General features: G+C 43.0%; 3 protein-coding genes and 2 long non-coding RNA genes across 8 annotated transcripts; 3 read left to right on the top strand and 2 right to left on the bottom strand.

Moving 5' to 3' along the window:
- Nucleotides 1-587: 587 nt before the first annotated feature.
- Nucleotides 588-6,400, top strand: LOC101156015 (ATP synthase F(0) complex subunit C3, mitochondrial). The gene is made up of 5 exons (XM_004071885.4): nucleotides 588-750; nucleotides 1,931-1,978; nucleotides 2,871-2,951; nucleotides 3,120-3,298; nucleotides 6,012-6,400. The coding sequence occupies exons 2-5, from the start codon at nucleotides 1,940-1,942 to the stop codon at nucleotides 6,124-6,126; spliced, it is 414 nt and encodes a 137-aa protein (XP_004071933.3). The 5' UTR covers nucleotides 588-750; nucleotides 1,931-1,939; the 3' UTR covers nucleotides 6,127-6,400.
- A 1,742-nt stretch (nucleotides 6,401-8,142) lies between these two features.
- ube2z (ubiquitin conjugating enzyme E2 Z) lies at nucleotides 8,143-17,828 on the top strand. Its single transcript, XM_023957821.1, has 7 exons — nucleotides 8,143-9,018; nucleotides 10,070-10,142; nucleotides 13,749-13,936; nucleotides 14,184-14,295; nucleotides 15,772-15,884; nucleotides 15,959-16,049; nucleotides 16,401-17,828. Exons 1-7 carry the CDS (start codon nucleotides 8,570-8,572, stop codon nucleotides 16,581-16,583), a joined length of 1,209 nt encoding a protein of 402 aa, XP_023813589.1. The 5' UTR covers nucleotides 8,143-8,569; the 3' UTR covers nucleotides 16,584-17,828.
- A 3,146-nt stretch (nucleotides 17,829-20,974) lies between these two features.
- LOC101168545 (potassium voltage-gated channel subfamily C member 1-like) lies at nucleotides 20,975-81,734 on the bottom strand. Of its 3 annotated transcripts, none has more exons than XM_023957818.1 (6): nucleotides 81,078-81,734; nucleotides 49,134-49,265; nucleotides 45,661-46,522; nucleotides 42,363-42,575; nucleotides 27,370-32,614; nucleotides 20,975-25,246 (listed from the first exon to the last, which is right to left on the bottom strand). In XM_023957818.1, exons 1-5 carry the CDS (start codon nucleotides 81,618-81,620, stop codon nucleotides 32,472-32,474), a joined length of 1,893 nt encoding a protein of 630 aa, XP_023813586.1. In that variant the 5' UTR covers nucleotides 81,621-81,734; the 3' UTR covers nucleotides 20,975-25,246; nucleotides 27,370-32,471. The 3 variants fall into 3 exon arrangements, with proteins under 3 accessions (XP_023813586.1, XP_023813587.1, XP_023813588.1); XM_023957819.1 differs by having other exon boundaries at nucleotides 27,370-29,965; XM_023957820.1 differs by lacking the exon at nucleotides 27,370-32,614.
- A 24,866-nt stretch (nucleotides 81,735-106,600) lies between these two features.
- LOC105358359 lies at nucleotides 106,601-107,644 on the top strand. The gene is made up of 2 exons (XR_002873725.1): nucleotides 106,601-106,644; nucleotides 107,372-107,644. It is a non-coding gene; the product is annotated as an uncharacterized LOC105358359 (long non-coding RNA).
- Nucleotides 107,645-107,805: 161 nt separating this feature from the next.
- Nucleotides 107,806-108,839, bottom strand: LOC111947715. 2 transcript variants are annotated; one of them, XR_002873609.1, is made up of 3 exons: nucleotides 108,794-108,839; nucleotides 108,096-108,175; nucleotides 107,806-108,017 (listed from the first exon to the last, which is right to left on the bottom strand). It is a non-coding gene; the product is annotated as an uncharacterized LOC111947715 (long non-coding RNA). The 2 variants fall into 2 exon arrangements; XR_002873608.1 differs by lacking the exon at nucleotides 108,794-108,839 and having other exon boundaries at nucleotides 108,096-108,399.
- Nucleotides 108,840-119,142: the final 10,303 nt, after the last annotated feature.

Raw genomic sequence — 119,142 nt, 5'->3', positions numbered from 1 at the left:
TACAGTCCAATGTGTGGACAGACTTTGAATAAAGTCATGTGACCATCCAGTGTCTAGAATGTTCTAAGAATGTTCCCTTTGGATTCTTTGGATGTGGAAAAACAACAGTGGTGAACTTTAGGAAACTAACATGTGAATGGATTTGACATTCATTCTAGTTTACTTGTTGGTTTGGACACAGATTTCATTTAACTTGATGATCTGGAAGAAATCCAAGAATCTGGAAAACTTCACTGTTCAGTAGCAGGAATTTCTGTCTGAGTCTCACTGCTGGAAGTTTAGGATAAAAATGTCCTAAATCCATTTTAGGTCAGTGAACCAAAATCGACTATGAATCGGATCAGCTCCACAAATTATGATATATGATAAAACTAATTGTTACATCTCTATTTTTGAACTATTTTTCATAGGTTTTCAAAATTTACAAATAAAGGTTTTAACCAAAAAAAGTAGTAACTGTTGTCCAATGAACTTAATGAACGCTCCTTTTGCCCCGCCTTTAATTGACTCCAACCAATCAAAAGGTCGGCTTGCATGCCATCTCCACCGCCAAGGCTAAAGAGGCGGTTCCATTTCGGCTCTGGACCAATAGCGAAAGAAGGGGGGTGATTTTCTGGCCAATGGGAGCTTAGGACGTACGTTCAGAGGTTATAAATGACAAGGTGACAGACGGTCAACTCCTCCACTTATTGGCTGCCGCTGTGCGCGACACTATCGGCGTGTGGACCCTGTGAAAGCTGTAACTACACGGTAATAACGATCTTTAAAACACCTTTACCGCCTTGGTTTTAGTTCACACGCAGCTTAAATGCAGGTTCGGTGGTGTACCGACGGCTTTCCCCGTGAAACGGGGAGTCTCCGGTGTAGTCCTATGTCTGCTGGAAACCTGCTCCGCCATTCAGTCGGTTAGCTCCAAGTCACGGAGGATGTTGACGTGTTTTCGGTCAACCCACGCGGGTTGTTGCGCGCGGTGACCGTCGAAGCGTGCGCGGTGTCACCCTTTACCAGGTCACTGACTCGCGCCAAACATTTAGCCCTGGTTTCCTCACACACCGACATCAAGATGTCTGACGGCGGGGCCTACACGGCTCACCGCGGACCGCTGCCGGGTTTCCGCCGCTGCCGCGTCCGGGACCGTCCTCCAGCCCCCTGAAAGTGCCCCGCAGGGCTGAGGGACGGGTCCCCCGTAGAGCTCGCGGTGATTTGTTAGCCGGGCCCCGCGTGTCTTCCTGCGGCTCGGTGTTGACCTTCACGTCTGCAGGCTGCTAGCATGTTAGCATAGCTTGGAGTCCCGCCTGAGGACGGCCAGCGGAGCCGGGTCACTGACACCGCCGTGCAGGGAGGGGGGGCTTCAAATGCTCAGTTTGACTTAAATCCAGATTTGAAGTCTTTCATATGTATATTTCAGAGGGATCTTAAACTGACACCTGACGGCGTGCAGCGCTTTGACCCAACCGGTGACTAACCTGCTAATCTCTGCTCAGTTTAAGTTAAGCTGTTGGTTTGTTCTCAGACACGAGCAGAGCGCGCGCGCGTGCAGTGAAGTGACGTTTACCTGTAGAGCTCAAGCTGCTTTATCATGTTGGAAAAGAAAGTCTGCTTAAAATCAGCCTCCTGGTCCTAAATCTTAGTAAATAAATCCTTCTCATTGCTCACAAACTAAAAACATCTCTTCCTTTCTTAAGTTTTGTGTTTCGTTGGGGAAATGATCAGAGATGGACCTGCAGAAAAAGCCTCTGATGGTTTACTGCAGTCTGCTCATCCCGTCCTCATAGTGAAGAAGTGGATGGAACTTCTTTCTCTGTGTTTTCAGTTTCCAGCTTGTGACACCAGTGAATCTCACTTTGATGCTGGCGGTGACAGTTTTTCATGTCAACAACCAGCTCACCTGTCGTCTCCGCCTAACACAAATCTCTCCCCGTGTCTCCAGGTACCAGCCATGTATGCCTGCTCCAAGTTTGTCATTTCCCCCGCTGTGGTAAGTCGCTTCTTGTTCTTTGGGAGTGTAAAGCTACAGTCACACCAGGCATGTGTGGCGTGTTCAAGAACGCGCAGAACGTGGTTTTGGAACACGCTTCTAGCATGCCGTGTTCAATCAAATTTGTCTGATACTAGCTTATCTACTCGCAGTAGGAAGAGGCTCGTAGCGGCGCAAATTCTTCAAATTCTTGATCCAGGCTTTTTCCTTCACAGCTCTATTCCGATATATGAAAGACTTGGCGGGAAATCATTCCATTCGAGCGCAAACCGCCATTCCTGGAGCCTATATCATGCTTTCCTTAAGCCTTTCAGAGAAAACTATATCCACGATATACCTTTGGCACTCTACAGAACACCTTTTTTATGAAATGTTATTTTGGCAGCCCATTTTTCTACCCAGAAGACGACTGGATCTCTGAGGCTCCGCCTCTTCCTCCTTGTGGGTGCCGCCCATTTCATGACGTTAACCTAGATTCGGCCTCGGCGGCGTTTCTGCGTTTTGCCCATAAAAGCGAACAGCATCCGAATGTTTGCAACGATGGATGTGCAGATTGTGCAGTTTTTGCTGATCACCCCTAGCGCTGCGGAGAAAGTGTGTGTTAGCGTGGGGGCGGGGCTAGCAGCACAGCCTCTTCCTGGAAGGAGCTCTTCCTCACTTTGTGATGTCACAATGTGACGACCCACTTGTTCTTGTGCATTGGGAGGGGCTGGTGCTCAAAGCGCAGGTTTTTAGGGGAATACCCAGAAATGCGAGAATGGATCAGACGGTTCTGTTCGTCAAACTGTTCAATGAAAGTCTTGGAGAATGTTGATGTTCTTGTCTTTAGAGCAGGAAGTTTCTGTATTTTAAGTGTCTTTTCCTTTTCATTCGGGCGGTGTCTCCTCTGCAGCTGCGTGGGGGGTCCAGGGTGCTCGCCCGGCCAGTCTCTGCGTCTCTCTTCAACAGACCTGAAGCCACAGCGGAGCAGCAGGTGAGGTGGAGACGCACTCAGAGCTGCTTTTGTAGGACGCCGTCCAACCATTCCCCAGTCACAAAGTGGTGGTGGGGGGGGGGCAGCTGAACCGTTGTGTCCCACAGAAACCAGTACAGCTCTTTTTGTTGACCACTGGCTGACTTGAAACTCTCCCACCTTGTGAAGGCCCTGCTGCCAGTCAGCCGGTCTGCAGTCCTGAGCCGCTCCCTGCAGACCTCTGCTGTGTCCCGGGACATTGACACTGCAGCCAAGTTCATTGGTGCCGGCGCTGCCACGGTGGGGGTCGCCGGTTCAGGAGCCGGGATTGGAACCGTGTTCGGCAGCCTCATCATTGGATACGCCAGGTAAACACTTATTAAACAGCTATGGGGTGGGCGGACCCGTGGTTATGGTTATGCTTTGACCCCCCTTGATGAGCGAGATGGCTGAGTTCATCATGGTGGGCTGTTGCAGAGCTGCAGGTGAAATACAGGATCACTTCTGGATACTATGAAGGACTAATATAGTTTCCTTTTTAATCCAACAGTGAATGACCTTTTGGGTCAAAGGTCAGTTATCCATTCATTACATTCTCTAGAGCAGCTTCACATTCTTAAAGGGACCACTGCATTTCTGTAACACCCCTTTCGTTTTGTAAAATAAATGTATTTTCCTACTCCACACAAATGAGATGAATCCAGTCTGTGGATGACGTTTTTTGAAGCTTTTCTTTAGATTACGTGGGGATCATTATCATCATTCAACTGGGACAAGATGACCAGTCAGTTTGGTCTGAAGCAAAGGCCAAGATCAGAGTTGGAACTGAAGAAGCATTCAGGGAGATGAGTGGGGGAAAAGTGGGAGTCGGGATCAAATAACTCAGAAGCATTTGAAAGTAGAAAAGCATAAAAAGAAACGTGTCTAAGAGAAGAATGACAAATGTTTGGAAGAAAGAGAAATCTAAAGCATCTTTGAAGACTCCTAATGTAAATGACTTAATGATGTTTCAAAATATTAGTCGCTGAATCTATGCTGGGGTGTTAAAATCCAGGCCTGCTATTGAAGCTCCTTATTGGCTAAACACACCTGATCCAGGTAATCAGCAGCAGATAAGGAAGGATTTCTGGAAAACCAGCAGCAGGCCGGCCCTCGAGGCCTGGAGTTTGACACAGCTGATCCACAGGAAAAGACTTTGAGAGAAAAGAAAGTTCTCCAGCAGTCATGGAATTATACAGTCTTCTTTCTTGTCTTTCTGCTGCTCCCTTTAGTGGGGCGCTAAATTAAATCAACTTCCTTCATCTATCTTGCTGCATCCTCACTTGCACCGTCCACCTTCATGTCCTCCTCCTCTACCTCCATGACATTCCTCTTTGGTCTTCCTCTCTTTCCTGGTAGCTCCAACCTCAGCATCCTTTCCCCAACATCATCATCACTGTTCCTCTTCTGTCCAAAACATCTCCATCTGATTATCTGCATTGATCTACAGAGCATCTACCATGATCTGTTCCTCTGATGGATTCATTCCTGATTCATCCTGATCCCAAAGAGAACCTCAGCATCTTCATCTCTGCTGCCTCCGTCTCTGAACCAGCAACATGGCTGCTCTTCACCTTTCCTTTCATTCTGGATAACACTCTTCCTCCACTTGTTGCAACCCATTTCCAGACGCCTCTTCACCTCTTCCTCTGACCTGCTGACCCTAAGAACTGAAGGTCCTCGGTTTCTCTTCAGTTCCTCTCATTCACACACAGATTGTCTTTCTGCAGCTGAGCTTCATTCTTCTCCTTTCCAGAGCAAACCTCCACCTTCCCCTTTCTACTCTGTACTCTCTAACATTTTCTTCATGCTTCAGCTGTTTTGAGGTCTTCTTTCATCTTTCCATTCCTTTCCTGACCTGCTGCATATCCAGCATGTTTTTTTTCTGCCTGTTTTTCTCGTGACCTTTGTTTGGCCTTTGCCACCTCTTGTGTTTCCCTTTTATCTAGCTGACATTTTCTCCTTGACATGCTCTCTTGAACTTCTGTAGCTCCTCAATCATCTGGAGGTTCTTTAAGTTTTTGTAAATCATTCCGGTCTAAGGCTGCAGCTGATTGACAGGACAGTAAACCTCAGAGGAGGGTGAGTCAGGGACTGTTGCCCTGACCAGGTTAGCAGGGGGGGGGGGGGTCACTGACTTTTGGGGATGATGTGAAAATGTTGCTTCAGACCAGGACAAGAACCAAAAGCGGTTGGATAAATAGATTAACCACGGCATTGTCTGGAGGCGAGTCACTGTGTTGCTCAGGAGAGAGAGCAGTGGAGAGTTTTTGGGGGACCACCTGTGACCGTTTTTGGGGTTGATTGATCTGAGCCAAAATGTTAGCATGAGGGACGGTCTTCGCTCGTCTCACACAAGAATAGAGATTCTGGATTTCCTGCAGCAAATGATAGAAAATCCACCCGACTGGTGCTGCACATGGCTGCCTCTGTGCTGTGCTCTCTGAGAGGGTTAAAGGTTCTAGGCCTGCACGATATGAGGGAAAACTCATGATTTGCAATATAATTCATTTATTATATTATACTATTATATATTTTCGCCGTCTTTTGGGATATGCGTGTTGCACAGCTTGATATCGCCATGGCGATACATTTGGGATTTATTGTGCAGGCCTAATAGGTTCCAATTTTCCCTCCATCAGGAAGCTGGCTGCTAAATCTCCAGAACCATCAAACCCAGAACAATCTTTTTAGACTCCTCCCCTTAGGCTGGCGTTTTGGAGCTCTCAACAGCTTTTTCCTCTGAGCCGTCACTCTGAACTCTTGACCAAAATCTGAGAATTTTAACCCATCTTAAAGTTGTACATATCTTTATTTTGTACCCATTTTTATTTTGTACACCTACTTATTCTTTGTCTTGTTCATGAGGGCATAAGTCAAAATCAAATTTCTTGTTTGTGCGCTCAGGTCATTAAAACTGATTGTGATTCCAGAATCGCGTTTCGGTTAACTGACTAGCAGATATCTGTCTCTAAATGTGTTCTGCGTGACTCTTTTGTGAGGAGGGCATTCTGATAGCAGTTTCCTCTCTGTGTCTTGCAGGAACCCCTCTCTAAAGCAGCAGCTTTTCTCCTATGCCATCCTGGGTTTTGCTCTGTCTGAGGCTATGGGTCTCTTCTGTCTGATGGTGGCGTTCCTCATCCTGTTCGCCATGTAAACGCCGAGCCGCCACCCCCTGCCACAACACGTTCCGGTTGGCGTCTCTCCCCTTTTATTCTGGAAAAAGGGTGGTGGTTGCAGAGCGGGAGCTCTGAGCGGAGCTTGACGGGCCATTCCAACCCACAGAAACACCAAAATCAAGGATAATTTTCCCAACAGATGAACAAACCTGCAATCCTGCATTTTTATGTTCCCACTCGTTCTTGTTTTTCTCAACTTTACGTGAAACTCTTCTTTTGAAGGCTGTCCTAAATAAAGAATTGATAACTGAGTCTTCTGCTCTGATCTTTGTCTATCGAATGTCCGATCACAGGACGGTAACTGAGGTCAGTTAATCAAACTCAATGTTCCCACATTTCTATAGAAAGCAAAATGAAATTTGAAGTAATGCTGTCAAATGTGTAAGGCTCAAACCCTTACCTTTTTGTTTTCCTGCATTCTCTGCAGTGATCATTAAAGTATAAGTAGAGCTTGATTTACTGCTTGAAAAGGAGCAGGAAGAACCAAGTTTATATAATCCCACCCTTAGTTCATTAATTTTATAGTTTTACAGTTTTTTTTAATCCGATTCTGATCAGACAAGATTCTTTTGAAGTTACAAAATCCAGTGCATTACCAAAAACAAGTTAAAGGTATCAGAGCCACAATAGTTAGTCTGACAATAGAATAACAGCTGTTTATTTCTCTACAGAAGTGTACTGGATTTTGGCTTTCTTGGAGGCAGCGATGAATTCCTGTTTGGAATGCCAAAGTGGGAGGAGTCACTGTCTAGTTGTCATATACAGTCAATGCTCTGCATGCAAATTAATTCATCTCATTCACAGACGCCTTGCAGGTGAAGTATGGGGTCACCCTGGACGGGCCGCCAGTCTGTCGCAGGGCCACAATCACACACCCATGCACATTCACACCTAGGGGCAATTTAGAGTGACCAATAAACCTATGAAGCATGTTATTGGATGGTGGGAGGAAGCCCTTGTATGTACAGGGAAAACATGCAAACTGCACACAGAAATTGATGTTCTGTTTCAGGTCCCCCCAAGCCGGTTCTTGAACCGGAGGACTTGGTACGTGGCTGCAGTCCAAGCTGAGACCTAGAACAAATTCAGAGCCCAAACAAACCGAGACTAACCGAGTTTAGGTTCACATTTGTATCTCAGACCCTCTGATTATTTTAAACGTCAGTCAGCATGCTTAAAGTCCTCCATATTTTAGCAATAATAACTTTTTTTTTCCTTTTTTGACACAAAGGATCCAGATCCTTCAGGAATTGTTGATCTTATCAATGTTTGTTTTTTTTACTTCATTTGATTAAAGATATTAACCTCTTATCTGAGACATATCGTTTTTGCCTTTCTTTTTCAACTGTTTCTTACTATTTGGTTATCATAATGAATGTGTTTTTTAAGGAAAAACCAATTCAGTATTTACAGTTTGAACAGCTGTTGATCTAGGAAACATCACTTTGTGTTCTCAACAATTTTAAGCTTCGTTTGACTTTTTATTTTAATTTGGCAATAGTCTAGGTGTACTACAACTTAGTGAGGCAGCATACTTGAAGTTTACTTCTCTATATTGAAAACCTAAAATGTTTCAATTTAGTCTGAGGAAGGGTTTAGTTGGTACACAGTTACACTAAACGTGCATCATTCATAGTAGACTTTCTATACTTCAGGTAAACTTAATAAAATAAACTGCAAGTGCAATACTCTTTGATATTCTGATCACATTCCCACAGGTCGGATCACCCCTAGTAATGCTCCCAGGTTACATCTGGTCATTTTTTAGTTTTATTTTTTGTTTTCTGCTGATAATTTAGGTAATAAATTATGATATTTTTTTAATATTAATTCTCTTGAACATGTCTAATGAGTAAGTTGTGCCTTTGGGGCCTCTAGGTCCCTAGGAGTTTATTTTACATTTAATTAACATGTATTTTTGCCACCCGGAAGTGTGTGGTTCATCTTAAAGTGAAAAAGAACAGCCGAAGGTTTATTTTGAAAATCCGACCGGAAGTCGACCGTTGAGGCCATGACTTGACAGGACAGAAAGCCCCAAAGTTGCGGTTTGTTCCTGGAGTTGAGTCGCGGAAAACGGCCGAAAGTCACCCGTTTTCTTCTGCGGTTTTCTTAACGCGACAACTAGCGGAGGTTTGACGGATTCGGTGACCGATAGGAGGGGGTCGGAGGAGCCTTTTGGAAGTCTAAATAGCCCAAGGAGGCCCGGGAAATGTTGGGCGAAGCTAACGCGGAATAGCCATCATCATCATGTCGTGGGAAGAAGCGTCTCGTTCTCCGGCATCGCCTGCGCTGCGTTCGGTCGCTCTCTGATCCCGCCCGGCCCGGAACCGCAGGCGTAACTCCAGGCTCGACTGTCAATGCCGGTGAAGTGCGGCTCGACACATTAGTGAGCAGCGACAGATTGACGGAAGCTTGCTAGCCATGGCGGACAGCGTCGGAGAGGAGTCCGGCGTCGGTTCGCTCGGCTTAGGCGTTACCGGACAGGGCGGCGGAGCCTCGCCGCTCCCCGCTTTGGCCAACTCGCTGCCGGGGGGACTTTTCGCCGCGAGCGTGGGTCACCCCAGCACCTCCTCGGCCTCCTTCCCGCCCGCCGCGGTGGCGCAGAGTGGCCTTACGGCTTTGGTGGCCCCCGTGGCCGCAGTCACCCCCACCGCTGCCGGCTTCGGGGAAACCTTCACCCCCGCCTCCTCGCCGCCCGTCGTGGCCGTGTCTCCCATCGCGCACGCGTCCTCCCCGGTGCCGGGGGTGGGGTTGGGCGTAGCAGGAGGGGGCCTGCTGTCCCAGATCCACGCCACTTCCTGGGACCCGTCTCTAAGCACAGACTGGGACAACGAGAAGGCGTCGCAGCAGTGCATTCTGAGGATAAAGAGGTAAGCGAGAGCCCCCACACACCTGCTGAGACCCCCCCAATCCTCTTGACCTCACCTGACCTCACCACCTTTTCAACTAGGTCCCTCTGAAAAGAGTTATTTAGTTTTAGCCACGGGTCCCACGCCTCAGCCACCGAGAAAGTGAAAGTAAAAGTTTCCCATCTTGAAAAGTCACAGGAAGTTCTGAACTTTTTGAGTTTCCCTTCCAAAACTCAGAGAAACTTGATTTACTCTCTTATCAGACATTTCCTGAAGAGAGGGCCTGCAGGTCATCCCCGTCCCATCACAGCAGCAAGTTCAGAAGAAAAAATATATATCTCATCTGCCCAAGTGATTAGAACTCAAGTTTAGCCTAACATGGTGCAGGTGATGTGATGTTCAGTCTCCCTGATGCCTCCCCCTGCAGACAAATGGATCCATGAGCGTCTTTGTTTTTCCTCGTCCGGACTGGCATTGGATCTAAACTGTACGGCTGCATATATCTGATATCGCTCGCCGTTTTTGTGGTCACGTCAGCTTTCTGTTTACCCTGTCCTGCTAGCTTACAGCTCCTCACAACCTAAAACACGATTGGTGCAAAAAGCCACGAGCAATATTGGAGTTTTGTATATTTTTGAGGAAAACAAAGACGTACACGGATCTTGTCGTCTACATGGAGGCAAGTTTCTTACAGCGCTTAAAATAATGTTACTTAGTTTTGACAGGCAGATACTGTGATGCAGGTTATTCTGCAGTTTGTCACCGATTTGTTTTGCGTAGCTTTATTTTTTCCGGCCTTCTTTGATGGACAGAAACTCACAAATGTTGAAAAGCTGGTGAAGAAACCCATTTCCTGGTTGAATCTTCCCTCGTGGTCGTCAAACATGGGTCCTGGACAGATGCAGTTCACCTCCGACTCTGCGAAGAACGTCTCACGCAGACGCATGCAGACACGTTTTGCAGACGCATCCCACGGTGTCTGCGCATGCAGACGTGTTTCCCGCCTCTCTGCTTTGCTCAGGCGCTCTTATGTTTTGGGGGGGGTTCTTCACATTGTTCTTTCTGTCTGCAGGGATATCATGTCCATCTACAAGGAACCTCCTCCCGGCATGTTTGTGGTGCCTGATCCTCAAGATATGACCAAGGTAAAGAGCAGAACCGGCAGCAGCGGACTTCAGTGGAACCGGGACGTTTCGCTTCTGTTTCTGGTGCATTTCATGAAACATCTAAAGGGTTTTCAAATGGGGTGGGCGTGTCATAAGTAGAGCAGTCGACATCTGATTTCAGGTTTGGTTCCCATTCTGCTCACCCATGTTGAAGTGTCCTTGGGTTTGACACCGAACCCCTAGTTAGTGCCTCGGGTGACAGCTCTGCTGCTATTGGTGTGTAATTGTGCGTTTGTGTGTGTATGAAGAGGTGAGTAAATGTTCTTTACAGACACGTAAAGAAAAAGAAGCGGCTGGATGAGTTTTTGTCTTCCCGCGGTTCCATCATGGCCTCCGTGTTTCTCGGGCTTCGTTTCCTCGCATGTCGTCGTTTCCTGTTGACGTTCGCAGGGCTCCAGACTAACTTTTTTCACTAGGAGCACTGTGGCCCTCAACTGAAAATTTTAAGGGCACAACCAGAAAATTTAAGGGCGCATACCGTAAATCAACATGCAAACCAAATCTATTAATTTCCACTGTATTACTGATAAATACTTAAATAATAGATGCAGAAATTACAATGTGCTGTTTCAAATTCGGTGTCACATTTTATTCTGCCCTTTTGAAGATGCAACAACAGGTAAACTGACAGCAGCATCGCTGTCATGACAGTACAAATAAGTAAACAAAATACCATACATTTAAAAATTAAAAAAAGTTTTTAGTAACAAGTGATTACCATAGTAACCTGTCGGTCATTTCACAGTTACAAACAATACTTAAATGTATGTAAACATTAGGGGATGGAAATACATGTTGGCGACACCAAATAGGTGCAGCCAAGATGCACAATAATTTGCGATCACCAAGATGGACGCAACGCTGCACAGATCACCTGGTGTGTGACGTATATTTTTGTTTTTTGCTCTAACATCACCTGTCAATCATCACAAAAATATCGCGAGAAAGGGGTGGGAGCAATATGAAGAGAAATTAGACTCAGTCGGATTTGTGCGTGCGTAATACTTGATTTGTGCGTAAATTAGGATTTGTGTATGGATATTCTTGCTTTGTGCGTTTGTAAATTAGGATTTGTGCATAAATTTGGATTTTTGCGTGATTTGTTACTCACATAATACGTTTTGTGTATAAATTAAAAAAATATAAAATGAAAAAAATACAAAATGCAATTTACGTATGCACAAATTAAGATTACAACAGCTTGAAACTACTTACACACACACATCTTTAAAAAACACGCACGAATCCTTTGTTCCGCACACACGAAGCCAAAGTTACGCACGGATCTACCGTGAGACTGTTTTCACGTCTCACAAATTCGTCCGTAAGTGCTGCGTTTAAATACCAGTGGAATGCTCGGTCACTAGAATTTTCCTATCAGCCTTCCCTTCTAAACGTATTTCCTTCAGTGGGTTTAGCAGGGCTTAAAAAAACTTTAAAGGAAAATAAAAATTATTATCTGAGAATATGACGTTCACTTTTAAACGCTAATATATATATTAAAAGTATATTATTCTCCAAGACACCGAATTGATACAAAATGCGTAACAGGAGCGACCAGTAGGGGGCACTGTTTTTTTTCTTCCGGAAAAATCAAAGGCTGTCAGACTGAGAGAGTCACGGGAAGAATGGCGGCCCATCTCGGTGGTCAGCGCCCCGAAGTAAGTAGCCTCTATTTTCAACACTTACATCTACTGTCTTCATGTATTGATTGAGTCATTGTCTGGATACGTTTAGAAGGGAAGGCTGATAGGAAAATTCTAATGACCGAGCATTCCACTGGTATTTAAACGCAGCACTTACGGACGAATTTGGGAGACGTGAAAACAGTCTCACGGTAGATCCGTGCGTAACTTTGGCTTCGTGTGTGCGGAACAAAGGATTCGTGCGTGTTTTTTAAAGATGTGTGTGTGTGTAAGTAGTTTCAAGCTGTTGTAATCTTAATTTGTGCATACGTAAATTGTATTTTGTATTTTTTTCATTTTATATTTTTTTAACTTATACACAAAACGTATTATGTGAGTAACAAATCACGCACAAATCCAAATTTATGCACAAATCCTAATTTACGCACGCACAAAGCAAGAATATCCATACACAAATCCTAATTTACGCACAAATCAAGTATTACGCACGCACAAATCCGACTGAGTCTAATTTCTCTCCATAGAGCAAGACCCCAATCAGAGCGAACGCAGCTGGAAATTTAGTACTGAACTGACTGAAAGCTGCCCTACAGACTACAAAACAATGCATTATGGGACATGTGTCCTGATGGGTTTTTGTAGTTCACTGATCAATTAAAATAATTTAAAATACCAACTGATTAAAAAAAGGCTACATCCATTACAAAACATTAAAATAATTATAAAAGATGTAATATCACAGATCATACTTAGGGGGAGAGGCATATTAAAACTAAATTGAACGTTACGGACTACAACTTCCTGTTCTCCTTCAGTCTCGCTTTAGCTTCGCCTTCATGCCCCCCCCCCCCCCCCCCCCCAGGGCGCTGGTTCATCTTAGACACGTCTATCGTTGCATTTTCCCCATGTGTTTTAAATGTGACTAAGACTAAATCGTGTTGTTGCTCACACGTGTTTAATGCTAGAGCCCCGTTAGCTGTCACGCATGTAGGTGTGGGACATTTATTCCCCTCAGCTGACCCGACTCCCGCGGGAGCGGTGTGCTGCCGTTACAGCCGTGCATGAGAACCGCGGTTTGCTTCGTGAGTTTGAGACCCCTGCTGTAGACTTTGGCCCTGGTACACCAGCCGCAGGTCGGAAGAACGAATCAATAGTTCGCTTATTCATAGCTCAGACGCACATATCAGGTTGTGATGATATTTGTCTCCGTTTCCTTCCCACAGATGTTTACGCGCGCTCGATTATCTCTAGGCCCCTCCCCCTCCACGCATTTAGCCACTTACAGTGACTTTCCCTATTGGTCCATTATTTTTATTTTTTGTATTTTTATAGTCCAGTTGGTTTTGAGCAGATGTTTGAAAAGTGAACTTTGTAAATGTCAACAGTTTGGCTCAAACCTGCGTTGCTTAGCAGCGGAGCCGCCACCAGTGTGTGAATGTGTGTGTGACTGTGTGTGTGACTGTGTGTGTGACTGGGTGAATGGGTCTGTGACTGTAAAGCGCTTTGTCCTTGTAGGAAGAAAGGCGCTATATAAGTATAAGCCATTTATTCTTCTCACACGCAGTGGCCGCCTCACAGACGGGCATCACTCAATGAAACGCGAGAGTGTGCTCGTGTGTCTCATGAGTATGTGTGCGAGTGTGTGTCTGTCTGCGTGCGTGTGCGCTCGCGTCTCATTGATTATTTCATTGCTCATTTCATTGATCATTGACTTGCCCCTTCCATGTTTAATGTATAAAAAATACGGAGGGTGGGGGAGGCAAATTTACTGGTAGCACATGTGTGACTGGATGTAAAATTCAAATTTTGGTCGCAAAAATGTCTGGAGCCCTGGTTCGTCTCTAACCGCCGGGTTTCTGTCGCGGGTTTTGTCTGTAGAGGATGAATGTCGCTGCAGCAGAGAGATGCTCAGCAGAGATTTGGAACGATGTCTCCTCAGATCCACGCGCTGATTACAGGACCGTTCGATACGCCGTACGAGGGCGGCTTCTTCCTCTTCCTGTTCCGCTGCCCCCCAGACTACCCCATCCACCCCCCGCGGGTGAAGCTCATCACCACTGGACACAACACTGTTCGCTTTAACCCCAACTTTTACCGCAACGGCAAGGTGTGCCTCAGCATCCTGGGGTAAGTCCTCTTTCTGCTACGTTACAGTCAGACATGCAGCACAGACTCAAACTTCCACCCAAGTCGGATTTTTACTAACCAAATCCATGAACGTTTTTTTCCAGTTTGGTGTTAAGGTTGGGAAAATGTAGTTTTAGCAGAAATGCAGAAGACGAGCGGGACCCGCCTCACTACTGTGAGGGCGAACCAAAACTAAATCTGTTCTAACCGTGTCTGTGTGTATGGGTGTGTGTGTGTGTGTGTGTAGGACTTGGACCGGTCCAGCTTGGAGTCCTGCCCAGAGCATCTCGTCTGTCCTCATTTCCATCCAGTCTCTGATGACGGAGAACCCGTACCACAACGAACCTGGGTTTGAGCAGGTAAAGCTCCCCGCCGCCGCCAACTCCAAAGTTCTGTATCGCCTCATCATCAGAAATGTCGCGATGAACATAATCAGACAGCCAGTGGGGGGCGTGGTTGAGTGAGTTCAAATTCAGGAAGGCACAAGTCACGTGATCACGTGATTCTGTGCAGTGGTTGTGAAACTGTGTCAAACCTTCTGGTAAAATTCAGGGTCTAAACTCAAGTGCAGCTCTAGTGAGTCTGGTTTCTGTTGCTGCTGCATCAAATCAAAAACCTGAAGACACGACAGTAAATCCACTGTTCAGTCATTAACGCTGTCTGAACTCTAAATAATTATCTAACAAGGGGATTTAAAACTCAAATGGAACTCTGCATTTGTCTAGTTTTTATGTTCTAAAGACATTTAATGTGAACGATCCGTCCAAAAGGTATTCTCATGGCTTCAGGTTCCTGCTGACTCCTGACTCTCTTCCGGCCTTTTCTGCTTTTATTCTCTTCACTTCCTGCTGACGACAGGATTTTACTGCCGACTGTTAGATTTGAGGAAGATCTATTGTATGAGTGCAGACGTCATTTTCTACACACGTCCACACTTGGAGAGATAAATGCAGAGACAAATGCAAAACCAATCAAATAAATCCCTTTATGCATTTGACCAATCAGACGGAGCCGTTATATGTTAGGCACTCGTCCGATGTAGGCGAGGGTCATTTGGAGTATAATTTAAGGGATAATGACTCTTATTTAAATAAAACTGTTGCAGTGAAATGGAAATTACGTTTTCGGTTGTTTTTCTATTCAAGTATCGCAAGTTATATCGTCGTCGCGATATTGATCATTAATATCACAAATCGTGAGTTTTCCTCAAATCGGGTGGTCCTAGCCTCTGTGCAAATAAACAAATATCATAAAGTTCAGTAAGGCTCTCCCCTGTGTTGGTTTTGGACTCCGCCCACTTAACGCGCCATTGAAAACGGCGTGTGACCAAAGGCGAGTTCCTGATTGGTTAATGCGATGTGTCGTTTTCGCCAAAGTTCTGATTTTTGAACAATGTACGCGCTGCGACGCCCAAATCACGCGGCAGGACCTCGGATCCCGACTGTACATTGTCGGACCATTAAAATCCCGTTTGGTGTGAACGCAGCTCGACTGTTCGCCCGCGGTCCATCCATGCATAAAGCACTTTTGCTCCAAACGTGATTTAGCATCTATATGAAAACTAAAACGGGTTTTCCTCGTTAGAAATGGATTCCCGGGCCATGAGGATAACAGATCCGAGGGTTTGCTTCCTCTTTCAGCTGAAGTCGGAGCTGGAGACTTAATTCCAGCAGATCTTCTCCTGGTTTCATGTCTGATGTGATCTGCTTCCGGGTTTTGATGTTTCCCCTTGTTTACTTCCTGTTTGGTGGCTGTTCTTCATAAACGTGTTGAACCTAACTGTGGAGTCAGAATAGAGAAGGAACAGCTGCAAAGCCTGTTTGTAACTGTTTCAGGAGCGACACCCGGGTGACAGTAAGAACTACAACGAGTGCATCAGACATGAGACCATGAGGGTGGCCGTGTGCGACATGCTGGAGGGCAAAGTTCCCTGTCCCGACGCCCTTTGGTGAGACGACACCTTCATCCTCCCGCCTTCCCCACCCAGTCTTCCTCTGACCTCTGACCCACCTGTGTCTGCAGGAGCGTGATGGAGAAATCCTTCCTGGAGTACTACGACTTCTATGAGGGCGTCTGCAAAGACCGGCTGCACCTGCAGGGCCAGAACATGCAGGTGGGCGTTCGGACTCGCTCACTCCCCGTCTATGTGGTTTGCTGACACGTAGTGCTGAAAGTGATCTCCGTGAAGATTTATCCCATTTGTTTGGGATTAAAAATGAGTTTTTGATCAATTTAACTCTCTTTAAAATAACCAGATTTAAGTTTTTGTTTTTCTGTAAAGTTAGCCGGATCCAACGAATCGCTGTGATTCCTCTTTGAGTATGTAAAATTATTAATTAACATCAAAAAACAATAACAAAAAGAAATAACATCCCATTTTGTGAACATGACTTTTCCAATATCTGTGAGGTGCTGCTCACCTCTCCAGTTTGCTTCGGCTCATCCTTCATTTGTCCCTCCCCAGGACCCGTTCGGAGAGAAGCGCGGCCGCTTTGACTACCAGGGGCTGCAGGCTCGGCTCAGCGCCACCCGCAGGCGGATACGGGAGAAGAACTTGGCAGAAGACGAGCACAACAACGAGGAGTCGGACTCGGACACCAGCTCGTCTGGGACGGACCCCGACAGTCAGGGCAGCTCCCAGCCCTGACCCGGCGGGGCCGGACCCCACCCAGCCAGAGCTCCTCTTCTTTTCTCTTTCTTTTGGGCTGTTTGGAGAAGGTTGCCATGCCAACAGCTCTGAGTTCAGAGGCTTGCTGGGCTTATCAAGAGTCTGTTGTTTGGATATGCAGAGGGGTGGGGCGCGTGGGGTGGGATACCCAACTGCCCAGATGTTCTTGAGGGGCAGCAGTTGGGGGGTGGGGGTGAACCTCTGAGGGGGAGGGATCAGCTGGGGGAGGGAGGGGGGACGTGTTGGAGCAGCAGACGATGCTCCGCTCAGCCATGTGGACTTCTCAACAGCCCGAAGCTAAGCTGCGTCTTTCTCCACCTCTTTAGACCCGGGGGGCTCGGCTGCCTCGGAACCGGACCTCAGCACCGAGCCCGTGCCGCTCTGGGCCCTGCTGGCAGTGACTCCTGCGTGTGTCTCAGTTGTACTTGTGCTTCATGTTTGGATGCAGAAACCAAAGCTGCACCGCGACCTTTGATCAAACTGACCCGTGTTTGGTGCCGTAAATGTTCTGTGGCTCCTGGTTCTTGTGAGGGATCCGGAGAAAAAAGAAACCATTCAAGTGTGCAAACTAGAACTAACCGGATCGCTTTGGGAAACCAAACTTCCAATTTTAATGTTCCGTTTAGTTGACGGGGAAGTTCTGCGGGGTTCTGACCCTCTGAGGGGCTCCTGCAGTCCTTCCTTTAAACTAACCCGCTTCACTTGTAGCATCAGATGATGGGAAAGGCGGCAGGGCTTTCCTCAGAAGAAGCATTTTATCTAAAAGAGTCTGAAACCCCGGCGTCCGTGCATGTCCCGTAGACCTGCAGACCACCGAAAAAACCCGACCCGCTGGACCCAGATGTGTCGCCGTTGAGGAGGGAAGTGATTCAGCCTCCACCAACCTGTGTGTTTCCATCCAACTCTGTAGTTAAACATAGATGGAAGTGAAGTTTAGGGGAAAACGCCAACATTTCCAGACGGACCTTGAACGCAGCACAACTGCCCTTTCTGAAGCCTTTGGATGATGGTTTCTGCAGATCACTTCCATTTTGGGCGTCCATCCCTGCTTTTCCTTTCCTTTCTCACAGAATCAGTGTGAAAAATGAAAAAAAGTGATTTCTAACATGTCGATGAGACCCTTCCTGACATGGAAGAGGGTGAGTGAAAGACGTTAATTCAGTTTCTCAACCCTGAACATAGATGATGTAGAGAACTCTAACAAATAAAGATTTGTTCAGTCCAGCTGTGCGTCAGACGTCTCTGTTCTTCCCAGAATCCAGAAGGTTCTGTTTTTAAGGGATCCGTCGGCTCTGACTGAGGAGTTGTTGCTCTTTAGCCTCTTTTAGATCGAATGTTTTCACAGTAAAATCTGAGCCGTTTGGATTTGGTTAAACTGCCGTCTGAGGAAAAACAAAGTTGGATTGACTTTCAACTCTCAAAGTCACAGTTGTCTTCATCATTCTCCCTTAATATGTTTGAGCTGCTGCTACAGATGTGTTGAACATTTAAACTAACTTTGTTCAGGATACTTTTCGTTTTTTCTTTAATTTTTTGATATTTCTAAATAAGTGAAGTAAAGAAGATGCTTCCTGCGGTTCTTCCAGACGGGTTCTCATCTGGGCGAACCCGTCTTCCCACAGATGTTGGCGCTTTCTTTTTCTAAAGGTGGAACCAGAAAGAGGATGAAACGTTTACGTCGAAGACGTGAGCAACTTCTTACAGCGTTGATGAAGCTTCTGAAACTGTTTCTGAAAGTTTGAGGTCTTCTGCAGCAGCTGTGGATTTGTAGGTTTGTGCAGTTCAGTTGTGTGTTTTCTACAGTCGTGGCCAAAAGTTTAGAGAATGACATAAAAATTGTAAATGGGAAAAGTTGCAGCTTAAGTTTTTATAATTGACATCTGCATAAACTCCAGAATGTTATGAAGAGTGATCAGATGAACTTATATAGTCTGTCTTTTTCATGAAAATGAACTTAATCCCCCAAAAACCTTTACTTTCCACTGCATTTCATTGCTGTCATTAAAGGAGCCGCTGACATCATTTCAGTTAACATCTTTACTCGGGTGAGAATGTAGACGAGCACAAAACTGCAGATCAATATCTCAGGCTGATTGGGTTAGAATGGCAGACTTGACATGTTACAGGGAGGATGATGTTGGAAATAAATCATTGTTCTCCCACTGTAGATCCTGGTGACCTGCAAAGAAATGCATACACCCATCATGCATTGCATGAAAATGGCTTCACGGGCGAGGACATGGTGGCAACAAAGATTGCACTTACATCAAAAGCTTCAAGACGTCCAGGTTCTGATTGAACAGCGGAACATGTTCTCCTCCGGTGGGCGCGGGGCCGGAGCGGAAACCAGCAGAGCCACAGAGCTCAGCGTGGGCTCGGGTCAGCGGCTAAATACGGGCTGTCTCTTGAATTTCCTCAAGTTTGAAAACAGGTTCGAACATGAATCTGAAGAAAGGTGTGGCCGTTTCTAAAAGTCAAAAAGCTAAATAAAATAAAAAGTTTGTCCACATCAGGATTGATAAGCAGAAAACTTGGTGCTTTCCTGGTGAGAGGTCAGAGTCTGCAGCGACGCCGAACAGACCAAAGGTTGGAGAGCTTTTGACTGATGTGGCAAAGAGACCTAAACCCGAAGAAAAATATAGCATGATGGGAGTTTATGGTCAGTATTTGACACCTGAGTTTGGAGACATCTCAGCTAGATTTTGTCAAGAGTATTATGGGCTGTTCTAGAAACAATTCCGAGTCCAAGAAACCATTAAGATCACAAGATAATGTTTTATTGACAGAACTGTCTGTAATAGGTGTTTCTGTCTGAGGTCTACTGAGCTTTTAGCCACTGTTAAGATGAGCAGAACAGTATCATCTGCATAAAGTTATAAGAAATATCTTATACTGTCCCAATAGATAAAAACAGGATGGGCCCAACAGCCCTGTGGTCGCCCATGGGACATGTTTGCAACAACCCTGAAGCTTCTGTCGGTGAAAACAAGCTGACCCTTCATGGGTGTTGTTAGGAATGATTAGAAACAGAATAGTTAGACACTCCCTTTTGCATTTTATTAAACTAACTTTTACCTTTTATTACATTAATGGCTTAACCTCGATTTGCTATGTATTATCATCTCAAAATTATATTACACTCCAGACAGAGCACAACCAAGACTACTGTCTCGCAACATTCCTTTAACATCCTCCCTTTTTCATCTTTGTGTGTTCTGGTGTATGCGTTCTGGTAAATGTCTGCAAGAGATCTGACACTTTAGGTGCTCTGACCTTCGAGCATCTAGCCTGCAACAGTCTGTGGGTGTGTTTTTCACACCATGATCCATCGAATGAGGTTCTGAATATGCAAATGCAAGGTATATATGCCAGGCCTTTTGCTGAACCCCTTTGTTCAGACTTTGAATCCATCTTGTTCATCTGTCTGTACCCCTGCGTACAAATCTGTGGTCTTTGTGCGGAGTAAATCTACAAAAGATAAGTTACTGTCTCTGAGTCGTTATTCATTATTTCTGTGTGTAAGAAACTGACGGGGTTACGAACTAACACAAATACAGTCCTTTCTAGAAAATCCAGTTTCTTCACAGGTGTGTAAATGCTTTATCTGCCATTAATGGTCTCCAAATACCGAAGAATTCCAACAGCATCATAACAGACATGCAGTCTGCTGAAGTCACGGCAAACTGATCCGAGATGAACAGGTTTTTGTGGGGAATCCCAATTAAAATAGACCCCAGATGAAGGTTTTTCCTGATAATTGTTCTGCTGCTTCGCTCTTCTTTGAGACTAGAGGTAGAGACGGTGGCTGGAAGGCATGTACAAGAGGAACATGCTAACTCCAACCCAGCAGGGATTCGAACCAGCGCCTTCTCACTGTGCTAGCCACTTCACCACCATGCAGCCCATCTCTCACCATATGTCCGTAAATGAAATCCAGTCTAGAAAGTTGAAACTGCGTTACAGGAACGCCGGTGCGAATATAAAGGCCCAACAATGAGTTTTTCTCGGGGTTTCCTTACAAGGATGCTTCCAGCGCTCAGCCTCTAGCTTTTGTTCATGCCGTCTGTTACATCTTTTCCAAACTTCTGATTGTAGACAACAAAAACATGTGCACTTTTTGTTTAAATTAGCATTCATGCTACTGTTTGTGATTAGGTCACAAACCCTTTACGGTGAAATCAACTGTTGTTGGTCAAAGCAGCCGCTTCTGACACTTTAGTGCTGCTACATTTGTCTCCACTAGAGGGCGCTGTGTACATCGGTTTTTATAAAGAGAAGACAGAACAAGAAAAAAAACGCACTCCTTTTTATACTTTAAATATTTTTATTAAGATTCAGAATTTTCTCATTAAACTGAGTTCGTTTTTTTCCTTCAGTGTTCTATTTTTTTTAAAGATATTCATCTCTTTATGATCTTATCGTTGAAAGGGTAGTTGGTGGGGGTAAATCAGCATTCACAGTCAAACTTTCATATGGTCTTACAGCAGAACTTTTTTCCCCCCATTTTTTTCTTTTCACAAAAGCTGCAGAATTTATTTGTTTCACCTTTTTTTTCCAAGTTTCAAAAATAGAAAAAGGTAAATAAGAGGCTAGACATTCCATAAAGTACATTTTACATGTTTTTATGTTTATCTTTTGTTTTCTCACTGAAGTTGTGACATTTTATTCAATTCCAGCATCGTTTAGCATAAGCCACATTCATTCATGGCAGGAGGCCTCTCAGCATGGTCTCTTTTTTTTTTCTTCATCTTCTTCTTCTTCATGGTGAACACCGACCTGCTTATGCTCACCACCCACCCACTTGGACCCCAACATGAGAAGGGAAGGCGTGCCATAATGAAAACAAGCAAACCTTATGAGTGAAAATGTGAGGTGAAATGGGGCTGAGAGTATTTTCCAATCTAAAATATCCACAAGTGACCCCTGAGGACTCAGACATTTGGAAAAAAAAAATAAAAATGGACCCATTGGTGATGAAGAGCATTCCTCACCAACAGAGGAAGACCTCAGATGAGACGGTGACAAAAAAGTGTCCAAAACATGCAATAAAGAAGAAAACAAACATTTATTAAATAAATAAAAGAAAGGCTTTCTTCTTAAATCCCTGATGGAGAGAATGGAGGAGGAGAGGATGGAGTGCAGGGAGAGTGAGGCATTCTGGGTTGTTATTCAACCGCTTCAATTTCACTGACCAACCACCTAACCGCTTTGACCATTTACCTGCTGGTCCTGAGGTTGGTGAAGAAGTAGACAGACGGATGGATGGACAGATGGATGGATGGATGGATAGATTGATGGATGGACGGATGGATGGATGGATGGGAACCCCTCCAGCCCTGCTAAGGACGGCTGCTTCCAGCAGACCATGAATTTTCACAGCTTGCATAGGCTCTCTTATGTTGACTGCATGCTTGTATACAAAAGGGTTTTAAGTGCATCGTTATCATGGTCAGAGTGATTGTAATTGCATGTGTTAAAATAGAAACTCCTCCCAGAATGCTCAGCAACAGGACCGTTCTGAAAGGAAGACGACGAGGCGCAGAAACAACACAAAGGTCTTTGAGAGGCTGATGAAAGCGCTGCTGCTCCCGCAGAAGGAAGACATGGTTGAGAACCGCTCCAGTTCGTGGCGTGCAGAACCATTTCAACACTAAACAGATTGTTGGGGGGGGTGGACGGTGGTTTCCACTGATATTCTACCTGCAGGTTTCAAGTAAGGTGGGGCAGATTTGGAGCTGCATGTCCTGAAGGTTTTAGCAGCAGCATCCTAACTTCTCTGTGTTCCGCCTCCGCCGGTCCACACAGAGTTTTCCTGAGATCGATCTGCTGTTCTGCCTCTACGCTCCACCTGAACTGATGAGCTCAGGGTAAAACAACACAGCTTTGACCTGCAAACGCAGCGACGTGTGGGGGAAATGCTACTGCGTACGTTTACAAAGTCGCCCCTCAGAAACCTCCATAGCATGCAAAGCCACGACCCTTTTGTTAATCCTAAAGTGCAGCAGAAATCGGCCAACAAATCAAAACACAGCTGTAAGGTGGGGTGCTGGGGGCTCAGTGTTCTCCTAAAACTCAAATCGTTCTGCATATTTTTGTAGTGTTAGCAGACATTCTGGCGGCTGATCAATAAATCTGAAATGTCCTGATTTGTCAAAACATGCAATTTATCGGTGACTTTCATCTAGCAGGTCATTCCAGGAAGCAGAACATCAGGAGATGCTTGGTTGTGTTTAAAATAACCTCTTGGGAGACCTCCTGCCCCCCTGTGGCCGAGAAGTGTACTGCAGCTCAACTGCAGCTGCTCTTCAGTTTGTCTGACACGTTCTAAACCTTCAGGGGTGCAAACCAAATTTGCCCTCCCCCCCTTACCAGACAGATTCCCTGACCAAACCGGAGGAGCTGCGGTGAATTCTGGAGGTCCGGTTCAGCCGCACATCCCAACTCTGACTAAGCGGTTCAACCAGGCTGGAACCCCCCGCCCCTCCTCTGAAGTGACCCAAACAGACCTCTGAAGGCTGGAGTTTTAAAGATCAGTTGATCTCGGGTCTCCTACTTCTTTGTCCCAAATGAAACGTCACCGTTTCTGAGAGAAGAAACCCCTTTAGGACTGACAGTAGACAATGCATGAATGCTGAAAACCTGAAACCTAAGAAAGTAACAGAGAAGATCCCATTTTCTGTCTCTCAACATCAACTATCTCATCGAGACAGATTCGCTAAAACAGAACAATCTTAGTTATAGAAGAGATTTCTTTTGCTCATACAGAGTAAGAACTGCTAACAAGCTTTTAGCAAAGTTTCAGTTTGTAAACCACTAAAGGAAGAAAACATTATTCTCATTACAAAGCTCATACCTAACAATAGCATTTAGAAAAATAAAGGGGCTCTTAAAAATGGGATAGAGTTGAATATTTTCATCTGAACTTTTTTGACCCCAAAAAGTTCCTGCAGTGACACAAATATGTTCTTGAAATATGAAATATACTGAGGATATGTTCTCTTTTTCATTTGGCAGATTTTTGGCTCAAATATATATATATATATATATTTATTTAAATATTGACTTGTTTTTCAAGGAGCTGCTCATGTTTTTCCTGCGATGCATTAAAGGGCACATCCAAACCCTTCATTTCTCTCCTGTTCAGATGACCATTTCTCCTTCTACAGAAATACACTTAAAGATATTTTGGGGTATGGAAGGAACGGTTGGCAAAGTGAGCATGACGCGTGCTTCCAGACACAACATCTGATCATCCAGGACACTAAAAAAATCATAAAGAATTATTTTAAAAAGCTTGAAATACCTATCCAAAGTCTAATGGAGTCCCCCCCCCAACCAAACTAAGAACTCTGAAAGACCAGGAAAGTAAAACTGTGTGATGATTGTGAGGATGATTCTGTAAAAGTTATGCTCCTCCATCCCGACGTCCAAAGATCCATGTAGGAGAGAACGGACAGAAGATCACTGCAAGCCTGGTCCAGATGGTGGCGCTGCACACACAAACACACTCAGCTGCCGTTCATGCAGGTCCAGGAGGGGCTCCGGGAAAAGTCTGCGAGGAAGAAGAGGAGGAGGAGGAGGAGACGAAGCAGCCAGGAGCAAAGCAGCCACCGTTTTGCCTCTGCTGTGGTGACGAGGGTTCTCTTAAAAACTCACAACACTGACGGGGTTTCCTTTTTTACCAACACTTTGCTCGGCTGCACTCAGCATCTTTTTAAAGGTGAATTCGCTTGGTAGCCCTGTTTTCATGGGGAGATCAGAGTGGCTTGCAAAAGTCATGCAGTATAATCATGCTGGTAAACAACACCTCCATGAGTCTATTTTGTCCCTAAAATATCGATGCAGAGATTTCTTCCTCACCTTCCCGACCACCTGCTTCATTTTTATTCATTTTTTGTTGTTGTTGTTATTTTTTTGGAGTGTCTTGGGAAAAGTCTTGGGCCTCTCCCGCCTCCCACAGCACTACATGCTCCGAGGTAACCCTCGTTTTGGGAGAAACAGGCCCCCCGCCTCTGTTCAGGCCTTCAGAGAGAGCAGGGATTCTGTCACGTGTTTCATGGCATGTGGGGGGGGGGACACAAACTGTGGTCTTCGTCCGACCCTCTGGCTCCTGTGAGGAGAATCCGCCGCTTTTTCTACATTTTTTTGTTTTATTGGTGTTGTTCATGCCATGCAAAGTGGCTAAAGACGGTCCAGTGTGGTGATGTACAGGGAGGGGGCGTGGGGATCTGGGGGAGGAGGACCAGAGCTTAACTCCCATCCACTTTTCTGTCTTTGGTTTGGCTCCATCCATGGATGGGTTCAAGCAGCCCGGATCAGGCAACTTTGGAGTCTGCTGGAGTGTTGGGTTGACGTGTTGGGGTGGGAGGAGCTGCGGTTCAGATCCCGCTCTGCCACGAGCGTCGGATCCATGAAACGCTCGGCGGGAAACGAGCCGATGTCCCAGAGGCTCTGCTTCCTCAAGCCCCTCTTCTTCTGTGATGAAGGTGAACCAATTCTCCACATGCTTCAGATGGATGAAGATCAGACCGCATCCTGCTTTATGTCTCTCTCTTTTTTGAAAACTTGAAGGTGGGTGGGGGGGGGCAGTGACTTTCCACTCCCCCTCTTCTTATTGTCAAAGTGGAGTTAGAAACTCAGCACTGTTGGAGAAACAGAGAGGAGAAGTCAGTGAGGGTCACAGCAGCAGGTCCGGAGTCAGCAGATCTGCCAGAACTTTACCAGGAGCATCGCAAGTCGGAATCTCTCAACAACCTTCCTGCTTTTTGGCACCAAAGACGTCGTCTTTGTGGAGCTCCAAACAGTGATGGTTAAAATAAAATAAATGCTTATTTCTATATCAGCTGTGGTTTTTCTGCAGGAGCTTTTAAGCTCTGAAGCCCCCCCCCCCCGCACAATGTCAGTTTGTAAAAATGAGCATAGTCAGACTGGATTTCAGATAATACAATAAAATGAATGTATTTTTGGCATTTATAATCAGATTTGGTCCTGAAAGTCCCTTTTAGAAATTCCTGAATCTCCCTTTGAGGCTTCAGGAGATCTTTCAGAAGTCTTCAGCCTTTCCCAAAGACTTTCCGCATTTTCAGTCCGCTGCTGTTTCTCAGGGATTTCGTTGGCTTTTCTTGTGTCTGTGTGAACACCGGATGTTCGGTGTCCAAACAGAACAAGGTTCGTTTCCAAATCCTCTGAAAACAGAGAGCCGCAGGAAGAGCGGGACTGAAAATGAGAGGAAGCCGTCCGGCTCCGCAGCAGAATCCTCTCGGAAGGCCTGGAGAAATATCTGAAGATCACTTTAGAGGGGAGGAAAGTCTGGCTCCTCTGAAACCAAAGAGGTCCAGAGGTTTGCTGCAGAGCTCCACAAATGGACTTCTGATGGTGCCTCAACATTTAAAACCAGACTGAAGGTTTTTTTTTAGAGTGCTGCGTTCCACGGGCCATGATAGACAGAGAGATGTTAGCAGTGCTAGCATGTTAAATGGGAAGGGCGACGATTCAGTTTCTTTCAGAGTTTCTCCATCAATCAAGATAATTCTGAACATTAAAAAAAAAATTCCTTCTCCGAAATAATTTTTTTTCTAAATTTAAAGGAAAATAACCAGATTAAAACAATCAGATTTGTTGTGAAAAAAGTACTTTTTTCAGAAAATGTTTCACTTGATAAGAAAGGTTTTGTTTGTGCAGATTTACCAGCAAACACTTATCACTAGAGCTGATGACATTCAGCATGCAAGTGAAAAAATCTCAGAATTTTGAGACTTCTGTCTGATTTTCAAATATTTCTGCAGTTTAAAGTAAAACTGCTTTTATTCCATAAGAAGTATTTTTCCCTGTTACTTCATTAAAACTCTTTTTTAAGGATTGATGTGTTATTTTCTTTTAAAAGCTGTTTTTCCAGCATCGTGGTTTAGTTAGGGAGCAAACCAGGGAAGATGTCCGACTTTAAAGACGTTCAGGATCGGGGAAACGCAGCACTGATGGCGGCTTTTGTTTTGTGACTGCGAGCAAATGCTGCTGGTAAAGTGCTCCTGCCACGTTAGGAAATCTGGAATATCTGGAACCGTCTTCCTGCACAGCTGGACAGATTTCAAAGCCTGCGTCTGAGTCACGAACAAAAGAAAAGAACACAACGGTGGCGGCTCTTGGTCTGGCCTCTCTGTGGCGCTCGGGACCACACAGGCACCGGTAACGGAAGGAAGCTGCAACACCGTGCTGCAGCACAAACCACAGAAACCAAAGAGTAAAATACACACAACAGCAAAAGCGCAGCCAGCATGCAGGACTACTGAGAACACAGGAGTTTCCCTCCCCATCTGTGACCCCCACACCGAGAAACGGGGCGACTCTTCAGGCTCTGAGGTTTCCTCGCCAATTCAGAAGGAAGGCTGTGAAAGCACAGAGGAGTCAGTGCGGAAGGGTCACAGCAGAGGACTGCAGCCGACCGGGACCCACAACCGAGCACGGAGGACCCGCAGGTCACCCCCCCCCCCTCCCCCCACCTGAAGCTTGCCGTTTGATCGTACTCCTCTGTCAAACAGACAGGGTCGGTTCCAGATTGGTTTGATTGGCGTGTGGTTTAGAGACAACCCAGAACAAGCTGCAGGTCGTGTTGGTGAAGGCCCACAAATTGAGGCTGCACAGGAGGACCCGGACACACAAAAACAAACACAAAGTGAAATCAAATGTCACACGGATGCGTTAGCACACACACGAGGTGGAGGGAACAACACAAAAGCGCACGAGACGACAGTGAAGTACACATTCTTACATGAAGAAGCGATTTCTGCTTCTTTCTTTTTCTCTGTCCTCCTTTTCCTCCTCCTCCTCCTCATCACCACACTTGTCTTTCTCCTCCTCCATCTCCTCCCTCTGACGCAGCTCGGCCGTCAGACCTCTCCCACCACAGCTTTTTAATCCGTCCTCCCCACCTACAACTCCCCATCCAGCCTCCTTTATCCACTCTCATGTCTACTCCTGTCCTCCTCCTCGGGGAAGTTCACTCTTCGGCCAGTTTCTCTTGCGTGCAAAGGTACTCCAATTGAACTTTTTGGTTTTTGAAAGGCTTCTGGGTGGAGAAGTGGGGGTGGGGTGGAGGGGTGGGGGGGGGGTCTTACAGAAAATGTAGAAGTATTGTTGGGAAAAGACACGGACGCACATTTGAACATGAGAAGCAAAACAGCATTTTGGAAGGATGGTGAAACACATGAACCCACAAAAGCTCAGGGCTCCGCTTTTCATCCCCCGGTGGGTCTCCGTTTTCCAGACCTCGTGAGAAAGCATGAGTCAGGGGAGCATGGGGGGGGGGGTCAGCAGGAAACACTGAGGAAGAGGTACCTGAGTCGTGAGTGGATGGGAAGCAGAAAAACGGCAGGAATGGCCCAGAAGCTGAAGAACATCAACCACAGTTTGCTTCAAAAACAAAAATCTTCAAATAATTCCTCAACAGTGCAAGATCCGGCAATAAGTTCAATGCAGCTCATTGAAAATTACTCTTATCCAAAGGCCCCCCACCACCACCACCACCCCATCCCCGCCCACACCTTGACTCAGGTCAAGTAAACCCTGGAGAGCTGCTCTTTGGAGCCCTGGACGAGAAAAACTCTGCGTTTGCTCTTGAAGACAATAGACTGGTAGGAAATGTGGACCAACAGCAGCAGGATGCCGCTCCGATCCGAGAGACAACAATGGTTGTCAATGCGACCATCGGGGTAGAGCAGAAACGCCGCCACTGCCGGAGCTTGCATTGAATATTTGCTTGTTGCACTGCTGAGGCACTCACTATTCATTTGTTCTCAGTCAAAACAAAGCAGGACAGATGGACGGGTGACGCAGGAGGAGACGCGTGAAACCGAGGACAGGGATCCGGGTGGAGGAAGTCTCTGGATGGCCAAGGAGGAGTCCAGACAACCGCACAAGAGTTCTCGCTCCATGTCTGCACATGAATTCACAGTTTCTGCTTCTGTTTGCATATTTCTGACAAATGCTGATCTTTCAGATCAGTTCGGAAGCAAAAGCAAGAGAGGAAACATAAAATGCTACAACCGTGTCTGCATCTGAAGATCTATAAGAAAGCAGCTATAGAAGACCTATTAGAAACAGTGCCCCTCCCACTCCTGGAAAAATAAACTTTCCCCGCCCCACCCATCCCTGGTACAGTACCTAACTTGATCAGTTTCGACCAATAGCATGGTAGCATTTGGCATGCATAATGTCAGCCCCTCTCACCTCTTCTTACATTCAAAGAGATGAAGATTTTTTTTTCTCCTGCATGCTTTTGCAAGTGCATATGTCAGCATGTGAACACACATTCATTAGGCTCCACACAGAGTAAGAAAATAACAAACCTCCTGGCATTAGTATTCGTTTGAGAATCATTATTGCTTGCAATGGAGACCCATGCAGATTCTTGTACAAAGCAAACTTTACATCTATGTACATCGTTATGAGAAAAGCAGCCACTTCTGAAATGGATGTGTGGATGGTTCAGGAAGGAAGTCATGGATGTGTGGTTTTTGGAGAGACCATCTCAAATTTAGGATCACAAATCTGAGGAAACGAAATCGCTCGGAGATAATCTCCAGGAATCCAATGATGCTGAGCATCCTTTGGATGTGAGGGATGAGCAGAAAACTGTGACGTGAAAGTTTGCCGTCACTCTTATTAAAAGATTGGGGGGTTATGATCAGGTGCTAGCTAGTGTTTGCAGTCTTTCTACCATTGCACTGACCTAACTGAGTGGGTGAAACTGGTTAATCGCCAACATAAACCATCATTCCCTAAAGTGCAGCTCTTACCCAAAGATTTTCCCAGCTGTTTGGAAATATGACACATTTTACAGAATTGACCCAAAAATAAATTAAAAGAAAGTTTTTGGCCATTCTTAAAGTGCAGTTGAGCTGGATTACAGTTCATTTCATTTGATGTTTTTGAATTGGCGCTTTATAGAAGAAGTGTAAATCTGCTGGGAGAGCTACAGGTAAGAGCGTGACCGGAGGACTTGTCAGTTCCACCAACACTCGTTAGGTCCCATTACAGCAAACAATCCTCATGTTGGACATCAAATCAAACACATTTTGGCACAATGCTCCAGTGAAAAAGAAAAGATGTGACAAAAAAAAGAAAGAAAAATCCGTTTGGAACACTCCTCTCTCAGTGTGTCTCTGTCAGCAGCAAACAAAAACAGCCAAGTGTCCTCTGGAGTGACGTGGTTCCTCTCAGTGCAGAGGTAGATTCAGGTCTGAGCACAGATCAAGTCTCATCAGTTTCACAGCACTTTTCTGCATCCTTTCTGTCACTGCTGCCCGTCTGCCGTCTGATCTTCTACCACGGGCTGTCACTCCAGTAGCCATTCATGGCGCCTCCCACTGAGTGTCCGCCGCCGAAAAAAACAAAGAGAGGATGGACGGACAGAAGAAGGAGGAGGGCAGGGTGGGGGTTTGAGATGGGGCAAAACAGGGAAAGAAAGAGAGGCCAAACAGGGAGAAAACTAAAAATATTGCCACTGGCTGCTGGGGTGAGACAGCAGTAACTCTGTTGGAAGCAGTGGTGATGATGGTCATGGTGAGATGGTCTCAGACCTGAGGAAACCCAGCTTCTCACTGTCATGCTGAGCTGCAGTGTCTGTAACACACTTTTGTCTCTGCCACATGAAAAGAAAAGCTTCTGGAAAATGTGTTAGCTGCAGCTCCGTGAGAGCACAGCCGAGGTTACCAGCAAAGACAGAAGAGAGGCCAAACATCCGGCTCCATTTCTTTCTTTTTTTACTTTAGTAATCACAGTTAACCCTTTTCTCAGTCTAAGACTTTACAGGAACCTGAGTGTGGGCGCTCTTTAAGACAAACATCAGAATCGAAGCCTTAGAGGCTAAACAGTAAAACTGAAAAGCTAAAAGTTCTTGAAAGGAGGGTTTTCCTCGACACCTGTGTTTGGCCTTCAGATGAGAGATCAGGTGAGCAGAGAGCAGGCGAGGGACAAAGGTGAGGAAAAGGTCCAAACACTTTTCATGACAACGTACAAGGAAGTCCTTGGTGCATGACTTCATATAGAACATGTGTTTTTGCTAACAAGTGTGATTGTTAGATGCAACGGCGCTGTGGCCAGACTCCATGTTTTGGACACTTTAGGACGGATGTTAAAGTGTGCAGAGTGGAAGCAAAACTCATGAGGACATCTCACTTCAGGTACAGCAGCTACAATTTTCTCCATCAGCCACGTCTCAACCAAGGTCTTAGCTTTCAGCCTCTTCCAGCAAATTTCCACCGTAGCTTTAGTCAGGTACGGGTGAGTCAGCCAGTTTTCACCCAGACGTTTTCAGACACGTGTCAAAAAACTATCAGTCAAGTTTAAGATTTCAGACGAGTTTTATTCTCACTGTAGAGAATTTTTAGTGAAGTTTGAGCTGGCTTTCACTCAGGTTTCCAACAGGTTGGGTTGAATTCAGGTCACTTTTATAGTTTAAGTTCAGCCAATCTTTAGCCCGGTTTAGTACGTTTTATTCTGGAACTTGCCGGTTTTCATTCAGGTTTCAAACAGCTTTCACGTTTGTCTGCTTGAGTCGGTTTTAATTGGGATTTCAGCCAGTTTTCAGTTTCCTTCACTGTTTCTTGGTCTGGTTTTAGACAGTTTTCCGGTTTGGGTTCAAACAGGTTTCGGTTGCCCGTCAGTCAAGTGTCAGTCAGCCCCCTCCCATTAGATTTCTGGCCCTGAAGTCCTAACATACAGTTGGGACTCAGATTTGTCTGAAAACACGAAGCTCCTGTTTCTGAAGGCTAGCGACTAAAAAAACGGTCTGACCTGGAAAACAGCTGGAGGCGGCTGAGGAAGAAAAACAAACCAAACAGTGGATTCATGGTCAGTTTGAACCAATCATTTCTCTTTGCTCGTGATTTCTCCTCTCATCTAGCCTGACTTGCTTTTCGACACTGAGGTGGATATATATCTGCATAGCTTGAGCTAATAGTGTGTAGTCTCTCAGAAGAAAGTCTACATTTGGAATAAAAAAGGATTAGAATACATTATGCAGCAGAGGGTTGAGGTTTTATTGAACTTATGCCAAAGGAAACTGACATTATTCTAGTTATCAAACTGTCTTAATCTATTTTAGGATGAATAATTGAACTCTGACAGTCTTTTTCTTTGTCGTACAGCTCTCTGTGAGTCTGTTGTTGTACCGTCTATAGCCTGACTTCTGCTTTTTCTTTAAGCCAATCAGCAGCTGGGAGAGGAGGCAGGTCTAAAACTAAATTCTCCATCCAACTTGTCATGGAGGCAATCTGAGTTCGCTCAGAACTCGGCACTTAAATTAACACTGACGACGAAGCCAACCCACGAAGAGCTCCAGGGTTTGAGACTACAAGGGTCCTCTTAAGGTATGGGGGGCGCCTCCGTTTGGGTGATTGTGGGCTTAGGCTGTTTTCAGTCTTCTTGTAGGTGCGGCGCACGCTGTTGTCCATGAACATAGTCATGCATTGTGAGGCTTCATTTTCTGAAAGATCTCTGTCATAGTTTCCCCACAGAGGTGCAGTTCGTACAGGTGAGAAGTGACACGGTGAAGAAACTAGCTTATTACTTAACTAACCTAGATACTCTCCCTGCTAGTAAGGCGGGCGTGTCAGAGCAAGTTTCCAAACACTACGGCAACTCTTCTAGCTAAACAGGTAAAGCTAAGCTAAGCTTGTCTCCAGAAATGAAATGCTAGGATCTCCAGAGATGGCTCTAAGTGCTCAGATTCTTTGTTGCCAGGTGAAAACATGAAGAATGACATGAAGAATGAGAGGATGTTTTCCGATTCCTACACTAGGTTTTCTTGCATGTTTAGTGTTTTATATATATATATATATACATATATTATCAGCTCTTCTGTGTGTTTTCCTACAAGATGGAGGGGATAGGTGAGTGGCATCGCCTGAGAGCAGGCGGCTCAAAGGTGGAGTTGGTGATGGGGGTGAGGCGCAGTGGGCCCCCTGTCAACCCGGAGATGTTATTCAAGCTGCGCGACTTCTCATAACCTGAAGCTGCATGCACAGGTGAGAGGTTGGGGTGAGTCATTCAGAGCAGGCGTGAGTGTTTTTCGTGACACGGTCGGTATGACAGCATTTCAGACACAGCAGATGTATTACATCAACCGCAGTTGTAAGCATTTATAAAGAAAGAAAGAAAGAAAGAAAAAAAACACATTTCCCAACAGAAAGAGCCAAAACCAGGTAAAACATCAAGGAGGAAGAAGAGGAACAGACAGACAAATGGAGGGACAAACAGATGGAAGACAAAAAAAAGACAAAGACAGGACAAAATAGGAACCTGGGTTATGTTCATCAGCTCTTTGTCATCATTTTATCCCTCAATGACACAGAGGTGCAGCTCTGCAGCCCCGAGAACGACGAGGGAGGGGTCTTTTTTTTATCTGAGTACGTCCAGCAGCATCTTTTTTTTTTCCTGTACATCCTCATCCTTAGAGTCAGAGCGGGCGTCATCATGGCGACCGTGGCTGCTGCTCACTCTCTCAGGAGCAGACACCCAGACAGCGTCCGTGTTTGAAAACTTACTGACGTGAAGCCAACAGAGGCCCCCCCACAAACAAAGAGAACGCAGACAGACCGACTGAGGTTGAGGAGGAACCTGTGAGCTCAGCTTCTGTCAAACACTACCCCGTCCAAACGAACAGACGGATGGAGGCTCCGGGTTTGTCGGAGTGGCGTGTGCTTCTAGTGTGTGATGCTGTCGACCTTTGTCGGAAATAGTGTTTTTTAAGGTTCTATCAAAAGGAATTCAGCCCAAAAATAAAGAAGTTCTATCAGAACTAAAACTCTGCGATCATTTCAGTGATACAGTCTAGATAGAACCTCACAAAACACCTATTTATTTTGATATCTATAGAAATAGATATTTGAAAATAGATCTATATAAGGTAGAATAATCCCCAGTTGTTGCTACCTTCTGTATCTCACAAAGCTCTGGCCTCTTATCTTTTTAAAGTCCTACATATGATTAAAATATATATATATATATATTTCTTTTTCTGTGTAAACATGTTAAGATATTTGTAGTTGAAACCAGCCTAGTAGGAAAAAACATGCCAAATTCCTGCAAAAATGCAAATAGCACAATAAGCTTTGCCCCGTCTCTCCTAAAAGTAAGAAAAAATATGTCTGTCTAAAAAATTATTCCATTTTCATTACCTAAATGTTATTTGAATTAGTAAATTCTATGTATTATTTTTAATACGCATTTTTGTCTTGTCTAAAAGTGGACCCCATCAGTTTTGAAAAATAATTATTGTAAAAAGATCCAGCTTAGCTTTGTCAACGATTGTATGTTGATATAAAATGTGAGATTTTTGACACTTTTCTGGAAACAGAAATCAGGAAAAAAACAAAACATGTTTTTGATAGTTTCTTTGGTGTGATGTGATGTTTTGTATAATACTATTTTAGGTTAAAACTTTCCTCCTAATTTGCTGTTTTCACCGCAAATTTATAGCTCCATTTAGAAAAAAAAGACAAAAGTGTCAGAATAGATTCAGTGAACAGCAAACGGGCAAAGTGGATGCAGCGCTGAGCATCAGTGGTGAAGTTAGAGCATTAAAAGACAGAACCGGTGGAGCTTTCAGCAGGTTTTTGATCTGAAATAGACATTTTTATCAGGAAATGTCAAAGAGAAGACAGCTTGGTTGATTGTTGTCATCTTAACGGGCCCAGCAGTAGCCTCAGAAATAAAACAGACATGTATGGAGAGCCTGAAGTGCCCGTGAAACCATGAAATCATGTTTGTTTGCTTTCATCTAAGGTTTGTACTTTGATGAGGGGAATTAGAAGGTTTTTTTTTAGGGTTTTGAATTTGTCAGCTAATATAGTGAATGTCAACATGATTTTTTTTATTTTTAGTAATTAAAAATATATTGTTTGGATGTCGTTATCTGACATTTGAGGTTGTTTTTTTTTCCATGTTTGGAGTTATAGAAAGGAGACATATTTCGTGACACTTTTTTGCTCATAATTTGACTTTCTGAATTTCTAGTTTGGCCTAAATGAATTAAGTCAGCCCGGTCCCCTCATGAGGGGATTTTTTAATTTTGGTTCTTTAGTGCTAGGATGAATATCAGGGGGTTTTCTCCGGGGACTCCGGCTTCCTTCAACCATCCAAAAACATGCTTCATAGGTTAATTGGTGACTCTAAATTGTCTCTAGGTGTGAATGTGTGTGGGTGAAATGAATAAATTAAACATTTCATTCAGTCCCGCAAACTATTTGTACAAAGGTGAGACACCACTTGTGCTGGGGTTTCGGTTCTTCTGAGGTGGATGATGGAATGTAAAGAGAAAGAGGGAGAGTACCCAGTCATCCCCACACCAAGACCCCCTCAGCAGCGGCAGCCAGGAATCCCCAACACCCCCACGGCAGCAGATAGTGAACATCTGCCACCCAGGCCTGGGCCAGCAGGACCGCCACGGGGCGCTGGTTGCCAGTAAGCAGGGAGGCACAGGAGGGCCCAATGCCAGGCCCTGCCCCGGGAGAGCACCCCAAGTTCCAGACGAGCAGCCCATCACCACCCAGGAGTGTGCCTGGGGTTGGGGGGATGCTCAGAACTCCTGGGTGGTGGTGGGACCCGCCCCACGCTCCAGGCAGCCCACGGTAGGGGACAGAAGATCAGTGGTCCAACCTTCCTTGCATGTGTATTTGTGTGTATGCGTGTACATTGTTGTGGGGTAAAAGGGTGTGTGTACTAAAGGGTGCAGTTAAAATTGGGCACTGAGAAGTTTCAATTATTTCCAACATGAAGCGTCTCTCATGCATTAGCCTGGTGTAGCGTTCAGCCTGGGCCAGAAGAGGAGCACTGCTGCATGCCGATCCCTTCAGCTTCAGCAGATCTGACGCTAAGCTAGCATGTAGGTTACTTTGAAGCCTCTCAGCTCCTAACCGAAGCTGTTTCTGCAGTTTCTCTGTCAGCCGTGGAGGGAGCTCTGCAGCCCAGGAGACTCTCCGGCCTTGAACACTTCTGACTGTATCTCATCTCTTGGAAGCAGAAGCAGGAGGCAGAGTGCAGCCTTTTTAGCAGGTTTTGTACATACCTGATACTCGTCAGACTTTAGTAACACAACGCAGGGGGAGGGACTGAGGAGGACAGCCTGAAGGTGGGATGGATACACCAGTGTTAGAAAACAGGAGGAGAGGAGAGGAGGGGGAGGGGGGCAGGTCATGAAATGAGGAAAAAATTAGGAAAGCAGAAAGTTTTATCGGTCTGGACCTCGTCATGTCGTTGTCGTGCATAAACCACATGACGGTCGATGAGTCTGGAGGTTCATGGAGAAGAATGACCTGAGAACGTCAATGCTAGGTGTGTCAGAGGAGCAGGGTGGGGAGGTGGGGGTGACTGCTGCATCCAAAGCATGACAAGGTTTGGATGGAACCACAACATTTAAGTTTAGGGGAACGACTTTGACCTGCTTCTGGTGACCTGGTAAACCAGGTGAATAAAATTATGTTTGGAACATTTTTTGTGGCTGAGCCGTCGGTTTCCTGGTCAACCAATGTTCCTGTCCTCACCTATGGCCAGGAGTTTTGTGCCACGACTGAACGGATAAGATCCTGAAAACAAGTGGCAGAATTAAGTTTCCTCTTTAGGGTGGCTGAACGCAAAGCACATTTACATATGAGGGGGTGTTCATTAGGAAGGCATGGTGGTCCTTACATCTGTAACATCCTATGATTGTTCCCCTTATGGGACAGTCATCCCCCCAAGTCTGTTAAGGTGTGTCCCACTTTCCTGTGCCCCCCCGCGCCTGACATTTTGGGGTCAAGTTCTTTAAATGGTGACAGCTAAGAGGTTTTTCTGCCTTACAGCAATAACGCGTTCAGGTGTTCATCTGCAGGACTTTTCTCAACAAAACAGCTGAACTTGTTGTTTTCTTTTGTGCATCGCAGGTGGAAATTTGGCTGGAGGGGTGTGTGGGGGGGGGGTCTTTTTGAAATGCAGCCCAATATGTTTTATTTAAGTAAAAGAAACTGAGATAGATAGATAGATAGATAGATAGATAGATAGATAGATAGATAGATAGATAGATAGATAGATAGATAGATAGATAGATAGATAGATAGATAGATAGATAGATAGATAGATAGATAGATAGATAGATAGATAGATAGATAGATAGATAGATAGATAGATAGATAGATAGACGGGTTTATGTAGCACTGCCATCCTGTGGATGCGTTTCTTCCTCCCTGCCCCCTGCATGTTCTGTCGCCATAAAGGCTCTGACATGATTTGCTGTAATGAATCTCTTCCAGCACAGCCTGTCCTAATGCCAGTGGTGTGGTGGGAGGAGGGAAGGGGGGGGGGGGCAAGAAGGAAAGAAAGAGGAGCGTTCAGAGGCCCGTCTGCGCTCTAAAAGCCTAGAGACGAGTGGCAGTGCTCCATTTATCCTCTGAGTTAGTCAGAGAGAAAAGGTAAATGAAGCACAGTTTTTTTTAATGGGGCGGGGGGGGGGGGGGGGGGGGGGGTTGTCCTGCAGTTTTTTGAGTTTGTTTGAAGCCGAGCATCACATCACAGCAAACACTGCCACCACTCCGAGTCTGCGCAACACCTGGTTCCACTTACCTGCATGCGCATCAGTGCTCTGATAACATTTGTTTGTCTGTCCAACCGTCTCTCCGTCCATCTTTCTGGTTGTCCATTAGTCTGTCTGTCCACTTGTCTTTCTGTCTGTCCATCGATTTGTCTGTCTGTTCATCTGTTTTTCTGTCCAACTATCTTTTCATCCCTCTGTCTATTTGTTTGGCCATCTGTCTATCCCTAAATCTGTCTTTCTGTCTGTCCAACTGTCTTTCATCCATCTGTCTGTTTTTGCCCACCTGTCAGTTGTCCATCTGCCTTTCTGTACATTTCTATCCCTGTCTGTCCATCCATCTGTCTTTTTCTGTCTGTCCTAATGTCTTTCCATCCATGTATTTTTCTTTGTCCATCTGTCTGTCCGTCTATCTGTCTGTTCTTTGCCTATATGTCTGTCTGTCCATCTGTCTTTTCATCCATCTGCTTGACATCTCGACATCTGTCTGTCTGTCCATTTATCTGCCTGTCTGTCCATCCATCTGTTTTTTTCTTTGTCCATCTGTCTGTCCGTCCGTCTGTGTCTGTTTATTTGTTCATCTGTCTGTCTATCTGTCTGTCCAATTGTCTTTCCATCCATGCCTTTTTCTTTGTCCATCCGTCTGTCTCTCTAACTCTCTGTTAATCTATCCACTTGCCTCCTGCTGCCATCTATTTGATCAAGCAGCCAGATTTTTCTGGTCGACCCAGTTGCCAGGAGCAAACGGACTTCCTTGGTCCCGCGGTGCTGAGGTGCACCGCGCTGCTTTCTCTGTACCCCGTCCTGTTTGACGGGTTGACAGAAGTGTGGAACTCTCTGGTGACTGGGCCGACCGTTTCACAGCTCAACAGTGGGTGTTCCTCTGCAGCCCACAGAGCAAATCCAGAACTAAAGTTCTGGAACAGCTGCTCAAATCAGACACGTGTCTCTGACGGCTGTGCAAACCCATGTGAGCTCAGTTCAGACGAGCGAACTGAGTTACCAGACGACCACTGGCTGACCAGTGCTGAAAGGCTGTTGTCACTCTGGCACATGTTTCAAAAAATGTCTTCCTGTTTGACCTTTTATTTATGAATCAAATATTTTCAATATTTTTTTATATCTAATCAGTTTCACAGGCTGGAAAAACTGGTAAATAAGTGACTAACTCACATGTTTGCTTTTAACCCTTGTGCTATCTTAGATGACCCCACCCTTACATTGACGTGTTCTCCCTACCATGACAAAGGTGGATAAAGGTGGAAAGATTTCATGTAAGAGCACTGTCTAGTGGGTCTAGATCAGTGTTTTTCAACCAGTGTGCCGCGGCACGCTAGTGTGCCGTAGGAGATGGTCAAGTGTGCCGTGGGAAATTCCCCTCATTAACTGATCTAAAAACATTTCCCATCTCCAGGAAATCAGCTCTCTGTTCATCCAAACAGGCCCTGATAAAACACTGAGGAGTTAAGAATATAAAAGATTGTAAAATACTTTTTCTTTGCGTTTATTTTATTTTATTAAAGACATTTTGATAAGAATGACGGTACAGTACCGCGATTCAGCTGTAGCTTCGGCTGTATTTTGGAAAATTCCCGCCCCTTTAACTGTCTCCACCAATCATTCTTGGGGGGCTTAATCACATGTCATCAGTCTGACCAGTTCTAACAAAAATACCAGCTAAAGCTCGTCTTTAGCGGTGTATCTTTCCACAGAATCCGGTATCAGACCGTGGAACAAGTGAACAAAACAATGAAGCTCCGAAAACCGATCTCCGGACGTTTTCTGCACTACATCTCCCATGATGCATTGGGTTGTGAGAGTGACAGCGCACAAGGAGATCTGTTGTTAAACGTCTTGAAACCAACGAACACACATCAAACTGTTTTTAAATCTTCTAACTTAACTTTTATTGCATCTTTTAGAAAAAAACAGCTGCAGCTTCCAGCTTTTTCTGCAACAATTATCTCAAAAATGCATGTGAGATTGTGGAGGGAGGGGCTGTAGATCAATACAGACGATGAGTTTCATCTTGTTTTTTTAGATTTTTGGATGCTGGTGTGCCGCGGGATTTTTTTAAGGTTAAAGTGTGCCGTGGCTCAGAAAAGGTTGAAAAACACTGGTCTAGATGACCCAACTCCCAATGTTAAAGTGCCTAGGATAGTACTGCCCCACTGCTGCCCCCTGACTGCATTTGTGGGTCTGAAAAATGCTGCAGAAGAAGAAATGCCCCATCTACAGTGCAGCTGTCTGCAGGGTCCATTTTTAACCCGATTTATGGCCTGAACCTCAATCCATCCATTTTCTAAACTCTCTTACTCCATTATAGGGTCATAGGGGTACTGGAGCCTATCCCAGCTGCTGGGCTGCTGAGCAGTTTTATTACATTGTGGTTGGACTAATAATAAACAGTTGTTTGTTTTTGTTTTGCTTGCAAAGTTTCTGCATTGTTCTTTCTCTTACAAAGCCCACCCCCTACCCCTCCCCCCAATAAAAATGTCCTGGACATGCTGCTGGTGCCAGTCCTGCTCCTGGTCCTGTTGTCAGCTGCCACAGTGAAGTGAATTAGTAATCTAAGATGGCTACACATTTCACCTAAATAATCGAATTATTTACCAGATTTGACCAAAACATCCTGGAAACTCTTTGTGTGTTTTGTGAGCCAAACTGAGAAAGTGTAACTGCCCAGGCTTGGAGGAGCGTTACCCTATCTGTAAGTACCAGAGTGAGAAGAGACCGGGTGTGAGGAGGAGAAGGAGGAAGAGGAAGAGGAGCAAGAGGAGGGGAAGACAGCTGCACACAGACACACACAGACAGAAAACACAAAACAGAGAAACACAAAAGATGACAGTGTAACACAGACCGACAAGAGCCCACCAACAAAAGCAAGACACAACCTGGGGAGACAGTAACACAAAAGCAGCACACATCAGAGCAGAGGAGCTGTTTTCTTCACGGCCACGCGGCCTTCAGGTGACCCAGACGGGCAGAAAGATCTGGTTCTGGTTGGATCTGGTCTGAATTTGTACACTAAAGTTCACACAGTCAGAGACATCAGTGTACAGAAGAGCAACACACTGCCCATTACTTTATCCTCAAACCATGGTGGGATTGTATTTCCTGTCCAATAAACTGAAACCTGAGTTAGAGATTATTTTTATAAAAAATATTTGTCTAAATCATTTTATGATGTTTCATATTTTTCTAAAAATGATTAACAAACAAAAGCCAGAACAGAGAAGACTAAGACTACATGCTACAATGAAAGAAGTTAGTTCGAATTTAACCTAATTCTAAGCTAAAGTTGACACTTTTTATCCTAGTAAGGATGAAAAGACTTTAGCTTCTACATAGTGAGGTTTGGAAACACACTGAGAGCTGGGAATAAAAAAAACATATTATAATTTATATAAGAGAGATGTTTTTGACAAACATCAACAGAAAGCTGAAAAATAAAGTCATAAAATGAGAGACTTTCTACATTTTCTAGATGGACAGGAAGGATGCTAAGTTCAAACATGTCATGAACCTCAGTCGGCAGCTCTTCATCATCTGTTGCTGCTGCAGGTGTTCCGTTTCCCGATCTTTATCACTTCTAATAGCATCCTGCTAAATTTCTGGAGCTTTTATTTAAAATCTGAACCCCCCCTGATTCTACAGGATTGTTCTGCAGTCTCACATATGTCAATATTTGGTCTGTTTCCATTCATTCTACATTTCTGAAAGCAAAGAGTCCTGAAAAATGGATCCAGTCTGGGATTGTGGCTCTGTGGGATGGAAGAGATGCCTGTACCTGTCAGTCTTGGCCCCGCCTCTCCCTCTCAGACTGATGAAAACAAAGAGGAATGGATAGATGGAGGCGTGGCCTAAAACCGACTTTTAATCCAGTTTGAAACTATTTTAACCGCCCAGAACTGTTTTTGGTGTAAATAGGAATCAGTGAAAATGAAAATTTGTTGTTTCAAATGATAAAATAACCTACATTTCCAGACATGAAAAGGACTTGACGTTACTATGGATGCATATGAGGTTTTGACTTTTGGCTTCTTTGAAATGAGCAAAACTCCTAAAATCTTACGTTAAATCTAATGTTAAAGAGTGTGGGGGTGGGGGTCACTGCCATTCAGTTCAGATTGATGATGTCAAGATGTCATGGAGCTGTGGGAAACCTGTAGGTGTCTGCTGAGGTCCTGATCAAAAACGGTTCAACTAGAAATGGTCCAACGGGTGTGGGGGTGGAATTAAGGGCCGGGTCATCTCTGTTTATGATGGAATAACTCATACATGTGTCTGAAATAAATGGAAACTTACACATTCATTAAAAAAAGACTAAATCAGACTGCTAATGAATTTTGTTCCTGCAGAATTGTATCAAACAACCAACGAACTTGGTTCAGTTTGAATGTGACCTTAAATGACATTTGGACCTTGGGGGTTATCGAAAGAAATGTTTTAGGGCAAAGCTTGGAAGTTGAACTCATTTCTATTAGGACATCTTAAAAATATATACATATAAACGCTGTTTAACTTAGTTTCTCACTGAATCTGAGGTTTATGACTTCTTGGGGCCATAAGCCAAATGCCAAAGAGACCGTTTTTGGATTGCTGATGTTTGTGATGTGTAACCTGCTCTGAACACGGTTTTAACAGATGTGTCCAAATGAGCAAAACCACAAAACCCAAAGAGATTTTACGCAGAAACAGATGATTTCTCTTTCCGGGTTTGAGGATTATTTGGAGCCTAAGGTGACAGTAGGAATTAAAGAATGTTTGTCTACATCATGGAAAGTTAAGCAGAATTTTCCAAACTTAATTCGTGGTGATAAGAGCAGCACCAAGCCTCAATGTACGACTAGACCAACATGAAAGACCCGCGCCTGGAGACTTATGAACCCTGGGTTTTCCAAAGAATTCCTCTTAATTGACTGAGATAATGTCTTTTAGGACTCAAACAGCACAGTGCACACTTGGATGACAGCCTATTTATCCACCTCAGTGCAGAATTCTCAATATTTTGTTCATTCTCACGTGAGATTGAACAAAATATTGTTTCTGATTGATTTCGTTTTTTCTTCCGGTGACCGATTCAGGCACTTTCTTGATGTTTTTGATGACCTCACATTGTTATCATCACAACCAAGCAAACAGATAAAGGCTCCCGGTTGTGAGTGTGGTGCCACCCGTCCCCTGCCCCGTCCTACCTTTGCGAACATTCCCGTCCGTGGTGCGCTGGAACTCCCCTGCACTCAGCAGGAAGCAGGCCCGGTCGTGAGGGTAGCGCTCACGGCTGGTGTTGGAGCCCAGGCCCCCGGTGGCCGGGCTGCGCTCGTCTCCCAGGACCTGGTCGATGGTGGGGCAGTCCTCGTTGGCCAGAGCTGCTGCGCTTGCTGCTGCATCCCCGTTCTGCTTGGAGTCTGACAAGAGGGCGTTTGAGTGGGTGTAGCGTGACAAAAAAAGAGTATGGAGCCATTACTGAGAGGTGGAGTCAGGGAGGAAATAAAGCCCACTCTCTAGTGGGACATCCCGTTAACACGTTAACACAGAAGAACAAAACATGAACAGCAGTGGACTTTACCATTCTGTGTCTTTCTAAACCTTTGAAACCAGTCCTAAGAGACAGTTATGGCTCTATTTGGCCAACAGACGTCCTCCCTCTTTCTTCTAATTTATGTGATCAAACCCTTGAAGGCTTGAATGGTTTTTGATCAAATTACACTGATTTAAAAAAGAAAATGCAATTTATGAAGAAAAATAGATTTTTGCGACAGACTTTTAGTCCTCAAGTATTTCTCACTTAATTAACTCTTGATCTCAGCTTTAGACCCGACAAAGCAGTGACACTGCAAAAATACTACAAAAAAATAAAGAATTGGAGAGTGAAAGAATGTTGGAAAAAAAGATTTAGAAAGCTGCCGATGCAGAGGATGGGCAGGGAAGTCTTTTCAATACAGATTTGGCACTAAAAGAAATAACTTTTGTGTTCTGCAAGTCCCTTTTCCAGCTATTGCTGAATTTCCCTTTGAACTGGAGACACATTTGGAAGAACAGAAACCTGAGGGACGGGGTATTTGGTGTGATCCCACAGAAACAAGCCGTAAAGTGGCGGCTCATAAAAGTCAACACCAAAGACGACCCATTCCTCCCCCTGACAGTTCTTATAACAATATGAAGTCCTGCCATTGTTCGGCCATAAGTTTGGGTCCTGTCAGCTGTAACTGAATTAGGTATGTAATTGAATAGATAGGTGGAGGGAGTGTGATGGTGCGGGGCAGCATCTTCCTCACTGGAATAACAAGGATTTTCATCACTGGAGGCGATCTCAGTGCAGAGATTTGGAGCTGATGCTCCTTAACCATCAACAAATCCCAGATTTTCACAGCACAGGAGCAAATTCTGGCCTCCGACATGTCAATGCCACACCTCACCCCCCACCACCCCAATGTGGGCTTGTTGGGAACCTGCAAGACAGCAGTTCTCAGCTGGATCGCAATGGACATTTGTGACTCTGAGACGATCCTGCCGCCTTCTCTCCTTGGGCGCCGTAAAAAGGCTGATGACGTAAATGTAAATCAAGAGGAAGTTAAACTTTTTTTCCCCCTTCTGTTTTCATCCTATCATAAATTACAAACTATTTTTAAAGTACTCTACTTTAAGAAGAACGAGGACATCAGCAAGTTATTTAGAGCTTGGAAATCTGTCAGAAACAGCAGCTGAGCGTGGAGATCAAACCTTTAGTCAGCATCTTTACTTTCACTGAATAATATTTAGAACTGGGATTATTAACTTCTGAGGCTATAACATAATTAGCCAGAAATATAGCATATTCAAAATGTATCCTCAAACAATCGCTTTACGGCATATGGGTTTATAAAATGATTTGAAATCAGGGAGAAAATCTATTAACTGTCTTCAAATAAGGTAAAATGAAAAACCTTTTATATAAGGAAATCAAAGTAGCACTCTTTTTTAGAGAAGAAATAAAATAACAAAACAAAAATCCCTAGAAAAATCTGGAAAAGGATTTGTTAAACTGGATTTTATCGAAATAATTTAGAGGCTCTGAGTCTAAACACGATTTTAACAGCAGGTTAGGCTGTTAAAAAGTGGGGCTGTTTCTGCAGCACGCCGTCCTTCTGTTGCTTTTTTTAGGTTTTGCCACAGACTGTCACGGGGGGGGGGGGCACTTAGGTGCAATTTAAAGGAATACAGAGCATACCACTTATTCCAAAATAAAGCTCAACCCACTTCAGCACAGAGGTAAATACCGTGTCTCCATTATGTCACTTTCTTCTGCTTTTAGATTTTTTTTACAATTGAATTTTTATTGGCTTCATTTTATTATTTTTTTGATAAAAAGGGTAAATTGGCCTATTTTTATCAGCTTACTGATACCCCCCCCCCTCTTTAAAAAAGCAGCTTTTACATCAGATTAAGAGTTTTACATCTCAGTAATAAATCAAATCTGGATAAAAACACAAGTAAGTCCCATGAACCCCAAAATGATCTCCCTCTAGAAAGCTGCTATGAAAATTCAGGAGGGCAGGATGAAACCTGCTGGACACCACAACCACATCACAGCTAGAGCTGCCCACGTTTGCTTTTGAAGGTGACTTTTAGAGACAAAACACCCCAGCCTTAAACAAATCTGGACCCGGAACTTAATGCTTGTGAACAAAACAAAGCCATTGGTTGTAACACATTGTCCACGTATGTCTTTTTTTTTTGTCGTGATACTTGCGTGACTTACGTAACTCATAACTGATTCTTACGTTTGTCGTTCGTCAGTAGGCTCCAGTGTCCGTCTTTACGTGAATTCGGTTTGAGCTGTTCAAAACTTTTGGTCAGTTGAGAATTACGTAGTTTACGTGTGTTTCACGTTGTTTATTCGGTAATGTATATGCACAATTGCAATTGTGCGTAATTTTTGCAAGATGCCTACGCAAATTTGTGGCTTTGCAAAACCGCCGATGTATGACTTTTATATCGCATAAACAGCGCTCATATCACATTCCAACTACGTAATTGATGCACAGATTTTGGGACAGATTTGGCTTTTACGTTAATTTTCATTGTGTGGTTTATTTGTACTGTCTTTCATATGAAAGATGACCCGTTTCCATCCGTGCAACATGCACAAAATGTATGTAGTGGCTGTGTGACACTGCCTTTAAAAGGAGCTTTTTTTGGGCGGGCCACACCCTCCTTGCTGCGTTCCACTGCACAATGGAGAGGAGAAAGGGAGGCAGGCGTCCCCCCCTGCAAAAGGTCCCGCCCACATTTCAGAGGTGAATTTTTAATAAACTCCTGCCGCTCTGCAGAAACTATGTCCTAAAAATGACAAAGATATTTCGAATTGGGCTAAAAACTCCATGATCATAATTAAAAGGCCAAGAACGTTTTGACAAAAGATCAAAGAGCTGATCATAGTGGGACTTCAGTTTTAAGGTTATCGACTCTGGTCAAACTGTGTATGTCATCTTCATCTGCTCTGCCACTTACCTGCCCTGTTTATCTCAATGATCTCTTCCTGAGCCAGGGGACAGTCTCCGGTGCCCATCATGCTGCCGGATCCCACCATGCCCGGCCCGATTACGTTACCCATGAGCCTGTGTGGAGAGGCGGTTGCCATTGCAAGGGCATCTGGCTTACAGTAGTTTGGACTTCCTGGCTGAGGCGCCCTAGGAATGTGCTTGTTCCGCTTCTTCGGGAGCTTCTGCTTCGCCATGGCCAAAGAGTAGTACATGCCAAAGTTGTTGACAATGACGGGCACAGGCATGGCGATGGTTAGCACCCCTGCCAAGGCGCACAGAGCCCCCACCAGCATCCCTGACCATGTCTCCGGGTACATATCTCCATAACCCAGAGTGGTCATAGTCACCACAGCCCACCAGAAGCCAATTGGGATGTTCTTAAAGGTAGTGTGGGCTGCAGCTGTGGGGTCGTTTGGGTCAGCTCCAATTCGTTCTGCGTAGTAGATCATGGTCGCAAAGATGAGGACGCCCAGCGCCAGGAAGATGATCAGCAGCAAGAACTCGTTGGTGCTCGCCCGCAGAGTGTGGCCCAGGACCCGCAAGCCAACAAAATGTCGGGTCAGCTTGAAGATACGCAGGATGCGGACAAAACGTACCACACGAAGGAAGCTCAATATATCTTTGGCTGTTTTGGAAGAGAGGCCACTCAGCGCCACCTCCAGGTAAAAGGGCACAATGGCCACAAAGTCTATGATGTTAAGGGCGCTGCGGAAGAACTCGGCCTTGTCAGGGCAGAAGATGACACGTGCCATCACCTCAATGGTGAACCAGATGACACAGACGCCCTCCACATACGTCAGCCAACCATCCGTGACAACTTCATACACAATCTGAGGAGCAAAAGACAAAGACACACTATAAACAATTCAGAGTTCCCATGTCGGATAAATTACAATCAAAAACACATCACAGGGTTACAGACATATTTATCGAGTCACACATTGTTTAAAAAAGTGCACATGCGTACTAAGGCTCATTTATGAAACTACAATAGAATGTAAATGTTTACAAATGTGTGCCGCTGATAACAGCTGAAGGAGGATATGGACCTTAATCTAATGTCTGCAGACATAACATCGAAGAGAACTATAAACTCTGTTCAAACCCAAAAGAACGGCTGTTAATCAGTAGAAGATGGAATAATAACCTTGGTCATTCAACAGATTATTTATTTTACTTCACAGCATTGCCTTATTATACAAAAAAATGCTTAATGAATTATTGAAGGTGGTTAAATGATTGTTTTCTAATGATATTACTTCACTTGCTCCAAAAACTGATTCAGGATTTTTCCTAATGTGACATAATTCTGCACATATTATTAACTTTGATACTTGTCAATTTTTGCTATGAAGATTTTTGAAACAGTGTTATGTCTATTTTACTGATATAGTATCATTTTTGTAATCCTATACATGATTTTTCTATTAGTAACACAATCTGCATATATTTTGAATAACTGATCTGCATTTGCTATGTTGCTTTCTAAAATAGTTATTTTTTACATAATAATTGAAGTAACCCTTCTTTGTTTTGTGCTTTATTGATACTTCAGATTACTAATTCTGTCTGATAGCAGTTATGAACCGCATAATGATAAATCTTGAAATAAATGATTACGGTAGAACAGGGGAGGGATTATAGAAGTTTGCTTCCTTCCACTCCTTTTCAAGCAATATTTAATTTTATGTCTGATTATCTTAAGTTTGATTAGTTATTGTATGAATGTATAACTGATGATTATAATGTTTTTGAGTATTATTCTTGTATGATTGCTTGAAATAAACCATTTCAAATTAAAAAAAAATGTTAAAGAAACTCATGCAATGTGATGTCCACATTTTTTAGACTATGTCTATCACTGGACAATGATGCAAATGTCAGACCCTTTCATGACTTGTGGAAGGAACTTGCAGAACCACAGGGTGTTCAAATGTTTGTTTGCATCACAGTATGTTTCACTTTGACATTTATCTTACCCCATATATTTGTTTCAAAAAGTAAAAATGGAGTTAAATAATAACTCATCACTACTGTCCTCTGAAAGTAGCAGAATGTGAAGCTTTTCTTTTAACATGGAACATACGCTTCATTTATTATCTCGCCTCCAAAGGTTTGATATGAATTAAGTCCATGGCGTATGCTTTATTATTTCCCTTTGCTTTGTCTTTTCCTTCCCACACCGATAAAGAAATAAAGGGTAAAGGATGTGTTTTTGAAGCGTTGCCTTTATTTTTTGAGCATTGTATGGGACAGTCACTAACTTTCATGTCTCTTTTCTTCTGACAGATGTTCCAGTGTGTTTCTGTTTGTCTCCTTCCAGCTGTATCATTGTTGAAGTTGCTTATTATATGCTTTTTTTTTTTTTTTTAGCTCATCCTGTGCATTTATATGTTATTTTGGCAACAATAACTATCTTTTCCAGGGTTTTCAGTTTGTCTGTCCTCAGGTTTTCTCACTGTTTCAATTAATTTTTTTTTTTTTTTTTAATCTTACAACATGTTTGGTGACTTTGTGCAAACCGTCTTCTAGGTTCTTAACAGTTACAACAAATACATTCTTTACAGGTTTTTTGGGGATTTTCCATTGGTTCATTTGCTCCCTCTGAGCTTATATCTTCCTGTATGCTTTTGTATCGCATACCTATATCATTTATCCGGTAAGCTTCCTGTACCAGCGCATGTCCGCCATCTACAGTGGGAGGAGCCTTGGGGTGAAGTGTCAAAGTGGTGCAAATCTCATGAATCTTGCTCCAGACTTTTCTTCTCACAGCTCTGTTCTGATATGTGACTTTTGGCTAAGCACAAACCCCAGTTGTTCATTTCTCCTCCATGATTGATTTTCAAACAGTTGGCACTTCCTGAATGAAAAGGGACGCCATCCATCGTCACTACCAAATCTGCATCCCCGATTGGTAAAAGTTTCTACCTGATTTAACTTGCAAGGCGCGTTCAATGGCCGCCAGTTTTATGCAGAAACGGACTTTAAAACTTGCGATGCGTGAATGTTAGAGTTATGAACAAGGAACCCTGAGATGTGCACATACGAGCGTTTCCATTGACTTTTGTGGTCACTTGAGCGTGAGTCGCTTCAGACCCCAGACCCTCACAGCAGGCCGTCCGCTCACTGAGTCTGGTTCTGCTGCAGGTTTTCATCCAAATGTTTTCCTCTCCACTGTCAATGTCAGTTTACAGGGATTATACTGAAATCTGCTATTTGTTAGTTGCTTTTTCAGGCCATTAGTTTACAGTAAAATAATCTGGCTTTATTGGAATAACCAGGACTGCATAATAACAACATAGTTAATAAATGCTTTTTGTGTTGTGGTTTGAGACCACCTCTATAATGAACTGACTTTTTATAAATAAAGGTTATACAAATTATGTTGTGAATGAATTAAAATAATCTAAAAAAAACAAACAAACAGAACATGCATCATACCTCCTCGTGCGTGAAGTTCCCCACAGTTACGTTCTCCGTTTTGTTGTAGATGGTGTTGAAGGCCTCATGCGTCTCCAGGCAGAAGGTGGAGATGGAGAGGAGGATGAAGAAGAGTGACGCAAACGCCACATACTGCAGAAAGAGTTGAGGAAACAGGAGTGAAAATGCGCCTCCAGCAAACAAGGCGTCCTTCCAGTTCCAGTAATGTGATCTGATGGTGTGGCTCACAGTGGTACATTATCCTGACAGGAAGGAGCCTGCGGTATTTATCGAAGCCTCGCCGTTTTGTTTTTTTTTTGGATCGGGGGACACAGTGGGGGTGAGCTACTGCAGTAAGAGCAGTTCTGAGAAGCCGCAGAAAGGGGGAGCAGTAAGCCGGAGATGTGAGTCCTGTTCATTCAGCAGGAAAATACCGAGTGCTGCTTCCACTGAGAGAGATGGGGATGGAAGGAGGACAAAAGAATCTGTTAACGTGTAAAAACAGGTGACATGAGTGTCAAAGTGAGGGAAGGAAGCCGATGAAAAGAAGAGAAGAACAACGCGGAGAGGGAGCAGAAACGCTGAGCTTCAAACTTATTATTAATTCATCAATAATAAATTAAACACAAACTGATTAAGGGTGTCAACATAGAAATGCTGCATAGAGTAAAATGAGTGATAATTGATGACTTCATTTGGAAGAGAAATTCTTTGGTGTGTCCTAAAAGTGCCCTCAGATTTAGGGAAACACATTTCAGACTTTGGATCACCTTTCAGCCTGCAAAAATGACCCATGAGAACAAGTCACAAGAACACATTTATGGTCAAATCTTACACAAAAAACGGTTTTTCTGAGAGATCAGATACAAATTTCATTCAGTTCACATGCAGCTTAAAAAAGACAGAGAGCATGAATAAAAGGGTGGAACTAAAACAACAATAAGATTTTACTTCAGACTTATGGGAGTAAAAACGTGGTACAAACATGACACTCGCATGACACAATGCCCCAAACATCATCCAGTTAAATTCAAACAAAACGAAAAACGTAAGGTTTAAAAAAAACACAGACGCTGAAAGACAAATAACAATCATGCTTCAATAGTACAATAAATAATTGATACAGATTCATAGAGCATGTATGATGACACGTAGTTTATAAAGCATGATTGAAAATGATAAAATACTAATAAATCGTTATAATTTAAGTGATATGAGTAAAAATGAGGACGATAACTGATTTGACAATTGGGATCACAACAACAGTAAGAAACAGTGATGATGTCATTGCTATTGTCATTGATATGCATGTTTGTATAGATAATTGAGATTTATTTTACAAAAGAAAAAAACATCTAAACAAATTGTATTATGTCATTCTTTTAAGTCATCTTCTGATCCTTGAACATGTTCCACATAAAATTTCAATCCGTTGGGTTTAAACATTGATTGAAACTGTAGACCAAATTGTAATGATTTCATTTGACATGACAGTGACATGCCAGATATCGTCCCACTGAGATGGAATATTATATATGAGATAAATTATGACTTTAGAACATCCTCACAAGTAATAAAGAAAAGAAACAATCCGTAAAAAAAAACCAAGAACATTTAATTTTCTTATAGGCAATGATATTTAACAATTGCGCTTCTTGGTAGGAACTGGCAGCCTTGGGCGCTGCAGAGCGGGCGCCACCAGAGATCCCACAGCGTCACACAGCTCATCAAAATCTGAGCACGTCTTGTGGAATTGTTGGATCCACAGCTTCTCTGGAAAACCACCATTTCCTAAAATGGTTTCATCCGTAGCGCATCCCACGTGTAAGGAGCTCGCCGCTCCATGAAGAAGACGCCAATGATTCCTTTGATAGATGATGATGATGAGCGCTGGTGATGAGCGTGGCAGATATCTGAATGAAACTGCTGTCAATCAAAGTATTGTTTACATCCGTCGACGGTTTTTGAAAGACTTATCACGTGATCATTCACATAATTAATTGTAATGTAATTGTTAAATTGTGTTTTTTTCCCCCCAACATTTCTAGAATTTTGATAGTTTTGCACATACAGTATGTGTCATGGAATCTTGCTCTTTTTATCTGGTCAATCCCATGAGTTTATTGTTTGAAACCAGACCATAATAAGGTCTTTACTTTCTGTCTCTCTAGCTTTTCCTCATCTATTACTCTACTGTGCACACCTAAAACAAAAGTTTGACACGATCACGTCCCGTCTGCAGCTAACAGCTGCTCTTCATGTTCTTCTGTTACCTCGTTTGTGAGCTGAAACACTGATGCTTTTCTGTTCATAACGTGGTCCAAAGGCCACACGAAGTTCCCAGATGTAGTCATATTAATCATTTCATTTTTCTTTCATACTATGTTCCATTTGAACGAAATATTGTGGTAGCTGAAAATGTATTTGATTTTTTTCTATGAAATGGTTGTCAACTCAATTACATTTCAATTTTTTTATTTGTATAGCCCAAAATGACATCAACAGTCGTCTCGATGGGCTTCGAAGTAAAACATGAACTTAAAAGGATCACGAATACAAAGAGTTCAATAGGAAAATACTAAAATGAACTAACAAACTGACTAAGCTATACTGGCATCCCTGCCCTTAGACCCCCCTTCACGGTAAGGAAAAACTCCTAAAAAACGGATTCCGGAAAAAACAAAGAAACCTCAGGGGTGTCCACATGAAGGAGGGATCCTCCCCCAGGACGGACAGGCGATTTACCAGAACTCTTAGAGAAGAATTAACTTATCTAAATCTACAACTACATATATAAAAGTCCAGCAGACCAGCTTCATCCAGCCGTGGTTGGGGGGACAGTCAAAGGCGCGAGTCGAGCCGGAGACAGGAACCACAGCCAGGTGTAGGAGCAGGAGCAGAGACGAGGTAAACGGTCAGGTACAGAGCAGAGACGAGCCAGAGATGAGCCAGAGGCAGGATCCACAGCCAGGTGTAGGAGCAGGAGCAGAGACGAGGTAAACGGTCAGGAACAGGAGCACGGATGAGCCAACTGGAGTCTGGAAGCACTCCCACTCCCCAGGAGGGGAGAGGAAAAGAGGGACAATACATGAATCGCACTGTACCAAACAGCAGCATGGAAAACTAAATGATAAATGATGATCAAGAATAGAGGAGAGGAAGGGTAGAAGTAGATGAAAAAAGAGGACAGAACCCCAGAGCACCATAGTTACCCCAGCTTCAACTTCTAGCAGCCTTTTAAAAGAAATAGTTACTATTAAGTTTAATTTAAACACATTAACATTAAGTTAAATAATCTCTGAATACTAACTAGTCTGACAATAAGCCTGTCCAAAGAGGAATGTTTTTTGTCTAACTTTCGATGTAGAATGTAGAAACTGTCAACATTGTCAACATTTTTTTCTTTTAGTTTGAAATTGTTTCAGTGTTCACAAGCAACAACAAAGCACACATGCACAAACACATGTATGTGTGTGTGTGTAGGTCAGTGATGAAGACAGACAGCAGTGTTGTTCCGACCCTCAGGGAGCACATTGAATCCCACGTCTTATTATAAAGGTCTAATTTAACATTGCTATAAAGAGCTGCCCTAGATACACACACACACTTACACACACACACACACACACACACACTTTTACACTGGTGTGTGTGTCTGTCACCTCTGCTGATTGTGTCTGCATTTATTTTAAAACAACAAACCTTGATCCAAAGGAAGTCCATCCGTACCTTTGTTTAACCAAACCTACATTAAAATCAGCTTAAACTGAAAATCCACTCTTACAGGTTTATCAGCTAAAAATAATCATGACAACAGGATGCTCTTTTTTATTATTATTTATTTATTTATTATGAACTCCAACTTTAAGAAACACTTTTGCCTAAAGATTTTGGCTTTAAACAGCTTATTGTTGTAACACCAGGGGGGTATTCCAGAAAGCAGGTTTTGCTAGCTCCCACGGTAAGTTTGAGGCTAAGGAAGTGGATAAAGTTCCAGAAATAGAGGTATGTTTCAGGGTATGTCAAGTTGCCATAGCAACTCATGCTCTGAACATAACCTGGTCTGGAGCAGGTTTAGTTGAAGGTTAGTTTGTTTTCAGAGAGGTGAAGCAGCATGGCTTGTCCATTTGAAGATGATTTAGTGGATGAAGAAGCTCAGATAATACTTTTTCCACCGTGAGAGGGTGATAAGACCACATATGGATGTTGGAAAGAGAAACTTTATACTTTGATCTAACTTAATTATTTGCTTCAGTTAAGATAAATCTTTTTTTTTTGTTCAGAAAGCTTAAAAATAACACGTAGTTATCAGACATTTATTTTCCTTTCATCCAAATGAATTCAATTAAGTAGGTGTAACTTTGGTGCTGCTGTTAGATCGGCACCGCAAGGGATTGTGGGATACCATTCCCTCTGCCCTTCTGGACGGATTTGGGTTTAAGTGTGGCTTTTTGACCAAATGTGTTTAGTTGTTTTACAGTGTTTTGGCGAGTTATTTTGTCCTACTATGCTTAACTCTCTGCACCTTGAGTGAGAGGTAAGGAGAGGATGATGAGTTTATATAGCACCCCTACTGCTAAACACTGTAATGATAATGACTGAAAGTTCCTAAAAGAATGTACACACTTTGAGCATATTGGTTTGTTATTTTTATTTTTATACAAATGAGTCTCTGCCGGCTCAAACTTAGACATCTGAGAGTTCAAGAATTATAATTAATTAAGATGGGAAAAAACATTAATTGAATTGGAGTAATATGACATTTAGTTAGATAAATATGTAAATTTGAGTTGTATAAACAATTACTGAGTTTATTGACGTAGGAAATTAGGTTAAATAAATTTATCTCAATTACTTGTTACCAAGTAAGTTGGCAAAATTGGATAACACACACATATATATATATATATATATATATATATATATATATATATATATATATATATATATATATATATGCATCAAAATGAAAATGGAAATAAAATCAGAAACTTGTGCGTTTAATTTATCTGTTCTTTTTCTACACGCAGAAACTCTTTTTGCTGATGCAGCCGTGTTACTTTTTTGATGGTCTTATAATCTTCATATGCCGTCATTAAAAGCTCAGACTCCGTCTCAGTGAAGTGTCGTGCTCTCTTTTTTTTCTCCACGCGTTTCCATGGTGACTCTGGAAATCTGCGATCCATTGAGAATGTCTTTATGTACATGCAGTGCACGTGCGTTAACCCAGGGTTACAAAGTCGAGCGTAATTACACTAACTCATATCCGGTCTTTTGGAACTGACATACCCAGAGTAAGCAAGTTCAGGCGGATTTCAGCCAGAGTTCAGGGTTAAAGTCAGGCTAGTTTAAACATGCTTCCTGGAATACCCCCCAGGGTCTTTATTGACAAAACACAGGCAAAGTTTTGATTTCTTCAGTCTGACATTTTACACCATCAAACCGCCCTCCAGTCCTCAGTCTTGATATCATTTTTAAAAAATGGTTAATGACAGCTCTTTTAGCATCCAAAAGAGATTATTGCCTGTCATGTACCAACACTGGTATCTATGCAGAGCTTGTCTCAGCAAGTAGATTAGTTGGAATCATATAGCTAAATTCCATCTGAATAGTAAGTTACACTGTATCTGTTGGAATACGTTTTTATTCTAATCTGGTATCAGTGCTCCAAACTCATTTTTTCCCTGAAATTCTATCTTCTGATCAAAATCATTCTTCTAGTTGTAAACATTTAAAAGTTTATTTGTAGATTTTTGTTGTCACACTCATTCTCAGTTACACTGAAAAGCTAAGCACGGACAACAAAATATTTTTAAAAGTTTGATTTCGATGGAAAAGGAACGATTTCACTGATTCCACAAATGTCTTTTGGACTACAAAAGCAAACTCACAAGAACTTTGTGTAGAATGTAGAACTGATCTACTAGACAAAAAACACAATGTTCCTCCAAAAGCATAGATTCAATTATGGGCCATTTTTTCTTCTCCAGTACTATGAGGTACTGGGTTCTTAATAATATTGGCTATACCCTGGTATGGCAGTTAAGAGGCTCTGTCCACAACTACTTTGTCACAAAGACGTTTCACCCAAGACTGCCCCACAACATCAGGAGACTTCAGGTACTTAAGGCGGGCTCAATTTACCTGCGGAGCCTTGCCAACATGAAAGCCTTTTGACTACCTCTATAGCTTCTGCTTGGGTGATGGACTAGTCAGCCTTCAAATCGTCAGCCTTGCATCCTCAGTGAGGGCATGCCAGCAGGATTAAGGAGGTCTTCAAAGTGCTCCTTGCATCTTTTAACCAAATCTCTAGTTGAGGTCAACAGCTCCTCCCTCTCTAGTTGAGGTCAACAGCTGAGGTCAACAGCTCCTCCCTCGCACTGTGAGCAGAGCTGGCAAAGAATGATGTCCAGCCAATACCAAATGAGACTTTGCACAAGTCCAGGCTCCTTCCCTCTCAGGAAAAGTGGCATGCCATGTTGATGGCATGAGTCCGCTTACACAGATAGTGCAGTAGAGGCTTGTAATCAAGCACATTGACTTTACAAAAAACCCTCTTTGGAAGAATTATACAGATCTTCAAGTAAAACACCTTTGTGAAGCAAGCGGACCAAAACTGTACTTGTTGTGTTGGTTCAAGGAAACGAGAGTCTTCTCAGATAACACCACAGGGCGCTGTGCTCAGTCAATAAGATCAAAACCCTACAACTACATGTGTAACCCTTGTGCTATCCTAGGCACTTTAACGTTGGGAGTGGGGTCATCTAGACCCACTAGACAGTGCTCTGAACCTTTTTTCTTCAATGATTTGTGATCTTCACTGGTGTCCATGGATTACATGAAATCTTTCCACCTTTATCCACCTTTGTCATGGTAGGGAGAACACGTCAATGGAAGGGGGGGGGTCATCTAAGATAGCATGGGGTTAAAGTCCAGCAAATAATCTTCATCAAGATGAAGTTGGGGGGACGGCAGGGGGCGCGAAACGAGCCGGAGACAGGATCCACATCCAGGTGTAGGTGTCTCTGTTAATAATCACATCTCAGGCTCTAGGATTGATGTCTGATAAACTTACCTTTGTGAAGTGGGACCAATCAAAGAGGTGGATATATAATCTTTAATGCTGCAAGACAGATGCGTTTTTCAATGATGTGTTTACACACCTTTATTACGTGTTTTTAAGCAAGGATATATCACATGAGTTAATGGGTTGTAAAAAAAGAAAACCATAAAATCCAGCTGGCAAGTCTAAACTAAAACCACAAACAAACCAAAAGACACAATGAGTGCTGAGGCTTTTGCTGATGCTGTACATATTAGTATATTTGTCTTTTCCCTTTGTTCCCAGTAATCTGACATGGCTTATGTTTCCTCTGCAGGTGTGTAGGCCAGAAGACAAAAGCTGCACCTGTTCTGTAACATTCTGTGACATTCTACCTTTGCCAGCGACTGTCACCACATAAAAGCAAAATGATGAAAAGAAGCAACATCAGAGAATGTCTTTTTACTTCCTTTTTTTGCTTTTTAGTTGATTAGAAAGTGATGCTACATCTCAAATTTTAATGCAGGCGACACATCTCTTAATAATGAACTGAAGACTCCTTGACTTCATACAGTACGCAAACAAATCATGACTCTACAAATGATAAGAGTTGGAACAATGGAACAAATGGTTGTTGGATCCTCATTTGATATAGCAAACATTAACATGAGTGTAACGCAGTGGCCCCTAACCACTTAATCTTGGACCAGTACCGGCCTGGGGCGCAGTAGCTACACTGGGTAAAGGGATACTTTCAATTTACCACTACCTACAGTGGAACTGAATAAAAGTCAATCTCTTTGGAGAGCTTATATGGGAGTGGGAGGAGGCCAAACAAAGAAATAGAAGTAGAGGAGGACTCAACAACAACGGATGACACCAGAAGTTCTACAGAAAAATAACCATTTACTGTCGCAGGCGAATTTTACCCTCAAGGCCACAGAATGTGTCAGAAAACTGGCAAATGAGACAACAAAGTCCTCCAAACTTGGACACTTTTCACAGGAAAATGTGTCTGCTAAATGTATGGTGGCACTAAAAAGAAAAGTCCTGGGCTGTGTCCGAATTCCCACCCTAACCCCTAACTACTAAGAAACTATATAGTGTGGCACTAGATAGATAGATAGATAGACAACTTTATTTATCCATTTGGGAGGTTCCCGCATGGAAATTGACACACTAAGTAGTGCCCTGGATCTTAAAAGCAATTCGAACACCATGCTCACTACTGTTTTTTTTTAAACATCATCAATTTCATTTTGTTACGATCACTTATGAGTCCACTATCTTCTGAAGATAAAAATGTTGATGGTTTATTAGTAAAATACAGTTGAGGGCAAAAATTGTTCCGACGCAATGCATTATGGTCTATATTCACCAATCTAGCGGGAATCGATGCACATTCGTTTTTCGCAGAGACTTGTGGGAGATTTCTAGGGCACCAGATTTTGGAATTGTAGATTAGGACGGCACTACAAAACGGCAAACGCACTATCTAGTGTACTATGTAGTGAGTAGTGAAGGAATTCTGACAGGACCTTAATCTAATTACTTCCTATCAAACTAGATTTTGGACATTTTATTAAAAAAAGCATTAACACCAACAGTTGGACTTCGAATGGCAGGATTAGGCCGGGGGCTGGGTGTGGGGGGGCTTGTTCAGTAGAGCATCAGCGCTGCCTCAACCAACCTCTCCTGCAGTTGCTCCTAACTAACACACTGCCATAATTTGACAGATTCATGGTCATGAACATGTGATCTGAACACCAGCAGTCAGAACAGGAATTTACTCCAATGAATGCTTTCAAAAAAACAAATATGTTTTTTTTTTACATGCATGCTATCATTTGATCCATGGAAAACAGCCACTGTTTTCTTACTGTCTTACTGTATCAGCTTTTTCACCTGTGACACAGCATTTGGGATGACCTTCATTGCTCGGCAGAAAACACACAACTACATCACTGCGTCCCTTGGAAAGGTGACTTCTCTGCAAATAGTCCTGCCGAATCTTTGCATGCCATTTACTCTTGAGGAGGATGCAGCAGCGAACTGGCAGGATTCCCTCTGTGCTGGCCCACCCTTGTGAAGCTTTTAAGGGAGGATGGGAGCACCCGAAGCTATAGCCAGACAAAGCAGGCATGGTGGCAGAAGTAGCAAAGAGAAACAGCTGGAGTGTTGACTGCGCAGGTCATCCTGCAGCCAGCCAGCTCAGTTTGGTGCATGACGCAGAGCTGCGTTCATAATGTTCTTTAACACTTTTTATACTATGTAGAGGAAGAAAATTTGTTTTGTTTTTTCAAACATTTCATATCTCTACATGCAAATGAGAGTAGAATAAAAAAGAGTGACACTTGAAGATTGAGGCACTACAAGCATGTCGAAACGGAAAGAGGCTCTGTAGCAGATACCAGATGGGATGGAAACATTTTACCTCCTTTTTGGAGCACATAAAACTCCTGTCCGTGCACATTGAAGCCCAGAGAAGTGGAAGATGACGGATGGATTGATGGATGGATTAATGGATAAATAAATGGGTGGGTTACTGGAAGCTGTGTCTCCTGGCACTTTATGGAAGCGTGACTGGCTACAATCACACGAGGAGAAGATGTTAAAGATCTACCCCAATGAAAATTGTGTTTTTGGCGTTTTTTAAATGGTTTTGCAGATTTTCTCTGATGATGGAAGACATCTAAATAGTTTAGGCTTAAAACTGCATCTCTGAGTATTTTTTTATTCAAATGGTGAAATACAGCTGCACGGTGGCGCAGTGGTTAGCACTCTTGCCTCACAGCAAGAAGGCCTCTGGTTCAAGTCCCGGCTGGGGGATGTGAAAAACTACATCAACGGGGGACCTTTCTGTGTGGAGTTTGCATGTTCTCCCCGTGCATGCGTGGGTTCTCTCCGGGGTCTCCGGCTTCCTCCCACCGTCCAAAAACATGCTTCATAGGTTAATTGGCAACTCTAAATTATCCCTAGGTGTGAGTGTGAGAGTGAATGGTTGTGTGATTGCGGACATTCTACCCTGCGACAGACTGGCGACCTGTCCAGGTTGTCCCCTGCCTTCGCCCACAAGTGGCCGGGATAGGCTCCGGCAGCCCCGTGACCCCGAAAGGGAAAAAGCAGTTAAGAAAATGAATGAATGAATGAAAAAAAAAATGATGAAATACAAGCAGATGAAAAAATGCTTTTTGAAAAATCTCTCAGTTGTTACGTAGAAACTAAAGTGGAAGGGCCAAAGTCTCCCTGCTCAGTTCAATTCCAATGCATCCACTTTCAAACAAATAAATCCATGCCTTTCTTTGTTTTCCTTGTCTGAGCTGGAATCTGGATCTAAATTGGACGGCTGGACAGCTACGATTTCGCTCCCCATTTTTGTTGCACTGGTAATGTTAGGTTGGGGGTGGGAGGGCCTGTAAGGTAGCAGGAGAGAGTGTAAAGAAAGGGAGGATGGAATATCAGCGGAGGCTTACTTCTGCGCCAACAGCTCCGCCCACAACTCAGTGGCGAGTTTCTGATGAACTCCTGCTGCTCTGCAGAAACTATGTCCTAGAAAACAACACTTGTTTTTTTTTGTTATTTTGGCTTAAAATGTCATAATCATACTTAAAAGACCACTTTTGAAAACCGTTCAAAAGATGATCGGAGTGGGACTGTTGTTTCAGTTTTGTTGCTCTAGTTTTAGCAGAATGCTCAATTGCATAAGCAACCATCACTGGGGAGATGGACAAATAGTTGAAGACGGTGGAAATAACACACTGCATCATCAAAAAGAGGGACCAATAAACTGCAGAAACATAGAAAATGGGCTGTAGGAGATGCAGAGGTCAAAGTGCTCCCTGAACTGGGATATGTCAAGAGGAGCTCGAAGCATGAACTGACTGAAGAAGGACCCTCAACCTCTCAGGCCTCTGGCAGTAGATGCAAGCTTCGTTGGGGATAAATGACCATCTCAATGGCAAGAGGAAAGATTAATGTGGGCAAAAAGCCTTAAACGGCCCGATTGGACGCTGAAGGAAGGAGATTTAGAGCCCCACTAAAACACTGACCATTCAGTGCAGTTTGACCCCACACATATGCGTTTATATAAACATTTTGAACTGCATCAAAATGTCCCAAATGTCAATAAAAATGACTCGAAACAAGGCTTTTCACAGCAGTTATTGATCAGATTAAAAATAGATTAGTTATATTAACTAATTAATCACATGACAGAACTAATATAAGCATGTGTGACTGTCTACACATGAAAATATGTTTTACTTATTGAAATTGCATGTTTCGGAGGATATGTCACCTTATTTCTATAATATTGCAGTAATTCAGTTTAATCAAATATAAATATAAATATACAGCTTTAGCGGAGCAGTCAGGCTGTGGTGTGGTTTAGGGCACCGTACTGTACGTTATGTTGTTCATTCATTACTGCATATGCAGAGGACTGTGTGTCACTGTAAGCTAGGTTTCTGCTGAAACCCATCTGCAAAAGCATGTTTTCTCTCTGTATCCAAACTTCCGAACATTTTCAACACAAACATTTGCTTCATCATATATGCAATCAGTGCAAATGTTTAATTCTCGTGAAGTATCCAGCTAGGCCTGCACAATATACCGCAAATTTATCGTTATCGCGAAATCAAGCTGTGCAATATGCATACCGCAAAAGACGGCAAAAATCGCAATAACTGATTACCTTAAATGTGCTAAAACAAACTCATGGCAGCTTGAAATATTGAACAAATGAAATAAATCCCTTTATGCATTTAACCAATCAGAAGGACCCGTTTACGTTTTTGATCAATCAGATGAGCCCTTTTATGTTTGATGTTTGCCTCCTACGTCGACGAGGGTCATTTGGAGTATAATTTTTATACTGTTGCAGTGAAATGGAAATGATGTTTTTGTTTTTTTTTGCTATTTGTTTATATACCGCAATTTATATCGTTATCGCAATATTAATTACCAATATCGCATATCGCGAGTTTTCCTCATATCGTGCAGCCCTATATCCAGCTAAAACTTTGGTCTGTTTTGTGTGAAAGGTTTCTGAAACAATGATGAGAACACCTGACAAGAGGGGAAGAAGAAATCCTCTCTTTGACAGACGCAGATAGTCCACAACAACACAAGTCACCCGAGAGCATCGTTAACAACTTTCATGCCGAAAAAACTGGAGGAACACAACAGATTTTAGCCAGTGTGACTTCCTCTTTCTGTCCTCTCTACCTTCTTTCCATCTTTGTTCTGTCATCTTTTTCATGTCAGTTTTTTCTCCTAAAACGTCCCCTGAGTGATTTAAGACCAGTGCCAGACCTCCGGAGGCAACCAGAATGAGAGCAGGATAATAGAGGATAATAGCATCCGGAAGAATGGTTGGATGGAAAGAAGGAGAAAGATTTTTGTCGAATGTTTTCCCCCCCAAAAAAGACAGAAAAACAGAAGTTTGTTTAATTAATAAAGAAAGAAGGAAAATTGTATCTGATTTTAAAACGCAGCTGACGAAATCATGTTCACCTCTGGAGACAGACCTGAAGGTCCAATGGATCAAACTGAGTTCTGCTCTGGACAGAACTGACCAGTTTTGAATGAAAATGATAGATGTCAGTCAGTAATCAGGTCTGTGTTGTTGCTGTGTTTTCCCTCCTGTAGCTGCAGATCTCCATAGTCAGTTCGTCCTTGCACCTTCTTTGCTTCCTGACAACAGGGCCGGTCTCTCAGCCGACGCAGTGACAAGGTTCATGGTCTCTGAGAGCTGGATGTCCTGCCAAGAGAGAGGAGGGTGTCCTTGCAGGGACGGAAGGACAAGCTGAGCTTTTCATTCTCCTCAGATTTGGACATTTGTGGAATCTAAGAGCTCAGCGTTGAAACTCGACCTCCAGAAGGTGAAGTGTGTCTGAGTGACGTTGGTTGTTGCAAAAACACAACAGCATTTTCCCCCCACCATGCCTGCGGGAGCGGGGGCTGAAGCCAGCGGCGTCTGAGGATTTCCATCGGGAGGCGATGGGAGAGGATTTGGGGAAAAGTGTGTGCAGCAGTCATGTGAGCATCTCATTATAGTCTGTGCAGCTTTTTTTGTTGGGAAAAACGCAGCAGGTTTTTTTGTTGTTGTTGTCAGCAGTGAAGCATTCTTATTGTTTCCTTAAAGAAATTCACAAAAACATCCTCGCAATGTTTTTCCTGCTGCAGTGTGCTAAAGAGGGGTTACCTGCAAATCAGCAGAGGCTCCCAGGATTCTTAGTAGAACAAAGCTTTGATCCAAAAGGAAAAAGGAATCCTAGATGCCTCTGCACCTCATTGCTCATGGATGTGTGCAATAAAGTAATCTGCTTTTTCTACAATCAGCACTCCCCCCTCCCAAAAAAAAAGAAAAAAAGCAGCGCTGCAGCTTTCTTTCACTGGAAAAATGAACAGACTGTTCTTCAACGTGAAAACGTGTTTGTACTGAAATCAGGATCTTCAATCTTTGTCGTGTTTCTGCAGAAAGCTGCAAAGTGGGAAAACGAAATGAAGCAGCTGAACGGAGAGCACACAGGAGGAGGAAGAGTCAGACTGCAGCTGTGAACACTGCAGTTTCTACTCTTCTCAGGAAATGAAGGCAGCTTTCTGCACTGCTCCGTCTGTTTTCACCACAACTCTTCAGGTTTTTTTTTCCTGTGGTGTTGCAGTTTTATGCAGTTTTATGCAGCAGTCATGCTAAAGCCCGTGTCTCACAGCCACAACGTACATTTTGCTCTTATTGCACAGATGAGAATTGGGCTTACGTGAATTTACATAGAAAAAGTGAGCAAAGTTAAAATGTTCACAGATGTATCACAAACGAACCACATGAAAACCCCAGCAGAAGTAATGAACCACGCAAAGAACACTTAAATTTAAAGTAGAACATGAACCGGGCGTGATTATTGTGCTTTCTATCTGGAATTCATTATTGATTCGTGCATTAGCACATAATTTACATTGGTTATACATTGGTGGGACATGCCTGAAACGTCTGTTAGACATACGTGGAACAGTCGTGGAAAGCCACAAACTTGTGAATGCGTCTCGCAAGTTTTACGCACAGTTGCGTAAGATTTACATAACAATTACACGTAAAATACACGTAAACTGCATCATTTTTAACTAAATTCAGAACTGAACAGACATCTGCGCACTTCGACAAATGACGAACCAAAGAAACACTTGAGAATTCACATATGTATTGAGAATGACAGATATTTCATATGTGTAAAATACACAAAATGCATGTAGCGGCTTTGTGACATGTCCCTCAGATGTTCCCATCTCTTTCTCTGAAAGCTTAAAAATCATCAGAATGTGACTCTAATGGTACAGTGCTGTCCTGTGGCAGTAAAATCCAACTTTAAGGAACATTATCTATAAAACAGCACCTTACAGGACATGGATAATATCAGCTCAAACCAAACAACATGTATCCAGAGGACTCTGCACACGGCTGCCGTCCTGTCCTGTGGTCGTTTCCACACCACGCCGTTCTGTTGGACACTCATACACACAACGTCTTCCGCATGTCCAGCTGTGCTTCCACCAGAAGGTTTATCGTCATTTAACGCTCCACGGCAAATGGAGTCAGTGTTCATCAGTTCAATTGAATGGCAGCAAAAACACACATTTCTGTGAGAAAGCTGCGGCGTTTGCTAACACAACAATAAACTTCGACAAAACCAGAAAAAAGTATGTCTGGTTTTGGTTTGGCAGATGTGCTGCAAAAATTGATGAATTAACCCATTTATTTAGAAGAAGAAGAACTGTTTTCTCCCTCACAACCAAGAGTTATCTGTCAGTGGGATGGGCAGAGTTACCGCTGCAGACTCAGTTCATTGAGAAAGTAAAAAACAAACATTTCTAGTCTCCAAATCTAAGATAGCACAAGGATTAACATCTGTAGCCAACTTTAGAAAAAGACACTATAGATCTCCCATTTTTCTGCAAGACGATGCAGCTGTTATCTTTCAAAATCCTGCCTGGAGACATTAGAGGGATCTGGTTGAAAAAGTAAGTATTTGTGAAGCTTTGACATCATTGTCAACGGAACTGAAGAGGAACCGGACTGACGGGTTCGTATTGGATCCTTAAGTTTGCACACCTTCTTGGTGCTAACTCAAAGCTTCCTCTCCTGCTCTCATCCTGCAGACAGATTTTGAAGCCTTGACAGTTGTGTCACATGTAGGATACATGGCATCACTCATGTTGTGATTGCTGTTGTCAAGGAGTCAAAAAACACTTTTTGCATCAAAGCAGCACTAAGTGCTCTTCATCCCAGAAAAGGATCCTTACATTACTGTGCATCTATGGGGACTGCCGTTTTTGCAATACAAGACAACCCATCACAGAAACATCTATAGCTCTGTACCCTGAAGACTACAGTGTTCAACAACTACTGAACTCAGTCTGTTTACATCTGATCTGAATTACTTAGCCAAAACAGATACAAAGCGTTAAGGATTCTGTTTTTTGGTTTTGTTTTTTATACTTGTCCTGTTTATTTGAATAAACCCCTTTTGTAATTTGGACCGGACGGAAAAGAATAGGAGGGAATAAGAGAGATGTTGGGGGGGGGGGATCATAAAGCATCATAAAGCAACAACATTGCTGGACGTTTATAATAATTCCTGTTAGGGGGCCTGTCCACACACACACTCACACACTTCAATGTTACAAACACACCTGTTGGCTCCAAACATCTTCACATACAAACAGGTAAACATGTGCACACAATACAACTAATGTTCACACACGCATACTTAGGCATTCAGACCAACACATGTGAAACATTTCCTTCAGTCACGCAAACTATTTGTGCAAAGGTGAAGTGGTACCTGTGCTCGAGTGTGTGTTTGTGATCTTCTAAGGTGGAATGTTAAAAAGAGAGAGGAAGAGTGCCCAGTCATCCTCACACCAAGACCCCCACCGCAGCAGCAGCGGCAGCCAGGACCCCCCAACACCTGCAGGGTAGCAGATGGAGAAAAACCGCCCGCCAGGCCAGGGCCAGCAGGACCACCACGGGGGCCCCCAGAGCCAGAAAGCAGGGAGGCAGAGGGGGAGCACCCCCAGCCCCAGATGAGCAGCCCACCACCACCCAGGAGTTCTGAGCATCCCCCCACCCCAACCCCAGGCACGAGCCAGGGTCCCCCAGGGGAGACACGCACCACGCTTCAGGCAGTAACCCAAACAGCCCATGGTTGGTCCAGGAGAGAGCAAGGCAAGGGCCACTCCTGCCCAGAAGGAGGACGCCCAAGAGAAGTGGGGGTCCCCAAGGACTGCTGTAAATATGGCCCACCATATTTACAACTACAGATTAGCACCAACAGCACCAACACAAACCAGTTAAAAATTCACATTTATTTGTCAGCTAGCCTTGAGCCCTTCACTCTCTTTTTCCCGATTCTTAAGTTTTCATCTGTTGTACTAATGTCGTTGAATTGTCAAAAAGCGTCAAGCTTGACAAGTGTTCATGCCACAGAGTACCTCAGGTTCAACTTATAGTAAAGCTGAACCTACGTTGGGAAAAGACAAACCGCTTCTTTGAGTTTCTTAAGAAGCAGTTAGTCACACGTGTGGAGAATTTAGCCGTTCTTCATCACCTAAATACAGAAGGTTTTCTGTCACAAAAATCCTCCTGGAGGTCAAATTCTGGGATTACTTTCCTCCTTCGTCTGCTTCAGCGCCACATTGGGACTTGAGTGACCCAAATTTGCCATCTCAGCTCTGAGGAGCACGGAGGGGAACAGAGTGAACATGTAAAGCACTTTCACAGGACAGCGCCGATAGCGGAAACCTGCCCCCTGCATCAGCTCGCTCAGCAGTGGCCATCTGGGTGGCTCAGCACATTGGTGGGATTCGTGCTCGGTGAGCATTCCCACATTCAATGACAAAAGCAGCCGCAGTACACAAAACACAGGAGAAATCCAGGATTTCATTGGAGCTTCAGCCACAAACGGCTCGTAGACACACAGTCCGTCTGCTGCACATGAAGAGCTCTCCACCCTGTTGGCTGTTAAAAGCCTTTTTACGCCACAGTTCTGTGAATCTCACAGCTGTTCTTCACTTGGCAGTTCCTCGTCAAAGTGGTTTATGGGCAGTACAGATTAGCCTATTTTAATACAAGGAAAAACCTTTAACTGATTGTGTGTTTTTCCTTATGCTTACATTTCTCTGAGCATCAGGTCCCATAGAGATTCAGACTCTTATTTTGAAGGGTTATTATTAAGCCACTTCTGATGCTTTATCTGTTTATTTGATGACTGGACTCTGGGTGAGCTCAGGTGCACAGAAGTTTGTGAAAATTTGGCAAATGTCAGGTCTGACACACATACTGAGATCAACTGTGTTCCATTTTGTTAAATGGTAGCTAGAAAATGCGTAACACGACTTAAACCTTTACCTGACAGCTTCAAACTACAAAGCAACCAAACTTGTAAACAAGGAGGTAGAATTTTATTTTACAAATATTGATAATTCCACAGGTTGAAGCTAGTCAGGATGTCCATCAATCTGTCCTTCCTCAGAACTTGCTGTTTCCCTTTTGGGGTCACGTGGGTTGCTGGAGCCAAACCAGCATCTGCCAGGTGAAGGCAGGATAAACCATGAACAGGTCATGAGTCTGTTGCAGGACCACAGTCACATTCACACCTAGGGACAATTTGGAGACACCAATGAACCTGTGAAGTGAGTTTTTGGACTGTGGGAGGAAGAGAGAACATGCAAACTCCACAGAAAGATTTGAACTAGATCACTTCTCACTGGGAGGCAGCAACACTAACCTCTGCGCCACTGGCAGCTCAAGTAAGGCAGTATAGAGACAAATTGTTCACATGGATCCACAGATTTATACATTTATAAACGTGAGATATGTTGCTGAGTTTTCCAAGAGTCCAGCAAACAGTCAAGCGTTCCGTGTCAAAGCCAAGAATGGAACTTTGAAGAAGCACAAATTAAGAGAAAAAGGAGGATAGTTGGAACCTGAAGGTCAGGGAGATGTGTGTTTGTCGTCTTCACACTTATGCAGGTGTGAGACATTTCTATAGGCTGCTGTGTGAAAATGAACCCACTCTTTCCCTGTTTTTGGCAGATTTGCTGAAAAACCACTCAGTCCTCCTGATCTGTGGATGCCCATCCTCTACTTTCAGGTCCCAGAGTCAGATTTTCCCTCTCAGACCTGGTGGAGATTTTGTTGACCTTCACATTATGAGTTACTGGATCACTTTACCTTAGTGTTCAGCTGGATGTGTTTTATCTGACATTTTTAAAATGATGAGTTTCAACAGGAAGTCCTTTACTTTTTATCAAATGTTTGACACATCCACCCGTACAGCAGTGGATCAATACCGGTACTGTGGGCTTGTGGGTTGTCTAGAGAAGAGTGTCTCCATCTTAAGGGAAGCACAGGTTTGTCTTGCAGCTCTCTTGAGGCCCGTATGGCCACCAGGGACGTCATGTAAAATGGAACGTACCATTGCCGTGCGTGTGGTAAGTGTATCGTTAGGTATTTTTAAGAATAATGTACGTTGCACGCTCATGACGAACGAGTAATGTTGTCGTACGGTGTCCTTACACCACACTTTAGTCGTTAGTGACATGCACGTACTCGCCCGCTACTGACCATGCGCAAATGCAACTTTACCGTGGCGTGCACGACGTGCCCAAGTGTCTGCAGGATGTCCACACAAACTACGTTCTGACTGTTTAACTTCTGCATTTCTAGCACAAGGACCGTTCACTTGAACACTTGAACAGCACTAAGGGGCTCCTTGAGCAGTGCGCAGGATTTTGGAGGCTTGAAAAAAGGAACTACTTTGCGCTGGGCCACCTCTGCGCCCTCTACAGGTTTGACCATTTTTTCCCCCCGTAGACAGCTCGTATGCCCCCTGGGGGGCCAGTTGTGGCAAAGGTTCTTTAAACAACAACTGTAGTTCCAGTTAGACAAAGTTTGTTTCTAAGTTACACATTGGAGGTGGACAGTGGGGGCTATTTTCCTTGCGGTGCAACATCACTGCAGGTGGTGATGGGGGGGTTATTATTCACAGACAGACAAAATCACTGCTGTGACCCTATTTTAATATTCTTTACTGATGTGCCACATTTCTAATCCACGTGTCTGTGGAGGTCGTTCTTCTGCACTGTCGGAAAGTTGTGACACTCAGAAGAGGGGAGTGTGCGTTTAAAAAACGAAAGGAGGGGGGGGGGGGGGGTGGCCACAACAGAGCTGAGGTTTTTACCTAAAAGAGCCGAGCTGAGGCAAATGACCACATCGATTGGGGAGGGGGGGGGGGGTTTAGTGTGTCTAGATCAGCAGGAAAGAAAAGGAAAAAATGAGTTTTGCATCAAAGAAGAGGAGGCTCTGCAGAAAGTGACCCCCCCATCCGGTTCTCCTATTCTCGCTGTTCTGCCTCTTACCCCGAGTCGGTTCCCCAACCAAACACCTCCCATCCTGCCCCCCCCCCCTTCTCTGCAGCAGACTACAGCGCAGTCAGCTACTATGGGGACTGCAGTGCTACGCTATAGCACAAGCTGATGGGTGGTGGGAAGAGCAGGTGGGGAGGGAGAGGACATGCAGTGGAGAGCTGACGTTGGGGGGGGGGGGGGTACGACTCAATAGTGATAATAAGCAATGCAGCACTTGGCTTTAAAGTGCGGTAATAAAACACAGGCTGGCAGTGGGGGGGGGGGGAGTCAGGACACGAGGACGGACGAACTATCTTCATGAGCGGACAAAAACAGAGGGGTCCCCCTCCTTGCCTCAGCACCCCCCCAGCTCTGCTTCTCCTGCAGAGAAACCCTCTCAACTTAACCTCTCTGCTTATTGACTGCAAAGTCATTTCAGCTGTCGCTGCCCCCCAGCCAGGGGGGGGGGGGTGCTGTGGCTGGCATGCACCATGCAGAAACTGCAACAGTCCATCCCAAACGGCATGGATCCCTGTAGGAGTCCAGTTTGAAAATCTGGCACATCAGCCCACAGGGATCTGCTGGAAGTCAGTTATCCTGTTTGCCGTGCACGAGGACACGTGCACGCTCCTTCATCAAAATCTCAAGGTCATTGTTGGTGCCCCCTCCTTATTTACTAAGTGTTTGTCAGGCTAAAAAGGTGTTGCAGTCGTACCAATAAAACAAAAAATGAAATCATGGTGCCTGAGGGCTTCTTCTCTTCCCCGGCTGCTCTCTTGGACCAAATGCTGCAGAGATGGCAAACATGAGAAGAGAAATGTGGAAAGTCACAGCGGCTCCTTCAGAGCTGAGCCCAACCTGACGCTAAGGACACTCTATGCTACGTCACACTCAAACCACACAAAGGACAGGATGCACCATGTGCAAAACACTTTCATACTTTATCACTGTGTTCACCGTACTTATGCCGGCAAATCGGCTCAGGCATTCTGATCCTCACTCAGCATCTTCAGGGAAGGATCAGCCGAACCAACTGATGAATGGAAACGTCTCAGGTGTGACACTGTTCCCAAACACATGTTTCCCTATGACTCCCGAGTCAACCTTGATGCTTAAACATGTGAGGAGCTCCTGCAGTCTAGTTCAAGGATCTTTTTCATGTAATCTTTTTTGAGCTAACGTTGGAGACTGGCAACTACTGATGATGTCATCGAGTGGTAATAAAGTCCAAATTTGAAGACACTATTATTCCATATCTCCCCGCTTGGAGGGCTACATGTAGGGGTAGGTAGAAGCCGTAGTGGTAGGGAATGAATTCGGATTCAGCCATCTACTTGTAGAATTGTAGACGATGTTTCATTTTGGACACTAAATCAAGTCAGTTCTGAGCTCAACACCTTGGCGCCTTTCATCTTTACACTTTTGCTTCGAAGCAGCTGTACACAAATGACTGTATGTTTTCAGTTTGTTTTTCAGCTCAAATCTTTAGAATCTTTATCATTATTTTCCCTCAGCTAATACCATAGTAATACACATGATAAATAGTAGTCTATTCTATAAATCATAGGCTGCACAACATATCGCAGATCTATCGTTATCGCGATATCAAGCTGTGCAACATGCATGTCGCAAATGATGGCAAAAATTGCAATGATGGTTACTTAAAATGTGCTAAAACAATATTATGGCAGCTTGAAGTATTTAACGAATCAAATAAATCCCTTTATGCATTTAACCAATCAGGTAGATCACTTGACCTCTTTGACCAATAGGATGGAGCCCTTTGATGTTAGATGCCTGCCTCCTATGTAGACGAGGGTGATTTGGAGTTATGTTGACTTTTATTTAAATAAAACTGTTGCAGTGACATGGAAATGATGTATTTAGATGTTTTGCTATTTGTTCATGTATCACACGTTATATCGTCATCGCAATATTGATCATTATTCTAGCAAATCGCATGTTTTCCTCCTATCGTGCAGCCCAAATTAGTCATTTACTGTAATTCAATTTCAAATATCAGGCAAATGCTGTCGGCTACAAGAAAACAGAGGGTACTAATAGGCTATGCCATTACAGCAACAGTCATGGGTCATTATTGACCCCTACACTCTCCCCACAATCTCACTAAACAGTGTTACGTTTTAGCTGATTCACGAAAAACTTGATGTTCTTATAAAAGTCACATTAACATCTTTTAAGTTAAAGTAGAAACACAAACAATTAAAAAAGCAACAACGAAAAAAAAGAGTTTAAATGAATCCTAGGAATCCAAACACTAAGCAAATATTTACTATTCTCGTTTCTAAAAATGTGAGATTTCCGGTCACTGGAGTTCCATTAGATTAAGAGGAATCCATGAATGTAAAGAAACAAGTTACAGCAGTCCAGACGAAGGTCAGTCATCTGCTCAGGATAAACTGATTTAAAATGGGAGAAAAGAACTTATTGCAAAAAGTATGGACATTATAGCTTCTGTAACCATGGCTTCACTCTCCCCATCATTCTGTACCAAACCATGCCAGATCGCCATCTTTCTCCTATTAGAATTCTCTTGGTTCTGTAAAGCAGCTGTAGTTTGCAGTTTGGATTCTGTTTTTAGCTAAATTCGCATTAATAAAACTTAGCAAACATCGTTTTATTCCAGTCAAGTACACGAAAGGAACACGGGTGAGGAGCTAGAACCTTTTAAGTGGCGGTGGGACAGAAAACAGAGTGGAAGGCGAATTAACTGTGTTTCTAACAGTTTCATTTTATTTTTTTCATAACTGTTTTTGTTTTGTTTTGTTATTTTTGATATTCTTAAAAAAGCTTATATTGATGATTTCTTAATCTTTGTTAATATTTATACTGTTATTGACTCAAAAATTGGGTGGGGGGGCAATGCTTTTTGCTGGGGGTCAGCTTCCCCCTTGGGCCCCTGTAGCTCCGCCCCTGACTCAGAGTCCTGTTTATTAGTGTCCGCGTCTCTTCTTCCAACATTGACTGCAGCCATTTTTTACCAAACTTTGAACCACTTGTAGACATAAAAGCAGCAGCCACAATCCTGCTTCCTGTAGCTGAAAATCCCATTGCTTATTCTGATTACATATGTTTGCATCTACGTTTTTGGCTCTCCACCATAAACATCCATATTGACCCTTGTGCTATCTTAGATGACCCCCCCCCCTTGCATTGACGTGTTCTCCCTACCATGACAAAGGTGGATAAAGGTGGAAAGATTTATGTAATCACCAGTGAAGATCACAAATCATTGAAGAAAAAAGGTTCAGAGCACTGTCTAGTGGGTCTAGATGACCCAACTCCCAACGTTAAAGTGCCTAGGCTAACACAAGGGCTAATACTACAAGAGGTGGTGAATGCAGAAATGCGAAATGTTGTGAGACATAACAGCAAAGACAAATCAATTGTGATTGTTGTGACTCCTAAAAAAACAGCTGAGAGGCAATAAAAGAAACCAAAAACATGCTTTTGCTTTTTCATTACAGACTACATGAATTCTCTTTACTATCTTGTTCAATCCACCTAAATGTGCACATTTCCACACGCTCAAACCTTTAGTAAACAGTTGAATATTCTACAAGGCTGTCTGCAGCCGTCATTGCTTCAACCCTAAGGACAGCAGCAAATCCGACCAATTGTGATGAAATATGATATTGTTGATCCTCTTTGCTTCAGCAGTGTCAGTGAAGGTCCTGCAACATGGAGGCTCTTTTCACACTGAACTTACTGGACCAATTCTTGTGTTCAGAACATCTTCAGTGGTGGTTGGTGACAGATAAAGCTAATGTTACATGGACAACAATGTAAAGTGAGGATTTGACACAACAGATGCTTAACATGTGAGCAGGTTTCAATGCACAGCTAAACAAGAATTCAACTCAAACACAAACCTAGATGATGAGGCTTTTAGGCTGCAATGTTTCCCAGATTGTACAGAAATTCTGCAAACATCAGCCAAACATCCACACTAATGGGCAGCAACCTACTTTAAATAACAAACTTCAACATGGCCGTCTACGGCATCCAAAAATCGAACTTTTAAATAGACTGAGAGCTTAGAGAAAAGCGCTGTGATGATTGCAACTGAAAGAGTAAAGGGATGGAATCTACTAAGCATGACCTGAACTCGCCTAAAACTGGCCAAGGTACAAATAAATAGAAAATTATATTAAAAATGCATCAGATTGACAATTATTTAGCATGAAAAAGGATGTGGACATGTGTGCATCTTAAAAACATTTATCTAATGCCCAACACATTTTAAAGAAGGGCCCACCAAACTCCACAAACCTCAGAACTCATTGAGTCTTTGGTCCAAATCTCATACAGGTGTGTCTGATCGTCAAAACGCCCTGAATCAGTTATTGGTGTAAACAGAGGAAGACTCGGAATCTGTGCTTCTGCTGCTGCAGTTCTCTGAAATGCAGCAAAAGCATAAACCGACACGCATTTGTCAGAACGCTTCAGCTGCAAACTGTCCCCCTGCTGACTCCAAAGATGAGACTCACCTCCAAAAACACCTTCAACTGTCTGATTTAGAGAAGTTTGGGCCTGATTTGTCTACAGCTTAAAAAAAGCCTCATCTGGACAATGATAAGGATTTGTGCAAAAAGGATCGACCTTTTTTCAAATTCGCTGTTTGTCGAATTCAATTAACTAGGAAAATATGCAGATATTAAAAGGATTTTCATTTCTTAGAAACTTTAAATATGACAATAAGAGAAATGTATGTAACAGCAGTTCATACGTGCATTTCAAAAACAGACATCAGGCTTGGAGACTATATAAAAAGCGGTTCTTCTGGTTAAATAAATACTAAGTAATAATACTTTTGCTGTAATAAATAGGACATTTGATGCACTTTTGACCTTCAAAGGCTCAACAGCCTGCAAATTCACAATCACATACTTTTCAGTTTCTTGGCCAAAGACACTTTGACACATGGGTGTGCAAAACGGGAACCAAACATGCAAACTTCCCACCAGAGGACAGTGCACCACAGCTACCCAACATTGTTTGGGGAAAGCCTCTTGGGTTCAGATTGGCGACAAAACGGAAACATTTGCAGATGTTTAAAGCCGCTGACTGACAGAAAACATGACCCCAACAAAAACAGCTGACGGCAGAAACCGTTTTCAAACTGGGACTTTCAAAGTGAGGAGCTGCCCCCTCCTCACTGATGTTTAGTCTCTTAGAGGCTTATAGAACAGAAATACTGAAAACAGCTTTATCAATAACATTTACTATAAGTGTTCCAATCCCCTGCATCAAACATGGTTTGAAGTCTATTAATAATTTCCTAAATGTGAGAAAACTAAAAGTATTCTTTTTTGTATCTTGTAGAAATAATTGTAGATGGTCTCTCTGTTGTAAAATATTATTCAAATGAAAATCATGCTGGGAATCTTATGTGGAATATATTAGTAATAAAGGAATACAAAATATGTCTTAGATAAAGCTTCCTGACGTCTCCACTTTAATGAAGCCCATATTTTATCTGTTGTGCAGAGGAGGGGTCCGACACATGCAGCATCTTACAGAAAAATGATCAGCCAGGAAGCTTTAAAATCTAAAGACCTCTTTAAATGAAATATTATACTACTGATGTAAAAAGTAAACAACAAATTAATGAAAAAGTACATTTTTTTTATATTTACAGTCAAAAAGGGTGGAAGGAAAAAAATGTTTATAAAGTTAAATGGAAAGTCTTTGGAAACACATTTAAACCATGTGAAAGTATCGCAAGCATTGAGAAAAAACAACAAAAAGCTTTATGATGAAGAGAAGTTCATATAAAACATGGTCTTCCTCATACTCTCGTTCACCAACACACCAACTTTTAACGTCCTATTTTTTTGCTGTTGTTTTTTAAATTTTCAATTCATCAATTTTCTAGATGTGCTGTATCCCTTTTGGGGTCAGAGGGTTGCTGGAGCCTATCCCCGCCTCTGTTGGATGTAGGTGGGGTTCATCCCAGAGAGCTCTTTATAACTTAAGGCCGTGTCACAGCCACTATTTACATTTTGCCCATATAGCACAGATGAAAACTGGTCATATGTGAATATGCGTGGGAAAATCAGGAAAAGTTTTGGTCTTCACGTGAAATCTTCACAGATGTATCACGAATGAACCGTGTTAAAACCACAGAGGTACGACCAAACCACGCAAAAAACACGTAAACCAACGTAGAACATGAACTGTGTGTGATTATTGAGCTGTTTATATGAAATTCATTAGTGATTTGTGCATCAATTACGCAGTTTGAACGTTATATGTGCGCCGCATACGTGATGTAAAGGTTACACATCAGTGGGTCAAGCGTGAAAAGTCCTTTAAGCATGAAACGGTCATGGAAAGCCACAAATTTTTCGTATGCATCTCACAAAAATCATGCACTATTGCGTAAGATTTACGTAACAACTGTGTTTAAACGACATAAAATACACATAAACTGTGTAGTTCTCAACCGACTAAAAATTCTGTATATATAACCAGAACAGCTGAAATAGCTGAAGACATGCAGAATCTCTAAAGTGTGAAAGCTGCACAGCTTTTCTATTTCTCTGGTTTACAAACCAACAAACAGTTTTGTGCCTCAATTCAAAGCAACACTGGAATCTTCAATCACCCAGAAAAAGGAATGCAGAAGAAAAAAAACGCAACATTTCTTCACCAATGGACACCAGATGCACAAGCCAGTAAAGACTAAATTATCCATCTATCCATCCATATTCCAGCTTAATCTCTTCCAGGAATACAGGGTTGCTTTAGCTCATCCCAGCAGTTGAGTGAAGGCAGGGTTCACCATGAAATGGGCACTAGTCCATCACTGGGGCACAACCACACCCTCACATGGTAAATGGTGTTTACCTATATAGCGCTTTTCTACCTTTCTCGAAGGCCCAAAGTGGTTTACAGTCACATTCACACACACACATTCACACACTGATGGCGGCTCCTCTGCAGAAAACTGGCACCAACCTCCCACCAGAGGCAAAGTTCAGTGTCTTGCACAAGGACCCTTCGACACATGGGTGGGCAAGGCGGGAATCGAACCTGCAATCTTCTAATCAGAGGTCGACCGCCCTACCACTACACCAGGGTCGCCCAGGGGCAATTTAGAGATACCAATTGAGCTATGAAGTGTGTTTTTGGACTGTGGGAAGAAACCAGAGTGTTTGGACAAAACACACACATGCAGGAGGAAAACATGCAAACTCCACACAGAAAGGTCCTGCCGGGATTTGAACCACAACCTTCTCACTGTGAGGTGAGAGCTGTGATAAAAGTATGATTTGAATCATCTTTATCAAGTACTATTCCATAGTAGAGGTTGACTGAAGGTGCTATAAAACAGCAAAGCCATTAAACTGAGTGTACTTGACTTTGATTGTTATACTCCATTTCAGTTCTGATCATTCCATTAAGGCCAAGCTGTTTCAATAACAGTGACCATCGAACCACATGAGGGATCTTCAGTGTGATTCCCAGACGCAAAAGGTGAAAGGAAACTCATCTCAGTTGAAGAAACCTCCATGAGAACCAGAATCTGTGAGGGTGACCATCAGAGGGAGTCAGGTCCAAAGTTTTCTTCAACCCTTTGCGTAATTAAAGATTAAAATGTACAAACTCCTGTAAATGTGTTGTTCTGCGATGGAGAGAAAGTGGGCAACATAATGAGCAAATGGATTTAGATTGTTGATCCAAAAAAGGGTTTCGAAATGTTCTCAATTAGAAGACCCCTCCTGCATCCTAATCATGGTGTGGTAAAGATATTTTACCAAACTGCAAAAGTTGTTTGACTGAATAGGTTTGCATGGTTTTGCCTTTATCCGCATTTTAATGGCTGTCAAACGTAAAGCTTTGGCACAATTTCAATGAGGAAGATCTGCCTCACTTCCAGGTACGCTGGATTGTTACGTCACTCTACACACCATCGTCAATTTCACTTTGAACCAATAGTCCAGTTTTCTTCTCAGTTAATTACAATCATGTCTTTGCCAAATTTTGATTTTGATTTGATTTGAAATGGTTTATTTCAAGCAATTAAGTAGAAATAATACACAACAGCAATATAAACATCAGTTATACATTCATACAGTAACTAATCAAACTTAGGATAATTAGACATATTAATAAATATTGCTTGAAAGGGAGTGGGAGGAAGCGAACTTATATAATCCCACCCCGATTATACTGTAACCATTTTATTACATGATTTATCAATATCCGAATGATTCATGAATGATATTCTCTCTGTCTGCATTCTAGATGGTACACCGGTCATCCTCAACCCTGTTATCCACCTTGAGTGATTCTTTGGTGTGGTCCAGTCTCTAACCATCACCAGGGTTAAGACTTTGGGGTTAATTCATCCATAGTTCAAGTTTATCCCAAGAACGCAAGATGTCATCGGTCCAGAGTCAAGCCACCAAAGATTATAGACTTAATTCATATACAGTTTTCTGTAACACCAAGAAAGCTTTACTTGTATTTCTAATATCTCTCCTTATTGAAATTATGATAGCCCAGTTGGCTGGGTGTAGGACGGTCACGCAGGAAATCCTGGATTCACTTACCAGGGCGCGCTATGAGCTAAAATCCAGCGGGGGTCCTTAGGGAAGACCCTTGGCGTTGCTGCCAATCTGGATCTCGCTGTGCCTTGGTTGAGTCATGAAGAGCAGTGGCCATAAAAACTCTGCCAGACCACCTGTGTGAAGCTGATTCGCTGTGGCGACCCCTAACGGGATAATTTGAAAGGCATTGTTTTTGTCAGTAATGAAAGAAAAGGGCTCTGTCAGTACATCAACTATACACATGGAAGAAAAACGGTTTTACAAGCTCCTTTATTTATGGTAAATTAACCCAGCAAAAATGCAAAATTCAGAAAAAATGGTTACCAGATTTATTCATTTATTTTACAAAGAGAGAGCTTCTCATGTAGATCAGTTGACAAATGATGTTGGCCACCAAGCTGAGATTTGAAGGTTCAAAAGTCCCACTGAGAGACAAAAATATTGTAAAAATGCTTCATTTTTCTGTCCATAACCTGCCAATAAACTGTCAACAACAGAGCTCAGACACACTCAGCGCTCATGTGCTCACCCTTCCATCTGCAGCTTCCTGCTCTTCACCTCAGTTTGCATTCATGTTTCCTCACAGTCAGATGTGCTCTGCACCTCTATCAAAGACCAAACTCAGCCTGCATGCTGTCTGTGGACAGGAAACTCCAGAGAAAATCTGTGTTCTTACAACTGAGTTTAGATCACAGCATCCGTCCCACGGGGAAGGTGGAGTTTCAAAGGAATTACGTCACTTACTAGTGAAAAAACGGAGTTCTGATTCAGGCTCAGGTCTCCTCACAGCTGCAGGAAAGACAGATCCATCAAACCGATCTGGTCCAAACTCAAAAAGCTGATGTTTGATTCATGTGTAAATGAACTGTTCCGGTCTGAAGGGCCGTTCCATCCGAAAATGAGGAAATGGGGCTGAAGTAACATCCTGGTCCACACTAATGATGAGTTTGGACGACCGTGTCGGATCTAATCTGATCAAATAACTTCAGAGTCCAGTTTCTTTGCCTGCATTCGTCTCTCTCTGCACCACAAGAGACAAACTTCGAGATTAAACGAAATTTCATGATAAAATCCTCCGTTCTGGTTGTAGAAAAAAAATTTCCATTTCAGTTTAGAAAACTGGATTTCTGCAGAAAAATGGGGAACAAAAGAGCTTGGAGATGTAAAACAGTACTTCTGAGCCTGTTTCACCATTTCTGGTTTCATCGACTCAGTGTAAAGAGATTTAAAATAAACCTTTTTTGCTAGTCAAAAGAAAAAAGAAAGGATCCCTTCAGATTTCTGGTCATAAATGGTTTTCTTTTCATGAACTCAGAAATCAAACTCAAAGAAACCCCTCATTGATGGGAAAAGGAAACCAGAAATATCACATGGAGTTAAAATGATTGTTTTGTGTAGCTATAATGTCAGATTCAAAGGGTTTGAAGCTTATCAACATTTTGGAAGAATAAAGTCTCCTTTGGTCATTTCAAAATAAAAGGTGGTAGCTCTAAATATTAATGGCAGCTAAATATTAACTGCAGTCTTACTTTCTGGAAAAGAGATCTGTTATTTTAAGGTCTACAGTGATTCACTTCATTTGAGAAGATATATACCCATAAGGCCTTGCGACACACTGGCAACTTGTCCAGTGTGCCCCTGCCTTCGCCCACAAGTGGCCAGGATAGGCTCCGGCAACCCCGTGACCCCGAAAGGAGCACAGGCAACTGCAGTGGGTCCGTTGTGTGGCGGATTGGCGTAAAACCACAACAATCACACTGCAAACAACACTGTCTTCTATAAGACCGGCAATAGTAGAAAATATAAAATACACACATGTAGCTCAAGAGAATTCTGTCTTCTATGTGCCCATAAGCTCTTTGTTTTATTTGGCCCGTTTATTTATCAGTAAACAGTGAACCAATGATAGGAGAGTAACCTGGAACCTACTGTGTGGAGGTTAAAGATTCATACTCCAGCCTGGATTGTTGTAGACTAAGTGAGCGCTAAACAGGAAAGAGTCAAAGAACAAAGATGACTTTGCATGGATCATATGGACCAAATGAGGAGGACCTTCGTTTGCTTTTGGTCGTCTATCACAACGTTTTTTTGTTCAGTCAAACTGTTTCTTGGCTAAATATCTTTGTTAGATGTTTATGGAAAACTACATTTGGGCTGCACGGTGGCGCAGTGTTTGGGGCTATTGCGCACAGCAAGAAGACCGATGGGGGACCTTTCTGTGTGGAGTTTGCATGTTCTCCCCACGCATGCGCGGGTTTTCTCCGGAGACTCCCACCGTCCAAAAACATGCTTCATAGGTTAATTGGTCACTCAAAATTGTCCCTATAAGTGTGAAGGTCAGAGTAAATCTGTGAGTGATTGTGGCCCTGCGACAGACTGACCACCTGTCCAGCATGTCCCCTGCCTTCGCCCGCACGTGGCGGGGATAGGCTCCAGCAGCCCCGTGACCCCGAAAGGGACAAAACGGATTAGAAGATGAATGAAAAAAATGAAACATTCTCAATCATTTGAGTTAAAAATCAGTTGATGTGAAATGTAACTGGATTTCAGTTATGATTCATTAAATAGAGAATGACATTTATTTGAGGTAATTATATTGTCATGAACATCACTGACGGTTTTACCTGAGCTTTGCTTTGGGTCAGTTTGTCTTAAACCCTGGAGAACCCACAGGGTCAAATTTATCCGCAGGTTTTTTCTTTCAGTTTATCTTGTTGTAGTAATTTAGCCATTTTTCTTCCATTTTTGGATTTTGATTTTTGGTCCTTTATTGTTTTTGCTGCTACCCTAAATGAACAAGCAATTAAAAATTTGTCAAATTTATTTAAAGGCAAGTTGTTCTTGGGATTTCCAGGGATAAAAAAATGCAACATTTCTTGAAAGTACTATAAATGTCTTAAGTAATTTACAGATCTCATACAGGTTATTTTTCTCTCTAGATTTGGAGCTGAACTGAATTTTTTCTTTCTTTTTTTCTATGACCTTTTATGTGACAATGTCTCATTTAAACTGTCATTAAATCAACTTTTTTGATTAGATAAAATTATTATGTTGGTGAGCTTTACTTTACTTTTAGAGTCAAAGATGGAGGCGTTATGGTTTGATCTTGAATTAGAATGACACAGAGTGAGCCTGATTATCCCAAAGAGACTGAATCAAAGCACAACCAGTTCCTGCGTTTCTGGACATTGTTATGTCCCCTGATTAGGGTTTGGGTTTTTTCCCTTAGAACAAAAATGTTTGCAGCAACTATACATTAAAAAAGATTTTTCACTTTGTCTTCAGTCCTGATTGAACAGGACAAAAATCTGCAATGAAAATAATAATAAAGAAAGGAAATAGTATTATCATTTTTTTGGTAAAGATTTCAACAACATAGGTCTGAGCAAAGAACTCCCTTCACAGCCAGGCTTCTTGATCCAGAATGACCTGAAACAGTGGTCTGGGTGTGCGAGGTGGTGGTGGGGGGATCTTGATGTCATTTAAGGGATGGAACTGACGGGGTTTTTACAGGTGGATGTGAGAGAGATGACCAAATGAAAGAAAAACTCCCTTCTTTCAGGCAATGTTCTTTTTTAAGATCTTCTTAGGGACATACTTTAAGCAGCTGTCCATATTTTTTTTACGCTTTTAGATTTCAACAGAGTTCCACTAACTTCGTTGGAGTTTTTGTTTTGAGTTATTCAAAAATATGGATGATCTTTTTACGCGCATTGATAGGAAAGTTCTCCGGTCACCCGCTGAGCACGCTGCCTAATGAGGAAACCTCCGAATTCCGCATAGGCTGAGCCCGGGGGGCGGGGTGGGGGGGTGTCCGGGAGCACCTTCAAATTCCCTCTCAGCCTTCACTGAAGCCTTTCAGGCACTTTTACGCACAGCCTGGCACAGCGACCGGACTGTTTTAGCGCGCGCCGCACAGGTTTCGGGCCACTCACTCACCCGGGCGTATTTGGAGGAGTAGGGGTCCTCGAAGAGCGCCCACATCCAGGGCTGCCAGACCTGCCACCGTGTCGCCCGGCGGCCATCCTCCTGCATGCACAGCCGCTTCAGATCGCCGTCCGCGCAACCGGTAAGCGCCGGGTCGTCCTCGGGCGCGTCCGGCTCCGGGGTCTCGAAGCTGTCCAGCGCTTCCTCCGCGTCGCGGTGCTGCCTGTAGTTCATCCAGCAGCATGCCTCCACGTCCGTCTCATCGATGCCCCAGAAGGCGAGCTCCTCCTCGAAGAGCGGCCCGCACACATCGCTGGGACAGTGCAGCTTCCCGGTGCGGTAGTAGTTGAGGATGAAGGCGAAGGTGGCCGGGTGGCGGTCGAAGAAGAACTCGTCGGACTTCGGGTCGTAATCAAAGTTGCTGAAGGCATCGGGCTCGGTCAGCCAGGACAAGCGCGTGCCCGGCAGCGTCTTCAGGGTGCTCCGGTAGGTCTCGTGTCGGATCCCCCCGCAGTTGATGACGATCTTCTCGCTATCTGACGCCGAGCAAGTCATGGCTGCGCTGGGGCATGCTTCAGTCTGCTGCTGCGGCTCCCGCTCCTCTCCATCCACCTGCAGTGCTGTTCTGCGCTGCAGAATGTCCGCCGCGGCAGCGAGTCTCCGGGCCAACAGCGCAGCGCGGAGGACAGAGGAGCGCAGGGAGGAGGAGTCTGTCCGCGCGCGCGCGCGCGTGTGTTAGAGAGACAGGGGGAAAGGGGGGAGGGGGGGTCTTTATGAACGAGGTTTCATTAGCGCCAAAGTCAGACTCAGAGATCAATGCGTGATCTAGTCAGTCCCCTTGTCCTGGACTGAGCTGAGGGAACAAGACATGAGGAGTTTGTGCAGCAAACCCTCCTGACTCTGCTGCTGCTGCTGCTGCTGCTGCTGCTGCTGCTGCTGCTGCTGCTGCTGCTGCTGCTGCTGCTGCTGCTCTCCATTTCCATCATGAATCCCAGCAAAAGACAGATAATGAGTCCCAACATCTCCTGCTGGGTGGAGCCACCCTAAAGATCACAGAGGAAAACCTGTCAATCAATAACGAGCTGATCAGCTTATTTGGAGGCAGAAGTCTGAGATCAAAATCACCAAAAGATGAACAGACACATCATCCCCATAAGCTGAGATATCAATTCTTAGATGAGAAAGTTCGTTCAGAAGAATTACACTAAAAGTAGGATTGAGCAGTTTTCTCAGTGTGCTTCTAATTTAGTTCAATTACAATGTTAGAGCGGCGATGTAGAGAAATCTTATTTTCTTTCACATTTTGGAGACTTGACTTTAAATCTTAATGGTACGCCACCTTTTTGTTTTAAAAGAAAACAATTAAAATGTAGTTAACAACCCACTCTGATACAATTGGTGTATTATCCATCCATCCAATTATCCATCCATCCATCCATTTTCTTAACCTGCTTTATCCCTTTTGGGGTTGCAGGGTTTCCAGTGTCCCGGCTGCTGTTGGGCAAAGGCGTAAGTAAAGAAAATTAAGCTCAAAATTGCATTTCTGAGTGTGTCTTTATTCGAATCGTTGTGAATCAGGAGCAGACGCAAACATGTCGTTTTAAAAAGATCTTATTTGGAACGTAGAAAATACGCTGGGCAGGCCACGAGCTCCCTGCTCCGCTCCATTCTGATGCACTTACAGACAAATAGAACGTCTTCGTTTTCCTCGTCTAATGTTAAATTGGGGGTGTGAGGGGCTGTAAGCTAGCAGGAAAGAGTGTAAACAGAAGGATGTCAGGAAGCGGGGCTGGGCTTACTCTACGTCAACAGTCTCTTCCACATCTCAGAGGTAAATTTCTGATGAACTTCTGCCGCTCTTCAGAGACTATGTCTTAAAAAAACGACACAGGTTTTTTTTCTTTATGACTAAAAACGCCACAATTATAATTAAAAGACCACCATGAAGACTGAAAATAGATCGACAGATGATCAAAGTGGGACTTTAAAGCGTCAGAATTTTTTGTCACTATGACGATGAAGAAACTTCTCTTCCCAGTTGTGATTTTGTTTTTTTGTTTTCAACCAAATTTTTTCCAAATAAACGTGGGCTGTCTGGCACTTAGGGAGCAGTGTCTAAGGACCCAGTGGTTGTTTTCCCACTGATGAAAACTTCCACATGGTTTCTGGTTATCATATGTTTCCACAGATCACCTGCCGACCAACTGACCTCCCAAACCCCCCAAAGACTACAAACATACAACAAACAGCAGAAATTCTACAGCCAATTTCTTCCACGTGTGCAGTGCTGCTATCATTTCCAATGTGCAGCTGAAAGGACTGCACAGAAAGCCAAACAACCTGCTTTTAAAACAGATCATAGTTTTAGTCATTTGGCATCAATTTAACAAACAGTATAACATTTTTTAACAAGATAACAAACAAATATCTGTGCAAAAGGGCCCTTAATCTGTTGGTTTCCAAAAAAATATATATTTGGGAGGAGGAGAGCTTCAAAAACCAAACAAGATGCATTAAAGACAGACTCCAATCATATTTTGAAGTTTTATCAAAGTGTTCTTAGCTGGCTTTCATGGTTACGCCGTTTATAGCCAGAATTGAAAAATCTGTGTCGTTTTCTAAGTTGCTGCAGAGCAGCAGGAGTTTTATTACTAATTTGCATCTGAGTTGCGGGCGGGACTGTTGGCGCAGAGCAACCCCGCCCCAAATTTATTTGTCATCCACATGTTTTCAGGCTCTCCTGCTCGCTCCTTATACCCTCAATCTAACATTATTGTTGCAACAAAAATGGTGAGCAATTTTGGAGCTGTTGAGCCGAACAGTTTTAATCCAGATTCCAGCTCAGACGAGGAAAACAAAGGCGTACATGGATCTATTTGTCCGCCAGTGGATGATCAGAATGGAGCAGAGCAGGAAACTTTTGGCCCGTTGTATTTTCTACATCACAAATACGATCTTTCTACAACTGCATTTTTTTTGTCCGCTACTGATTCACAATTTGAATAAAGAAATACTCAGATATTCAATTTTAGGGTTAATTTTTTTTACATGTGTCTCAACACAGAAGTTTGAGTGCTCACGTTTTCCGGTTGGGGGGTGTTGGTTACAATTTGTCGACATTGTAGTTTTCGGAAGCTGCACTTGTCTTAATCTCCCACCATTCTTCCAAGCGCAGCCTGATTTCGACCTGGGGAGTGGGAACACCTCGGCAGCAATCTTGCAGAAAGCTTAATGGCGCAGAAAATGTTGGGCTGCGATGCTACAGAAGTGCTGTAGACGAGCAGCGGAGCAATGACTTCATCCCACTGATGAGTTTGCAGTGAAGCTGCTCATCCTGGGGAGCAGGTGTAGATGAAGCGTCCGGCTTTTGTGACGTTTGTTAAAAGCAGGAATCTAGTTAAGGGGAACTAACTAGTTTGTTATTTAGTAAAGATTTCCTTTGGCGTCCTGCACCTCCTGACAACACTCATCTGTCCTCTCCTCCTTTCTGCATCACTTCCTTCATCTTTCAATCTATTAGAGCACTTCGCTTAATTGGAGCAGAGAGGGAAGGGGGGGGGGGGGAGATGGCCAGCATTTCATGCCCACTACACATTTTTTCTGTCTCACTTTTTTTTCTGTTCCTTTCCAAGATGGTTGCTCGACCACGTCAGGGGGGAGGGAGTTGGGTGGGGGTGGGGCATAAGCAGAACCAGTATTTGCTGAGCTTCACAGAAAAAGGGAGAAAATGCTGCAGACCCAAGGATCATTAGTGTTCTCCCGTTTTCTCACTCTTTCCCTCTCACAGGGTATTCTCTCCATCTCCATCCCCACCTCTCCCCATAATCTGGCTGCCTATCCTCCCCCCCTCCCTCACATTGTCTCTGTGCTGCAGAGCCAATGTTGCTGTGTCGGCCTGTTGAGAGCAGCCTGCTGCACTGAGAGCTCCACACTGTACATTATGAGCCTGCTCCCCAGCAGCCAGCTTACCCCCCCCCCCCCTCCCCAATGCCCGTGTGCACCTAAAACTGTCACACCGGCTCATGATCAGATCAGGGTTCTTATCGTCTTCACTCCTCCCAGCTGCAGCACATGCTTGAATCCATAGAAATGATCAGCTGGTCATTGACCTAACTACCTGCCGCATGGGGGGGGGGGGGGGTAGCTGTATTTAGATCTAGATTTATATTTAGAGGGCAGTCATTTCTTTTTTGTTTGTTTGTTTATCCTCATCCTCGTGCTGCAGCCAATTAAAACCTCCTGCAGTGAAGGTTATTATTAAACACTTGTAAATTAACTAGAAAAAGGAAATGTCTAAATATTTCCGAAGATTTTTAAAACTTTAGTTGAAGTTGGGTAAAAAATGATTTGTTTTTACGAGACAAACACATGGAGGAGAGTTTCAGAATCCATCTTTGTATGTTTGCAGATGATGTGGTCCTTTTGGCTCCTTCAGACCACGAGTTCCAAATCGCTGTCCAACTGTTTTTTTTAACTTATCCTGTCCAACAGCTCAGCAAACAGATGAGAGCTGAAAGCCTCTTGAATTGGGCAGATTTTACTGTTAAAACAAGAGGATATGAATCTTGTGTATTTGAATAAACCCCCTGTGTAATTTAGACTAAACTTTATTTTTTATTATATTTGTAACGTTTTTGTTGGAATGGACAGAAAAGAAAAGGAGGGAAGAAGAGAGAGGGATGTTAGGGGGCGGGGTAGGAGGATGATTATAGAAGGGGATGGCTAAAATCATAAAGCATCATAAAGCAACAAGTTGCTGGATGTTTATAATCATTACTGTCAGGTTTAGATGCAGAACAAATCTAAAATGGACGGGGCCTGTCCACACACACACTCAAAGTCTCAGGACTCACTACAGTGGCTCAGGCGGTTGAGCAGGTCGTCCAATGATCGAAAGGTCGGCAGCTCGATCCACGCTTCTGCCAGTCAGCCATCGTTGTGTCCCTGGGCAAGACACTTCGCCCTCAATGCCTTAAGTGCAACTCCACTGGTGTGTGAATGTGCGTGAATGTCCTGGGGATGGTCAGGCATAGGCGCAAACTGGCAGCCACGCCTCTGTCAGTCTGACCCAGGGCAGCTGTGGCTAACAGTAACCTTAAACCTACCATCACCAAGTGTGAACGAATAATGGATACACGTTGGAAGCACTTTGAGCTTTGTTCTGGGTTTTGTAGGCACATAAACTGTCTAAGCTTCTATTTTCTTGATCCCTTGACAGCTTGGAAGTGGTTTGATCCATATTTGCATCCATAGGAATCAAGGTGTTAACCATAACTGAAGTGTGTGGTCATGTCATTTCATCTGATCTGTCAACTGTCTACCGTCACTCTTCTTGCCGTTGGTCACACGTCATCCATTTATCTTCACCTCTGTGACTCTTAGCAGGTCAAACACAAACTAGATCTGCCTGTTGTATTAGATCTGCTGCCTAAGGTGTGTGTTTAAAATATATGGCACAGTGGCTTTTGCAGGGTAGGAGTTCCTTGGACAGGGGCGGACCATAGGTGACCCAGTCTGCAGCTGCACAAAGGAGGTACAGTATCGCGTCAATAGACTGATGAGAGGTCTGGCCACGTTTGCAACACAATCTGAAACAGAAGGTGCATTTAAAAGACAATACATTCATTTTAGCTGACACCTCACCTATAAAAGAGTCTGAGACTTTGGACAAGGATGCAAAAGTGTTAGGTGGTATTTGATAAGGTACAGTAAGTTCTGTGTGAGAAGTACTTTTGATTTTTCCTTCCGTTCTCTAGCGTCAGACATGCGATCAATCTGTCTTTAAAAGGTACTGTCTTGTTACAAGGATGAGTCATTTCCTACCAGTTTACTATCCGAATGGGTCAAGCTTCAGTCCACAGGTTGCAGAATTCTGTTCTTTGGGGGAACAGGACTTTAGTGTAGAACTGAATAAGCTACGCAGATGAGCAGTGAATCTTCCTCCAGATAAAAGCTTTAAAGCCCAGTTACACTGATGAGCAAAATCACATAATAACATATCGTACGTGACTGAGAATCTCCACAAACTAGTTCAAACGTGTCCCCCAGCCCAGTATTCCACTATTTTTCCAACTAATCCCGCCCTTATAGCTTTTATTTGGCAAAACACACCTGACCAGGTGATTAGTAGCAGGTATGTAAGAGATTTCTGAAAAAACCAACAGCACACCAGGTTTCAAGGCCTGGACTTCAACATTGTTTGTCTAAACTCTGCAATAAGAGATGTCAGGACAAAGCACAGGTGACAAGAATCCAAAAGCAAAGAAAGATGACAGATTTGACAGACTGTAAAACACTGACTGACAGAACAGGTGGATTGTACTCTGAAAGCTGCAGAGCAGGTTAAACAGGACTCAGCTGTTCTGCATCAGAGGCTGTGGGGGAAACTGACCACTGCAGGTGAAACCATGACAGGTATGTGGGACCTACTGTTGTGTGTGATGTGCATATAACCAGAAGTCATTAGAGTGGGAGAATTGATACTGCACAGAAAAAAAAAGTGATGGTATCCAGTGCTGGAGCAAACACCTATACATTTTTTGTACACCAAGACAATAGAGGCTCTGACAGGAAAGTGTTCGGGTTTTTTGGAGCCGGGTGGGGTGCTGTCTGTGGTCCTGAAAGCAGATGAAGCTGAGGACCGAGGGTAGCACTAAGATTTTTCTGATCTGTGACCTGAACTGATTCATCTGCCATAAATTCTGAATGAATGAAACAGTTTGAGGCTCTTATTTATAATTTAGCACATGCATTAATGTTGCTGCAGCATGTGCTAAGCGAGGTGCAGATATGTCTCTTTTCGCTTAGGCTAAAGCCTACAGACAGTACTTCACCGTTCACTCTGATAAAGACAACGAATGAATACATAGCTGTGAAGGGAAAAAATACCTAAAGTGTTATTCCCTTTTCTGCTCTCTGAGTCAGGACACCAATGGACTTTAGGAAGAACTTAAAGATGGGGCAAAATTGAGCAAAAATGCTCTGTGAAACCTTGAAGCAGAGGTTTTCCAATGATACGCCTTCAAATGCCACACCTAGTTTCGATGTTCACTCTTGTGAAAGGGAAACACAGTGGAGATAAAAGTAACGTCATGATTCTTGGACCAGCCACATGTCAAGTCTAGGTTTGTAGAGCAGCAGGAGTGGCTCAACACATAGTCTAAGCATTGACTGTATAGAAGAACTGGACTGAGCGAGTGTGACGTCATCCATAGAAAACGGCTCACTTCCAGCTCCAATGAAACAAAGTCAATTCAGTCACCATTTTTCTGCAATATGGAGGCCTCCATTTAGAGCCAGATGGCGTCAGTAGGTGGTGAATGGTCAGAGTCGGTCTAAATCAACATTTCTATGGCAACTGCTGGGAACTATCTGTACAATTTTTGATTAAAATGTGTTTCAGTTTGATCCTAGAAGTACAGAGACACACACCTTTTATTAGAGATGTCTGAGGCTACGTTCACACTGCAGGCTGAAATGACCCAATTCTGTATTTTGGCCCCTATGCGACCTGTATCCGATCTTTTCGTGACAGTCTGAACGACACAGATCCAATCTTTTCAAATGTGACCCTGGCCACTTGGGTATGTGGTCCTGAATCCGATACGTATCCGATATTTGCGAATGCGACCGCCGTCTGAACGGCCAGGCCACATGTATCCGACCCGTACTTCATTGATACTCTACAAACGTCATAATTCTGCGTTGAAGTAGGCGGGAACAAGAACATAAACATCAACCATGGCGGACGATGCTGCTGAGACCAGTCAGTGGAAGGGAAGCCAGGTCACCGATTGGATTCATATTTGGGGTGACGGCTCTATTCAGGCCAAACTCCAGGGCTCTTATCGCGACCGGGCGGTTTTTGCATTTCATCATTTGCATTCTCCAGCGAAATGGCCGAGTGTGGTGTTGAACCCGCAATTACTTTTTTTTCCCTTCTCGACGGTGGTCAGAAGCGCGGGGAACAGAAGGCAGATCCTCCTTTGGGGTTCACTTCCCCGTTCAACACATAACATGAATGCGCGCCCCCACTGCCCCTCTCATTCCCTACTGTGCGCTGCACACGCTCTCTCATCTCTCTTAAACACACATAAACATCCCCATTCCACAACAGTGGGTCCAGACGATCCTGGCTCCAATGCCTTCTTAAAATCAGAAGATTGTTATTGTGCTGGCTCCTTTGTGAAAATGAATGTAATAATGCAAAAAGAGCTCCGCTGTTGACAACACTGTTGTTGACTACTTCCACAAACAACGCTTGACGTCGTTCACCGTTGAGTACTCCTCTGCGCATTACGGGTCACTACTGGGTCATTTCACGGTCACACAGGAGATCACAAAAGTTCACATTTAATTGGAAATGTGAACGGAAAAAAAATCAGAGTTATTCGTAAAGCACATTTTGTCAACGTCAATTCAAAGTTTTACATAAAATATGAAAAAAAACGTTTAAAGGACATATTAAGAAGGTGATCAATTAAATAAACATTTAAAGAAAGTTAAAAAGAACTGAATTTGATAAGCCTAAAGAAAGAGTGTGGATGCGAACATTTGAATAAAAACCAATCAAATGCAGCCGAGAACCAATGGGTCTTTGAATCAACTGAGTGTTTTAGCTGATCTAAGGCTTTCAGGAAGTCTGTTCTTCAGCAGAGAAACTGAATGTAGTTCTCCATGTTTGGTTTTGACTCCAGGAATGAGCAACAGATCCGATACAGATGAACAGAGAGGTCTTGGTGGTGCATTATGGGTCAGGAGGTCATCCATGTATTTTAGTGCTAAACCATTTAAAGCTTTATAAAACAGCAGCAAAAGCTTTTACCTTCACTGTTAAGGTACCTAAATGTGCATTAAAAATATGCATTTATTCCATAGTGTTCACACTGAGAAAGCAAGAAGGGGCTTCTTTTTTTTCTTTTTCACTAGAACTGTTCACTAGGGCATGTCCCCTTCCCACAGTTAGAAGCAGCGTGGTGCAAATTCCATGAATCTTGCTGCATACCTCAACTCTGAGAGTCAAAACGAGAAAAAAACAAATCCAGAAAATCACATCGTCTGATTTTTAAAAGATTTATGTACAAATAATGGTTGAAAATAAGTATTCTTGCCCAGTGACTGCCCCATACAGATCTCCAGAGGAGATCTGCAAGGAGGAATGGGCCAAAAATACCAGCAACAGTTTGTGAAAACCTTTTGAAGCGCTATAGAAAACATTCGACTGCTGTCATTGCCAACAAAGGGTATAAAACAAAGTATTGAGTTGAATTTATGTCACTGACCAAATAATTATTTTCACCATAATTTACAAATCCATGCTTTAAAAATCAGAAGGTGTTAACGCCAGAGTTATTATGCAGAAGCCCAAAATGCACATTTCCACACGTTTACATAGACTTTTCATTGAAAGTCGTCACTTGAACAGGAGTTGCTTAGGGTGGTGTGAACATACATTTACAGTTAAAAATGTCATTTTTTTATCACCTATCCTGTTTTTTTTATTTTTTGGGTTGTGTAAGGGGAAGAGGTCTCTCCTGGAGCTGGATTTCAGTCATATTTAAATCTACATTGTAGAGAAATGTGATAGTTCTGCATGAGATAGAAATGGAATCCTCCGGGTTTCTCTTTACATCTTTTTTTTCATCTTTGAGCAGGGATTGTGGCTGCAGCTTCCACCTCAAGCTGTGCCCTTCTGGTCTTAACCTTCATGAATGAGCTCCATCAAGCTTCAGCTTTGCAAAACTAAGAAATGCAATTACAAAAACAAATCTTTAATGTTGTGAAACATGGTGGAGCAGAGCCTTAAACTGCAATGTTGCAGAAAAGATTGTGAACCAGACAGGACTTGCTCTTCTCTGTGCAGTGCAGCTCCAGTTTTACTGCAGAGTCAGTGGAGAACAGCGACATCTAAAGGCCATACTCAAGAACTGCTGGATTCAGAATACTGCAGTCCCCCCCTCCCTGTCTACATTTGTCCAGCTCCCTCCCAAACGCCTGCTTAGACTGTTGTAAGCCCCGTTTCTCTCTGGTAAAAGATGGATAAATATTCATAATGGGTGAAGACTATTAGAAGAATGGGAACGTGGAAAGCAGGGGACAGATTAGGAGAAATCCAGTGAGCTGTCCATCACAGCCATACATGCTTAGCAGCCTGGTTTCTGCTTCAGTCAGAGTTTAAAATGCAGCGGAGGTTGATAGTAACATTTCTCTTAGTTTAGGGGGAAAAGGAAAAATAGTTCACACTCCAAATGCAGAAAGAAAGAAAGATGTGAAAATAAAAGAACCAATCATCAAAAAAAAAGACAGGATAGGGGGAGTCATCATGCAACGCAGCTGCTGAGTGTGAACGGCTGGATTTCAATGTGCATTTGAGCACAAACAGGATTCTGTCTGCACTCAAAATAAACTTTTATTTTCTTCTCAAAGAAGACTGTAGAACATTTACATCTGTTTCACTCAACTGCATTTATAACAAAACATTTCAGGTTCAAAAGCAAACAAAGTATTCCACTGTTACCTTAATTATACAGTTCGGCTAAATTAACTATTTTTGTATTTCACGTTTTAATTATGGGTGAGGCTGAATAAAACTGAAACAGAAAAAGGATGTGAAGGCTTCGTCCGCTGTGGAGGTTTTTAAGAGGAAACTTAAAGTTTGTAGTAAAGCTTTTACGTAGTTTTTTTACTTGTCCACATGTTTTCATTTGATTTGATAAGTCTTATTAACAATTAATTCAATTTATTTTGATTGTACTGGTGGGATGGGTTGGTTTTTAAGTGTTTTTATTTTATTTTTTATTATTATTTTTAGCATTATTTTTACTATGTTTACTATTTTAGCTATTTTCTTATCTTGCTAATATCTATTTTATCATGGGAAGCACTTTGCCATGCTCTGTAGCAGGAAAAGAGCTATACAAATACAATTGAATTGAATTGAGTGTGTTGGTAGTTTCCAGTGTGCTCTCTTAGATGACCCCACCCTCACATTCACGTGTTCTCCCTACCATGACAAAGGTGGAAAGATTTCATGTAATCCATGGACACCAGTGAAGATCCCAAATCATTGAAGAAAAAAGGTTCAGTGCACTGTCTAGTGGGTCTAGATGACCCAACTCCCAACGTTAAAGTGCTTAGGATAGCACAAGGGTTACAACTCTAAGCTACCAGCATTGCTGCTTTTGGGTCTTGTTTTCAGCTGCGGTTTGATGGGCAGGTACCTGGGGTTCTGCTATAGTTACAGTATGCATCTGCTCCAAGGATCTCCAAGTCATCCAGCTGTGGTTCTAGACAGTATGGAGCCCATCATTGACATTAGCACACCATAACTTTCCAGTGACAGACGCTGAAGCCAGCAGGACGGTGAGGACTGTGGACCAGGGTTAAGAAACGTTGATATTTATCCAGGGGCTCTCTGCCCAGACAATTAAGAACAGACTGCAGCAGCCAATCTCAAACACAAGAGATATCAAGATGAGATTCTGCAACCTGTGACAATCCCATGTCGTCACGTCTGACCAAACGCTTACCAATGAGATAGAAATGCTCAGCTTCGTGCACAGAGCAGGTTCATCGGAGAAGGGGTGGATAGACTGCCTGACAGCAGCCGTGACCTCGGCCTCATTGAACACCTGTGGTATCTCCTCGTGCTCATCCTGCCAGAGTGACCAACAACCGCCTGATGTGGCTTATACAACAAACAGCTTTGGAAAGGATGTTTCCACAGCAATGTTCGACCAGGCAGGCGACTGGCGTCAGGGGGAGGAGCCAGCCATTTTAAGAAGGTGCGAGACTGCTGCGCTCCTCTCAGGCAGAGAAGATTCAGCAAATTCATTCAAGGTACAACTCCTTCCCGAATTTTTGATCATGTCAAATTTACAAAAAAGGAGTCTGTTTTTAAAGCAGTAATGATCTGCTAAACACTAAAGCTCCTACTTTGTGTGTTTTCTTCTTGCATATACATCCATGGTTAGTTCCTTCATTTGTTTCTAGGTGATCTGTAGTTCAGAAAGAGATTTCTGCCTTAAACAACTCACTCAATAGCAGGAATCCCCCACTCAATCCCCAGAAACGAACAACTTCTTGTGATGTGGTTAGTTTTTCACACATGGTGCTCTGAGGACAGAATTAAAAACCTGAGGCCGGTCAAATCACGCAGTTCCAACAACTGTTCACTAGGGGGCAGTGAAAAACCAAACTATCTGAACAGGAAAAACATGTTTCACTTAAAATATTTGTTGCAAGAAGAAAAAAGAAGACAGGAAACAAGGAAAAGAATAGCAGCTGATCATTGATTAATGATGCATTATTGTGACACTCATTTTATAAAAAAATGTCCATGGACTCTCTTTTGACTCTGTTTTGGTTCTGTTGTTCTACTTTCAAAGTGTTCCCAGTTGTCTTTGAATTATGATTGTGTTTTTTGGACAAAATCAAAAAACCTATGTCGTTTTCTATGACATAGTTTCTGCAGAGCAACAAGGATTCATCAGAAATTCACCTGCCTTGGAGGCACATTAACAGTGGGAGTTGGGTCATCTAGACCCACTAGATAGTGCTCTGAACCTTTTTTCTTCAATGATTTGTGATCTTCACTGGTGTCCATGGATTACATGAAATCTTTCCACCTTTATCCACCTTTGTCATGGTAGGGAGAACACATCAATGGAAGGGGGGGGGTCATCTGGACAGCTTTTTGATGTTGTTTCAGGAGTTCCGTTAAAACAAAAAGGGAGGTTTGTCTGTTTGGAGCACAGTTATTCTCCTTTCTTTTTTCCATTTTTGTGCTGATGACAGACTTTAATCAAAGTAAGCAGACGTCAAAGCAGAAACCTCTGCAGTGCAGCCGGACCACAGCAGAGTTCTTCTGAGGGACCGCTGATGTTTGGGCTCAGAATCCTCCTCGGTGACAATTCTTCCCTTTTGATTTTCCTTTCAATTTTACTGCTATTTAAAATAAATATAATAAATAAATATGATATAATAAAAATATATATATTATTAGTTTATTTTGAGCTTGAAAAGTGCCCAAAGCTAAAAAAAAAAAGTCATAAATTCTTTGGTATTATTGGATCAAATCAAAAGACGGTTTCATCTGAAAATAACAAACAAGACACAGCTGAAACTACAGTTAAGAGATTTGGCTTCGTAGCATTTTGACAGACCTCATTCCCAGTGAAAAGCACATTAGGAAAAGTATGATGCGTAGGACACGTCTGAATATAGTCACATGTTGGAAGTTTGCTTTTCATTTGGAAGCTACAGGAAAACCAAAGACAGTTTACATTTGTCTGATAATGTTCTACTAAATCAAAGATTAAATAAAACCCTTTTGTTGTTTGTGAAGCTTGTTCATGATATGTAGAAAACTAAAAAAGAAATAAATAAACACTTAAATGGGAAATTCATGTTGGTCTAAATGGTCAACTTGACAACTCAGAGATGAGACGCGGGCGCAGAGCAGCAGTGTAAAACGCTCCTCTGACCCTCCCTTAGGGTTAGTGCCGGTGCAAAACCCATGCAGGGAAAGTCAAGCAGGTCCTAGCTTTAGCTTATGTGCTGAAAGACAAGTAAAAGGAGCGCGTCATAGAAACCTTAAAGTGACAGACAGCAGTTCTCACAAGCAGAATTATGATGTCATTAAATGCGGTTTATTAAACATTCGATCCATTTCCTCTAAGTCCCTCTTAGTCAATGGGTTAATTAATGATAACATCCTCAATCTTTTAGCCTTAACAGAAACTTGGCTCCAACAGGATGACGATGTTAGATTGAATGAAGCAACCCCCCCCCCACTTATGCTAACTATCAGAAATCCAGGATTTCAGGGAAAGGAGGGGGTTTGGCAGTAATATCACAGTCTAGCTTACTTCTCAGCCCTAAAGTTAAAAATGCTTATAATTCATTTGAAAACATCATATCGTCTTTAAGTCACCCAAACAGGAAAACTCGAAAACCTGTTTTACTCATAATTATTTATCGCCCCCCCGGCCCATATTCAGAATTTTTAACTGAGTTTTCCGACTTCCTATCGACTATTGTCTTAGATTCTGATCAAACTATAATATTAGGGGATTTTAATATTCATGTTGATGACCCCAGTGACTGCCTAGGAAATGCTTTTGCAGCTTTATTAGATGATGTTGGTTTCACCCAAAGTGTGAATGAACCCACTCACTGTCATAAGCACACCCTGGATCTTGTTCTAACCCATGGTATAGAGATCAGCCAGCTGAGTGTCCTTCCTCTTAACCCCATCATTTCTGATCACTTTATGATTACCTTCCAGCTTACACTGGAACATCCTTCTGCCCCAGTGAATAAGAAACAGCTTAGAAGAACCTTAACTGACCGTTCTGTGTCTGAGTTTAAACTCACAGTTCAGCCAGTACTTAGTAACATTCTGAGAAAATACTCTGAGACCAGCTCCCATAGTATCAGTCCTAATATAAATGACCACTTTGTTAATGATGCCTTACAAGCCCTCAGGAGTACACTCGATGATGTTGCCCCCCTGAAACCTAAGTTCGTTAGACAAAACCGAGTAGCACCGTGGTTTAACGCTGAAACTCGTTCTCTTAAACGAGAAACCCGTAAGTTGGAAAGGGAATGGCGCCGCTCCGGTTCAGAGCAGTCTCTGGATACCTGGAAACATAGCCTTTTAAATTATAAAAAAGCCCTGCGTAGAGCTAGAAGCCAGTACTATTCAACCTTAATATCAGAGAATGGAAACAATCCTAGATTTCTTTTTAGCACTATTGCTAAATTAACTCGCAGTCAGAGCTCAGTAGAAACACTTGTTCCTGTTTCTGTCAGCTCTGATGATTTTCTTACATTTTTCGATAGTAAAATCTCAAATATTAGACATAAGTTAAATCAAGTTATTCCTACTATCAGCCCAGAACAGGCTGAAGCGGTAGAAATGGAGGCATCCATAGAAACCTCTGTAACATTAGACTGCTTCACTGCTGTGGATCAAGTGGAAATAACATCAATTATTACATCCTCCAAATCCTCAACGTGTCTGTTAGACCCAATTCCCACTAGACTTTTTAAAGAAACTTTCCCCCTAATTAATGATCCCATATTAACAATGATAAATACCTCTCTGGAAACGGGTTACGTGCCACAGTCTTTTAAATATGCAGTTGTTAAACCTCCTCTGAAAAAGCCCAGTTTGGATCCTAGCATCTTGGCCAACTATAGACTGATATCAAACCTCCCCTTTATTTCTAAAATCCTAGAAAGAGTTGTAGTTAAGCAGCTTTACTGCCACCTACAGGACAACAGCCACTTTGAAGACTTTCAGTCGGGGTTTAGACCCCACCACAGTACGGAAACTGCACTAGTTAGAGTCTCTAATGACTTGTTATTGGCCTCAGAAAAGGGACTACTTTCTATTCTGGTCCTGTTAGGTCGCGTCGAGGCTGGATTACTGTAACTCCTTGTTAGCAGCGTGTCCTAAGAGTTCCTTAAGAAGTATCCAGCTTGTTCAGAACGCAGCAGCTAGATTGTTAGCTGGAACTAGCAGAAGAGATCACATCACTCCTGTGTTAGTTTCACTTTACTGGATCCCAGTTGATTCTAGAATCAAGTTCAAGATCCTCCTGTTAACCTATAAGGCCTTACATGGAATGGCCCCGTCCTATATTAAGGACCTCATAGTCCCTTACCATCCAATAAGAACACTTCGCTCGCAAAATGTAGGACTGCTTGTGGTTCCTAGAATTAGTAAAAGTACGGTTGGAGGTAGAGCGTTTAGCCACCAAGCCCCTGTTTTATGGAATAAACTCCCAGCTCATGTAAGAGAGGCCGACGCAGTTTCTACATTCAAAGTTAGACTGAAAACATTCCTCTTTAAAATGGGCTTAATGTCAGACTATTTAGTATTCAGAGATTATTTAACTTAATGTTAATGTGTTTAAATTAACCTAATAACAATAACTATTTGTTTTCTCATCTACTTCTACCCTTCCTCTCCTCTATTCTTGATCATCATTTATCATTTAGTTTTCCATGCTTCTGTTTGGTACAGTGCGATTCATCTACTGTCCCTCTTTTCCTCTCCCCTCCTGGGGAGTCGGAGTGCTTCCAGACTCCAGTTGGCTCATCCGTGCTCCTGTTCCTGGCCGTGTACCTCGTCTTTGCTCCCGCTCCTACACCTGGCTGTGGATCCTGTCTCAGGCTCGACTCTGCTCTGTACCTGACCGAGTACCTCGTCTCTGCTCTGTACCTGACCGAGTACCTCGTCTCTGCTCCTGCTCCTACACCTGGCTGTGGTTCCTGTCTCCGGCTCGACTCGCGCCCCTGACTGTCCCCCCAACCACAGCTGGATGAAGCTCGTCTGCTGGACTTTATATATGTAGTTGTAGATTTAGATAAGTTAATTCTTCTCTAAGAGTTCTGGTAAATCGCCTGTCCGTCCTGGGGGAGGATCCCTCCTTCATGTGGGCACCCCTGAAGTTTCTTCGTTTTTTCCGGAATCCGTTTTTTTAGGAGTTTTTCTTTACCGCGAAGGGGGGTCTAAGGGCAGGGATGCCAGTATAGCTTAGTCAGTTTGTTAGTTCATTTTAGTATTTTCCTATTGAACTCTTTGTATTCGTGATCCTTTTGAGTTCATGTTTACCTTCGAAGCCCATCGAGACGACTGTTGTTGTGATTTTGGGCTATACAAATAAAATTGAATTGAATTAAATCAATTTAAAAAAGGCACTAATAATATTCTGTAAAAAAATCAAGTCTCAATATCACTAAACTGTTGTTCAGTGAAAGATACATAAGGTTGCAACATTACTGAGCTCATTAAATAATTAAAGTGGGAGCTCTAAAAAACTGACGTACAGCGAATGGAAGGCAGGACAGTCCGTGGGCAAAGAGACCGAGATTTGTTAGCCAGTGAAGCCGGAGTCGCAGGCATCCACGCAAGGTAACTGGGTAACACAACGGCGACTCTCAGCAATGGTTGTGAGACTTGAGCCGTAGTGCAGACGTAGAGCAGTCGACCTCAGAAGAACCAATGACATAGCTCCTGGTGGTTGGCCCCAGTGTTGGGCGGTGAAACTGCCATCAGTGTGTGTGTGTGTGTGTGTGTGTGTGTGTGCATGGGTTAATGAGACTCTGACTTTGAAAATACTTAAATCATTTACCGTTTTTATTTCTTCATAAATATGCAGAGAGGTTGGAGAAGTTTTATTCTTGGTCACTTCTCACTTTTCAAATCCATTTTCAGGTGAAATGTGTTTGGTAGTCACCAATTCTGCCAGTTGCCTTGACATTTTTAAGTTGAGCATATTACATCTTCTGAGTATCTTGTTGACTTTTGTTTCTTGTGACATTTTTATTAATCCATCAGACTGATGGATTAACCCTCCTCTCTCCACTCCTGTCTGTCTGAAATCAAAAACTGGTTCACCTTAACCCCTGTGCTCTCTTTGATGACCCCACCCTTCCATTGACGTGTTCTCCCTACCATGACAAAGGTGGATAAAGGTGGAAAGATTTCATGTAATCCATGGACACCAGTGAGGTTCACAAATCATTGAAGAAAAAAGGTTCAGAGCACTGTCTAGTGGGTCTAGATGACCCTACTCCCAACGTAAAAGTTCCTAGGATAGCACAAGGGTTACACCTTCTCAAACTAAATAGTGATAAAACCGAGCTACTTCTCATCGGTTCCAAATCCACCCTCTCCAAAGCCACAAGTCTTACTCTTTCCATCGATTCGTTTTCTGTCTCCCCCTCCCCTCAGATGAAGAGTCTGGGTGTCATCCTAGATAGCTCCTTATGTTTTCAGTCCCACATCAATAACATTACTCGGTCAGTTACGTAACATTAATCGTCTACGCCCCTCCGTCACTGTCCCCTCTGCTGTTATCCTGGTCCACAGTCTGGTCATTTCCCGTTTAGATTACTGTAATTCCCTCCTCTTTGGTTTCCCCCAAAAAACCCTCAATAAGCTTCAACTGGTCCCGAACTCAGCTGCCCGCATCATCTCCAGAACCCCCTCTTTCATTCATATCACCCCAGTTCCCCACCAGCTGAACTGGCTTCCAATAACCTCCAGAATCCAATTCAAACTCCTCCTGTTCACCTTTAAGGTCCTCCATAACCTGTCCCCTCCTTATCTCTCTGACCTCATCCATATCAAAACCCCCTCTCGTTCTCTTCGGTCCTCCTCCTCTGTTCAGCTCTCTGTTCTTCTAGCCCGCCTCGTCACCATGGGAAGCCGAGCCTTCACTGCTCTGCTCCCAAACTCTGGAATTCCCTCCTGATCTCCGTGACATGGACTCTACCAACTTTCAGATCAAAACTCAAAACTCACCTGTTTATTTTTGCCTTCCCATCCTGATTCACTTTTGATCTTTGTCTTTTATATTTATTGTGCTTTTAATGTCTATTTTTAACCTTTGCTTGTACAGTGTCCTTGGGTTTCGTATAAGGCGCTTTAAATAAAATGGATGATTTGTCATGGCAATCTAGGCAAGGCAGACGCAGATGCTGGAACCCGGAAGGAAAACACAAAGTAATCCTTTTTTTTTTCCCATTCATTTTCTTAACCGTTTTTCCCTTACGGGGTCACGGGGCTGCTGGAGCCTATCACTTGTGGGCGAAGGCAGGGGGACACCCTGGGCAGGTCGCCAGTCTCTCGCAGGGTAGAATCTTTGTAAGTCAGTTTTAATGTAATGCGGGGTGGCTTGGAATCTTGAAAAGGCAGGCTCGTGGCGTGGCTGGAGGTTAGAGATGGCTCTAGACGTGACAGAAGGCTCTGTGTGTTCCGTGAGGTTCTGTGGCTCTGGTGATCCGATGACTCAGGTGTCCACTCGTGGTCAGAATGTCCTGGAGGCGAGGCAACACAATAGTTAGACGTGAACATGAGAACTATGGCAAAATTACTTGACGAGAGACCAGGTTATGCACCATCAGGTGCAACGAACTGGCGATGAATGCTGGTTCAGGATCTCCTTAAGTAGGCCAAGTGCGTAGTGAGGTGAGTGGACACAGCTGGGATGCATCAGGAGCCAAGCAGAGAGGGTAGGGGGAAGGTATCTGACAGAGGCACCATGACATGATTATTATTATTATTATATATCTCTCCTGTGCAGCAAGTTGTAAAAGTCCTCTTGTGTTTGTAGGGGAGGAAGTTTCTCTATAACTTGTCTCCATCTTCTCGTCCTTCGTGTCCCTTTTCTTTGAAACTGTCAGCTGAAGGCTGCATGACTTTGAATTCAAAGGGAAAAAGACGAGACGGAGGGAAAAAAAATCTATTTTAGCTTCATGATATATACATTAGTAGCTAAAGTTCGTGACCTCCAAACCTGAACCTCATAGACAAAACACTGCATCACATACAGCAATAATACACTAAACATATAATCAACTGGTGCATTAAAGAAAATCTCTCAAAGTGGGTGAGACGGCACTAAGAGCTGCTCTGCCATAAAGCACATTTCAAAAAGTTACTGTTTCACTTTAATACACCTTTTCTCTGCGTTTTCAATTAACCTTTTACTTTTCCAGTACTTTGAACATATTCTCTATTTAACAATGTTTTCAATGCTGTTATTGGTTTTATTTTGTGCTGCAGACAAAGACATAAAATTTGAACTTTCAGAAAAAGGGTATTTCTTGTGCTTCTCTTGTTATAGTTACCTAGACTCCAAAACCCTTCCTGCCAAGATAAGATAAATCAACGCCACGTCAATAAATTGTGTACATACTGATGCTGAACAGCAGGAAGCTACTGGAGAAGAAAAACAACATGTATGTCGAATGTTTTGGGTGATGCTTTCAAAAGCATCCCTAAAGCAGTACAACAGCTGCTGCAGTTGTTTCGTTCTTGTAATGAACCTTTAGCGGTTTTCTCCTGAGGGCCCAGGCAGAGGAATGGATGAAATCAGTGATTAACCTTAATAATACACAAACATGCTGTTTGGAGTACAGGTGAAGCTCTTAACCTTAATTATGGAAAATGTCACGTTTGGCTGTTTTGTTGGAGGGATGGGTCTGTCCTGGCTCCGCCTACATACCCCCACCCCCTCTCCCTCTGTCCTGCCAGGACCATTTTGTGTATACATGCAGTGCTAGGTCACAGACAGGGTCATTACTTCCGTCTGCTCGTGCTGACAGGACCACCCCTCCCCTCCTTTACACACCCCTACTCTTGTCATGGGCCACACCCCATTGCCCAAACTTGTCTCTTTAGCTCCCAGCTGCCCCTCCCTCGTATCTTTCCCACCACATCTGGCCCTTTAGTGTGTTTGAGAGTCCAAAAACTTGTTTTCCGCCATCACAACAGGTTTGTCTTCAGGGCTCTGCAGCGACGTAACTGACCGTCCGTCCGGGTTGGGGGCCAGGGGCTGCTGCCGGGGCTGTTCTGAGGCGCTGTTCACTGAGGCGCTGCAGGCGGTCAGGCTCTGCCTGTCTGGACGGCTGTTCTGGTTGTGAAAGTGCAGTTTGAGAGTGCTGCCACCATGGGGCGCCACTGTCCAAGCAAACCTGCACAGGGCCCCTCTCAGCTCTCCATCAGAGATAGTTCTTGATCTGCAACTCCTGGCACAAAAAAAAGAAAAAACGACAGCAGAGCTTTGAATCTGAAAGGTTTGGATGATCTGAGGTTTCCTGTGCTTAATCCAAGAAGAATGGTCAACCATGATGTATAAGGTCTTCACTCATCAGGAGTTTCTTCGGACTTTTAAATATTCCTCACGTTTAGGATAAGACTGAAAACGATTAGGCAAAAAAAAAGATGGGATGACTTTCTATTGACCCAACATTGGTGAGATGCACACCAGAAAAGTTGAAGCTAAAGATTTAAATGTTACAGGAAAAAAATATATAATGGACCGTTTCAAAATATGGGACCGTATAACCAGGAATACCGACACACAGAACAATAAAAGGCGCAGGCTGTGTGTTTGACTGGAGTTAGAGAGTCTAAAAGCTGTGGGAACAATAGACCACATGACACCGTGTCACCGTTTGCTAAAAAAGAAAAAACAGTGAATGAAACTCTGAATCCTCAGCTACATGTTCCACAGAACCTAAAGAAAAGAAGCATGTGGGTACTCAGAGGATGAACTGAGAATCTTCAGAAAAGCAGAAGCGTCGGGTGTGTGTTCAGACAACCCCCCTGAATTAACACAGACATTTAAATATCTTTTTTGCCCCCCTACTAACCATTTTGCAGTGGTACAAAAAAAACAAATCGGAAAGGAAAACAAGTTGTGAATGATTCTATTAAAAGGTTATGTGTGTTAAATGGGGAACTAAGAAACATTTTGGTTTAAGTGTTGGGCTCTCGTCCACCTTTTGGCCATGCAGATCCCAAAATTACCCAAGAATCTGTATTCTACAATCGCATTTATGCAGAATTCAACAATGTTACTTCAATAAGTCCTAGAAGATATTCTTATGGGTGAATGTCATCCTAACTTTAAAAAGAACACTCTGGGAGAGCATCAACAAAATCCTTATGACAACATGTCATCTTGCACAGCCTATTAAAGGATAAGGATAAATTCTGGGCCATCTATTGTCAGGAACAGATCGTCCCACTTCCTGTCTCCACGATCTGATCTTGTCTTGGCTAAACACAGATTTAGTAAAAGTAATGAAAGACAGAAGTAGGTCCTAAAATAGAATTCCAATCCAAGAAAATACAGTCACACCTGAAAAGATTAAGAATATTTTAAAATAAAGTTGACATTCTTTGGTTGTTCAACTATAAAAGTGAAAGTCTTATAAAGAACCATGTCATGTAGTTCAACGGTGACGATTCAAGGTGTCGGGCCGTCTGCTGGGGTTGGTCCACGGAGGCCAGTCTAGCAGCTGTCCCCGACTTCCCCTCTTCACTTATTAGAGTGGTGGTGGGGGTCAGCCGACGATACACCTACGGGGGGAGGAGCTACTTGGCAGTGATCCCCCTCCCATGGTTGTATGGAAACGGGCCCCTGCCCTCTTGATTTTATAATTGCACCTTAGACATGTAGGACACTTGGTGGGGGGGTTGCTTGGACATCACCATGAGCAATCAGGAGATGTCCCCTCAGAGCCCTACGGCCCCGCGTTGGGCCCTCCTGGTGTAACGGGGGTCTGTTCTTCTGGTCGGGCTGGAGCTTGCACCCTGTGCCTCCCTGCTCTCTGGCAATCAGGAGCCCGTGGCGGTCCTGCTGGCCCTGGCCTTGGTGGCAAATGTGATTGCCCGGCGGGCGGTTGTTCTCCATCTGCTACCCTGCCCTACAGCGGGGGTCTTGCGGTGGGAAATGACCGGGCACTTTCCCTCTTTCTTTTTAACGTTCCATCATCCTCCCCAGAAGAACATGAACACTCACTCGAGCACAGGGGCCATCTCACCTTTGCACATATAATTTGTGTGACTGAATGAAATGTTTCACATGTGTTAGTCTGAATGCGTGTGTGAACATTAGTTGCATTGTGTGCATGTTCACTTGTTTGTATGTGAACATTTTTGGAACCAACAAGTGTGTTTGTAACATTTGAGTGAGTGTGTGGACAGGCCCCGCCCCTTTTAGATTCATTATACATCTACACCTAACAGTAATGATTATAAACTTCCAGCAACTTTATGATGCTTTATGATTATACACCACCCTTATGTGATCACCCCCCCCCCCAAAAAGAATCTATAAATAAATAAAAACATTTGTCTCTCTTCTTTTCCATCCAGTCCAACTAGAAACGGTTACAAATATAAGTAATATAAATAGAGTGTAGTCTAAATTACAAAAGGGGTTTATTCAAATATACACCTTGTGTGTCAGAACATTTATAACCCATGTAAAAGTGAAATATGTCTAACACAAGAGGCCTTCAGCTCTCCTCTGTTTGCTTAGCTGTTGGACAGGACAAATTCAGATCAATAAATAGATAAGAAAGTACACAACCCTTACAAATAAAGTCACAAATAAGGAATTTTCACATTTCTGCTTCAGGATTTCCATTTCTATGACACAGCGTCTACATGATGTGAAGACACGAGCCATTAAAGGTCAAAGGTGAACACTGAAAAATGACCAGTCACAAAAGTTAAAGGTTTTATCAAATATTAAAGTGATGTGCTGTTGCTTTAACAAAAATTTATCCAAATGTTGTCCCCTTTAGAGGAAAATGCCCTCAAAATATGAAATAAAACAAATACCTAATTTAATATCTGTTTATGTGTGTTGCTCTCAAGGCTGCAAAAGCGTAGACACTTCAGCATCCATGTCTGTCTGTTTTCAAAGTTGGTGTTTCCACATTCTCACCGTCATTTAATGAAACGTCGTGTTTTAAAAGCACTATCAGCCTTTATGCTGATGGAAAGTTCCTCACAATGTATTGAATATTTACAAGATGTTCTCTTGATGTTCCAGGAAAAAATGACAGGATGATGTCTGGACTTGCCACGATGATAGCGCTGCAGAATGTTTGAATCCAAAAAATCTGACTTGAATTAATTGCCTGATATCTGGAGGATGGATCCTAAGGGGAAAAAAGGGCTCTGTGAGGAAATTTGAGCTACAAGTTTAATCCATTGAAACCAACTTCATTCTCGTTGTTTTCTGCATTTACTCTGGAGTCAAAGGAAACTAGTTCTCCACATAAGGGTATTCAGCCACTGCAGCTGTTAACATTCAAAAAATCAACCAAAAAAGATATGTAATGCTATGTAAAGCGCACAATCAGTAGTTAGAAAGCTGCTCCTCAGTCTGGTTCTGCTCTGTGTCCTGCACAGTCTCCTCCCTTCGGGGAGGGGCACAAATGAGCAGAATGAGTGGAATCCTCACTGACTCCCTTCATGCATCTTCTGTTGCAGATGCCCATGGTGGTCAGGAGACTGCCCCCAATAATCTTCTTGTCCTTTATTGGCCAGTGGAGCTCTTTCTTCGAGTGTGTGGAGCAGCTGCTGTACCACGTTTTAGCGCTGGGGCAGAGGATCCTCTGCATCTCACACATGTAGAAGGATAAATACCTGATTCTCTGAGTCTAGTAGTCTCCTGAGAAGCTGAGGTTGCGATGAACCTTTCTCAACAAACATGACGTATATGTGGTCCTATCATATCTGTAGCTGTCCCGTGGCAATAGGGGTGGGATGTGGGTTTGTTTTCCTCAACACCATGTCTGGAGTATTCAACAACCTCTCTGACTTATTGGTGTTAGTGATGCTTCCTGCTACAGCTGTGTCATCTGCAATCCTCACCACACAGCAGCAGAGCAGTGTCATCTCAGCAGGGTGAACAGGAGGAAGGCAGAGGAGGAGAGGTTGTGGGTCGAGGTGATTGTTGGGTCTGTTGATGAGAACATTGAACACCCAACAGCAGAAGATTCAGTCGGAGTGTGAAATGTTTCTGCACTTGGATATCTGTGTGTGGAAAGCAGATGTTCAGTCTATAAAGTCCAGAACCTCATGGATGTTTGTACTCTCCCAGTGGGAGGGTAAGCATTGTGGAGACCACAGAGGAGATAGCATTTTTAGTGGTTCAGTTCAGCTGGTAAGTAAATTGGTGGTCCCACTGGGACATTAATGAAGTCTTTGGGTTGAAGCTGCCTTCACAAGGCACTTTGGGCTCTAACCATGTGAGGGCTGCACCTTCATAGTCACTGTGAAGTTTTGGAGTTGGTGGACATCGTCATGAAGGTCTTTCCAACGGGCACAGTAATTTGGGTTATAATGAGTTTTCAGGGTTTTGAGTTGAACGGAATGAAAGTAACCCTTCAGGTTAGCTACAGCCATCCCACCTCTCTCTTTGGAAAGCTGTAGGTTTTTAAATCTATTCTGTGGCTTTTTGCCCAGCCAGGTGAGTCTTGATAACGTTTTGTCCCATTGTAGAAACTGTTGTTTGGTGAGTTCAGCAAGGCCCGAAACAGAAACAGGAATCTTGGTAACAGGCTCATCTTCACTGATTCAATTCTTTGGGTCAGGCTGATGTAGGGGACGGCAGACTTCATTTGTTCAAGTCAAATTCTAACTTTTATCTGAGTCAGTTCTTCATAATTATATTTGGCCATATTAGTAATATCTTTGGGAATTACGATTCCCAAGTATTTCAGAGAAGACAGGCCCCATTTGAGATTTAATTTGGGACATAGTTGGGGTTATTGGAATTGTTGTTTGAAGTCAGTATTTGTGTTTTTTTCGTGTTTAACTTAAATCCTGGATAGTATCCTATAGTGTCAAATTAGCGCCTAAAGTATTGCGCATCAAAACAGTAAAACCGTGCATCAAAACCCCAAATCTGTGAATCAAAATGCATAAATTGAGAACCAAAACCCACAATTTGCAACCTAAAGCTATAACCCAAAGCGCAATCCTATTTCTCAGCTGGCGATTTGTTTTCTCGCCTTTCTGAAATCCTGTTTTTGAGTTGCAGTTTTATTTTGAAACTGTCTTTTTGAGTTGCGCTTTTATTTTTTGAGTTGCGCTTTTATTTTTTGCAGTTTTTATTCTAAAACCTGTCGACACGTAAAAACAGCGACATGTCAGTCAAGGGGAGGGGAGGCGGGACATCCATGATATCCAGAAGCTCATTGGCTGCCGAATAACACCGAGTCTTACGTCAACAGACCAGTTTAGAATGTGCCGGTAAGTTTTTCATATCTTTTACTATATTAAACGATCAAACTTGTACTTTATTTAACCAGAGGACGCCAGCACAGTCAGATGAGGAGCTCCACCAGTAGCTTCTAGTGAAAAAAGATGTTAGAAAGTTAGACGTTGCATGACAAACTATCACCATTGTTCTCCTATGTTAGCATGCTAGCTAGCTCAATGCTAGCGGGGTTTCCAGCTCTTTTCATGACTTTTATGGATTAAACAAAGTCGATTTTTTACCACAGTGTCAGGATCGGTCATGTAAACCTGGGAATAATTGTCCGTGAATTGTCACAAGGATTAATCAAAGATTTTTTTCAAGAAGTACATGTAGAATTTATAAGGTTTCTCATTATATCTTTAGGGATTACAGATTGATTGAACAAAGCAACATATTGCTGTAAGAAAGTGACACCTTTCCTAGTTTGGGATCAAGTTCATCCCTATTTATAAAAAAAAAAAAAAAAGTAAAATTATGATCCAGAAACACGTTTTATTTGAGGTATCAAAACAAATTTCCCACGTGTGGGATCAATGAAGTTTTTCTGATTCTGAACTGTATTCCCAAATCATTTTATTCTCAACCTTAAAGATTGCAGGTTCACACAGGAAGTTAACTCTCACAATATGCAGCTACTGATTTAAGGTGTATATATATATATATATATATATATATTCTCATTTTAACTTTCTTAAATACATTTTTCTTTGTGTGCAGGATGCTGTGGATATTGGACGACAGACTAACTTAAACCAGGCAGAGCAGGAAACTGTTGGAGTTGTTGTTCCCTCTGTGGCTTGTCCTCTCTCCTCTCAGACCTGTTCAACCCTTGTGGGACATCGGAAAACAATGGCCAAGACATTAACATTTATGTACTGATCTATGCATGTCATCTCAGCAGGATGTAACAAAAACTAACAATGTGAACAGATCTCATCTGCCTTGCAAAATACTGCCCCCCTTAAGAAAATAAATGGCTAATAATCACCACTGGTATTTTGTAAAGCTTCACTTTTTAATGTTTGACAATTAAATGTGTTTTGTACAAAAGACTGATGGTTTTGCAAAGATCTTTGAAAAACAGAGTCAAGTGTATTAGATTCTGTGAAATTCTGAACCACAATTCAGAGAAATTAAAATAACTGTTTTTAAAACTCCTCAAAAGACTTGAGGTGGAAAAGTCACTGTTATCGTGCAGGCACTGAGAAATGGGAAGCAGACAGTGTGCCTGGGCATGTTGTCAATGTAATCATGGTCAAAATGGACAACTATTTTAAATGCTTCTCTCTCAGTTAACAGGAGATGTCTGTGAGCCTGCTGGACAGCCTTTGCATCACACCAGGGACGTCTTTGGGACCTGCATCTGGAAAGAAACAAAAACAGCAAAGTTGATTAACCAAAAAAAGAAGAGAAAAATTAAGATTAAAATAGTTTTCTTTACCATTAAGAAGTTGTAGACATCCACGTCGTAGCTGCCTCAGTATTCCTGCCTTTTTTGTTATGGCATGCATAACAACGGCCCTTATAGAAAACAACAGACATACAGGAATAGTCAATTTTAAAACCACCACCTAATTAAAAAGAAACTAATAATTTTATTGATGTCTAATACTGGAATCATTTTAAGGGGAATAAAGCATGTTTTTGCTGGTCTGCTATAATTTACTCTGCTCTGATTCACTCATACCGGACTTCTGCCAGTCTGCATAGTGCAGACGCATACATTTTGTAAATATGGCACAGCAATATTGTTGCTCTGTTCAATAAATCCCTCTCTGTAAACCCTGAAAAATATTGAGAAACCTTACAGGTTATAAAATCTTTGATTAACCCTTGTGACAATTCACGGACAATTATTCCCAGGTTTACATGACCGATCCTGACACTGTGGTAAAAAATCGACTTTGTTTAATCCATAAAAGTCATGAAAAGAGCTGGAAACCCCGCTAGCATTGAGCTAGCTAGCATGCTAACATAGGAGAACAATGGTGATAGTTTGTCATGCAACGTCTAACTTTCTAACATCTTTTTTCACTAGAAGCTACTGGTGGAGCTCCTCATCTGACTGTGCTGGCGTCCTCTGGTTAAATAAAGTACAAGTTTGATCGTTTAATATAGTAAAAGATATGAAAAACTTACCGGCACATTCTAAACTGGTCTGTTGACGTAAGACTCGGTGTTATTCGGCAGCCAATGAGCTTCTGGATATCATGGATGTCCCGCCTCCCCTCCCCTTGACTGACATGTCGCTGTTTTTACGTGTCGACAGGTTTTAGAATAAAAACTGCAAAAAATAAAAGCGCAACTCAAAAAATAAAAGCGCAACTCAAAAAGACAGTTTCAAAATAAAACTGCAACTCAAAAACAGGATTTCAGAAAGGCGAGAAAACAAATCGCCAGCTGAGAAATAGGATTGTGCTTTGGATTATAGCTTTAGGTGCAAATTGTGGGTTTTGGTTCTCAATTTATGCATTTTGATTCACAGATTTGGGGTTTTGATGCACGGTTTTACTGTTTTGATGCGCAATACTTTAGGCGCTAATTTGACACTATAGTATCCAAATGTATTTAAACATTCAAATAATCTGGGCAATGATTCATTGAAAATAACTCATATTTAATTTTAAAAAAATGTATTTAGTCTGCCAAAAGGAATATAATATCCTATACATGAATATTGTTTACTATGACAGGGTTAAGAAGAGCATGGAATAAGCCCTTGATGAGAAGCACAAGGCCAAGTTTAAGAGCAGGAGTTCAGGTTAAGAAGAAAATAAATAATTTCGAGCTGTAAAAGCAGTTTATAAAATCTTAAACTGTACAATTAAACTAAAAGGAGACCAGTGAAGATCAGCAATTACTCTGAGGGAACTGGTCATTTCTGGTCATCAACAATGCAGCTGCAATTTTGGCAAGCAGCAGGCAAGGAGGTAAGACAGATCTAAGAAGTAATACTGCAGCAGATGAATAAATAAAGTAAAATATATTTTAGTAAAATCAAATTTTACTAAAAGATAATTGCTGCTCTAATTTAAATTAAAAAAATACTTTTTTGCATAGAGTCAACTGAAAGAACTCTGTTGACCAGAACATCTGCTTACACCATTTAGCCTTGGCTTCCACATCCGAATAATCAAAAGGGAAGATTATTAGAGCATTCCACCACACTGTATGGTCACATGTCTTTGCTAAATTTAGAGTGTTTACACATATTGGAGTGGAACGATGGTAGATCATTTTATGCTGCCACTACATGTGTTGTCCGCTTTGAAGCACTTAGTTTTTTAAATGTTATAGTAAAATAAACCTACCATGTCTCTTTCTACAGTGTATAGTATTTTCCAATGTCGGTTCTATTATACATTTATTTTGTTTTGAAACAATTTTTTAATAGTGTAGGTTGATTCGATCACCAACTTGCCTCAGAATGATCCGTCTGGTTGGATCGTAGGAATTTAAGTCTGTTCTCGCTAAAGTTGATTGATCGTTATATTGTTGAATGTGATCAGCAAAGCAGCAACACTTTTTTTAAAAGTGTGTCAGCTTTTCCAAAAGAAACAGGAAGGGGCTCAACACAAATCCCTGAGGCACACCACATGTAATTACATCTGCTGCTGTCACTGAGTGATAGTGGGTGTGTGTGTGTGTGTGTGTGTGTGTGTGTGTGTGTGTGTGTGTGTGTGTGTGGGGGTGTGTGTGTGTGTGTGTGTGTGTGTGTGTGTGTATGTGTGTGTGTGTATGTGTGTGTGTGTGTGTGTGTGTGTGTATGTGTATGTGTGTGTGCATAAGTAAATGAGACTGTGGCTTTGGGGTTTGATTAAGGCAGATAAGTGCTATGTCACCCTTGTGCTATCCTAGGCACTTTAACATTGGGAGTTGGGTCATCTAGACCCACTAGACAGTGCTCTGAACCTTTTTTCTTCAATGATTTGTGATCTTTACTGGTGTCCATGGATTACATGAAATTTTTCCACCTTTATCCACCTTTGTCATGGTAGGGAGAACACGTCGATGTAAGGATGGGGTCATCTAAGATAACACAAGGGTTAAGTATTTGCCATTTACCATTTTGGATGATGTTGACTTTCAGGTGTCATGTACCCAGTGTGTATCCTTTCCTTTTTTGGCAACACAACAGTCCTAAACTTCTCAGTGAGAATCTTCTCCTGTGGAAATGAGAGGCTTTAAGATGCTTGAGGGTGCATCACTCCTTCAAACTGAAGTGTAAATACATTTTAAAAAGTGTTCAGGAAAATACATGAATTCTGAGAATCTTACGGTAAATAGTTTAGATAAAGATAAGATTAAATTTTTGTGTGTGACCATTCAAAGGTAGGGCATCAGTGATTGTGCCAGAAAAAAAATACAGCCTTGATAAACTCTGATTTGATCAAAATTGTCTTTGTGTCCTAATTCAATTTCTTCTACATCTCAGTGCAAACAACTGTAACGAAGGGGAGCAGGTTTGGGGGTTTTGAACCTCAAACCTGTGGTTTTATGAGATAAAAACAGCTTCCTGAAAAAGAAAAAAAAAAGCAAGTGCTTTACCTCAGCCAAAGCAGACTTGACGCCCCAGAGATCCAATTTAAAACACCACCATAAAACTTCAAAACATGAAGGTACGGTGCAAGCAGTTTCTGTTTATGGATAAAGCATCTTAACCGCCCAGCTAACAGGAAGCAGAAGTTGGTTAGAGGTGTGCAGAGGTTGGGGGCGCCGAGTTAATTGGCTGTAGAGAATCCACGATGGAAAGAAATGACTGTTTAAAACTGCTGAAGGCAGAGAAACTGGGACATGAAACGAGGAGAAGAAATGAGAGGAAGAGGTGACCTGTGGCCCCCTGGTGTCATACTGGAAACAGCCAGGGGGGAGCCACCTTATAGCTCTGCGTAAAGATGTTTAAGAGACTGGAAGGTGCCAGCATGGCAGCCAGGTAGCTGCTGATCTTTCAGTTTAACATGTGTTTGACCAAGCAGAGCATTAACTGCGGGCCTGTTTCTGTGGCCTGCTGCTTCCAGCAGAGCTGTGCTGTAAAACAGCTGATTTTGCCCCCATCTGGGCCAGGTGGGTTGAGTCGCAAAACAGCCAACAGCATCTCGCAATTCATTTGTCTTCCATCACACATTTAGTAAGAATGCCACTTTAGATATTTTCCTAAAGATCATTTGGAGTTTGCGCTTTTCCTTTTATTTCACATATGTTTAGCATAAATTGTGAGATCTGAAGTGTTAGCAATATTTTCCCTCTGGTCCAGTTGAATGGAGGAACATTCTAACTTTCACTAAAACGGAAAAGACTGAACAGAATGAAACAGAGACATAGAATAAGATGGTCTTATGGACTAGATCACAGTCGCTCACAGCAACAAAACGATCCAGAGCCCTTTAATGAGAAAAGTCACAGATGCTGAGCCTATTAAGACAAAAAGTGTCAGTCAAAAAATTAGTTTGAACTTTAAAGTGAACGTCTTTCTTCCTTTCTATAGAGGACATTTGTCGACCAAAACGATCTTCAGAGGTAAAAGTGTGAAAGTGTAAAACGCATTTGAACCCACCTGGAGTTGATGGTTAAGTTTTAAGTGGAAACTTGACTCCAGTGACCTCAGCAGAATGGTGAACATGGTTGTAAAAAATGTGAAAACAAAGCAGGAGAAGTTTCCAAAATATCCAAAGTCTCCAAATCGATCTTGTGACCTTTTTCTCTGTTGTTTAAAAAAAAAAAATCTAAAATTGGGGGGAAAAAATGCATTTTTGGTAAACTGGTAAACTACCCTTCACACAGCAATCCAATCGTTAGCAAGGTGCGTGCAATGACTCCTTATTGACTACTACCCTAACCCTTGTGCTATCTTAGATGACCCCCCCTCACATTGACGTGTTCTCCCTACCATGACAAAGGTGGATAAAGGTGGAAAGATTTCATGTAATCCATGGACGCCAGTGAAGATCACAAATCATTGAAGAAAAAAGATTCAGCAGAGCACTGTCTGGTGCGTCTAGATGACCCAACTCCCAATGTTAAAATGACTAGGATAGCACAAGGGCTAAAGATGCCTGTAGGATACCCAGGACATTTGCCTACTTTCTACATTTCTTACATCCAACCATTCAAGGGATGCACAAGGACAGCGCAACTAACGCTTGAACAGCACTAACAGGCGCCATGCACGGAGTGCAGTGTTTGTGGGGGCTCAAAAAGGAAATATGTGTACATTTACTTGTGTTGGTGAGTTGTGTTTCCTGCGGGTCATCTGCGTGTCGTCTACGGATTTGCCCATTTTACGCCTGTAGACATTAGTTAATAGGGCCAAAGCTCCAAAATTCATTCATTTATTCATCTTCTAAACCCGTTTTGTCCCTTTCAAGGTGACGGGGCTACTGTAGCCTAACCGGGTCACTCGTGGGCAAAGGCAGGGTACACCTGGACAAGTGGCTATATATATTTATTAAGCTGGTGGTAGATTTTGGCAGGCACACTCACTCTACATTAGCACCGGTGAACATCCAAGGAAGGGACATTGAGAGAGTAGATTTGTACAAGTACTTGGGTGTTCACCTGGACTGGTCAGACAATACAGAAGCACTGTACAAAAAAGGACAGAGAAGACTTTATCTGTTGAGGACACTGAGGTCTTTTGGAGTGCAGGGATCACTCCTAAAGACTTTTTATGACTCTGTGGTGGCATCATCTTTCTTTTATGGAGCGGTCTGCTGGTGCAGCGGCATCTCGGCAGCAGACAGGAAGCAGCTGGAGAAGCTGGTGAAGAAGGCCAGCTCCGTTCTGGGGCTGCCTTTGGACTCAATGCAGGAGGTGGGAGAGAGGAGGATGGTAGCTAAGCTATCATCCATGATGGAGAACGACGCCCACCCCATGTACGAGTCTGTGTCCTCACTGTACAGCTCCTTCAGCTTCAGACTGAGACATCCTAAGTGTCTGAAGGAGCGACACTGCAGGTCGTTTCTACCTGCTGCCGTTAGACTGTACAACCTTAGCTGCTCCCAGTGAACCACGTTAACCAACATCATCAGCTCTGTCATATTCCTTTTACCCTGTGCAATAACCGATAATATGCACATTTTTTTGGAAATGTACGTGTGTATATTGACTCCATAGTTTTTTTTCGTTTTTTTTCATATATTGCTCTCTGTACCTGTACTGCTGCGGCAACAAAGAAATTTCCACATCATGGGACTAATAAAGGAATATCTTATCTTATCTTATCTTAAAACACCCCTCTCATCCTTCCACAGGTGATTACTCACACACGCTCGGGTCCTCTACCAGAGGCCTGGGAGCTTGAGGGTCCTGCAGTATCTTAGCTGTTCCTAGCACTGCGCTCTTCTGGACTGAGAGGTCTGAGGTCTTTCCAGGTACTTGTTGTAGCCACTCCTCCAGCTTGGGGGTTACTGCCCCGAGTGCTCCAATTACCACAGGCACCACTGTCACCTTCACTTTCCAGGCTTTCTCCAGTTCTTCTCTGAGTCCCTGGTATTTCTCCAGTTTCTCATGTTCCTTCTTCCTGATGTTCCTATCGCTTGGCACTGCCACATCCACCACAACGGCTTTCCTCTGTTCTTTATCCACCACTACAATGTCTGGTTGTTTCGCCATTACCATCCTATCAATCTGGATCTGCAAGTCCCACAGGATCTTTGTTCTCTCATTCTCTACCACCTTCGGGGGTGTTTCCCATTTTGACCTTGGGGTTTCCAGTTCATATTCTGCACACATGTTCCTCTATATTATTACAGCCACTTGATTGTGGCGCTCCATGTATGCTTTTCCTGCCAGCATCTTACACCCTGCAGTTATGTGCTGGATTGTTCCAGGTGCCTCTTTACACGACCTACACCTTTGGTCTTGTCTGGTGTGGTAGGTCTGAGCTTCTATCGCTTTGGTGCTCAGGGCTTGTTCCTGACCTGCCAGGATGAGTGCTTCAGTGCTGTCCTGCAGGTCCATTGGTAGGACTTCTTGATATCAGCCACTTCACTTCAGTTCTCCATTGCCTGAGACATTCACTGAGCACACTGTCAGTTGGGGCCTTGAGCTTGATGTACTCATGCATCTTGGATGTTTCATCCTGGATAGTAGCTTCTACACTCACTAGTACTCGGCCTCCTCAATTGCGGCTAGCATACAGTCTCAGGGTGCTGGATTTGGGATGGAACCCTCCATGCATGGTGAGGAGCTTTCGTGTTTTAACATCTGTGGTCTGTATCTCTTCCTTTGGCCATCATATTATTCCTGCAGGGTATTTGATAACTGACAGTGCGTAGCTGTTTATTGCCCAGGTCTTGTTCTTGCCATTGGCTTCTCAGGACTTGCCTTACTCGTTGGAGGTATTTAGCAGTTGCAGCTTTCCTTGTTGCCTGCTCCAGGTTGCCATTTGGCTGTGGAATTCCAAGGTACTTGTAACTGTCCTCAATGTCTGCTATTGTTCCTTCTGGGAGTGAGACCCCTCCTGTGTGGACTACCTTGCCTCTCTTTGTCACCATCCGGCTGCATTTTTCGAGCCCGAATGACCTCCCAATGTCAGTACTGTAGATCCTGGTGGTGTGGATCAGGGAGTCAATGTCACGCTCGCTCTTAGCATATAGCTTGATGTCATCCATGTAGAGGAGGTGACTGATGTTGGCCCCATTTCTGAGTCGGTATCCATAGCCAGTCTTGTTGATTATTTGACTGAGGGGGTTCAGACCTATGCAGAACAGCAGTGGGGACAGAGCGTCACCTTGATATATCCCACATTTGATGGACACTTGTGCAAGTGGCTTCCCATTGGCTTCAAGGTTTTTTTTTCCACAGCTTCATCAAATTTTCTATGAAGGCTCTTAGAGTTCGCCCTTCTGTTAGCCATTCGGGGTGAGTCCCATCTCTTAGAAGCTGGTTCATTTGTGCTGCCAGGCGCTCGTGGAGTGTGGTAAGCTTCTTAAGCCAGAAGGCATGTATCATGTCAGGGCCCGGTGCTGTCCAGTTCTTCATACCTGAGACCCTTTCTTGGATGTCTGCCACTGTGATTGATACTGGATTCTGTCCAGGGAGGTTCCTATATTCTTTTCTCAGAGAGACCAGCCACTGGGCATTGATGTTCTATGCTGTCTCTTTCTACCATATACTTTTCCAGTACTGTTCTGTTTCTAGCCTTGGTGGGTCTGATCGACTGTTTTGCCCCTGCCACTAAGCTTACACTTTCGCAGGCCGAGTTGCAAACAGCCTGTTTATCCGTCTGGCTACATTGTCTGTTGTGTACCTCTTTAGGCGGCTGCTCAAGGCTAAGAGCCTTTGTTTGGCAGTTTCCAATGCTTCAGGTATGGACATCCGGCTGTATCTCTTACGTACTTGCTTTGTCATTGTACCTCTTTGAGCCTCTGTCAGCTTACTCACATCTTACACACACACCCACACACACACACACACACACACACACACACATATATATATATATATATATATATATATATATATATATATATATATATATATATATATATATATATATATATATATATATATATACATAGTTCAACTACAAAAAAACTCAGCTTCATCACACACACAAACATCCACACACTGCCACTAACATGCATAGACATGAGCACACATCCATGCACTTGCACTAAGGCAGTCACATCAGCGTAACAGCATTTAACTTCAAATATCTTGGTGGGAGTGATTTCTGCAGAGGCTGTGATTCTTCTGACCTCTGTGCACACCATGCAGACATGAAATCCCAAGCATTATCTAAGTGATAATTCAGAAAACGTTTTTCCACATTATTGCATCACTGAAAGTTCCTATGTTCAAGTCTTTAAACATAGAGAGGAGGAACTGTTTCTGCAAACGTCTCAGCCACAGCTGTTACTGTGTTACAGTCTTTTAGTGGGTTTCCCTTTAATATAACAACAGCGGTAGAAGAAATGTTAATAGTAGCACAGTGAACGGCTACTTCAACACACATGTGGTCTTATCTGTCTTCAGTCTGACATAATGAAAAGCTGAGCGGCATTTAGGAGCCCCATCACACCTGCAACCAAACTCAAACTATGTTAAAAGCAGAGCGGAGCAGGAATGAAGAGCCAGACTTTTATCCTCTGGGCAGAAGACTTCAGTTCCCACTGAGGGGAAGGCGCTACAGTAGGTTTTCAAATCCACCATTTCCACATTAAAATAGTTACTGGTGGTGTACATCTACTAAGTGGCTAAGAGATGAGCATACTATGAGACTACATTAAGAAAATCAGATAGAAAAACATACATCAAAGGGAATCAACCACAAAAAACGTTTTGCCAAATTTCACAGAATTCATCACTAACCATGTTATATTCATTAATACTTAACAAACAAATAAATAAACTCAAGATTTCAAATAAATCCTTTCCAAACTACTACTTTGAAAAAGTCACGATGAAAAATTTGCAGTGCGATAGAATAGCAGGTGTGAGGAATAAACTCTGAATGCTTCTTGTTTGCACAACACTAATCTTTTTAAATTAAAATTTTGTAAAAGTATGTGTTATATTTATCTAACTGCACTTTTTAACCACCAAAATCATTAAAAGTTGTTAAATAGCTAAAAGGACATTTTTGTTTTGCTTTCTGGCTTTATTTTTATTAATGTTTCAACTTTATGAAAATGAAACACAGCACTACATATTTATTTGTTTACTCACAGATGTTTACCATCAAAAGGTCTCACCACTCTTGAGAAACGGGATTGGACAGCGCTGGTGGAGATCATCAAATCCAGCGAAAACCCCATAATTATTGTTATAGGCAGATTCAGTAAAGATCATTTTAATAAGGCCAAGTTAGCCGTATTTTACTGATGGCCAATAAAAGTGACTAACAGTTTACTTCAAAGGGTTTTCTGTCTAATCTGCAGAGTTAGACGGAAACTGGGCGGGGAAGAAAATACCCTAAAAACGAAGAAATAGCAGGAAACCTCTTGCAGAAGCAGTTGGAGTCTGAGAAGAATAGGAGACAAACATCAAACACGACTTAACCCTTGTGCTATCTTAGATGACCCCCCCCCCCCCCCCCCCTTACATTGACGTGTTCTCCCTACCATGACAAAGGTGGATAAAGGTGGAAAGATTTCATGTAATCCATGGACACCAGTGAAGATCACAAATCATTGAATATAAAAGGTTCAGAGCACTGTCTAGTGGGTCTAGATGACCCAGCTTAACCCTTGTTCTAAACTAGGCACTTTACCATTGGGAGTTGGGTCATCTAAGATAGCACAAGGGTTAAAGTCGCTAAAGTTTACTTTATTTTGTTCTTTTGCTGTTCCCTTCAACACTCATCCCAGCACAACATCTACCTCCATCTAACTTCTCCTCTGGATCCTCCTCACTCATACCAAACACTTTCAGGTCATCCTCCTCTACCTCCATGACCCTCCTCTTTGGTCTTCCTCTCTGTCCTGTTAGCTCCAACCTCAGCATCCTTGTCCCAACATCAACACTGTTCCTCCTCTCAAACATCTCCATCTGCTTCCCTGCATTGATGTACCATGATCTGTTCCTCTGATGGATTCATTCCTGATCCATCCTGGTCCCAAAGAGAACCTCAGCATCTTCATCTCTGCTGCCTCCTGTCTCTGCATCAGTCTCTGAACCAACAACATGGCTTCTCTCCCCACAGTCTTCTACATATATGTTTTAAAATACTTTTAATTCCACACTAAATCTACTTTAGTAGAATTATTAATGGGATTAAGTTCAAGTTCTGGTGGAGCTGAAGCTGGATTCTCCATCTGTTCTACACGCTCAGCTCCACAAGAAGCTTCATTTCGAGTAGCCAAACCTTTGATCATAAGAAAATAACAAGGTGTCAGGTTGATCATAAAAAACATGCACACCTCTTCCTTCTACCTCCACGATGTCCCACATTACAGACCAAATGCCTCATGGGAAACACCTGCTTCAGAGCACATAGGTGGTAGGTTAGGAGAGCAGGCCCTTTAGACAGATGTTCTCTTATGTGCTGGAGCATGTAATTACACTTTTTTTCTCAGAGGGCCAGTTTTATCAATACATCAAGAGGAAATTATAGCCACGGAGAGAAATGTTTTCAGAAAGAAAAGGTTGATCTGAAAAAAAATTACCAAAAAAAAAAAAAAAGCATTAAAATCTTCTATCTGCAGGCTCACGAAGCGGTCTACCACCTTGATATTTTGTGCAGCCCATCTGTGTGTCCAGTGCAAGTTTGCCTTTTTTTTTTTTACCTGCATCCACCTGTAAGGGCAGTTTAGGCCTGGGACCTGGAGTCACCAATAAACCTAGCAAACATATTTCTGGAACGCTTTAGGAAGCGGAGAAAACCCACAAAAAATGCACGAGGAGAACATGCAGATTCCACACAGAAAAGACCCAGCTGGGGTTGAGAGGTGAGAGTGCTAACCACCACCATGCAGTAAAACATCTTTTTCTTCTTCAATTCAAAGTGTTCTGCATTATGTAGAGGAACACATTTCCATCAGATA

This window comes from Oryzias latipes, chromosome 8 (genome assembly GCF_002234675.1).
Source record: "Oryzias latipes chromosome 8, ASM223467v1".
Classification (NCBI taxonomy): Eukaryota; Metazoa; Chordata; class Actinopteri; order Beloniformes; family Adrianichthyidae; genus Oryzias; species Oryzias latipes.
The sequence above is the reverse complement of the archived record's forward strand: the minus strand, read 5'-3'. Positions and strand labels throughout refer to the sequence as shown.

Bases quoted from the DNA above. Each gene is read 5' to 3' on its own strand.
- LOC101156015 (XM_004071885.4), top strand. From the start codon at position 1,940: ATGTATGCCTGCTCCAAGTTTGTCATTTCCCCCGCTGTG. The intron at 1,979-2,870 runs GTAAGTCGCTTC...TCTCCTCTGCAG, and splicing joins TTGTCATTTCCCCCGCTGTG to CTGCGTGGGGGGTCCAGGGT. The intron at 3,299-6,011 runs GTAAACACTTAT...TGTGTCTTGCAG, and splicing joins CTCATCATTGGATACGCCAG to GAACCCCTCTCTAAAGCAGC.
- ube2z (XM_023957821.1), top strand. From the start codon at position 8,570: ATGGCGGACAGCGTCGGAGAGGAGTCCGGCGTCGGTTCGCTCGGCTTA. The intron at 9,019-10,069 runs GTAAGCGAGAGC...TTCTGTCTGCAG, and splicing joins TGCATTCTGAGGATAAAGAG to GGATATCATGTCCATCTACA. The intron at 10,143-13,748 runs GTAAAGAGCAGA...ATGTCTCCTCAG, and splicing joins ATCCTCAAGATATGACCAAG to ATCCACGCGCTGATTACAGG.
- LOC101168545 (XM_023957818.1), bottom strand. From the start codon at position 81,620: ATGACTTGCTCGGCGTCAGATAGCGAGAAGATCGTCATCAACTGCGGG. The intron at 49,266-81,077 runs GTGAGTGAGTGG...CTCTTTCTGCAG, and splicing joins ACTCCTCCAAATACGCCCGG to TATGTGGCGTTTGCGTCACT. The intron at 46,523-49,133 runs GTATGATGCATG...TTTGCTCCTCAG, and splicing joins GGAACTTCACGCACGAGGAG to ATTGTGTATGAAGTTGTCAC.